Genomic DNA, 144,179 nt, shown 5'->3' with positions numbered 1-144,179 from the left:
AACCATGAACACCACCTGTGTAACTGACGGCAGCGCACTCCGCAGCTGCGCCGAATATGAAATTGTGTGCCGTGTGTGATGACCCATAAGGTAGCGTTCCAGTGCATATGCCGGGTCCTTCCTATCCCCATACCACCACTCTTTGAGGACCAGTAGATCCGAGGCCTCATAATATGAGAGGAGATCTGGGGATACCAGCCCCCCACAATAGGTGGATAAGAAGCATGTTCGTATGGCCACTCCCACTGTCCCTCCCTCCCACAGAAACTGCCCGAGCACAGAATTCACCAGTCAGAACAATCTAGGCGGGATCGGGTATGGGTGATTCTGCAGCTGGTAGAGAAGTTGGGGGAGCGCTACCATTTTAAAGATCGCCGATCTACCAAATAGCATCAAGAGCATACAGGAGCAGGACTTAATGCCAGTTCGCACCCGTTGCCACACAGGTGCCATGTTACGCTCCCAGGCAACGGCTGGTACATCCGAGAGTACCACCCGCAGATATTTAAACTCACCCGCAGCTGACTGAACCGCGGTCGCCCATGCGCCCATCCTCGTCTGCCCACCCAGCGCCCACAATGTGGATTTGTGGGGATTCATGTAAAGACCCGACATTTCCCCGAAGATCTGCATTATACGCAGAAGCTGTGGCCCCATTCTGTCTACTGCAGTCAGGAAGAATAGAACGTCATCCGCAAACAGCACTATTCCATCGGAGAGGCCCGTGGCCCATTCAAACCCCCATACCTAGGCGTCCATGCACACCCAGGCCGCCAAGGGCTCCATGGCGAAGGTGAACAGATTCGGCGACAGTGGACAACCCTGCCGCGTGCCCCTCTGAATAGCAAAGGTGGAGGAAGCGGTGCTTGCAACTTGCACCGACGCTGTCAGGCTTGTATATAGGAGCTTTACATAGGAAAGAAATCGCGGGCCCAGGTTGAGTCTAGGAAGCAGAGCAAACAGGTAGACCCAGCTCAGGGAATCAAACGCCCTGTCCATGTCTGCCAACAGTAATGCCGCCGGTTCCCCAATTCGTTGAATCGCTGCAACCGTCACTTGTGCCCTTCTGATATTGTGCCGGGTAGCCCGCTGGGGCATAAACCCCGCCTGATTGGGGTGCACAAGCAACACAATATGGGGTAACAGTCGATTGGCCAGCTCCTTTGCTAGGATTTTGGCCTCCACATTTAAGAAAGAGATGGGGCGACAAGAGGCATGGTGCTCCGGGGGACGCCCGGGCTTATGGAGCACCACTACTTTCCTGTGTTTCCAATCCGGGGGTAGCACACCCTTGTCCCGAGCCTCCTCCACCACAGCCCAGTAATGTTGGGCCAAATGCACGTTGTACCAATGAAAAAACTCGCTCGGAAACCCATTGGGTCCGGGTGCTCTCCCGGGATTCAGTTCTCCCAGGGCCGCTCCCAGTTCCTTGTCCGACAAGGGGGCCTCCAGCTGATCCCGCTGCTCGTCCAATAGCACCTTTGGTGGCAAATCTGTAATAATTTCTCGACTGTGGCAGCCGCCAGACATTCCCGGGGGTCATAGAGGTCCGCGAAATACGTAGCAAAACTCTCGACAATAGCAGGAGGATCCGTAATCGGGGTCCCCGTCGGATCCAATATTCCCGTTATGACCTGGGTATGAAAGGTGCCCTGACAAAGGCGATGTAACATCTTACTTGTCCCCCCATTGGTACACCCTGCTGCGCGTTGCCAGCCAGACCTGATGTGCCTCATCCATCAGCAGAGCTGCACTCTCCTGTTAGGCCAAAAGCAATTGTCTCACTCCCAGTTCACTCCCTGACTCACGGTTCTGCCGCTCAAGCATCTCTATGTGCGCCTCAGCGCTAGTCAGTTCCTCCCTACGCTGCCTGAAAGCCGCCGCGCACCAAGAAATGTCCACCCCTCGCAGAGTGGGCTTCAACGCCTCCCACAAAGTGGCAGCACTGGACACGGATCCCACATTCCCAGTCAGATACTGAACAATAGATTCTCCCATAAGGGCGGTATATTCCGCGTTCTGAAGATTCTACACCTCCAGGCGCCACCGAAACGGCTGCCTTTCCCTGCCGGTATCCAACTCTATGAACAACCCCCGTCCTGTCCTGAGCCACCTTCATAACATCGTTCAAGTCCCCGCCCACCACCGACATCAGGCAAATCGGCCCACAGGGATCGCAGCCGCTTGATTAAATTCCACTGCAAAGTAGGTGGGGCGTATACACGACCAAAACCCCGACCCTCCCCGGACAAACAAGTAGCACCCCTGCATATCGGTCCATTGCTGCTCATGCGTGTACGGGATACTGCGATGTATCAGTATGGCCACGCCCCGGGACCCCCTCAGAAAGCCGGCATGGATACCTGTTGGAGTCCATACCGCTGCAAGAAAAGAGCCTGTGTGCCCATAAGATGCGTCTCTTCTAACATAAGAATATCCGCCTTCGCCCCCTTCGCGTGTTGAAGTCTGGGCCCCCGCTTGACCTTGTCTAGAGCCCCTCGAACATTCCAGCTTAGGATACGAAGACTACCCTACGTCCCATGCCCACCTCCGGACGTTCTAACCATTGCGGGTTGCATCATCGTTCAACACGATACTGAGCCTCTGTGGCGTGTGTATAGCCTGTATCGGACTTGTGATGGAAGTGCGACCTGAAAACTGAAACAACCCCTTCCCAAAAAACCCCCACCCCATACCTCAACGCAAACACTGAAGTATCTGTCACGACAGAGCTGATCCCTGATCCCCAACAGGGGGAAGGGTACCGCCCCAACCAATGGATCACCAACTCCCAGCCCATAACCATCTGGCAGGGCTCCCGCCAGCTCACACCTGATGGTAAAGTAAGCCCAGTTCAGGACATCCAGGTACTCAACAAGTGAAGTTCCGCCGCACCACACCGGCATCCTCCGTTAAGGTTCCAATGTCTGATGTCCCAGGGCTGTCCCCCCTCTGGAGGCAGTGCTGCAGGACTGTGAGCGCCGCCTGGACCATGACCATCTGTTACTCCTCTGCTGCTGACCACGGGGGCCTCCCCGAGCCGCATCGCTCATGGATGAGTCCGACTCCCTTCCCGGTGGGGTATGAGGCCTCACCCACACCATTTCATCCGTCCATCCGAAGACCTCTTCCGGGCTATCGAAGAAATGGGTGCGAGAGCGAAATACCACCCGAAGGTGGGCCAGAAAGAGCAGGGCATATGGAAGTTTGAGCTCCCTCAGCGGTGCCTTGGCGGCCATGAACGACTGGCGCTGCTGCTGGACTTGCCGCGTGTAGTCAGGGAATATCAGGATATGAGTGTTGTTGAAAAGCAAGGGTTCTTTAGCACGGCCTGCTTCAAGATAGTGTCCCTGTCCAGATAATTCAATAATTTGGCGATGACAGGCCGCGGGCGGACCCCACTGGAGGTTTCTGCATTAGTGCCCGATGAGCCCGCACCACTACAAAGCATTTGGACAGAGACACAGGAGGAAGCCAGCCCCCCAGCCAGGTCATGAGGAAGCGCTCCATGTTTCCCTCTTCGCAGCCCTCCGGAAACCCAACAAATCAGAGATTATTGCATCAGGCCCATCCTTCTGCATCTTCCGCTCTGAGCGTGAGGCCCTTTTGGACGGTCTCCATTGCCGCCACAATTCATTTCAATTCCGTGACATCGTTCTCCACACCTGAGATACGGGTCTCAGCTTCAGAGATACAGGACACTGCGTTGCGTAAATCCTGCCGCAACAGCATAAAGTCCGCTCCTACTGCCAATATTTTGGCATCCAACATATCCCTCCATTGGGTGATAGTGGCCATAAGGGCCGCATTGTCTGGCACCGCTCCCGACTGGCCCTCAGAGGCTCCAGTCCCCGTCCCCGGGCCAGTGAACTTGTCAATCGGCCCCTGCTTGGTCGAGCGCCACCTCCTTTGTCCCTGGTGATGGCTGTGCCTTAGGCAGTTTTGTGGGGCCCGGTGCGGGTACACCAACATGCACCGGGCCCCACAACGCTGTCTCTCCAAACACCCCCGGGGCTCAGATCCACCTGGGCCCGCGGACCTCCGTGTATTGTTCAGCTAGCCCCCAAAGCGATGATTCCACTGATCAGCGGGCGAAGCCCACAGAGCCGCACTTCACTCGCAGACCTTGGCAGGCAACCCAGCGGCTAAACCCTCACTCCTGTGGCCCGTACTATGGACCACCTAAAATAGCGGAGGGCCAGGGTAGTTCCTGGAGTAGGTGATGAGATGCAGGTAGGCGACCCGACCCTCAGGTCCCAGCCTCACGGCCCGATAATGCCACCGATCCCCCCATCCACACCACTCTATGGGGTGGTCTCATGGGATGCCAGGTCCTTTCTCCCCTGGCCGCGATGAAGGCCCACTAGGCCAAGGGTAATGCCACTGAGATGAGGGCAGCCAAACCGAGCCGCCGGCCTTTCATCACGCAGTCCCACAGCTCAGCCGCTCGCCCGCTATGTCATTACTGCAGATGGGAGGGGAGTGCGTTGTGTCTTTGCACGGAGACCCCTGAAAGCTTGCTAGGTCCAAATGAGGGGGGCAGAGCGGCCAATTGCAGCTATGGCAGTCCCCCCCACACGGCCCGGCCAGGCCTCCGATCCCTGCTGTATCACTGAAGGAGGGGGGCCCCAAAACACCGCCGCTGCACCAGGACTGCACAGACTCTTCCAAGCGTAATTGAGGGGAGGGGGCGCGCGGCCTGATTGTGCCGTCGGCACTCGCCATAGTGCCAAGGAATGAGAGCACTCCAAGGATCAGATCTGCAGCCCCTATCACCGTCCGCCTTGCTCTCGCGCACTTCAGCCCCCCGCAGGTCCCAGGAGCGGCAGCCCCCTTCACCACAGACAATCCACCTTATCGCTGCAGTCTAGTCCGACCGCCGGGTCCTCCTGTCTCTCCGCGGCAGGCCCATCTTCCGATTCTCCTGGCACCTGCACAACTCCTCACAGCCGATCGGTTGGCGGGTCCCCCGCCGCAGCATCTGGCCGAACCTCCAGATGCGCCCTCCAGCCAGGCCTAGCCCCCCCACTCGGCCCCGGAACTTCCTCAGAGGCGGCGCTTCCAGCCCTCGGGCCCTCCGCACTCATCCAGGTCTCTCCACCGCCGCAGCTGAATCTCAGCTCCACAGGTGCTCCCAGCTCCTAGATTACACCAGTCGACAGAGGAGCCGGTGCTGCACCACAAACACACTTATTACAGTCTTAAACAGACCGGGATGCCAGGATTAATGTCGGATATATGGCGTGCTGTACGGAGCCGGCTCAGAGTACGTCCGGCATGCTGGTTTACCAAGCCATGCCCCCTTGAATTTTTCTTTTTAAAACGCATCCCGTTTTACTATAAGGAAAACAGGCTGCATTTTTAAAAAACATTGCTTTAGTGAAAAGCAATCACAGACATGATGGTCTGCTGACCCCAGTAAGCCACTATCCCTTTGATTTTTGTGGTTCCCGTTGGGTCGCAAACCAAGACTTACCTCATGAATATTAATGAGGTAGTTCTATTGGTGATCCACTGGGAATTTCAAAATGTGTCAAAGACACATTTGTAGATTGAAGTTGGCAATTACCAAATAGTGACTCGAAAAAAATGACTATTTGTTAATCGCAAACCGTTTCCTATGTACATCTGGCCCTAAGATTTCCCATTCCTCATCATACATCTCTAACCCCTAATATTTCATCTAACACACAAACTACACTACCCCCAGCTGCAGAATTCTACCTCCCATCATAACCCCAACTATAACTATAGTCTATACAATTGGTACTATGTTTTATACATGGTGGGCTTTGGTGACTTTTTCTTCCCTGCTATTTTGAATGCATTAGAGAGCTTTGCAAGAGACAAAATAATTAGGGTTTCAAGTAACTCAGCAAGGGAACAAGGGTATTGTACACACATAAAGAAACAATCGACTGTTAGGAAACATATTCACAGGGAAAATATAACTTTCCCAATTATGTGATCAAAGACAACAAATCCACAGGAGGCCGAATATCAAGCAGCAATCATTTTTAATGCCTGAAATTTGAACCAGGGTGGTGGCTATATACTGAAAAACTTCATTGGAGCATTAAACATCTGTAGGGTGAGGAGTATCAGGGGTGAGCAAAATATACACAATTAAAAGCTCTGAATTAAATTAGAAGACAGAATTGCACACACATACTTAGAATTATGTTAGGCTTCAAACAATTTGGCAGTAAAGTGTTAACGTATCGACCTCAAAGCTAAATTGACTGGGTCTTCCTTCAGGCAATAATCAATTTATAACAACACAGTTCACTAAACAGAGCCTCCCACATCTAGTGGAACTATCAATCTGACTTTGGCCGTGCCTACTGGCCCGGCTGTTTTGGGCATTTTATTTATTGACTCCCATAATGTTCTCTTGTTTTAAACGCTCTGTTTACAGTACTGGTGCATACCTCCAAGGCTCGAGTCGGGGGTACACGCAGGTACACAGCGCCCTCTCATTCTTTTCACAGGGTGGATATCATCCCCCTGCCGAGAAGATGGGCCCCACAGAAATATGCTGAACTTGTCCCGGTGTAATTTTCAGACACTGGGACACATTCAACAGCACCTGCACGTTGGCTGATTTCCATTCCCAGCAGCAACGTGTAGGCAGTGAGGGAGCCTTTTTTCACCTCCAGCTGGGCTGAAGTTAAGGGGTCATCCAGTGTCCTTTTGTTTGTATATGTTGACTGAGGGTTGTCTGGAGCCTTACATTAAATGTAAATGCCACAGAGGGAAACAAAGGCACACAGCTTGCCATCTCTTCACAGGTAATTAAGAGAGGCCTACTTTTGCCTTTGTTCTGTACCAGTATATAAATGCAGACACTTTAAGACTGTCAGAAGGGTCAGTCTGTCCCAGTATTTACACAAATAATTTAAATAGCACTATTTTATTTCTTTTATAGCGCCAAGTCGTGATGGCATGAGGTCATTTGCTTATTGTCTTACTTGGTCAGTCCCCCCACTTCTTTTTACAGGACTTGTGCCCTGCATACCTCAATTGTAGAATGAGAGCTTTGCAGCAGGTACTGACTCATTTGATGCAGCACAGGGAGCATCCTGCTGGGAGAACTGGGAATGGGAGGAGGTGCAGGGGGAATTGATATTGAAACTATTTTTCCTTGGGATGACAAGTGGGTCGTCCTCTGCCACTCTTACCTCTCCAGAAGTCAATTAGTTTATACCATGGAGCAAGATTTTTGGCCTTGGGTAATTTGAGCTATAAAGTTATTGAGTTACAGATGAAGCTTACCATCTTGCACTGTCAAATTTTCCAAATACCAGATATGATTCCTGATTCTATGTGATGATTGGGAACACCGCCTATACAATGTGCCCCCAAAAAGAAACAACCATCAAGGAGTAAAAAGCACTTGGCATAAAGAGACCTCCTGGCTTGAATATGGACAGGATATGGAGACTGTACATGGAGTATTCCTCTTTGTGGAAGAAGTATACCAGACCACATGGCAAGAATAAGGTGGTAAAGCCAGAAAACTGAACCAATAGACCTGGACCAAGAAAAACTTCCAGGCAAAAAAAAGAAGAGAGCGAAGACACAGAGGTAAAGAACCAGTCAGTAAAAAGCGGAAACTCTCAGATGTGTTTGTAATGCATCCAACCATGCTCTGAATGTCCTTTCATAGTGTGCAGAGGAAGAAAGTAGGTGGCGAGGAAGAAGCAAATCCACCATCTCTGGTAGGGAAATCCCCTATAAAGAAATGCCAACCTAATTCCAGTTTTCAGCAAGTAAACAAAAAGGTAAAATTCTACACCCAAGACCACATCAAAAGCACCCAAAGCGGTAGGCGTGCCTGGGAGTAAAGTGTATTGAGCCCATCTCAAGTGACCAGCCCCGCTACAGAGACTGTGCAACATGCAGGGCACCACCCTAACATTGGTGCAAGAACAGAGCTCTGACTAATTAAGCTGCCAGCCAGTCATGCCACTGATGGATGCAATGGCGTATTGCAGAGCGTTCCTCCCCATGCTGCAGTGACACTATATCCCTCAGGTAAACCTGGATCTTGTTGAGGGTGTTGAAGTTCATTTGGGATTGACACGCTACCGCTGCATCAGAGGCATCCACTTTACTTAGACTTTGTGTTATGTGTGCCAAAGCGTTGGTGCATGCATAGTATTAAAACCAATGGGTGCGTATGCACTCCCAATAAGACTAGGTGCAAACGTGGGTGTGATATTATAGGGTGTGAATCAGCATTCTCTAATTCTAATACAGCAGGGCCCGGAAACAATATGGAAATGTGTCTCCCGGCCCCGGAATTATGATCTGTTATCAAAATTACTGGATGCAGTGTTTCCACACCCTGTAAACTGAGAACTGGTAGAGGGCGATATTGCCACTGCAGAACGTAATTGAAGATTTTTATCCTAGATCATATTAGATTATCTATTTTAACCCTTAAATAGTTTTTAGATATAGCTCAATTTGCTTGCAAACTACACATATTCCCATCTTAAAGTACCGGCTCACATAAAGGAATATGTCAACGTCTTTCTAAGTATTCTAGGCTCAGCTCCCAAAGCAGGTAATGGAAAGCTCTTTTTCTAATATACAGGAATGTCAGTTATTTGTGACACTGTTTATAGGTGCCACATAAAGGAGAAAGTTTCAATGAATGACCATTGTGGCACCAGAGATTAAGTAATATAAGAGTGGATCCTTGCTCTATAGTAATCATGTCAGCAGCATTATTTTCAACTAAAGTAAATTACAGGTATGCTTCTACCAGCCGAGACACACACACATGCAGACACACACATACTAACTCACTCACTCACTCACTCACTCACTCACTCACTCACTCACTCACTCACTCACTCACTCACTCACTCACTCCCTTACTCCCTGCATTATGGTACCCCTTTAAGGCACATTAATTTTTTACAGTATCCCATAGACCCTTGTGGGTGCTTCCAAAATGTCAATCACTGAATAATTAAGAAAAAAATAAGACATTTCTTAGTAATAAGATCAAGTGCTCATCCTCGACTTCTGTCAACCATAATGATAGATATTACTCTCCTATTTTAGAGATTGTATGGTTACTAGTGATCAAATAAGTCTGCTTGTCTGACCTTGAAGCAGGGTTTGCATCGTTTTAGTTGACTGGGGAAGGAAAGATAAACTGTATAAAAGCATTATTTTCTAAAATCCTGTTTGCAATTATTCTGTGCTTTGAATAATGGCCACAAATGTCAGTATAGTGGAACAGTAACCAATACCAAAGATCCCTTTCAGAATGAACTTCAACTTGGCAGCACACCAGTTTACTCAGATGAAAATCATTTGGGCTTCAAAACAAGCATATGATTTTGGTCAGGATCTATCTTCCCATCTGAGCTTAAAGTCCATTATGAATACATTGAGTTGGTCTGCATCCCTTTGGCACATTAAACTACTTAACTGCCTGCTAGTTCTGATTCATGGAAACAAACATAGCTTTCCCATCTCTTTATAGGTGAAAGCGGCAGAAAAAAACATCCGGGCACACAGAAAAGTGCATTTGTGCTTTTCTTTTAGTAACATAAACATTAACAAGCTTACCTCTCTCATGGTGTACATTTGTGAAGACAGAGAGTTCCATACAGAGAGAAAAAAACTAAATGCTCAAGACTACCCCTCCCCCCAAATATGTTTGTGTACTCTTTGAAACTGTGGATGTCTGGCGCAGAAAAACACTGGCAAATAAAGCCTTAGGTATCATTAGCCTAAGGCACATTTGCTGTGGACACAGCTCTTCTTTGAGCCGAGATGCTACTATACAGAAGACCATAAATAAAGGCAGTGAAAGGCTAGTTGCATGCCTCTTCCTGGATAGCGTACGCTTTGTGATTGGTTAGGCAAGAAGCAGCCAATGCGTTTGCTGCTGCCAGAAACCAGTGATTAATTTGAGTCTGTGGTGCAGGTAGTGCCCACTGGCAATTCCTTTCGGTAAGCAACACTAATATTTCATTATCAGACGTTAACTCAGACCAAGAGCGAGAAATGCAGAGCAGAGTACAATGAGCACAAAAAATAGAAGGGAAAACATTGATAAAGGGAGACTGCAGAGATGAAATAAAGGATTTATGATTGGGATAGAGGGGCAGGGAGTGTATGGTGGTGGATGAACAAGCGTGAGTTGGAATCAAGACTAGACAGCCTTGGTATTTATTCATCAGCAATGACATCTGTCAGCAGGTCTATGAGTAAAACTGTGACCACTGGCACTTATTATTTTACAAATTAAGCATTGCCTTAAACCAATGAACATGGCACTCGTTAATGTCTTGTTTAAGTTACTTCAGCATCTATGTTGTCTGCCAACAATATCTGAAACATCCTCAACAAATTTACAGTACTGCAAAAGTACTGATTAAGGCGTTGAAGATGCATTATAATGAAACAGTTTTGAGTAGCTTTGATTTTTGTAGCGTGTTGCAAGGTACCTCAGTTGTAGGATGCTCCTGTATTAAACACTACTATTTCCATGGACTGTCCAGAAGAGGCTGAATAGAGTGCAAATCGTATAGCAGAGTGGATAATTGTGAATTAAGAACAAGTGTATATCCCGAGGCTGTAATCCTGTAAAAAGTTCTATAAAAACCGAAAGTTAACAGGAGGGGTAGTTGACACCTCTCTTGCATCTTTTGTACCTCTTTTGCCTCTTTCAGCACTTCTCTTATCTCTTTCTGCACCCTCATCCATCTTTCTGTACCTCTCTTGCCTCTTTCTGTACCTCTCTTGCCTCTTTCTGCACTTATCTAGCCTCTTTATGCACCTGACTTGCACCTTTCTGCATTTTCCTTGCTTCTTTCTGCACCTCTTGCTTCTTTTTGCACCTCTTGCTTCTTTCTGCACCCCTCTTGCTTCTTTCTGCATCCCACTTCCCTCTTTCTGCACCTCGGTTGCCTGTTTTTGCACATCTCTTGCCTCTTTCTGCACTTCTGTTGCTTCTTTCTGCACTTCTCTTCCCTCTTTCTATACCTCTCTTGCCTCTTTCTGCACCTCTCTTGCCTCTTCATGCAGTTCTCATGCCTGCCTCTGTCTCCACCTCTCTTACCTCTTTCTGCACCCTTCTTGCCTCTTTCTGTACCTCCGTTGGTTATTTTTGCATTCCTCTTTCTTTTTCTGCATCTCTCTTGCTTCTTTCTGAAACCCTCTTGCCTCTTTCTGCACCTTTCTTGCCTGTTTCTGCAAGTCCTTGCCTCTTTTTGCATTTCTTTTGCCTCCCTCTGCACCTCTGTTGCTTCTTTCAGCACTTATCTTGGCTATTTCTGCACCCCTCGTGCCTGTTTCTGCACCTCACTTGAATCATTCTGCACCTCTCCTGCCTCTTTCTGCACTTCTCCTGCCTCTTTCTGAATCCTCACTTGCCTCTTTCTGCACTTCACTTGCTTATTTCTGCACCTCACGTTTCTTTCTGCAACTCTTGTGTCTCTTTCATCACTTCTAGTACTTCTTGCTATACCTCTGTTGTTACTTTTAGTACTTCTCCTGCCTCTTCTGTTGCTTCTTTCTGCACTTCTCTTACCTGTTTCTGCACCTCTCTTGCCTCTTTCTGCACCTCTCTTGCCTCTTTCTTCACCTCACTTGATTCTTTCTTCACCCTTTTTGCCTCTTTCCTCACCCCTCTTCCTTCTTTCTGTACCTCTCTTGCCTCTTTCTGCATCCCTGTTTGCCCATTCTGCACCTCTCCTGCCTGTTAGTGCACCTCTCTTGACTCTTTCTGCACTTAGCATGCCTCTTTCTGCACCACTGTTGCTTCTATCTACAGTCCTCTTTCCTCTTTCTTCACCCCTCTTGCCCCTTTCTGTACTTCCATTGGTTGTTTCTGCAATTCTCTTGCTTTTTTCTGAACCTCTCTTGGTTCCTTCTGCACCCTTCTTTCTTTTTCCTACAACTCTCTTGCCTTTTTCTGCAGTTCTCTTGCACATCAGACTGCACATCTGTTGCTTCTTTCTGCACTTCTCTTGCCTCTTTCTGCACCCATCTTGCCTGTTTCTGCACCATAATTACCTCTTTCTGCACTTCTCTTGACACGTTCTGCACCACACTTGCCTCTTTCTACACTTCTCTTGCTTTTGTCTGTGCCTCTCTTGTTATTTTTGCAATCTTCTTGTCTCTTTAATCACTTATTGTGCTTCTTTCTACACCTCTGTTGCTTCTTTCAGCACTTTTGTTGCCTCTTTCTGCACTTCTCTTGCCTATTTCTGCACCTCACTCGCCTCTTTCTGCACCTCTGTTTCCTCTTTTGGTACCTCACTTACTTCTTTATGCACCTCTCTACCCTATTTCTACACCCCTCTTGTCTCTGTATGTATACCTCTTGCCTCTTCCTGTACCCCTGTTCGATCTTTCCGTACCAGTCCTACCTGTTTCTGCACATCTATTGCTTATTTCTGCAGTTATTTTGCTTCTTTCTGCACCTCTCTTGCTTCTTTCTGCACCCCTCTTACCTCTTTCTACACCATTCTTCCCTCTTTGTGCACACACCTCTATTGCCTCTTTCTGCACCTCCCATTGCCCCTTTATGCAGTTGTTGTGCCTTTTTCTGCACCTTTTTTGCTTCCTTATGTAATTCTCTAGCCTCTTTCTGCACCCCTCTTGCCTCTTTCTTCATCTCTGTATGTTCTTTCTGTACTGATCTTGCTTCTTTCTGCCCCTCTTTTGTGAATTTCTGTACCCTTCTTGCCTCTTGCTGCACCTCTCTGAACTCTTTCTGCACCTCTCTTGCCTCTGTCTGCACCCCTGTTCCCTCTTTCTGTACTTCTTTTACCTGTTTCTGCAACTCTCTTGCCTCTTTCTGCAGTTCTCTAGCCTCCTTCTGCACCTCTGTTGCTTCTTTCTGTACTTCTCTTGCTTCATTACGCACCCCTCTTGCCTCTTTCTGTACCCTCTTCCCTCTTTCTATACCTCTCTTGCCTCTTTCTGTACCTCTCTGTCCTCTTTCTGTAGTTCTCTTACCTCTTTCTGAACCTCTGTTGCTTCCTTCGGCACTAGTACACAAAGGGAGTGTGTCCTCATCATAATGCCCTCACATACCCCGAACGATGTCATGGTTCATCATTTGGGCTTTGCTCCTTGTCAGGCCGGCACTGCAATGCCCTAAGGTTCCCCCGAAATGTCTCTTTATCAGATATCTTTTAATGAGAAGCCGTTTGGGTGCATAGGTGTAAGTGGCAGTGAATTCTAAAGTGCTGTGTTAAAGAATGACTGGAGGGAGAGTGGGTACTATTTATTAGGGTGATCCCTCTGTCATTGTTAAAACAAAGTGTGTATTGCTGCTCTAGGGAATATAACGAAACTTTGTAGCTGGGTATATATCCCTAATGGACATATATCACAGTCAAAATGTTTAGCTCTGTATGTGGCCTCAGAAAGAGAGCCAAAGTCCTTCTACAGGACCAAAGGAAGGGCAATTTTAGTATCAGTGGTGGCCTGAACTAATCAGTGCCACCAAGTTTGTAGAAAGGAGTAGCGTTACTGAAAAGAGAAAAGGCATAGGACAAAAGTATAGTATGGTTAATATCTTGTCATGATAGGTTGTCCGGGTCATCCATTGGAGGGCCTGGTGCACTTTACCCTTAGCATGAGTATTGTCGCTATAGGTTGGCATAAGTGCATGTATTATAACAGTGATATTCTGCACCTCTGTTGCTTTTTTCTATACTTCTCTTGCCTCTTTCTGTACCCCTCTTGCCTCTTTCTGCACCTCTGTTGTTTTTTTTCTACCATATCTCTTGCCTCTTTCTGCAATTTTTGTGCCTCTTTCTGTACCCCTCTTATATCTATCTGTACCTCTGTTAGTTCTTTCTGCACTGCTCTTGCTTCTTTCTGCACCCCTCTACCCTATTCTGCACCTATCTTGCCTCTGTCTGCACCCCTGTTCCTTCTTTTTGCATCTCTTTTACCTGTTTCTGCAACTCTTTTGCCTCTTTCTGCAGTTCTCTTGCCTTTTCTGCAGCTCTTTTGCTTCTTTCTTCACTTCTCTTGCCTCTTTATGCACCCATCTTGCATCTTTCTGCACCTCCGTTGGTTCTTTCTGGACTTCTCTTGCTTTTTTCCGCACCTCTCATGCTTCTTTCTGCACCACTCTTGCCTCGTTCTGTACCCTTCTTTCCTACTTCTGCACACCTCTTGCCTCTTTCTGGAGCTCTCTTGCCACCTCCTGCACCTCTGTTGTTTCCTTCTGGACTTCTCTTGCCTCTTTCTATACCCCTCGTGCCTATTTCTGTACCTCACTTGCCTTCTATGCACCTCTCTTGTTTGTTTCTGCACTTGTCTTGACTCTTTCTGCACCTCACTTGCCTGTTTCTTCACTTCTCTTGCCTTTTTCTGTACCTCTCTAGTTTCTTTCTGCAACTCTCTTGTCTCTTTCATCACTTCTCTTGCTTCTTTCTACTTCTCTGTTGCTTCTTTCACCACTTCTGTTGCTTGTTTCTGCACTTCTCTTGCCTGTTTATGCACCTCTCTTCCTCTGTCTGCACCTTTGTTGCCTCTTTATGCACCCCTCTTGCCTCTTTCTGTACCCCTCTTCCCTCTTTTTGTATCTCTCTTATCTCTTTCTACACTTCTCTCTACTCTTTCTGCACCTCTCTTGCCTGTTTCTTTCTGCACCTCTGTTGCTTATTTCTGCATTTTTTTGCTTCTTTCTGTACCTCTCTTGCTTCTTTCTGTACCTTTCTTGTTACTATCTGCACCCATCTTGCCTCTTTCTACACTCTTCTTCCTTCTTTCTGCATCCTCTTACCTCTTTCTGTACCCTCTTCCGTCTTTGTGCATCTCTCTGGCTTCTTTCTGCATCGCTGTTGCCACTTTCTGTACCTCTCCTACCTCTTTCTGCAGTTCTATTGCCTTTTACTGCACCTCGTTGCTTCTGTCTGCACTTTTCCTTCCTCTTTCTGCACGCCTCTTGCCTCTTTCTGCACCTCCGTTGGCTCTTTCTGCACTTCTCTTGTTTTTTTCTGCACTTTTCTTGTTTCTTTCTGCACCCCTTTTGCTTCTTTCTGCGCCCCTCTTTCTTCTTTCTACAACTCTCTTGCCTGTTTCTGCAGTTCTCTTTCCTCCTTCTGCACATCTATTGCTTCTTTCTGCACTTCTCTTGCCTTTTTCTGCACCCCTCTTGCATGTTTCTGTACCTCACCTGCCTCTTTCTGCACCTCTCTTGTCTGTGGCTGCACTTCTCTTGACTCTTTCTGCTCCTCTGTTGCTTTTTCTGCATTTCTTTTGCCTCTTTCTACACTTTTCTTGCTTTTTTGTGCACCTCTCATTTCTTTGTACAACTCGCTTGTCTCTTTCATTACTTATCTTGCTATTTTCTATGCCTCTGTTGCTTCTTTCAGCACTTCTCTTGCCTCTTTCTGCGCTTCTCTTGCCTGTTTCTGTACCTCTCTTGCCTCTTTCTGCAGCTCTGTTGCCTCTTTTTGTACCTCACTTGCGTCTTTCTGCACCCCTCTTCCATCTTTCTGTACCTCTCCTGCCTCTTTCTGCACCCCATTTCGTCTTTCTGCACCTCTCCTGCCTATTTCTGTACTCCATCGCTTACTTCTGCACTTCTTTTGCTTCTTTCTGTACCTCTCTTGCTTCTTTTGGTACCTCTCTTGCTTCTTTCTGCACCCCTGTTGCCTCTTTTCCACTGTCTTCCCTCTTTCTACACCAGTCTTGCCTATCTCTGCACCCCTCTTGCCTCTTTCTGCATTTCTATTGCCTCTTGCTGCACATTTGTTACTCTCTCTGCACCTCTTTTTTCTGCACTTCTCTTTCTTCTTTCTGTACTTCTCTTGCCTCTATCTGTACTCAAATGGGAAGTGCAAGCTGTCAAGTTTAAAGGTTGCGTTCTATTGTGACTGATGTTTATGTCTACTTGTATATGTATTCCCACATGTTATGTATCTGAAGATGGTAGCTTAAAAAATGGGTAGCTTCTCCTATAGGTGGTTAAATGCTCTCACTTCTGTTCTGTCATTCAGTTGCACAGGTAGACATGTCTTATGTATATAAGTGTTGTAGAGTCCCTCAAATATACTATTGAATACCCATGCACCCTGTATTGTGAGCCGAAAGAAATACATACACCTTTTTGTATACATGTATATGAAACACAGGGTGCCGAGTATTTGTATGTTTATTTTTATTTAACATGTCACTAGGTAAAAATGAAGACATGCATGCATACCTTCACAAAGTTGGTCTGACTCACAACAGTGATATGCTTAGGATTGCTGTTTTATATTTGGTAGACCTAACATTCTGACAGTCAATTAATAGTGAATCTTCAAGTGAAAAGTGAGGTGTAAGACATCGTGGGAGAAGGATTAGTGATGAAGCTGCTTTGTATGAGTCTGTTGTAAGGTACAGCCAAAGTAGACCTCTTTCTGCACCTCTGTTGGTTCTCATACCCCTCTTACCTCTTTCTGTACCTTTGTTGGTTCTTTCTTCCCTTCTCTTCTCTCTTTTTGTACCCCTCTTGCCTCTTTCTGCACCTCTGTTGGTTCTTTCTGCACTTCTAGTGCTTTTTTGAACTTCTCTTGTTTTGATTTTCACCCCTCTTGTCTCTTTCTGCACCCCTGTTTCCTTTCTGCAACTCTCTTGCCTGTTTCTGCAGTTCTCTTGCCTCCTTCTGCACATCTGTTGCTTCTTTCTACACTTTTCTTGCCTCTGTCTGAACCCCTCTTGCCTGTTTTGGTACCCCACCTGCCTCTTTCTACACCTCTCTTGTCTTTTGCTGTACTTCTCTTGATTCTTTCTTCACCTCACTTGCCTCTTTTTACACTTCTCTTGCTTTTTTCTGCGCCTCTCTTGTTTCTTTTTGCAACTCCCTTGTCTTTTTCATCACTTATCTTGCTTTTTTCTATACCTCTGTTGCTTCTTTCAACACTTCTGTTGCCTCTTTCTGTACTTTCCTGCCTGTTTCTCTACCTCTCTTGCCTCTTTCTGCAGCTCTGTTGCTTCTTTTTGTACCTCACTTGCTTCTTTCTGCACCCCTCTTGCCTCTTTCTGTACCCTTCTTCCCTCTTTCTGCACCTCACTCACCTCTTTCTGCGGTTCTCATGCCTCTTTCTGCATCTCTTTTGCTTCTTTCTACACTTCTCTTGCCTCTTTCTGCACCTCTGTTGCGTCTTTCTGCACTGGTCTTGCATCTTTCTGTACCTCTCTTGATTCTTTCTGTACCCGTCTTGCCTCTTTCTGTACCTCTATTTCCTCTGTCTGCACCTCTATTCCCTCTTTCTGTACCTCTATTGCCTATTTCTGCAACTTTCCTGCCTCTTTCTGCAGTTCTCTTGCCCCCTTCTTCACCTGTTTCTTCTTTCTCCACCCCTCTAGCCTCTTTCTGAACCCCTGTTACTTCTTTCTGCACTTCTTGTGCTCATTTTGTACTTCGCTTGCTTCCTTATGCACCCCTCTTGCCTCTTTCTGCACCCCCTTCCCTTTTTCTGTACCTCTCTCTCCTCTTTCTGTACCTCTCTTGCCTCTTTCTGTACTTTTCCTGCCTCTTTCTGCACATCCGTTGCTTCTTATTGCATCTTTGTTGCTTATTTCTGCACCTCTCTTGCTTCTTTCTGCACCCCTGTTGCCTCTTCTTCCACTCATCTTCCCTCTTTCTGCACTACTCTTGCCTCTCTCTGCACCTCTCGTGCCTCTGTCTATATTTCTATCGCCTCTTTCTGCACATGTGTTACTCTTTCTGAACCTCTTTTTTATTCACTTCTCTTGCTTCTTTCTGTACTTCTCTAGCCTCTTTCTGTAATCAAATGGGAAGTGTAAGCTGTCAAGTTTAAAGGTTTGTGTTTTCTTGTGGCTGATGTATGTGTCTACTTGTCTATGTATTCTCATATGTGGTATGCATCTGAAGAGGGTAGCTTAAAAAGTGGGTAGCTTCTCCTATAGGTGGTTAAATGCTCCCAGTTCTGTTCGGTAATGCAGTTGCACAGGCAGACATGTCTTATATATATAGGTGTTATAGAGTACCTCAAATATAGTATTGAATACCCATGTGCCCTGTATTATAAGCAGAAAGAAATATATACACCTTTTTGTATACATGTATATGAAACACAGGTATTCAAGTATTTGTTTGTTTATTTTTATTTAACATGTCACTAGGTAAAAGCAGAGACACGCATGCATACCTTCACAAACTTGGTCAGACTTACAACAGTGATATGCTTCGAATTGCTGTTTTACATTTGGTAGGCCTAACATTCTGAGCAGCCAATTATTAGTGAACCTTCAAGAGAAAAGAGAGGTTTAAGACATCTTGGGAGAAGGATTAGTGATAAAGCTACTTTGTATGATTCTGTTGTAAGGTACAGTCAAGCAGGCCTCTTTCTGCACCTCTGTTGGAACTTTCTGCACCCATCTTGCCTCTTTCTGCACCTCTGTTGGTTCTTTCTACTCTTCTCTTTCCTCTTTCTGCACCCCTCCTGCCTCTTTCTGCACCTTCGTTTGTTCGTTCTGCACTTCTCTTGCTTTTTTCTGTTCTTCTCTTGTTTCTTTCTGTACCCTACTTGCCCCTTTCTGCACCCCTCTTGCCTCTTTCTGTTCACCTCTTCCCTCTTTCTACACCTCTATCGCCTCTTTCTGTATCTCTCTTGCCTCTTTCTCCACTTTTCTTACCTCTTTCTGTACCTCTGTTGCTTCTTTCTGCACCTCTCTTGCTTCTTTCTGCACCCCTGCTGCTTCTTTTTCTACCTGACTTCCCTCTTTCTGCACCACTTCTGACTCCCTTTGCACCCCTCTTGCCTCTTTCTGCATTTCTGTTGCCTCTTTCTGCACATTGGTTACTCTTTCTGCACCTCTCGTTTTGTTGCACTTCTCTTGCTTCTCTCTGTACTTCTCTCTCCTCTTTCCTCTTTCTGTACTCAGATGGGAAGTGCAAGCTGTCAAGTTCAATCAATCAATCATTCAGTGGTTTATAAAGCGCTCTACTCACCTGTGAGGGTCTCAAGGCACAGTGGGGGAGCAGCTCCGTGTCAGTCGAAGAGCCAGGTCTTGAGGTCCTTCCTGAACATGTATAGGGTTGGGGAGCGTCTGATGTTGACGTGGAGCATGTTCCATGTTTTGGCCGCGATGTGAGAAAAAGCTCTCTCTCCCGTTCTGCTTCTGGGGATGCAGTGGACGCTTAAAGGTCTGCATGCTCTTTTGACTGAGATATATTTTCACTTGTATATGTATTCACACATGTGTTATGCATCTGAAGATAGTAGCTTAAAAAGTGGGGATTATGAGCAGAAAGAAAAACATACACCTTTTTGTATACATGTATATGAACCACAGGTATTCAAGTATTTGTATGTTTATTTTTACTTTACAAAAAGCAAAGACATGCATGCATACCTTCACAAAGTTAGTCCGACTTACAACAGTGATATGCTTAGGATTGCTGTTTTATATTTGGTAGGCCTAACATTCTAAGCAGTCGATTAATAGTGAACCTTCAAGAGAAAAGTAAGGTTTAAGACATCTTCGGAGAAGGATCAGTGATTAGGCTACTTTGTATGAGTCTTTTGTAAGGTGCAGTCAAAGGAGGACCCTTTCTGCATTTCTCTTGCTTCTTTCTGCACTATTCTTCCTCTTTGTGTACCTCTCTTGTCTCTTTCTGCACTTCTCTTGCTTCTTTCTTCGTCTTTCTTCCTCTTTTTGCACATGTCCTACCTATGTAGAAATTAACATTTAAAAAAACTTAAAAATTCACTGGATAAACAGAGGTTTCAGGGACGTTATAGTTAGGAATTACCATTTAAAAAGCCTTAGAAATTCACTGACAAAAACCACAGGTTTCAGCGACGTTATAGTTAGGCTGACATGTCACTCATTCAAAACCAGAGATATTTGGCCGTTATAGTTAGCTGAACTAACTATAACTCATGCCCCCGCAATGCACTGCTGATGACGTCACATATTACATCACTCATGACATGGTCAGTGACATCACATTTTGTACGAGTGAAATGTCAGCCTCACTATAACGTCCCTGAAACCTGTGTTTTTTTCCAGTAAATATATATATATGTATGCATTACCTACTGGTGGTCGCCATTAGGTAGTTATAGTTAGGACCTATTTTCCGCAGGAAAAGTGTTTTTCTATTTGCCAATATATTTGACACCGTTTGATGAATCTTCGCATAATTTTCAAAACTAATGGCCCGCTACAGTCAGCTCCAGTCTTGAAAGTTTCAGGGTGATTTGTCAAGTGAGGGCCGAGAAAAAAGGGGGATCCAAAAACGCGTTTTCCCATGTTAATTTCCATAGAAAAAATTGGAACAGGCTACAGCCCAAACTGCTGAACGGAACTACAACAAATTTGGCAAAAAGGTAGCTCTTAGTTCAGAAAGCGACCTCTTTTTAAACGGTGTAAATCCCTTTGGTAGTTCCTTTTTTTTTTTTTAAAATGTTTTTATTGTTTTTTCACATATTTATTCCCCCCTCCCTCGCCAGACAGGTAGACATTCTACACATTAACATCATGTGTTTTACATTGTTCTTTTCATACATGCAGAGTCTTTATAAAAAAAAATTACAAAATATATTCCCCGAATCACGGAAATCAACAAAATAGTAACATACATTTGTAACGGCATCGATAATAATTAATTTGTGCGTCTCGCCATTGTGTAAGAGGAGTCCAGATTTTCATACCCCTTTTGCGTCGCAATCTGCCTTTTCGCTTATATATAGCTATCTCGATATTATACACAGCTAAAAGCCTGGCTAGCCACTGTTGAATAGATGGTGGTAGTGGGTCAAGCCAAGCCGAGGCTAGGCATAGCCGCAGGACTCCCATAGCAATGAATTTAAAATCGTGGCCACTCTCAAGGTTGTCTGGGTCTTCTGCCCCAAGTACTATTGCTTCATATGACAAAGTAACATTTCTGCGAAGGACTGAGGTTAAAAATCTCTCTATATCTTGTATCAAAGGTGTTAACACTGAACAAGAGGCAAAGACATGAACGGAATCTGCTTTAAATAAATTACTTGCTGAGAAAAAAAAATGAAGCCTGGGCATATCCCATTCTTCCCTTTAATGAGCCCCCGGGTAGGCCAGGTCCCGGGGGCAATGGCAAAATTAAGTAGCGGGGACCGCCACCTCCCCGGCGCTTCTTCAATTGGTTGTGGGAGGGATCTCAGGTCCCCCAAACACATGGGGACCGCCACCACCCTGGGCGTTATTTGATTATGCACGGGGCATGTGGGCCCCCGCAGCCCAGGGGACCTCCACCTCCCCAGTGCTAAAATGAATGTAAATAGGTGTGGGGGAGCTCCTGCTCCCCCAACTGCCCCAGAGACCACCACCTCCCCGGGGCAATCATTATTCAAAATTCGGGGTCCATTACGGACCCCTGCCCTGGGGACCACCACCTCCGTGGGGCTTTACAAATGGAAGGAGGGTGGCTCCATAACCTCCTTCATGGAGCCTATGATGGCCCTGGGGACCGCCACCCTCAGGGCTGGCTCCTGCAATGTCCCAGAGAGCCCACCCCAGGACATTGCTCCCGCCCTGCCATAGCAAACTCTGTTTTGCTTCGTTGAAGCAGGAGCAGGAAATCCTGCTCTCACTTCAGCGAAGCAAAGCAGGATTGCTTTAGGGCAAGGGGACTATGGCATATCAGCTGAGCTGCTGATATGCAGCTCAGCTTGCTTAAAAGCAATGCCGGCTCCAGTAGGAGGCGGGGAGCCGGCGGGACCGTGGGGGCATTGGGGCCAGGGAACTGCAAAGGGCTGGCCCCGGGGGATTTATATATTTATTTATTTATTTTCAGAGTTTTGTATAGCGTGAACTGGATCCTTGCAGATATCAGAGCGCTTTACATACATAAGAGAGAAGAGTGCAATACAAAGAACATAGTATAAATGAGCGGCAAACATAGAGTAGAACTTAAAAGCAGTGTGTGCATGGAGCGTTATCAGATATCAGAGCGCTTTATATACATAAGAGAGACAAATGCAATACAAAGAACATAGTATAAATGAGCGGCAAACTTAGAGTAAAACATCAAAAGCAATATGTGCATGGAGCGTACAGCGACAGCTAGACCAGAGAGTTTGAGAGGTCACGTACGGCCTTGAGAGATAAGGGGGAGGCAAAATAGGCAAACAATACAAGGGTAATTGATGTTCAAGTGAATTGGGCTATAAGGATAGCTTTGACTTCCTTTTTGAAGGAGGCAGTGGATGAGATGAGTCTTGTTTCTGGCGGGAGGGCATTCCAGATCCTGGGGGCCATCCCAGAGAAGGAACGTTTGTAAGTTTTGTTCTTGCGGAATCTTTGTGGTTTCAAAAGGAGAGTTTCTGTGCTTCTTGTAGATCTTGAGCTTCCTGACAGTGTCAGTTTCTGAGCAATGTACCTGGGCATGCTGTGATGTAAGGCTGTGCGCGTAATGCATGCTATTTTCAGGTGTATTCTGGCTTCGAGCGGTAGCCACTTCAGAGATTATAAGTCCGGAGAGATGAGTGAGCGTTTTTTGGATCCAGTTATGAGCCTTGCAGCAGCGTTGATGGAAGCTCTTAAAGGAGCGGTTGTTGAAAGAGGGAGGCCACAAAGGGCAGTGCTGCCATAGTCGATCCGAGGTATGACTAATGTTTGAACTGCAGTTCTGAAGTCTTTGGCTGGGAGGAAGGGTTTCAACTTTCTCAAGATATTTATTTGGTAGTTAGCACCCCTGGTTGCATTGCTAATATGACATTGCATATTGGGGTTGGTGTCGAGGGTGAAACCTAGAGATTTAGCTGATTCTACAATGGTAGGTTGGACATTGAATGCAGTGAGGTGTTTCAGCCAGTCCTGAGCGATAAGGATTTTGGAGGGAGATGCAATCAGGAAGAATTCTGTTTTTAGAGCATTGAGTTTGAGATGGTTCTCTGCCTGCCATGTTTGTGTGTCCTTGAGTGTTGAATTGAGAAGTTTGAGGTCTTCTGGGGAGTGTAGTTTGAGGTAAACTTGGGTGTCGTCCGCATACATGTGGAATTGCACATTCGACGCCTGAAGCAGTGTGGTGAGTGGCTCCATGACTAGGTTGAACAGGGTCGGTGACAAGGAGGAGCCTTGCGGAACACCTAGTGTAACTGGGACAGGCTTAGACATATTGTTATTAGTTTTGAACTTCTGCGTCCGGTTATGCAGGAAGGATGTGAACCGTTTGAGTACTGTCCCAGAGATACCCATTCTGAGGTTCAACAGATCGAGCAGATTCTCGTGTTTGACTGTATCGAATGCAGATGACAGGTCGAGTAGAATGAGGAGGCAGGTGCAGTTTTGGTCTAGAATTTGGAGTGCGTCGTCAATTATGTGGGTCATGGCTGACTCTGTGCTGTGACCTGCTCGGAAGCCGGATTGGTGTTGGTTAAGGAGGTCAAAGTGATTGATGTGTTTAGATAGTTGTAGGTGAACACATTTTCCTAATAGTTTTGCTAAGGTACGGATATTGGAGATGGGGCGATAGTTGTTTAGGTCGGAAGGGTCAGCTGTGGCTTTATTAAGTATGGGTGATACTTGTCCCACTTTGAGGGAGTCTGGTATAGATCCTTGAAGAAGAGAACTATTAACTTTTTTTGTCCAGAGTGGTGTGAGCCATGGGCTGAGGTCCTTTACGGCGTTAGCAGGTAGAGGATCCGAGAGGTGGTTGGAGGGCTTCAGGGTAATGAGGATCTTGCCAATAGATTCTTCCGTGTATGTATCAAAGGATGCCCAGGTAGCATTGTTTTTTAGTTTGATGGGTGTTTTGCTGCTGGGGTTGGAATAAAGGTTTAGGTCCATGATACGATCATTCTTGATGTTGAATGTTTTGAGATGGAAGAATGATGAGAATTCTTCACATGATGGGGGAGTGCTGGTTGGGCTAAGCGCTCGCTGTGGTTCATCTTTGGATTGAGATTTGATTAGCTCAAGTAGCTTTTTTGGTCGATTTATTGCGTGGTTTAGTTGATAGCTAAAAATGTCAGCTTTCGTTCGTTTAATTTTCCTGAAGTAAGCATTTCTTTTTTTCCTCAGAGTCTTGAGGTGCATAGCTGATGGGGTGGATTTCCAGTTGCGTTCAGCTATTCTCATGTCTCGTCTGTCTTTGTTGAGCAGATCGTCAAACCAAGGTTTTGAGCTTTTGGAGGAGACTCTCTTTAGCTGGAGGGGGGCAACTTCGTCGATTATCGTAGTCATTGAGTTGAGTTAGTTCTCAGTGAGAGCCTGGACGTCGTCGTTGCCAATGGGAGGTATGAGTAAGTTGTAACTGGAGGAGGGTGAGGAGATGGGATTGAGATTCCTCAGGTCTCTTTTCCATATTTTTGGTTTGGTTGATTGTGCTGGGTGTAGTTTCACCACTTCATTGATGAAGAATGTGATAATGTGGTGGTCTGACCAGTCACAGGGTTGGGTTGAGTCAAGCTGGGTGGCGTTATCTTTGGAGATAATGAGGTCAATGATAGAGCCTTGGTCATGAGTGGGGCTGTTGCAGATTTGGGTTAGGTCTAAGGTGTTGAGGAAGGTTTTGAGGCTGTTAACCACGGAATCGTTGTGATCATTCCAATGAATTTGAAGTCACCAAGGAATATTTGTGTGTTTTGTCGACCCGAATTAGTAGTGATCATGTCCATGAGATGTTCAGTGAAGGTGAGGTTGTCCCCAGGTGGGTGGTAGATAATATGTAGCGAGCATACAGAGTTGCCCTCCCTATTGACGTCGAGGCATAAGTGTTCACAAGAGGAGAATGTGGGGGAGATGGCTCTGGTTACTGAAAGGCTATTAGATAGATACATGCTAACCCACCTCCTGTTTTGACAGGCCTGTCTAATATGATGATGTAATAGTTATGGGGAACTAGAATTTCAATGATGGGGGAAGATGATTCAGTTAGCCAGGTTTCGGTGAGTATGGAAACGTCTAGGTCATGTGCGATAATGAGGTCGGCTATGTCAGATGCGTGTCTGGACGCAGATCTGCAGTTACGTAGAGTGCATTTGAGCCGTGGTCTAATCAGGGAGGTGGAGGGGTCTCGAGTGAGTGTGGTTGTTTTCAGATTGTTAGGGATGGTGCCTCTGGTGTTTTGCGTGGGTGGCCGGTGCGGGTCGGAGAGGATGGTGGGGATGGTAAGGTGAGTGGTGCACTATTATGAGGGGGGTATGTGACGGTTGGCGAGGAAGGAAGGGGTTGGAAAATGCGAGGTGGCTATGTGGGTGGTGGGAGGGGGTTCGTAGGAGTGTAGTAGCACCCGTATGTCATGTCGTGAGAGTGGATTGGTGCATCTGAGGACGGTTGGAAGAAAAGGGGGTAGGGATAGAGGATCAGTGGGGTGGGTTGGGTTTGAGTAGGCGTGTGGGATAGCGGGGAAGCTTGCTGGATGTTACGGTACTCAGAGGGACGGGGAGTCTAAGTTGACGAGAGAACAATAATTTGACGGTTTGAAGCTCGTCTTTGATTTGTTGAAGGGTTGACGCGATTTGATCAAGCATGTAGTTAGGAGCAGTAGTGGTTGGGGTGGGTGGAGGAGAGTTGGAACAGTTTGACGTGTGGGTGGAAAGGGTGTGGTTGGGGGGGATAGAGAGTTGATGTGGGCGTGGGGGTGGGTGTAGGAGGAGCAGGAGGTGGAGTGGGGGTTTCCCTGGTGGGTAAATGGGTGATGGTCGTGGTGGGGAGAGATGGGGGTGATGAGGTAGGGGAGGGCAGAGAAGGGGAAAGGATGACTAGGGGTGCTATAGGAGGGGGGGAGCTTTGGGTGGTACGGGAGGGCTGTGAGGAGGCGAGGGTGAGCCAGGTGTGGATGGGGTGTGTGTCCTGATGTGAGGGGAGGAGAGGGGCTAAGGTGGGAGAGGAGGAGGGTAGGTGATGACGGAGGGGGTGAGAGGTGAGGGAGGGGGTGCGTTGGTGATGCGAGGCTTGTAGATGAGTTAGGTGTAGGATGAAGCGGGATGTGGGGTGTGTGGGTGGTGATAGATAGGAAGGGGCTAGATGCGAGAGGTGGGGGGTGCTGATAGAAGGGGGGGTGATTTGGACAGAGGTGTGTTGTAGGGTGAGCTCGCAGGCTTAAGGGTAGCGTTAGGCTGTGTACAGCCAATGGTAAGGGGGGACGGGGGAGGGAGGGTGGGGATTAGAGTCGGTGGCGGTGTGCGAGGAGTCGGTAGCGGTGTGCGAGGAGGAGGGGGGCTGGGGGGTGTGGGGAGGCAGGGTGGAGAAGGGGCAAGGGGGTGTGCTATATGTAGGTGGAGGGGGTGAAGAAAGGGGGGAGGCTCGAGGCGGGGTGAGGCGGGGAGGGGTACAGTTGGGGGGTTGATAGTATGAGGATGAGGGGGGTGGTAGGGAGGGGGTGGTTAGATGTAGAGGGGGTATGTGTATTGTGGGGGGAGGTAGAGTTGTTGAGGGTAGCATGCAGCACTGGGGATGCAGGAGTCAATAGAGTAGTGGGTGTGGGACTGTGTGGGAGGAGCAATGGATTGGGTGTTGGGGTGGAGGGTGATTGGGTTGGTAAATTGACTGCCATGTCTTTAATAGTAGGAAAGAAGGTATCGAATAGGTTAAGGCTACGATCTGTGGACTGGGTGAGGATAGTGCCATTGTTGTAAATGGTGATGGTTGCTGTCGCTTGGAACGATTGTGATGGGGTAATGGACAAAATAAGACCATGTGCGGACTTCCTCATGGAAGAGACCGTGAGGAGGGTAAGGAAGGCCTTCCTCCATTGCGCTCTTCGTTTGGTGTAGAAGATGATGACGGTGGTCATGCGTCCAGTACGGGGTGAGAAATAGGAATCTGCAAAGGGGGTTTCTGGGTGGGTTTTCAGAAGGTTGTGTTTGAAGGTTTTGGCAGATTTTTTCGAGAGTTTAGGGGGGTAGTTGATTATGTATGTGTGTGTGCCGGAGAGTTCCATGGTAGGGAGTAAGGTGTAGGTAAGGTGGACGTCAGGGGAGGGGAAGCAGAATAGATGAGGGGAAGCAGCTGGAGAGATTGATCCGAGATTGCCTGTAGCGAGGATTGTAGTGGAGAGTGTAAGAGGGGGGTCTGTGGGGAAATGTCCTTAGGATAAGCAGTATAGGTTAGAGAGGGGCAGTATTCACTGGAGTGAGGGGAGAGGCTAAGTGGTAGGTAAACAAAAGAGAGGATGCCAGCCGAGAGGATAGTCTAGGAGTAGTCAGAGACTAGTCCAAGATGGCCGACCGTTTGGAGAGGAGAAGGAGGTGACAGTATAGGTCTATGTCGGTTACAGTGACAGGTCCTATTTCCATTGTTATGAATACGAAGAGGTTAGGGGGAGTGTGGTCCTATGTCTGTTTTAGTGGAGGGTCCTCTTTCTGTTGTGATGGATTGGTGGGTAAAGAAGGGGGCTGGGATCGATCAGAGGCTAGTGGTAGCTGTTGTTTAGGAGCAATAAAAGTTGTTTTATGGCTCGGCCATTTTGGGTCGCGGACAAGGGGGGAAAGAAACAAGGCAAATCAGAATAAATAAACTAGGGTGTGCGAAGTAAGCTAATTGTACAGATTATGTAGAGGATATGGTGCTGGTATAGTTAGGGGGGCGTTTAGGAAAGCGTCTCAATGTTGCTCTCTGAGGCTTACTTGTATAGTTGGCTTCCTCAATAGACCAGCGATGGTCCGTTGAACCCGCAATTAGTGCAATCTCTTTGTCAGCTTCCAGTGCGATGCGGCGGAGCGGTCTCGCCGATAGGTGGGATGAGGAGATCCGAACGCTGCCCTGCAAAGTTAGTGGAGCCGTGTTTCGGGCATTAGTTGAGCTGCTCTGAGAGACGATGCCCTGTGATGTTTCTGGAGCCTGGCCTGGAGCAGCTAACAGCATCGATCTGTCTCTGTATGCTGTGGGACGCTGCACGGCGAGGTAAGCGGTGTTGAGCCCGGGGTGTAATTAGGGGCACTCTGTATGTTGCAGCTCCCTTCCTGGGGAGGAAGTGGCCCAGGGATGGGGGGCCACGTGGCCCCTTCCCTATAAATATATTTTAAAAAGGAGGCCATGCCCCTGGTGATAGGGTCCCCGGGGCCGAAATAGGCCTAGGAAGGGGGGTCACGTGGCCCACTTCCCAACAAATATATTTTTAAAAGGAGGCCATGCCCCTGGGGATAGGGTCCCCGGGGCCGAAATAGGCCTTGGGAGGGGGGCCGCAGGACCCCTTCCAGTTTTTTTCTTTAAAAAAATAAAATAAAAGGGGTCAGGCACAGGGGATGGGTCCCAAGGGTCCAAAAATAGTAAAAGAAGGGGGGCAAATGCACCCCCTGGTGCATTGTAATATGGGAAATTAAGTCCCCATGAATGCTGAGTTTCCCTCGGGGCAAATTAGCCCACTAGGTAGCTCCAGTAAACGCCACATAGCTGGTTTGCAAAGAGGTGGTCCGCGGCCACTCCCCTTTTTACACCATTCTGCAAACGCTCCTCTTGGTGCACTGCTGGTAGGGCGATGAGGTCCTATTGTGTCCTGAGGACCTCAGGACACAAGTGGACTTCATCCCATAAGCATCTGTCCACCAGCAGCTGCATTTGCAGAGTGGTGTAAAAAGGGGGCATGGTATCGGACCACTCTCAGAAATCCAGATGTGTGGTGCTTGCTGGAGGTACCTGGTAGGCTAGTTTATTTATTTATTTATGTGTTTTTATATAGCGCGGAGTTTACCCGAAGGCGTCAGAGCGCTTCACAATAGGAACAGAACTGATACATGAGGAGAACATTACACGTGAACAGATTACAAAAGCAGACGTTAAATTACATAAGGTAAAAGTGACAATTGTGAGCAAACAAAATACATGAGGTAGCAAAAAGTGCACAGGAGGAAAAAGTGACAAGTGTGCAGGTTACAAGAGAAAACAAAGTACAATTAGAGGTATAATACTGCAATATATGCTAGACACTCAGGCACAAGAACAATCGTTACGTAGGCAATGGTGGCACTTGTGCAAGTTGGCCTCCAGGGACCCGCAGGAATGAAGGGGACTTAATACCCCAGCTTAGAACGCACCAGGAGGCGCTTTTGCAGAGTGGTGGGGGAAGGGGGCGTGGCCTCTGTCCACCTCTCATCAATCCCACTGTGTGGGGCTTATGGGAGGTAAGATGTAGGCTAGCTGGCCTTTGAAGGACACCCAGCAGCGAAGGGGGCTTCAATCCCCATCCAAGAGAGCGCCAAGGAGCACGTTTGCACAGTGGTGGCAAAAGGGGCGTGGCCTGCTATCAGAACTTAGCAATCCTACTGGGTGGGACTTACTGGAGGTAATAAGAGGGGTAGTTGCCCCCCAAGGTTGTCATTGGGGGCCAACTACCCCTCTTGTTAAGTGCAGTAAGTCCCACACAGTGGGATTTCTATGTCGTGTAATGAGGATATGCCCCCATTTCTCCACCACTCTGCAAACGCGGCTCCTGGCAGACTACGGGATGGGGGATGAAGTCCATTTTACTCCTGAGGGACTTTTGGGGGCCAAGAAGCCCTCATGGTACCTCCTCTATGTCCTATGCAGCAGAATTCCTGAGCTCTGGTCGGAGGCCCAGCACCCTTTCTCCACCACAATGCAAACGTGACTACTACTTAAAAAAGCATCTTTCTGCACCTCTGACTTAGAGGTAGTTTTAATCCCCCTACCCTATTATATACTAGGGCCTTACAGAGGAGGTCATGCCAATCACAGGGGTACACCAAAGCATAGTTTTCCCTATTGTATGTAGGTGTTTTCACTGTGTTCTAAGTGTCTTTTAGCATAGCACTGGCTCTAGGCCTGGTTAGTCAGAGTCAGTTACCACCAGTACCTGTAACCAAAAAGTTGGGGGCACCGGATGACTTTGCAACAAGGCCTCTTTCTGTTTCATGGACGTTATAGTTAGAAATTAGCATTTAAAAAACCTTTAAAATTCACTGAAAAAAACACAGGTTTCAGGGACGTTATAGTTAGTTGGATATTTCACCCGTACAAAACCAGAAAAATTTGGCCATTATAGTTAGTTCAACTAACTATAACTCGCGCCCCGCCTTGCACTGCTGATGAAGTCACATATTACATCATTAATGACATAGTCAGTGACATCACTAATTTATATGTCACAAACAGGGTGAGTTTTTTGTAAATAAAGGTGAAACCTGAAAAAGCACATGTGGAAAACACAGGAATAGTCTGTTTTCCAGTTTCATCACGAACGAGAGAGAAAGAAAAAATGCATTTGTCACTTTAAAAATGGGGAGAAACAGCATAGTGTGTCATGTGATCAAGGACCCTTGTGGTTCGAAATGCTTCATGGCGGGTATGCGCTGAAAAAATAAACTAAAGGGTTGCACTGATTAAGTGGGGTTGGTGCCTTTTTTAGTTCGGAGTATTGAACTGTTAAAAGAAAGGAGTACGGAGAATATATATAAATATATATGTTCAATTCCTGGCGTAATCCTTGTACATTAAGACACCAGAGTGGAGGCCCAAATTCAATTTTCAGTGCTTAGGTTTATTGGCGAAAAAACAGCCCCTCCGCGTTTCGAGGTAAGGCTACCTCTTGCTCACGGGTGGAGTGCAAGTAAAAGCGCCATTCTTTTAAAGTGAAACAGATACATTGTAACACATACCATGTGGTGATAGACATGAAAGACATACTGTTAAGGCTACAATGTTTCAAATCGTGCCGTACTTTTCAACAAAACATTTTAAATTGAAAAGCTTTCATATAGCATTGTATAACTTGCTAAATATAAATAAATGCAGTGTTACTTAATTTTACAGAACAACATTAGTGCAACTTGATCGTGATAAATGCCACAGTGGGTTTCATGAGTTAATAAACGTCCCGCCATATTTTCTCATATTGCACTCATTCAGAAAAGCAAAGTAATGCCCCAGTGGGCATGCACCATCAGATAAGGCTACAATGTTTCATATCGTGCCTTATTTTTCAACGAAAGATTTCAAATTGAAAAGCTTACATATAGAATTGCATATCTTGCTAAATAAATATAAGTGCAGTGTTACTCTATTTACAAAACAACATTGTTGCGAATTTACCATGATAAATACCACAGTGGGTTTAATGAGTTAATAAAAGTCCCGCAATATTTTCTCATATTGCACTCATTCAGTAAAGCAAAATAACGCCCCAGTGGGCATGCACCATCTGATATAATGTTCTTAAATGTAGAACAGTTTTCACAATTCCGCCCAAGTGGGCAAATAGTCCAACACCTGCAACAAAAGAACAATATATTTTCAGCCTGTATGTCCATGAAGAATTAGTGTGCACGTGCAAATTAAAATCAACAGTTCCTTTTAAAAGTTAGCAGTAATCTCTAGAGAAGCGGCAGCAAGCTACTAATGTATAAGTTAATGTACATGTTACGTACAAAATAAAATCCCAGTCATACAAATTACAAAAATTAATCCTGTAGGTGGACTGCTAATTCTTCCCCGAGGTTATGACCAACAGGTTGAATCGTGTTATACTTGATTATGTATTTGGACTCCAGTTTTCTTAGACCAAGCCACCGATTGCCCCCTCTTTCCTTATTCTCCACACAATCCAGTACCATGAATTTTAACAAATTTGAATTTTGATTATGTTCTGAGGCAAAATGTCTAGCCACAGGGTACTGGTGGTATGAATGAACAAGCTACCCCCAGTGGGGAAAAATATCATCAGTCACTAGTCCAATCCAAGCAAGGGTTGCCCGAAATAGAAAGCAGACTAAATGTCATACTCACGGTATCGCCCCAGTGGGCCAGAAAATCAAGATCCACAGATTCAAAACAGCCCCAGTGGGCTTAAACATGTTGGGATCAACCATTGTTCAATCAGACAGTATCTTTTCCCCACTGGGGGGTAGCTTGTTCATTCATACGGAGAAAACATGATGCATGAAATGTTGCTAAATGTTTCTGGTGAGTAGCGCTTTCACATTGCTCACGTGGTTTAATTTAACTCACTGTTTTCCGGGTTTGTCCATGTATAAAAAGTAGGTCTTCACTTTACACGACAATGTGACAAACTATGTATTACAAACAGTTTCTTTCAGACGTTTATCTCATTTAAGAATGTACAAATGCTTGAACACAGCCCGCATGTAAATCACTTAGTCTGTTGTTCATTACTACTGGTATGACGCTAATACCATGTGACTTTGTATATATTGCACGTAATCCAGTTTGCTCGTTCTCGTGAGACAGCAGGTTTCACCTGCGAAACGCGTCGAGAAAAAGCCGTTTTTGAATAAACACGCTTTGCAACACTCAAAGTGGCCCGGATTTCTTTCTTACGCCAAGGAGAGTGTTTGGCTTGAATATATATATATATATATATATATATATATATATATATATATATATATATATATATATATATATATATATATATATATATATATATATATATACTGAAAAAACCACAGGTTTCACACCAGTTATAGTTAGAAATTAGCATTTAAAAAAACCTATTAAATTCACTGAAAAAACCATAGGTTTTGCACCAGTTATAGTTAGCTGGAAATTTTACTGACATAAAACCAATGAAATTCCACGTTATAGTTAGTTGGACTCACTATAACTTGCGCGCCTACAATGCACTGCTGATGACGTCACATATTACATCACTCATGACATGGTCAGTGACATCACTCATGACATCACTGAAAATAACACTTTTCATTGGTTCATAACAGTTTTGGTTTCATAATGATGAAGCCCCTGGTCATGTGACCTAAAAATAACACTTTTCATTGGTTCAATACATTTTTTTTTTCAAAAGGATGAAAGACCCCACCTTTTTTCCGTATTCTGACTTTGTCCTTTGACTTAGGAAGACCTGTTTGTACCTCTCTGTACCTTTTTGATCTATATAATGGCTTCAGTAGCAGCAGCAGCTGGTGCATCTGCACCACCACCACCACCACAACCACCAAGAGGACCACCTCAAGATATCATTGGTGGTCAACAAGAGGAGGAAGAGGAGGAGGAGGAGGAAGAGGAGGAGGAGGAGGAAGAGGAGAGGAGAACATGGCTTGAAGAACAAAATACCCCATACCAGCCAAGACCACACATTATCTGGGAGTTTTTTTCGATCCCAGTGGGGAAGAAAAAAGTAAATGCAGCCAAGGTGACTTGCAAAATCTGTGGCGTGGAACTTTCCAGGGGAAACCCGAACAAGAAATATTCATTTGGAAACAACACGATGATACGCCACATGCAGCGCAAGCATCCAATAAATTATTCTGCTGCAGAGATGAGGGAACTGGCCAGTAACCCTCCCCAATCCACAAGCACCACCTCAAAAAGGAAGCAACCCACTCCGTCGGCACCAGAGGAAAGTGAGACGATGCCTTGCATTCAGCCACGATTTGCAGATTTCCGAATTATCTGTAAATATTGTGGGAAGACCATCTCCTACGGAGAACAAAGCGTAAGGCTCATCGTCCTTGCTGGGGACAACCATAAATGCCCCAATAAACCCTAATTATTTCTTTTCCTTTTTTTTTGCTCCAGTTGAGCCATTTTCAATTCCCTGTTTTTTCGTTTCTTCTCATGAAAAATACAAAAAAAATATAAAACTGTTCAGAAAACCCAATAAAAGTACAAAATGTTCAAAAAAACAATAAAAAAATATAAAACAACAAAAAGAAGAAAAAAACAGTTCTTTTTAGAACTACCTCCAATTTCTAAAAAAAGGCTACATTTTTTAAAAACTCTATTATTCATTTTTCCGTACCGGACGCTCCCCCCGCGCAAATTAAAAAAATGTTTTGCCCCGCGGGACCCTATTATAGCCCCCACATCAAACCTAGGGGGTTAGGGGGGGTCTACCCTGCCCCCTTATGGTCATTTCCCCCTTTTTTTTTTGCCACCTCTTGTGTCTCGATCCTACCGAGACACAAGATGGTGGCCGCTCCGGACTGTTTCGAATGTTTACAGACACCCGAGAGCCAATCAGCTTTCCATGCGCACCTCGCATGGCACGCCCGGAGTGCTCCCCTGTGCGCGTACTGGGGTGCTGCCATAGATATATATATTTTTTTGAACCTAAATTACTCAAAGTCCACTGGAGCACATATCTTGAGACATAGCAAAGGCACATCGGGCTACCAGTCCCTACAATTTTGCCAAGTTTGGTGGTAATCCATTCAGCCGTTCGGGCTAAAAGTGAAACTGACCGCCCTATGGACATTAACATGGGGAAAACACGTTTTGGGACCCCCCTTTTATCTCGGCCCCCACTTGACGAATCCCCCCCCCCCCCCAAACTTTCAGGGAAGGAGCGGGCCATTTTCTTGGAGAAAATCGCGAAGATTCGTCCACCGGCACCAAAGTTATTCCCAATAGAATGTTGCGGATTTCCTATGGAAAGTAGATCCTAACTAAAACTACCTACTGGCGACCGCCAGTAGGTAATATATATAGATATATATAGATATAGATATATAGATATATAGATATAGATATATACATATATACATAAATACATACATATCTTTGTCTTAGGACTATGGGGGCCCTATTTCTTTTATAGAAATTGGGAGACCTAACACTACCCTTCTGTTGCAGCATCTGTTCGTTTGTATAGTCTTCAATTGCAAATGTATTACATATTAGTGTTGAAAAGTTTATCTAACCTCTCCTGTGGTGCTTCTGGAGGCCTTGATATTTCTTTCCTCTACTCACAAAGTAGGGTTTCGAGACAATATGCTTTATGGATCTCAGTTTCTATTTGTGTGCGAGTGATCTGTGTTATGGCACATGAATCCACAGTTCAGAGCTATCTGTACCCATGGGATTGGATGTCTGGCCTCATCAATGTCTGGCCACTTTTCCTATGCCTGGCATCTCCAATTTACCCTGGCAAGATGCACCACTGTAGGATAACTAGGTGGCATCTAATGCACCTGTGGATACTACAGGCTACTAAGTTTGTCGCCTGGTCTCCATCCTCACAGTGTGATTTTTTTATTCATGCATATTTTGCTCTGTTTCCCACTTCTCTGTGAAGCTTACTGGTACACCACTCCTGTGCACTTCCCATGTTAGCCGCCAGGTCAGCAGTGATCACGGGCCTTTCTTCACACTTAACTATTAGCCTTAGCTCCGGGACAGGTACCAATCTCCTGGACCCAATAATGGTCATAGGTTCTTGCTAGGTCATCTTTGCCCTAAACTCTCTGATGAACATTCTAGAACTGAACACAATGTGAAGAAAGCCAAAAACATTCTGAATGCACTACCACAAACATAACAGCGAAATCTAAATCAATCTGAGTACCAAATAAGTCCTAAAATAGGCCATTTGGCCATTTAGAGAAGTGGGTGATACTTTTTCACTTGGAATAAACATCTGATATCATCTTTGAACCTGGCGAAATATAGTGTTGCATTCAGTACCTCCTTGGAAAAGATATTGTAGGACCACTAAAGAAGGCATCATGCACACTAGGGTTAGATATAAACTATATATATGCATTAGAGAACATAAGACTTGCTCAAATTCTATAAATAGCAAAAAGTAATATTTTGCAAGTAAAATAATCTAATTGATTAAAAAGGTTAGTGAGGCCTGGAGCCAAAATCCAAAATGTCTAGGAAGAAATGAATTCAAATGTTTGTGCCCTGAGCAACTCTCCAACGCAGCGTGCCCTCAACAACGAGTATATATGTTAGAAATAAGGTCTCTAGTTGGCAGTGGTATGCACCCTGTTCAAGTAGGGACCCTTCTTACTAGTCACAATAAGGGGATTCCGCACCCATGATAACCCCCTGCTCACCTCATCCCCTTGGTAGCTTGGCATGAGCAGTCAGGCTTATCTCAGAGGCAATGTGTAAAGTATTTGTACATAACACACAATACCACTGTGAAAACTCTACAAATGGACAGCACAGCAGTTTAGAAAATAAAGTTTCTTTATCTGAACCATACAAGACCCAAACAACAAAAATCCGACATACACAGCTCAAAATATCACTTTTAGGAAGCTTTAGCAATGTTGTCCATAGGAAAATATGGATGCGTTGATGTTACACAAAGTACCTTTAGATGCGTCAAAATTCACAAGGCAAAACAGCCACAGAGAAGTACTGAAAAACACATTGATGCATCGTTCCCTGGGTTCTTGGGGAGGCTACGCGTCAGTTCTGCGGCACTCAGGAGAAGTGTTGCATCGAATCCGGACTGTAGGTATAAGTAATGCATAGAAATACACAGCGGTTCCGGTCTGTGGGTGATGCGTTGGAAGAACTTGCCTCACAGATGCAATGCGTGGAAATCTGGATGCTCTGGAGTTTGAAGCTTGCAAAAAACACAGTTGATTGACAGAATGTAGAACAATGTCATACATTCACCCCAGTGCAAGGATCTGGGCCTAAATCCATTGTTTTTTTGCACTCCACACCACCCTGGGTTAGACACTGGCTATATGCAAATCAGCTCTGACCCTGTGCCTCATGGGAACAGTCCAGTCCGAACTACCAGGCCATATCTTTCCCAGACCGGAATCAAGCATCCAAGGACCGGTTTCTGGCTATCAGCCTTCATCAGCCTGGATAGCTTGACTCCAGTGGTGTGGAGAGCCTGGGACTCACGTCTGAGTATACCCAGCACACTCGGGGTGAAAATTGAAAAAACACAGTTGATGGACAGAATGTAGAACAATGTCATACATTCACCCCAGTACAAGGATTTGGGCATAAATCCATCGTTTTTTCGCACTCAACACCACCCCCGGTTAGACACTGGCTATATGCAAATCAGCTCTGACCCTGTGCCTCATGGGAACAGTCCAGTACGAACTACCAAGCCATGTCTTTCCCAGACCGGAATCAAGCATCCAAGGACCGGTTTCTGGCTATCAGCCTTCATCAGCCTGGATAGCTTGACTCCAGTGGTGTAGAGAGCCTGGGACTCACGTCTGAGTATACCCAGCACACTCGGGGTGAAAATTGCAAAAAACACAGTTGATGGACAGAACGTAGAACAATGTCATAAATTTACCCCAGTACAAGGATCTGGGCCTAAATCCATCGTTTTTTTGCACTCAACACCACCCTGGGTTAGACACTGGCTATATGCAAATTAGCTCTTACCCTGTGCCTCATGGGAACAGTCCAGTCCGAACTACCAAGCCATGTCTTTCCCAGACCGGAATCAAGCATCCAAGGACCGGTTTCTGGCTATCAGCCTTCATCAGCCTGGATAGCTCGACTCTAGTGGTGTGGAGAGCCTGGGACTCACGTCTGAGTATACCCAGCATACTCGGGGTGAAAATTGCAAAAAACACAGTTGATGGACAGAATGTAGAACAATGTCATACATTCACCCCAGTACAAGGATCTGGGCCTAAATCCATCGTTTTTTGCACTCAACACCACCCTGGGTTAGACACTGGCTATATGCAAATCAGCTCTGACCCTGTGCCTCATGGGAACAGTCCAGTCCGAACTACCAAGCCATGTCTTTCCCAGACAGGAATCAAGCATCCAAGGACCGGTTTCTGGCTATCAGCCTTCATCAGCCTGGACAGCTTGACTCCAGTGGTGTGGAGAGCCTGGAACTCACTCTGAGTATTCCCAGCACACTCGGGGTGAAAATTGCAAAAAACACAGTTGATGGACAGAATAAAGAACAATGTCATACATTCACCCCAGTACAAGGATCTGGGCCTAAATCCATCGTTTCTTTGCTCTCAACACCACCCTGGGTTAGACACTGGCTATATGCAAATCAGCTCTGACCCTGTCCCTCATGGGAACAGTCCAGTCCGAACTACCAAGCCATGTCTTTCCCAAACCGGAATCAAGCATCCAAGGACCGGTTTCTGGCTATCAGCCTTCATCAGCCTGGATAGCTTGACTCCAGTGGTGTGGAGAGCCTGGTACTCACGTCTGAGTATACCCAGCACACTCGGGGTGAAAATTGCAAAAAACACAGTTGATGGTCAGAATGTAGAACAATGTCATACATTCACCCCAGTACAAGTATCTGGGCCTAAATCCATCGTTTTTTTGCACTCCACACCACCCTGGGTTAGACACTGGCTATATGCAAATCAGCTCTGACCCTGTGCCTCATGGGAACAGTCCAGCCCGAACTACCAAGCCATGTCTTTCCCAGACCGGAATCAAGCATCCAAGGACCGGTTTCTGGCTATCAGCCTTCATCAGCCTGGATAGCTTGACTCCAGTGGTGTGGAGAGCCTGGGACTCACGTCTGAGTATACCCAGCACACTCGGGGTGAAAATTGAAAAAACACAGTTGATGGGCAGAATGTAGAACAATGTCATACATTCACCCCAGTACAAGGATCTGAGCCTAAATCCATCGTTTTTTGCACTCCACACCACCCTGGGTTAGACACTGGCTATATGCAAATCAGCTCTGACCCTGTGCCTCATGGGAACAGTCCAGTCCGAACAACCAAGCCATGTCTTTCCCAGACCGGAATCAAGCATCCAAGGACCGGTTTCTGGCTATCAGCCTTCATCAGCCTGGATAGCTTGACTCCAGTGGTGTGGAGAGCCTGGGACTCACGTCTGAGTATACCCAGCACACTCGGGGTGAAAATTGCAAAAAACACAGTTGATGGACAGAATGTAGAACAATGCCATACATTCACCCCAGTACAAGGATCTGGGCCAAAATCCATCGTTTTTTTGCACTCCACACCACCCTGGGTTAGACACTGGCTATATGCAAATCAGCTCTGACCCTGTGCCTCATGGGAACAGTCCAGTCCGAACTACCAAGCCATGTCTTTCCCAGACCGGAATCAAGCATCCAAGGACCGGTTTCTGGCTATCAGCCTTCATCAGCCTGGATAGCTCGACTCTAGTGGTGTGGAGAGCCTGGGACTCACGTCTGAGTATACCCAGCATACTCGGGGTAAAAATTGCAAAAAACACAGTTGATGGACAGAATGTAGAACAATGTCATACATTCACCCCAGTACAAGGATCTGGGCCTAAATCCATCGTTTTTTGCACTCAACACCACCCTGGGTTAGACACTGGCTATATGCAAATCAGCTCTGACCCTGTGCCTCATGGGAACAGTCCAGTCCCAACTACCAAGCCATGTCTTTCCCAGACAGGAATCAAGCATCCAAGGACCGGTTTCTGGCTATCAGTCTTCATCAGCCTGGATAGCTTGACTCCAGTGGTGTGGAGAGCCTGGAACTCACTCTGAGTATTCCCAGCACACTCGGGGTGAAAATTGCAAAAAACACAGTTGATGGACAGAATGTAGAACAATGTCATACATTCACCCCAGTACAAGGATATGGGCCTAAATCCATCGTTTTTTTGCCCTCCACACCACCCTGGGTTAGACACTGGCTATATGCAAATCAGCTCTGACCCTGTGTCTCATGGGAACAGTCCAGTCCAAACTACCAAGCCATGTCTTTCCCAGACCGGAATCAAGCATCCAAGGACTGGTTTCTGGCTATCAGCCTTCATCAGCCTGGATAGCTTGACTCCAGTGGTGTGGAGAGCCTGGGACTCACGTCTGAGTATACCCAGCACACTCGGGGTGAAAATTGCAAAAAACACAGTTGATGGATAGAATGTAGAACAATGTTATACATTCACCCCAGTACAAGGATCTGGGCCTAAATCCATCGTTTTTTTGCACTCAACACCACCCTGGGTTAGACACTGGCTATATGCAAATCAGCTCTGACCCTGTGCCTCATGGGAACAGTCCAGTCCGAACTACCAAGCCATGTCTTTCCCAGACCGGAATCAAGCATCCAAGGACCGGTTTCTGGCTATCAGCCTTCATCAGCCTGGATAGCTGGACTCCAGTGGTGTGGAGAGCCTGGTACTCACGTCTGAGTATACCCAGCACACTCGGGGTGAAAATTGCAAAAAACACAGTTGATGGTCAGAATGTAGAACAATGTCATACATTCACCCCAGTACAAGGATCTGGGCCTAAATCCATCATTTTTTTTGCACTCCACACCACCCTGGGTTAGACACTGGCTATATGCAAATCAGCTCTAACCCTGTGCCTCATGGGAACAGTCCAGTCCGAACTACCAGGCCATATCTTTCCCAGACCGGAATCAAGCATCCAAGGACCGGTTTCTGGCTATCAGCCTTCATCAGCCTGGATAGCTTGACTCCAGTGGTGTGGAGAGCCTGGGACTCACGTCTGAGTATACCCAGCACACTCGGGGTGAAAATTGAAAAAACACAGTTGATGGACAGAATGTAGAACAATGTCATACATTCACCCCAGTACAAGGATTTGGGCATAAATCCATCGTTTTTTCGCACTCAACACCACCCCCGGTTAGACACTGGCTATATGCAAATCAGCTCTGACCCTGTGCCTCATGGGAACAGTCCAGTACGAACTACCAAGCCATGTCTTTCCCAGACCGGAATCAAGCATCCAAGGACCGGTTTCTGGCTATCAGCCTTCATCAGCCTGGATAGCTTGACTCCAGTGGTGTAGAGAGCCTGGGACTCACGTCTGAGTATACCCAGCACACTCGGGGTGAAAATTGCAAAAAACACAGTTGATGGACAGAACGTAGAACAATGTCATAAATTTACCCCAGTACAAGGATCTGGGCCTAAATCCATCGTTTTTTTGCACTCAACACCACCCTGGGTTAGACACTGGCTATATGCAAATTAGCTCTTACCCTGTGCCTCATGGGAACAGTCCAGTCCGAACTACCAAGCCATGTCTTTCCCAGACCGGAATCAAGCATCCAAGGACCGGTTTCTGGCTATCAGCCTTCATCAGCCTGGATAGCTCGACTCTAGTGGTGTGGAGAGCCTGGGACTCACGTCTGAGTATACCCAGCATACTCGGGGTGAAAATTGCAAAAAACACAGTTGATGGACAGAATGTAGAACAATGTCATACATTCACCCCAGTACAAGGATCTGGGCCTAAATCCATCGTTTTTTGCACTCAACACCACCCTGGGTTAGACACTGGCTATATGCAAATCAGCTCTGACCCTGTGCCTCATGGGAACAGTCCAGTCCGAACTACCAAGCCATGTCTTTCCCAGACAGGAATCAAGCATCCAAGGACCGGTTTCTGGCTATCAGCCTTCATCAGCCTGGACAGCTTGACTCAAGTGGTGTGGAGAGCCTGGAACTCACTCTGAGTATTCCCAGCACACTCGGGGTGAAAATTGCAAAAAACACAGTTGATGGACAGAATAAAGAACAATGTCATACATTCACCCCAGTACAAGGATCTGGGCCTAAATCCATCGTTTCTTTGCTCTCAACACCACCCTGGGTTAGACACTGGCTATATGCAAATCAGCTCTGACCCTGTCCCTCATGGGAACAGTCCAGTCCGAACTACCAAGCCATGTCTTTCCCAAACCGGAATCAAGCATCCAAGGACCGGTTTCTGGCTATCAGCCTTCATCAGCCTGGATAGCTTGACTCCAGTGGTGTGGAGAGCCTGGTACTCACGTCTGAGTATACCCAGCACACTCGGGGTGAAAATTGCAAAAAACACAGTTGATGGTCAGAATGTAGAACAATGTCATACATTCACCCCAGTACAAGTATCTGGGCCAAAATCCATCGTTTTTTTGCACTCCACACCACCCTGGGTTAGACACTGGCTATATGCAAATCAGCTCTGACCCTGTGCCTCATGGGAACAGTCCAGTCCGAACTACCAAGCCATGTCTTTCCCAGACCGGAATCAAGCATCCAAGGACCGGCTTCTGGCTATCAGCCTTCATCAGCCTGGATAGCTTGACTCTAGTGGTGTGGAGAGCCTGGGACTCACGTCTGAGTATACCCAGCATACTCGGGGTAAAAATTGCAAAAAACACAGTTGATGGACAGAATGTAGAACAATGTCATACATTCACCCCAGTACAAGGATCTGGGCCTAAATCCATCGTTTTTTGCACTCAACACCACCCTGGGTTAGACACTGGCTATATGCAAATCAGCTCTGACCCTGTGCCTCATGGGAACAGTCCAGTCCGAACTACCAAGCCATGTCTTTCCCAGACAGGAATCAAGCATCCAAGGACCGGTTTCTGGCTATCAGCCTTCATCAGCCTGGATAGCTTGACTCCAGTGGTGTGGAGAGCCTGGAACTCACTCTGAGTATTCCCAGCACACTCGGGGTGAAAATTGCAAAAAACACAGTTGATGGACAGAATGTAGAACAATGTCATACATTCACCCCAGTACAAGGATATGGGCCTAAATCCATCGTTTTTTTGCCCTCCACACCACCCTGGGTTAGACACTGGCTATATGCAAATCAGCTCTGACCCTGTGTCTCATGGGAACAGTCCAGTCCAAACTACCAAGCCATGTCTTTCCCAGACCGGAATCAAGCATCCAAGGACTGGTTTCTGGCTATCAGCCTTCATCAGCCTGGATAGCTTGACTCCAGTGGTGTGGAGAGCCTGGGACTCACGTCTGAGTATACCCAGCACACTCGGGGTGAAAATTGCAAAAAACACAGTTGATGGATAGAATGTAGAACAATGTTATACATTCACCCCAGTACAAGGATCTGGGCCTAAATCCATCGTTTTTTTGCACTCAACACCACCCTGGGTTAGACACTGGCTATATGCAAATCAGCTCTGACCCTGTGCCTCATGGGAACAGTCCAGTCCGAACTACCAAGCCATGTCTTTCCCAGACCGGAATCAAGCATCCAAGGACCGGTTTCTGGCTATCAGCCTTCATCAGCCTGGATAGCTGGACTCCAGTGGTGTGGAGAGCCTGGTACTCACGTCTGAGTATACCCAGCACACTCGGGGTGAAAATTGCAAAAAACACAGTTGATGGTCAGAATGTAGAACAATGTCATACATTCACCCCAGTACAAGGATCTGGGCCTAAATCCATCATTTTTTTTGCACTCCACACCACCCTGGGTTAGACACTGGCTATATGCAAATCAGCTCTGACCCTGTGCCTCATGGGAACAGTCCAGTCCGAACTACCAGGCCATATCTTTCCCAGACCGGAATCAAGCATCCAAGGACCGGTTTCTGGCTATCAGCCTTCATCAGCCTGGATAGCTTGACTCCAGTGGTGTGGAGAGCCTGGGACTCACGTCTGAGTATACCCAGCACACTCGGGGTGAAAATTGAAAAAACACAGTTGATGGACAGAATGTAGAACAATGTCATACATTTACCCCGGTACAAGGATTTGGGCATAAATCCATCGTTTTTTCGCACTCAACACCACCCCCGGTTAGACACTGGCTATATGCAAATCAGCTCTGACCCTGTGCCTCATGGGAACAGTCCAGTACGAACTACCAAGCCATGTCTTTCCCAGACCGGAATCAAGCATCCAAGGACCGGTTTCTGGCTATCAGCCTTCATCAGCCTGGATAGCTTGACTCCAGTGGTGTAGAGAGCCTGGGACTCACGTCTGAGTATACCCAGCACACTCGGGGTGAAAATTGCAAAAAACACAGTTGATGGACAGAACGTAGAACAATGTCATAAATTTACCCCAGTACAAGGATCTGGGCCTAAATCCATCGTTTTTTTGCACTCAACACCACCCTGGGTTAGACACTGGCTATATGCAAATTAGCTCTTACCCTGTGCCTCATGGGAACAGTCCAGTCCGAACTACCAAGCCATGTCTTTCCCAGACCGGAATCAAGCATCCAAGGACCGGTTTCTGGCTATCAGCCTTCATCAGCCTGGATAGCTCGACTCTAGTGGTGTGGAGAGCCTGGGACTCACGTCTGAGTATACCCAGCATACTCGGGGTGAAAATTGCAAAAAACACAGTTGATGGACAGAATGTAGAACAATGTCATACATTCACCCCAGTTCAAGGATCTGGGCCTAAATCCATCGTTTTTTGCACTCAACACCACCCTGGGTTAGACACTGGCTATATGCAAATCAGCTCTGACCCTGTGCCTCATGGGAACAGTCCAGTCCGAACTACCAAGCCATGTCTTTCCCAGACAGGAATCAAGCATCCAAGGACCGGTTTCTGGCTATCAGCCTTCATCAGCCTGGACAGCTTGACTCCAGTGGTGTGGAGAGCCTGGAACTCACTCTGAGTATTCCCAGCACACTCGGGGTGAAAATTGCAAAAAACACAGTTGATGGACAGAATAAAGAACAATGTCATACATTCACCCCAGTACAAGGATCTGGGCCTAAATCCATCGTTTCTTTGCTCTCAACACCACCCTGGGTTAGACACTGGCTATATGCAAATCAGCTCTGACCCTGTCCCTCATGGGAACAGTCCAGTCCGAACTACCAAGCCATGTCTTTCCCAAACCGGAATCAAGCATCCAAGGACCGGTTTCTGGCTATCAGCCTTCATCAGCCTGGATAGCTTGACTCCAGTGGTGTGGAGAGCCTGGTACTCACGTCTGAGTATACCCAGCACACTCGGGGTGAAAATTGCAAAAAACACAGTTGATGGTCAGAATGTAGAACAATGTCATACATTCACCCCAGTACAAGTATCTGGGCCTAAATCCATCGTTTTTTTGCACTCCACACCACCCTGGGTTAGACACTGGCTATATGCAAATCAGCTCTGACCCTGTGCCTCATGGGAACAGTCCAGCCCGAACTACCAAGCCATGTCTTTCCCAGACCGGAATCAAGCATCCAAGGACCGGTTTCTGGCTATCAGCCTTCATCAGCCTGGATAGCTTGACTCCAGTGGTGTGGAGAGCCTGGGACTCACGTCTGAGTATACCCAGCACACTCGGGGCGAAAATTGAAAAAACACAGTTGATGGGCAGAATGTAGAACAATGTCATACATTCACCCCAGTACGAGGATTTGGGCCTAAATCCATCGTTTTTTCGCACTCAACACCACCCTCGGTTAGACACTGGCTAGATGCAAATCAGCTCTGACCCTGTGCCTCATGGGAACAGTCCAGTCCGAACTACCAAGCCATGTCTTTCCCAGACCGGAATCAAGCATCCAAGGACCGGTTTCTGGCTATCAGCCTTCATCAGCCTGGATAGCTTGACTCCAGTGGTGTAGAGAGCCTGTGACTCACGTCTGAGTATACCCAGCACACTCGGGGTGAAAATTGCAAAAAACACAGTTGATGGACAGAATGTAGAACAATGTCATACATTCACCCCAGTACAAGGATCTGAGCCTAAATCCATCGTTTTTTGCACTCCACACCACCCTGGGTTAGACACTGGCTATATGCAAATCAGCTCTGACCCTGTGCCTCATGGGAACAGTCCAGTCCGAACTACCAAGCCATGTCTTTCCCAGACCGGAATCAAGCATCCAAGGACCGGTTTCTGGCTATCAGCCTTCATCAGCCTGGATAGCTTGACTCCAGTGGTGTGGAGAGCCTGGGACTCACGTCTGAGTATACCCAGCACACTCGGGGTGAAAATTGCAAAAAACACAGTTGATGGACAGAATGTAGAACAATGCCATACATTCACCCCAGTACAAGGATCTGGGCCAAAATCCATCGTTTTTTTGCACTCCACACCACCCTGGGTTAGACACTGGCTATATGCAAATCAGCTCTGACCCTGTGCCTCATGGGAACAGTCCAGTCCGAACTACCAAGCCATGTCTTTCCCAGACCGGAATCAAGCATCCAAGGACCGGTTTCTGGCTATCAGCCTTCATCAGCCTGGATAGCTCGACTCTAGTGGTGTGGAGAGCCTGGGACTCACGTCTGAGTATACCCAGCATACTCGGGGTAAAAATTGCAAAAAACACAGTTGATGGACAGAATGTAGAACAATGTCATACATTCACCCCAGTACAAGGATCTGGGCCTAAATCCATCGTTTTTTGCACTCAACACCACCCTGGGTTAGACACTGGCTATATGCAAATCAGCTCTGACCCTGTGCCTCATGGGAACAGTCCAGTCCGAACTACCAAGCCATGTCTTTCCCAGACAGGAATCAAGCATCCAAGGACCGGTTTCTGGCTATCAGCCTTCATCAGCCTGGATAGCTTGACTCCAGTGGTGTGGAGAGCCTGGAACTCACTCTGAGTATTCCCAGCACACTCGGGGTGAAAATTGCAAAAAACACAGTTGATGGACAGAATGTAGAACAATGTCATACATTCACCCCAGTACAAGGATATGGGCCTAAATCCATCGTTTTTTTGCCCTCCACACCACCCTGGGTTAGACACTGGCTATATGCAAATCAGCTCTGACCCTGTGTCTCATGGGAACAGTCCAGTCCAAACTACCAAGCCATGTCTTTCCCAGACCGGAATCAAGCATCCAAGGACTGGTTTCTGGCTATCAGCCTTCATCAGCCTGGATAGCTTGACTCCAGTGGTGTGGAGAGCCTGGGACTCACGTCTGAGTATACCCAGCACACTCGGGGTGAAAATTGCAAAAAACACAGTTGATGGATAGAATGTAGAACAATGTTATACATTCACCCCAGTACAAGGATCTGGGCCTAAATCCATCGTTTTTTTGCACTCAACACCACCCTGGGTTAGACACTGGCTATATGCAAATCAGCTCTGACCCTGTGCCTCATGGGAACAGTCCAGTCCGAACTACCAAGCCATGTCTTTCCCAGACCGGAATCAAGCATCCGAGGACCGGTTTCTGGCTATCAGCCTTCATCAGCCTGGATAGCTGGACTCCAGTGGTGTGGAGAGCCTGGTACTCACGTCTGAGTATACCCAGCACACTCGGGGTGAAAATTGCAAAAAACACAGTTGATGGTCAGAATGTAGAACAATGTCATACATTCACCCCAGTACAAGGATCTGGGCCTAAATCCATCATTTTTTTTGCACTCCACACCACCCTGGGTTAGACACTGGCTATATGCAAATCAGCTCTGACCCTGTGCCTCATGGGAACAGTCCAGTCCGAACTACCAGGCCATATCTTTCCCAGACCGGAATCAAGCATCCAAGGACCGGTTTCTGGCTATCAGCCTTCATCAGCCTGGATAGCTTGACTCCAGTGGTGTGGAGAGCCTGGGACTCACGTCTGAGTATACCCAGCACACTCGGGGTGAAAATTGAAAAAACACAGTTGATGGACAGAATGTAGAACAATGTCATACATTCACCCCAGTACAAGGATTTGGGCATAAATCCATCGTTTTTTCGCACTCAACACCACCCCCGGTTAGACACTGGCTATATGCAAATCAGCTCTGACCCTGTGCCTCATGGGAACAGTCCAGTACGAACTACCAAGCCATGTCTTTCCCAGACCGGAATCAAGCATCCAAGGACCGGTTTCTGGCTATCAGCCTTCATCAGCCTGGATAGCTTGACTCCAGTGGTGTAGAGAGCCTGGGACTCACGTCTGAGTATACCCAGCACACTCGGGGTGAAAATTGCAAAAAACACAGTTGATGGACAGAACGTAGAACAATGTCATAAATTTACCCCAGTACAAGGATCTGGGCCTAAATCCATCGTTTTTTTGCACTCAACACCACCCTGGGTTAGACACTGGCTATATGCAAATCAGCTCTGACCCTGTGCCTCATGGGAACAGTCCAGTCCGAACTCCCAAGCCATGTCTTTCCCAGACCGGAATCAAGCATCCAAGGACCGGTTTCTGGCTATCAGCCTTCATCAGCCTGGATAGCTTGACTCCAGTGGTGTGGAGAGCCTGGGTCTCACGTCTGAGTATACCCAGCACACTCTGGGTGAAAATTGCAAAAAACACAGTTGATGGACAGAATGTAGAACAATGTCATACATTCACCCCAGTACAAGGATCTGGGCCTAAATCCATCGTTTTTTTGCACTCCACACCACCCTAGGTTAGACACTGGCTATATGCAAATCAGCTCTGACCCTGTGCCTCATGGGAACAGTCCAGTCCGAACTACAAAGCCATGTCTTCCCAGACCGGAATCAAGCATCCAAGGACCGGTTTCTGGCTATCAGCCTTTATCAGCCTGGATAGCTCGACTCCAGTGGTGTGGAGAGCCTGGGACTCACGTCTGAGTATACCCAGCACACTCGGGGTGAAAATTGCAAAAAACACAGTTGATGGACAGAATGTAGAACAATGTCATACATTCAGCCCAGTACAAGGATCTGTGCCTAAATCCATCGTTTTTTTGCTTTGCACTCAACACCACCCTGGGTTAGACACTGGCTATATGCAAATCAGCTCTGACCCTGTGCCTCATGGGAACAGTCCAGTCCAAACTACCAAGCCATGTCTTTCCCAGACCGGAATCAGGCATCCAAGGACCGGTTTCTGGCTATCAGCCTTCATCAGCCTGGATAGCTTGACTCCAGTGGTGTGGAGAGCCTGGGACTCACGTCTGAGTATACCCTGCACACTCGGGGTGAAAATTGCAAAAAACACAGTTGATGGACAGAATGGAGAACAATGTCATACATTCACCCCAGTACAAGGATATGGGCCTAAATCCATCGTTTTTTGCACTCCACACCACCCTGGGTTAGACCCTGGCTATATGCAAATCAGCTCTGACCCTGTGCCTCATGGGAACAGTCCAGTCCGAACTCCCAAGCAATGTCTTTCCCAGACCGGAATCAAGCATCCAAGGACCGGTTTCTGGCTATCAGCCGACATCAGCCTGGATAGCTCGACTCCAGTGGTGTGGAGAGCCTGGGACTCACGTCTGAGTATACCCAGCACACTCGGGGTGAAAATTGCAAAAAACACAGTTGATGGACAGAATGTAGAACAATGTCATACATTCACCCCAGTACAAGGATCTGGGCCTAAATCCATCGTTTTTTTGCACTCCACACCACCCTGGGTTAGACACTGGCTATATGCAAATCAGCTCTGACCCTGTGCCTCATGGGAACAGTCCAGTCCGAACTACCAAGCCTTGTCTTTCCCAGACCGGAATCAAGCATCCAAGGACCGGTTTCTGGCTATCAGCCTTCATCAGCCTGGATAGCTTGACTCCAGTGGTGTGGAGAGCCTGGGACTCACGTCTGAGTATACCCAGCACACTCGGGGTGAAAATTGAAAAAACACAGTTGATGGACAGAATGTAGAACAATGTCATACATTCACCCCAGTACAAGGATTTGGGCATAAATCCATCGTTTTTTCGCACTCAACACCACCCCCGGTTAGACACTGGCTATATGCAAATCAGCTCTGACCCTGTGCCTCATGGGAACAGTCCAGTACGAACTACCAAGCCATGTCTTTCCCAGACCGGAATCAAGCATCCAAGGACCGGTTTCTGGCTATCAGCCTTCATCAGCCTGGATAGCTTGACTCCAGTGGTGTAGAGAGCCTGGGACTCACGTCTGAGTATACCCAGCACACTCGGGGTGAAAATTGCAAAAAACACAGTTGATGGACAGAATGTAGAACAATGTCATAAATTTACCCCAGTACAAGGATCTGGGCCTAAATCCATCGTTTTTTTGCACTCAACACCACCCTGGGTTAGACACTGGCTATATGCAAATCAGCTCTGACCCTGTGCCTCATGGGAACAGTCCAGTCCGAACTACCAAGCCATGTCTTTCCCAGACCGGAATCAAGCATCCAAGGACCGGTTTCTGGCTATCAGCCTTCATCATTCTGGATAGCTTGACTCCAGTGGTGTGGAGAGCCTGGGACTCACGTCTGAGTATACCCAGCACACTCGGGGTGAAAATTGCAAAAAACACAGTTGATGGACAGAATGTAGAACAACGTCATACATTCACCCCAGTACAAGGATCTGGGCCAAAATCCATCGTTTTTTTGCACTCCACACCACCCTGGGTTAGACACTGGCTATATGCAAATCAGCTCTGACCCTGTGCCTCATGGGAACAGTCCAGTCCGAACTACCAAGCCATGTCTTTCCCAGACCGGAATCAAGCATCCAAGGACCGGTTTCTGGCTATCATCCTTCATCAGCCTGGATAGCTCGACTCTAGTGGTGTGGAGAGCCTGGGACTCACGTCTGAGTATACCCAGCATACTCGGGGTGAGAATTGCAAAAAACACAGTTGATGGACAGAATGTAGAACAATGTCATACATTCACCCCAGTACAAGGATCTGGGCCTAAATCCATCGTTTTTTGCACTCAACACCACCCTGGGTTAGACACTGGCTATATGCAAATCAGCTCTGACCCTGTGCCTCATGGGAACAGTCCAGTCCGAACTACCAAGCCATGTCTTTCCCAGACAGGAATCAAGCATCCAAGGACCGGTTTCTGGCTATCAGCCTTCATCAGCCTGGATAGCTTGACTCCAGTGGTGTGGAGAGCCTGGAACTCACTCTGAGTATTCCCAGCACACTCGGGGTGAAAATTGCAAAAAACACAGTTGATGGACAGAATGTAGAACAATGTCATACATTCACCCCAGTACGAGGATATGGGCCTAAATCCATCGTTTTTTGCACTCAACACCACCCTGGGTTAGACACTGGCTATATGCAAATCAGCTCTGACCCTGTGTCTCATGGGAACAGTCCAGTCCAAACTACCAAGCCATGTCTTTCCCAGACCGGAATCAAGCATCCAAGGACTGGTTTCTGGCTATCAGCCTTCATCAGCCTGGATAGCTTGACTCCAGTGGTGTGGAGAGCCTGGGACTCACGTCTGAGTATACCCAGCACACTCGGGGTGAAAATTGCAAAAAACACAGTTGATGGACAGAATGTAGAACAATGTTATACATTCACCCCAGTACAAGGATCTGGGCCTAAATCCATCGTTTTTTTGCACTCAACACCACCCTGGGTTAGACACTGGCTATATGCAAATCAGCTCTGACCCTGTGCCTCATGGGAACAGTCCAGTACGAACTACCAAGCCATGTCTTTCCCAGACCGGAATCAAGCATACAAGGACCGGTTTCTGGCTATCAGCCTTCATCAGCCTGGATAGCTTGACTCCAGTGGTGTAGAGAGCCTGGGACTCACGTCTGAGTATACCCAGCACACTCGGGGTGAAAATTGCAAAAAACACAGTTGATGGTCAGAATGTAGAACAATGTCATACATTCACCCCAGTACAAGGATCTGGGCCTAAATCCATCGTTTTTTTGCACTCCACACCACCCTGGGTTAGGCACTGGCTATATGCAAATCAGCTCTGACCCTGTGCCTCATGGGAACAGTCCAGTCCGAACTACCAAGCCATGTCTTTCCCAGACCGGAATCAAGCATCCAAGGACCGGTTTCTGGCTATCAGCCTTCATCAGCCTGGATAGCTTGACTCCAGTGGTGTGGAGAGCCTGGGACTCACGTCTGAGTATACCCAGCACACTCGGGGTGAAAATTGAAAAAACACAGTTGATGGACAGAATGTAGAACAATGTCATACATTCACCCCAGTACAAGGATTTGGGCATAAATCCATCGTTTTTTCGCACTCAACACCACCCCCGGTTAGACACTGGCTATATGCAAATCAGCTCTGACCCTGTGCCTCATGGGAACAGTCCAGTACGAACTACCAAGCCATGTCTTTCCCAGACCGGAATCAAGCATCCAAGGACCGGTTTCTGGCTATCAGCCTTCATCAGCCTGGATAGCTTGACTCCAGTGGTGTAGAGAGCCTGGGACTCACGTCTGAGTATACCCAGCACACTCGGGGTGAAAATTGCAAAAAACACAGTTGATGGACAGAACGTAGAACAATGTCATAAATTTACCCCAGTACAAGGATCTGGGCCTAAATCCATTGTTTTTTTGCACTCAACACCACCCTGGGTTAGACACTGGCTATATGCAAATCAGCTCTGACCCTGTGCCTCATGGGAACAGTCCAGTCCGAACTACCAAGCCATGTCTTTCCCAGACCGGAATCAAGCATCCAAGGACCGGTTTCTGGCTATCATCCTTCATCAGCCTGGATAGCTCGACTCTAGTGGTGTGGAGAGCCTGGGACTCACGTCTGAGTATACCCAGCATACTCGGGGTGAAAATTGCAAAAAACACAGTTGATGGACAGAATGTAGAACAATGTCATACATTCACCCCAGTACAAGGATCTGGGCCTAAATCCATCGTTTTTTGCACTCAACACCACCCTGGGTTAGACACTGGCTATATGCAAATCAGCTCTGACCCTGTGCCTCATGGGAACAGTCCAGTCCGAACTACCAAGCCATGTCTTTCCCAGACAGGAATCAAGCATCCAAGGACCGGTTTCTGGCTATCAGCCTTCATCAGCCTGGATAGCTTGACTCCAGTGGTGTGGAGAGCCTGGAACTCACTCTGAGTATTCCCAGCACACTCGGGGTGAAAATTGCAAAAAACACAGTTGATGGACAGAATGTAGAACAATGTCATACATTCACCCCAGTACGAGGATATGGGCCTAAATCCATCGTTTTTTGCACTCAACACCACCCTGGGTTAGACACTGGCTATATGCAAATCAGCTCTGACCCTGTGTCTCATGGGAACAGTCCAGTCCAAACTACCAAGCCATGTCTTTCCCAGACCGGAATCAAGCATCCAAGGACTGGTTTCTGGCTATCAGCCTTCATCAGCCTGGATAGCTTGACTCCAGTGGTGTGGAGAGCCTGGGACTCACGTCTGAGTATACCCAGCACACTCGGGGTGAAAATTGCAAAAAACACAGTTGATGGACAGAATGTAGAACAATGTTATACATTCACCCCAGTACAAGGATCTGGGCCTAAATCCATTGTTTTTTTGCACTCCACACCACCCTGGGTTAGACACTGGCTATATGCAAATCAGCTCTGACCCTGTGCCTCATGGGAACAGTCCAGTCCGAACTACCAAGCCATGTCTTTCCCAGACCGGAATCAAGCATCCAAGGACCGGTTTCTGGCTATCAGCCTTCATCAGCCTGGATAGCTTGACTCCAGTGGTGTGGAGAGCCTGGGTCTCACGTCTGAGTATACCCAGCACACTCTGGGTGAAAATTGCAAAAAACACAGTTGATGGACAGAATGTAGAACAATGTCATACATTCACCCCAGTACAAGGATCTGGGCCTAAATCCATCATTTTTTTGCACTCCACACCACCCTAGGTTAGACACTGGCTATATGCAAATCAGCTCTGACCCTGTGCCTCAAGGGAACAGTCCAGTCCGAACTACAAAGCCATGTCTTTCCCAGACCGGAATCAAGCATCCAAGGACTGGTTTCTGGCTATCAGCCTTCATCAGCCTGGATAGCTCGACTCCAGTGGTGTGGAGAGCCTGGGACTCACGTCTGAGTATACCCAGCACACTCGGGGTGAAAATTGCAAAAAACACAGTTGATGGACAGAATGTAGAACAATGTCATACATTCACCCCAGTACAAGGATCTGTGCCTAAATCCATCGTTTCTTTGCACTCAACACCACCCTGGGTTAGACACTGGCTATATGCAAATCAGCTCTGACCCTGTGCCTCATGGGAACAGTCCAGTCCGAACTACCAAGCCATGTCTTTCCCAGACCGGAATCAGGCATCCAAAGACCGGTTTCTGGCTATCAGCCTTCATCAGCCTGGATAGCTTGACTCCAGTGGTGTGGAGAGCCTGGGACTCACGTCTGAGTATACCCTGCACACTCGGGGTGAAAATTGCAAAAAACACAGTTGATGGACAGAATGGAGAACAATGTCATACATTCACCCCAGTACAAGGATCTGGGCCTAAAGCCATCGTTTTTTGCACTCCACACCACCCTGGGTTAGACCCTGGCTATATGCAAATCAGCTCTGACCCTGTGCCTCATGGGAACAGTCCAGTCCGAACTCCCAAGCAATGTCTTTCCCAGACCGGAATCAAGCATCCAAGGACCGGTTTCTGGCTATCAGCCTTCATCAGCCTGGATAGCTTGACTCCAGTGGTGTGGAGAGCCTGGGTCTCACGTCTGAGTATACCCAGCACACTCTGGGTGAAAATTGCAAAAAACACAGTTGATGGACAGAATGTAGAACAATGTCATACATTCACCCCAGTACAAGGATCTGGGCCTAAATCCATCGTTTTTTTGCACTCCACACCACCCTAGGTTAGACACTGGCTATATGCAAATCAGCTCTGACCCTGTGCCTCATGGGAACAGTCCAGTCCGAACTACAAAGCCATGTCTTTCCCAGACCGGAATCAAGCATCCAAGGACCGGTTTCTGGCTATCAGCCTTCATCAGCCTGGATAGCTCGACTCCAGTGGTGTGGAGAGCCTGGGACTCACGTCTGAGTATACCCAGCACACTCGGGGTGAAAATTGCAAAAAACACAGTTGATGGACAGAATGTAGAACAATGTCATACATTCACCCCAGTACAAGGATCTGTGCCTAAATCCATCGTTTTTTTGCTTTGCACTCAACACCACCCTGGGTTAGACACTGGCTATATGCAAATCAGCTCTGACCCTGTGCCTCATGGGAACAGTCCAGTCCAAACTACCAAGCCATGTCTTTCCCAGACCGGAATCAAGCATCCAAGGACCGGTTTCTGGCTATCAGCCTTCATCAGCCTGGATAGCTTGACTCCAGTGGTGTGGAGAGCCTGGGACTCACGTCTGAGTATACCCTGCACACTCGGGGTGAAAATTGCAAAAAACACAGTTGATGGACAGAATGGAGAACAATGTCATACATTCACCCCAGTACAAGGATCTGGGCCTAAATCCATCGTTTTTTGCACTCCACACCACCCTGGGTTAGACCCTGGCTATATGCAAATCAGCTCTGACCCTGTGCCTCATGGGAACAGTCCAGTCCGAACTCCCAAGCAATGTCTTTCCCAGACCGGAATCAAGCATCCAAGGACCGGTTTCTGGCTATCAGCCTTCATCAGCCTGGATAGCTCGACTCCAGTGGTGTGGAGAGCCTGGGACTCACGTCTGAGTATACCCAGCACACTCGGGGTGAAAATTGCAAAAAACACAGTTGATGGACAGAATGTAGAACAATGTCATACATTCACCCCAGTACAAGGATCTGGGCCTAAATCCATCAATTTTTTGCACTCCACACCACCCTGGGTTAGACACTGGCTATATGCAAATCAGCTCTGACCCTGTGCCTCATGGGAACAGTCCAGTCCGAACTACCAAGCCTTGTCTTTCCCAGACCGGAATCAAGCATCCAAGGACCGGTTTCTGGCTATCAGCCTTCATCAGCCTGGATAGCTTGACTCCAGTGGTGTGGAGAGCCTGGGACTCACGTCTGAGTATACCCAGCACACTCGGGGTGAAAATTGAAAAAACACAGTTGATGGACAGAATGTAGAACAATGTCATACATTCACCCCAGTACAAGGATTTGGGCATAAATCCATCGTTTTTTCGCACTCAACACCACCCCCGGTTAGACACTGGCTATATGCAAATCAGCTCTGACCCTGTGCCTCATGGGAACAGTCCAGTACGAACTACCAAGCCATGTCTTTCCCAGACCGGAATCAAGCATCCAAGGACCGGTTTCTGGCTATCAGCCTTCATCAGCCTGGATAGCTTGACTCCAGTGGTGTAGAGAGCCTGGGACTCACGTCTGAGTATACCCAGCACACTCGGGGTGAAAATTGCAAAAAACACAGTTGATGGACAGAACGTAGAACAATGTCATAAATTTACCCCAGTACAAGGATCTGGGCCTAAATCCATCGTTTTTTTGCACTCAACACCACCCTGGGTTAGACACTGGCTATATGCAAATCAGCTCTGACCCTGTGCCTCATGGGAACAGTCCAGTCCGAACTACCAAGCCATGTCTTTCCCAGACCGGAATCAAGCATCCAAGGACCGGTTTCTGGCTATCAGCCTTCATCAGCCTGGATAGCTTGACTCCAGTGGTGTGGAGAGCCTGGGACTCACGTCTGAGTATACCCAGCACACTCGGGGTGAAAATTGCAAAAAACACAGTTGATGGACAGAATGTAGAACAACGTCATACATTCACCCCAGTACAAGGATCTGGGCCAAAATCCATCGTTTTTTTGCACTCCACACCACCCTGGGTTAGACACTGGCTATATGCAAATCAGCTCTGACCCTGTGCCTCATGGGAACAGTCCAGTCCGAACTACCAAGCCATGTCTTTCCCAGACCGGAATCAAGCATCCAAGGACCGGTTTCTGGCTATCGTCCTTCATCAGCCTGGATAGCTCGACTCTAGTGGTGTGGAGAGCCTGGGACTCACGTCTGAGTATACCCAGCATACTCGGGGTGAGAATTGCAAAAAACACAGTTGATGGACAGAATGTAGAACAATGTCATACATTCACCCCAGTACGAGGATATGGGCCTAAATCCATCGTTTTTTGCACTCAACACCACCCTGGGTTAGACACTGGCTATATGCAAATCAGCTCTGACCCTGTGTCTCATGGGAACAGTCCAGTCCAAACTACCAAGCCATGTCTTTTCCAGACCGGAATCAAGCATCCAAGGACTGGTTTCTGGCTATCAGCCTTCATCAGCCTGGATAGCTTGACTCCAGTGGTGTGGAGAGCCTGGGACTCACGTCTGAGTATACCCAGCACACTCGGGGTGAAAATTGCAAAAAACACAGTTGATGGACAGAATGTAGAACAATGTTATACATTCACCCCAGTACAAGGATCTGGGCCTAAATCCATCGTTTTTTTGCACTCAACACCACCCTGGGTTAGACACTGGCTATATGCAAATCAGCTCTGACCCTGTGCCTCATGGGAACAGTCCAGTACGAACTACCAAGCCATGTCTTTCCCAGACCGGAATCAAGCATCCAAGGACCGGTTTCTGGCTATCAGCCTTCATCAGCCTGGATAGCTTGACTCCAGTGGTGTGGAGAGCCTGGGACTCACGTCTGAGTATACCCAGCACACTCGGGGTGAAAATTGAAAAAACACAGTTGATGGACAGAATGTAGAACAATGTCATACATTCACCCCAGTACAAGGATTTGGGCATAAATCCATCGTTTTTTCGCACTCAACACCACCCCCGGTTAGACACTGGCTATATGCAAATCAGCTCTGACCCTGTGCCTCATGGGAACAGTCCAGTACGAACTACCAAGCCATGTCTTTCCCAGACCGGAATCAAGCATCCAAGGACCGGTTTCTGGCTATCAGCCTTCATCAGCCTGGATAGCTTGACTCCAGTGGTGTAGAGAGCCTGGGACTCACGTCTGAGTATACCCAGCACACTCGGGGTGAAAATTGCAAAAAACACAGTTGATGGACAGAACGTAGAACAATGTCATAAATTTACCCCAGTACAAGGATCTGGGCCTAAATCCATTGTTTTTTTGCACTCAACACCACCCTGGGTTAGACACTGGCTATATGCAAATCAGCTCTGACCCTGTGCCTCATGGGAACAGTCCAGTCCGAACTACCAAGCCATGTCTTTCCCAGACCGGAATCAAGCATCCAAGGACCGGTTTCTGGCTATCATCCTTCATCAGCCTGGATAGCTCGACTCTAGTGGTGTGGAGAGCCTGGGACTCACGTCTGAGTATACCCAGCATACTCGGGGTGAAAATTGCAAAAAACACAGTTGATGGACAGAATGTAGAACAATGTCATACATTCACCCCAGTACAAGGATCTGGGCCTAAATCCATCGTTTTTTGCACTCAACACCACCCTGGGTTAGACACTGGCTATATGCAAATCAGCTCTGACCCTGTGCCTCATGGGAACAGTCCAGTCCGAACTACCAAGCCATGTCTTTCCCAGACAGGAATCAAGCATCCAAGGACCGGTTTCTGGCTATCAGCCTTCATCAGCCTGGATAGCTTGACTCCAGTGGTGTGGAGAGCCTGGAACTCACTCTGAGTATTCCCAGCACACTCGGGGTGAAAATTGCAAAAAACACAGTTGATGGACAGAATGTAGAACAATGTCATACATTCACCCCAGTACGAGGATATGGGCCTAAATCCATCGTTTTTTGCACTCAACACCACCCTGGGTTAGACACTGGCTATATGCAAATCAGCTCTGACCCTGTGTCTCATGGGAACAGTCCAGTCCAAACTACCAAGCCATGTCTTTCCCAGACCGGAATCAAGCATCCAAGGACTGGTTTCTGGCTATCAGCCTTCATCAGCCTGGATAGCTCGACTCCAGTGGTGTGGAGAGCCTGGGACTCACGTCTGAGTATACCCAGCACACTCGGGGTGAAAATTGCAAAAAACACAGTTGATGGACAGAATGTAGAACAATGTTATACATTCACCTCAGTACAAGGATCTGGGCCTAAATCCATCGTTTTTTTGCACTCAACACCACCCTGGGTTAGACACTGGCTATATGCAAATCAGCTCTGACCCTGTGCCTCATGGGAACAGTCCAGTCCGAACTACCAAGCCATGTCTTTCCCAGACCGGAATCAAGCATCCAAGGACCGGTTTCTGGCTATCAGCCTTCATCAGCCTGGATAACTGGACTCCAGTGGTGTGGAGAGCCTGGTACTCACGTCTGAGTATACCCAGCACACTCGGGGTCAAAATTGCAAAAAACACAGTTGATGGTCAGAATGTAGAACAATGTCATACATTCACCCCAGTACAAGGATCTGGGCCTAAATCCATCGTTTTTTTGCACTCCACACCACCCTGGGTTAGACACTGGCTATATGCAAATCAGCTCTGACCCTGTGCCTCATGGGAACAGTCCAGTCCGAACTACCAAGCCATGTCTTTCCCAGACAGGAATCAAGCATCCAAGGACCGGTTTCTGGCTATCAGCCTTCATCAGCCTGGACAGCTTGACTCCAGTGGTGTGGAGAGCCTGGAACTCACTCTGAGTATTCCCAGCACACTCGGGGTGAAAATTGCAAAAAACACAGTTGATGGACAGAACGTAGAACAATGTCATAAATTTACCCCAGTACAAGGATCTGGGCCTAAATCCATCGTTTTTTTGCACTCAACACCACCCTGGGTTAGACACTGGCTATATGCAAATCAGCTCTGACCCTGTGCCTCATGGGAACAGTCCAGTCCGAACTACCAAGCCATGTCTTTCCCAGACCGGAATCAAGCATCCAAGGACCGGTTTCTGGCTATCAGCCTTCATCAGCCTGGATAGCTTGACTCCATTGGTGTGGAGAGCCTGGGACTCACGTCTGAGTATACCCAGCACACTCGGGGTGAAAATTCCAAAAAACACAGTTGATGGACAGAATGTAGAACAACGTCATACATTCACCCCAGTACAAGGATCTGGGCCAAAATCCATCGTTTTTTTGCACTCCACACCACCCTGGGTTAGACACTGGCTATATGCAAATCAGCTCTGACCCTGTGCCTCATGGGAACAGTCCAGTCCGAACTACCAAGCCATGTCTTTCCCAGACCGGAATCAAGCATCCAAGGACCGGTTTCTGGCTATCATCCTTCATCAGCCTGGATAGCTCGACTCTAGTGGTGTGGAGAGCCTGGGACTCACGTCTGAGTATACCCAGCATACTCGGGGTGAGAATTGCAAAAAACACAGTTGATGGACAGAATGTAGAACAATGTCATACATTCACCCCAGTACAAGGATCTGGGCCTAAATCCATCGTTTTTTGCACTCAACACCACCCTGAGTTAGACACTGGCTATATGCAAATCAGCTCTGACCCTGTGCCTCATGGGAACAGTCCAGTCCGAACTACCAAGCCATGTCTTTCCCAGACAGGAATCAAGCATCCAAGGACCGGTTTCTGGCTATCAGCCTTCATCAGCCTGGATAGCTTGACTCCAGTGGTGTGGAGAGCCTGGAACTCACTCTGAGTATACCCAGCACACTCGGGGTGAAAATTGCAAAAAACACAGTTGATGGACAGAATGTAGAACAATGTCATACATTCACCCCAGTACGAGGATATGGGCCTAAATCCATAGTTTTTTGCACTCAACACCACCCTGGGTTAGACACTGGCTATATGCAAATCAGCTCTGACCCTGTGTCTCATGGGAACAGTCCAGTCCAAACTACCAAGCCATGTCTTTCCCAGACCGGAATCAAGCATCCAAGGACTGGTTTCTGGCTATCAGCCTTCATCAGCCTGGATAGCTTGACTCCAGTGGTGTGGAGAGCCTGGGACTCACGTCTGAGTATACCCAGCACACTCGGGGTGAAAATTGCAAAAAACACAGTTGATGGACAGAATGTAGAACAATGTTATACATTCACCCCAGTACAAGGATCTGGGCCTAAATCCATCGTTTTTTTGCACTCAACACCACCCTGGGTTAGACACTGGCTATATGCAAATCAGCTCTGACCCTGTGCCTCATGGGAACAGTCCAGTACGAACTACCAAGCCATGTCTTTCCCAGACCGGAATCAAGCATCCAAGGACCGGTTTCTGGCTATCAGCCTTCATCAGCCTGGATAGCTTGACTCCAGTGGTGTAGAGAGCCTGGGACTCACGTCTGAGTATACCCAGCACACTCGGGGTGAAAATTGCAAAAAACACAGTTGATGGTCAGAATGTAGAACAATGTCATACATTCACCCCAGTACAAGGATCTGGGCCTAAATCCATCGTTTTTTTGCACTCCACACCACCCTGGGTTAGACACTGGCTATATGCAAATCAGCTCTGACCCTGTGCCTCATGGGAACAGTCCAGTCCGAACTACCAAGCCATGTCTTTCCCAGACCGGAATCAAGCATCCAAGGACCGGTTTCTGGCTATCAGCCTTCATCAGCCTGGATAGCTTGACTCCAGTGGTGTGGAGAGCCTGGGACTCACGTCTGAGTATACCCAGCACACTCGGGGTGAAAATTGAAAAAACACAGTTGATGGACAGAATGTAGAACAATGTCATACATTCACCCCAGTACAAGGATTTGGGCATAAATCCATCGTTTTTTCGCACTCAACACCACCCCCGGTTAGACACTGGCTATATGCAAATCAGCTCTGACCCTGTGCCTCATGGGAACAGTCCAGTAAGAACTACCAAGCCATGTCTTTCCCAGACCGGAATCAAGCATCCAAGGACCGGTTTCTGGCTATCAGCCTTCATCAGCCTGGATAGCTTGACTCCAGTGGTGTAGAGAGCCTGGGACTCACGTCTGAGTATACCCAGCACACTCGGGGTGAAAATTGCAAAAAACACAGTTGATGGACAGAACGTAGAACAATGTCATAAATTTACCCCAGTACAAGGATCTGGGCCTAAATCCATTGTTTTTTTGCACTCAACACCACCCTGGGTTAGACACTGGCTATATGCAAATCAGCTCTGACCCTGTGCCTCATGGGAACAGTCCAGTCCGAACTACCAAGCCATGTCTTTCCCAGACCGGAATCAAGCATCCAAGGACCGGTTTCTGGCTATCATCCTTCATCAGCCTGGATAGCTCGACTCTAGTGGTGTGGAGAGCCTGGGACTCACGTCTGAGTATACCCAGCATACTCGGGGTGAAAATTGCAAAAAACACAGTTGATGGACAGAATGTAGAACAATGTCATACATTCACCCCAGTACAAGGATCTGGGCCTAAATCCATCGTTTTTTGCACTCAACACCACCCTGGGTTAGACACTGGCTATATGCAAATCAGCTCTGACCCTGTGCCTCATGGGAACAGTCCAGTCCGAACTACCAAGCCATGTCTTTCCCAGACAGGAATCAAGCATCCAAGGACCGGTTTCTGGCTATCAGCCTTCATCAGCCTGGATAGCTTGACTCCAGTGGTGTGGAGAGCCTGGAACTCACTCTGAGTATTCCCAGCACACTCGGGGTGAAAATTGCAAAAAACACAGTTGATGGACAGAATGTAGAACAATGTCATACATTCACCCCAGTACGAGGATATGGGCCTAAATCCATCGTTTTTTGCACTCAACACCACCCTGGGTTAGACACTGGCTATATGCAAATCAGCTCTGACCCTGTGTCTCATGGGAACAGTCCAGTCCAAACTACCAAGCCATGTATTTCCCAGACCGGAATCAAGCATCCAAGGACTGGTTTCTGGCTATCAGCCTTCATCAGCCTGGATAGCTTGACTCCAGTGGTGTGGAGAGCCTGGGACTCACGTCTGAGTATACCCAGCACACTCGGGGTGAAAATTGCAAAAAACACAGTTGATGGACAGAATGTAGAACAATGTTATACATTCACCCCAGTACAAGGATCTGGGCCTAAATCCATCGTTTTTTTGCACTCCACACCACCCTGGGTTAGACACTGGCTATATGCAAATCAGCTCTGACCCTGCGCCTCATGGGAACAGTCCAGTCCGAACTACCAAGCCATGTCTTTCCCAGACCGGAATCAAGCATCCAAGGACCGGTTTCTGGCTATCAGCCTTCATCAGCCTGGATAGCTTGACTCCAGTGGTGTGGAGAGCCTGGGACTCACGTCTGAGTATACCCAGCACACTCGGGGTGAAAATTGAAAAAACACAGTTGATGGACAGAATGTAGAACAATGTCATACATTCACCCCAGTACAAGGATTTGGGCATAAATCCATCGTTTTTTCGCACTCAACACCACCCCCGGTTAGACACTGGCTATATGCAAATCAGCTCTGACCCTGTGCCTCATGGGAACAGTCCAGTACGAACTACCAAGCCATGTCTTTCCCAGACCGGAATCAAGCATCCAAGGACCGGTTTCTGGCTATCAGCCTTCATCAGCCTGGATAGCTTGACTCCAGTGGTGTAGAGAGCCTGGGACTCACGTCTGAGTATACCCAGCACACTCGGGGTGAAAATTGCAAAAAACACAGTTGATGGACAGAACGTAGAACAATGTCATAAATTTACCCCAGTACAAGGATCTGGGCCTAAATCCATCGTTTTTTTGCACTCAACACCACCCTGGGTTAGACACTGGCTATATGCAAATCAGCTCTGACCCTGTGCCTCATGGGAACAGTCCAGTCCGAACTACCAAGCCATGTCTTTCCCAGACCGGAATCAAGCATCCAAGGACCGGTTTCTGGCTATCAGCCTTCATCAGCCTGGATAGCTTGACTCCAGTGGTGTGGAGAGCCTGGGACTCACGTCTGAGTATACCCAGCACACTCGGGGTGAAAATTGAAAAAACACAGTTGATGGACAGAATGTAGAACAATGTCATACATTCACCCCAGTACAAGGATTTGGGCATAAATCCATCGTTTTTTCGCACTCAACACCACCCCCGGTTAGACACTGGCTATATGCAAATCAGCTCTGACCCTGTGCCTCATGGGAACAGTCCAGTACGAACTACCAAGCCATGTCTTTCCCAGACCGGAATCAAGCATCCAAGGACCGGTTTCTGGCTATCAGCCTTCATCAGCCTGGATAGCTTGACTCCAGTGGTGTAGAGAGCCTGGGACTCACGTCTGAGTATACCCAGCACACTCGGGGTGAAAATTGCAAAAAACACAGTTGATGGACAGAACGTAGAACAATGTCATAAATTTACCCCAGTACAAGGATCTGGGCCTAAATCCATCGTTTTTTTGCACTCAACACCACCCTGGGTTAGACACTGGCTATATGCAAATCAGCTCTGACCCTGTGCCTCATGGGAACAGTCCAGTCCGAACTACCAAGCCATGTCTTTCCCAGACCGGAATCAAGCATCCAAGGACCGGTTTCTGGCTATCAGCCTTCATCAGCCTGGATAGCTTGACTCCAGTGGTGTGGAGAGCCTGGGTCTCACGTCTGAGTATACCCAGCACACTCTGGGTGAAAATTGCAAAAAACACAGTTGATGGACAGAATGTAGAACAATGTCATACATTCACCCCAGTACAAGGATCTGGGCCTAAATCCATCATTTTTTTGCACTCCACACCACCCTAGGTTAGACACTGGCTATATGCAAATCAGCTCTGACCCTGTGCCTCAAGGGAACAGTCCAGTCCGAACTACAAAGCCATGTCTTTCCCAGACCGGAATCAAGCATCCAAGGACTGGTTTCTGGCTATCAGCCTTCATCAGCCTGGATAGCTCGACTCCAGTGGTGTGGAGAGCCTGGGACTCACGTCTGAGTATACCCAGCACACTCGGGGTGAAAATTGCAAAAAACACAGTTGATGGACAGAATGTAGAACAATGTCATACATTCACCCCAGTACAAGGATCTGTGCCTAAATCCATCGTTTCTTTGCACTCAACACCACCCTGGGTTAGACACTGGCTATATGCAAATCAGCTCTGACCCTGTGCCTCATGGGAACAGTCCAGTCCGAACTACCAAGCCATGTCTTTCCCAGACCGGAATCAAGCATCCAAGGACCGGTTTCTGGCTATCAGCCTTCATCAGCCTGGATAACTGGACTCCAGTGGTGTGGAGAGCCTGGTACTCACGTCTGAGTATACCCAGCACACTCGGGGTCAAAATTGCAAAAAACACAGTTGATGGTCAGAATGTAGAACAATGTCATACATTCACCCCAGTACAAGGATCTGGGCCTAAATCCATCGTTTTTTTGCACTCCACACCACCCTGGGTTAGACACTGGCTATATGCAAATCAGCTCTGACCCTGTGCCTCATGGGAACAGTCCAGTCCGAACTACCAAGCCATGTCTTTCCCAGACAGGAATCAAGCATCCAAGGACCGGTTTCTGGCTATCAGCCTTCATCAGCCTGGACAGCTTGACTCCAGTGGTGTGGAGAGCCTGGAACTCACTCTGAGTATTCCCAGCACACTCGGGGTGAAAATTGCAAAAAACACAGTTGATGGACAGAACGTAGAACAATGTCATAAATTTACCCCAGTACAAGGATCTGGGCCTAAATCCATCGTTTTTTTGCACTCAACACCACCCTGGGTTAGACACTGGCTATATGCAAATCAGCTCTGACCCTGTGCCTCATGGGAACAGTCCAGTCCGAACTACCAAGCCATGTCTTTCCCAGACCGGAATCAAGCATCCAAGGACCGGTTTCTGGCTATCAGCCTTCATCAGCCTGGATAGCTTGACTCCATTGGTGTGGAGAGCCTGGGACTCACGTCTGAGTATACCCAGCACACTCGGGGTGAAAATTCCAAAAAACACAGTTGATGGACAGAATGTAGAACAACGTCATACATTCACCCCAGTACAAGGATCTGGGCCAAAATCCATCGTTTTTTTGCACTCCACACCACCCTGGGTTAGACACTGGCTATATGCAAATCAGCTCTGACCCTGTGCCTCATGGGAACAGTCCAGTCCGAACTACCAAGCCATGTCTTTCCCAGACCGGAATCAAGCATCCAAGGACCGGTTTCTGGCTATCATCCTTCATCAGCCTGGATAGCTCGACTCTAGTGGTGTGGAGAGCCTGGGACTCACGTCTGAGTATACCCAGCATACTCGGGGTGAGAATTGCAAAAAACACAGTTGATGGACAGAATGTAGAACAATGTCATACATTCACCCCAGTACAAGGATCTGGGCCTAAATCCATCGTTTTTTGCACTCAACACCACCCTGAGTTAGACACTGGCTATATGCAAATCAGCTCTGACCCTGTGCCTCATGGGAACAGTCCAGTCCGAACTACCAAGCCATGTCTTTCCCAGACAGGAATCAAGCATCCAAGGACCGGTTTCTGGCTATCAGCCTTCATCAGCCTGGATAGCTTGACTCCAGTGGTGTGGAGAGCCTGGAACTCACTCTGAGTATACCCAGCACACTCGGGGTGAAAATTGCAAAAAACACAGTTGATGGACAGAATGTAGAACAATGTCATACATTCACCCCAGTACGAGGATATGGGCCTAAATCCATAGTTTTTTGCACTCAACACCACCCTGGGTTAGACACTGGCTATATGCAAATCAGCTCTGACCCTGTGTCTCATGGGAACAGTCCAGTCCAAACTACCAAGCCATGTCTTTCCCAGACCGGAATCAAGCATCCAAGGACTGGTTTCTGGCTATCAGCCTTCATCAGCCTGGATAGCTTGACTCCAGTGGTGTGGAGAGCCTGGGACTCACGTCTGAGTATACCCAGCACACTCGGGGTGAAAATTGCAAAAAACACAGTTGATGGACAGAATGTAGAACAATGTTATACATTCACCCCAGTACAAGGATCTGGGCCTAAATCCATCGTTTTTTTGCACTCAACACCACCCTGGGTTAGACACTGGCTATATGCAAATCAGCTCTGACCCTGTGCCTCATGGGAACAGTCCAGTACGAACTACCAAGCCATGTCTTTCCCAGACCGGAATCAAGCATCCAAGGACCGGTTTCTGGCTATCAGCCTTCATCAGCCTGGATAGCTTGACTCCAGTGGTGTAGAGAGCCTGGGACTCACGTCTGAGTATACCCAGCACACTCGGGGTGAAAATTGCAAAAAACACAGTTGATGGTCAGAATGTAGAACAATGTCATACATTCACCCCAGTACAAGGATCTGGGCCTAAATCCATCGTTTTTTTGCACTCCACACCACCCTGGGTTAGACACTGGCTATATGCAAATCAGCTCTGACCCTGTGCCTCATGGGAACAGTCCAGTCCGAACTACCAAGCCATGTCTTTCCCAGACCGGAATCAAGCATCCAAGGACCGGTTTCTGGCTATCAGCCTTCATCAGCCTGGATAGCTTGACTCCAGTGGTGTGGAGAGCCTGGGACTCACGTCTGAGTATACCCAGCACACTCGGGGTGAAAATTGAAAAAACACAGTTGATGGACAGAATGTAGAACAATGTCATACATTCACCCCAGTACAAGGATTTGGGCATAAATCCATCGTTTTTTCGCACTCAACACCACCCCCGGTTAGACACTGGCTATATGCAAATCAGCTCTGACCCTGTGCCTCATGGGAACAGTCCAGTAAGAACTACCAAGCCATGTCTTTCCCAGACCGGAATCAAGCATCCAAGGACCGGTTTCTGGCTATCAGCCTTCATCAGCCTGGATAGCTTGACTCCAGTGGTGTAGAGAGCCTGGGACTCACGTCTGAGTATACCCAGCACACTCGGGGTGAAAATTGCAAAAAACACAGTTGATGGACAGAACGTAGAACAATGTCATAAATTTACCCCAGTACAAGGATCTGGGCCTAAATCCATTGTTTTTTTGCACTCAACACCACCCTGGGTTAGACACTGGCTATATGCAAATCAGCTCTGACCCTGTGCCTCATGGGAACAGTCCAGTCCGAACTACCAAGCCATGTCTTTCCCAGACCGGAATCAAGCATCCAAGGACCGGTTTCTGGCTATCATCCTTCATCAGCCTGGATAGCTCGACTCTAGTGGTGTGGAGAGCCTGGGACTCACGTCTGAGTATACCCAGCATACTCGGGGTGAAAATTGCAAAAAACACAGTTGATGGACAGAATGTAGAACAATGTCATACATTCACCCCAGTACAAGGATCTGGGCCTAAATCCATCGTTTTTTGCACTCAACACCACCCTGGGTTAGACACTGGCTATATGCAAATCAGCTCTGACCCTGTGCCTCATGGGAACAGTCCAGTCCGAACTACCAAGCCATGTCTTTCCCAGACAGGAATCAAGCATCCAAGGACCGGTTTCTGGCTATCAGCCTTCATCAGCCTGGATAGCTTGACTCCAGTGGTGTGGAGAGCCTGGAACTCACTCTGAGTATTCCCAGCACACTCGGGGTGAAAATTGCAAAAAACACAGTTGATGGACAGAATGTAGAACAATGTCATACATTCACCCCAGTACGAGGATATGGGCCTAAATCCATCGTTTTTTGCACTCAACACCACCCTGGGTTAGACACTGGCTATATGCAAATCAGCTCTGACCCTGTGTCTCATGGGAACAGTCCAGTCCAAACTACCAAGCCATGTATTTCCCAGACCGGAATCAAGCATCCAAGGACTGGTTTCTGGCTATCAGCCTTCATCAGCCTGGATAGCTTGACTCCAGTGGTGTGGAGAGCCTGGGACTCACGTCTGAGTATACCCAGCACACTCGGGGTGAAAATTGCAAAAAACACAGTTGATGGACAGAATGTAGAACAATGTTATACATTCACCCCAGTACAAGGATCTGGGCCTAAATCCATCGTTTTTTTGCACTCCACACCACCCTGGGTTAGACACTGGCTATATGCAAATCAGCTCTGACCCTGCGCCTCATGGGAACAGTCCAGTCCGAACTACCAAGCCATGTCTTTCCCAGACCGGAATCAAGCATCCAAGGACCGGTTTCTGGCTATCAGCCTTCATCAGCCTGGATAGCTTGACTCCAGTGGTGTGGAGAGCCTGGGACTCACGTCTGAGTATACCCAGCACACTCGGGGTGAAAATTGAAAAAACACAGTTGATGGACAGAATGTAGAACAATGTCATACATTCACCCCAGTACAAGGATTTGGGCATAAATCCATCGTTTTTTCGCACTCAACACCACCCCCGGTTAGACACTGGCTATATGCAAATCAGCTCTGACCCTGTGCCTCATGGGAACAGTCCAGTACGAACTACCAAGCCATGTCTTTCCCAGACCGGAATCAAGCATCCAAGGACCGGTTTCTGGCTATCAGCCTTCATCAGCCTGGATAGCTTGACTCCAGTGGTGTAGAGAGCCTGGGACTCACGTCTGAGTATACCCAGCACACTCGGGGTGAAAATTGCAAAAAACACAGTTGATGGACAGAACGTAGAACAATGTCATAAATTTACCCCAGTACAAGGATCTGGGCCTAAATCCATCGTTTTTTTGCACTCAACACCACCCTGGGTTAGACACTGGCTATATGCAAATCAGCTCTGACCCTGTGCCTCATGGGAACAGTCCAGTCCGAACTACCAAGCCATGTCTTTCCCAGACCGAAATCAAGCATCCAAGGACCGGTTTCTGGCTATCAGCCTTCATCAGCCTGGATAGCTTGACTCCAGTGGTGTGGAGAGCCTGGGACTCACGTCTGAGTATACCCAGCACACTCGGGGTGAAAATTGAAAAAACACAGTTGATGGACAGAATGTAGAACAATGTCATACATTCACCCCAGTACAAGGATTTGGGCATAAATCCATCGTTTTTTCGCACTCAACACCACCCCCGGTTAGACACTGGCTATATGCAAATCAGCTCTGACCCTGTGCCTCATGGGAACAGTCCAGTACGAACTACCAAGCCATGTCTTTCCCAGACCGGAATCAAGCATCCAAGGACCGGTTTCTGGCTATCAGCCTTCATCAGCCTGGATAGCTTGACTCCAGTGGTGTAGAGAGCCTGGGACTCACGTCTGAGTATACCCAGCACACTCGGGGTGAAAATTGCAAAAAACACAGTTGATGGACAGAACGTAGAACAATGTCATAAATTTACCCCAGTACAAGGATCTGGGCCTAAATCCATCGTTTTTTTGCACTCAACACCACCCTGGGTTAGACACTGGCTATATGCAAATCAGCTCTGACCCTGTGCCTCATGGGAACAGTCCAGTCCGAACTACCAAGCCATGTCTTTCCCAGACCGGAATCAAGCATCCAAGGACCGGTTTCTGGCTATCAGCCTTCATCAGCCTGGATAGCTTGACTCCAGTGGTGTGGAGAGCCTGGGTCTCACGTCTGAGTATACCCAGCACACTCTGGGTGAAAATTGCAAAAAACACAGTTGATGGACAGAATGTAGAACAATGTCATACATTCACCCCAGTACAAGGATCTGGGCCTAAATCCATCATTTTTTTGCACTCCACACCACCCTAGGTTAGACACTGGCTATATGCAAATCAGCTCTGACCCTGTGCCTCAAGGGAACAGTCCAGTCCGAACTACAAAGCCATGTCTTTCCCAGACCGGAATCAAGCATCCAAGGACTGGTTTCTGGCTATCAGCCTTCATCAGCCTGGATAGCTCGACTCCAGTGGTGTGGAGAGCCTGGGACTCACGTCTGAGTATACCCAGCACACTCGGGGTGAAAATTGCAAAAAACACAGTTGATGGACAGAATGTAGAACAATGTCATACATTCACCCCAGTACAAGGATCTGTGCCTAAATCCATCGTTTCTTTGCACTCAACACCACCCTGGGTTAGACACTGGCTATATGCAAATCAGCTCTGACCCTGTGCCTCATGGGAACAGTCCAGTCCGAACTACCAAGCCATGTCTTTCCCAGACCGGAATCAGGCATCCAAAGACCGGTTTCTGGCTATCAGCCTTCATCAGCCTGGATAGCTTGACTCCAGTGGTGTGGAGAGCCTGGGACTCACGTCTGAGTATACCCTGCACACTCGGGGTGAAAATTGCAAAAAACACAGTTGATGGACAGAATGGAGAACAATGTCATACATTCACCCCAGTACAAGGATCTGGGCCTAAATCCATCGTTTTTTGCACTCCACACCACCCTGGGTTAGACCCTGGCTATATGCAAATCAGCTCTGACCCTGTGCCTCATGGGAACAGTCCAGTCCGAACTCCCAAGCAATGTCTTTCCCAGACCGGAATCAAGCATCCAAGGACCGGTTTCTGGCTATCAGCCTTCATCAGCCTGGATAGCTTGACTCCAGTGGTGTGGAGAGCCTGGGTCTCACGTCTGAGTATACCCAGCACACTCTGGGTGAAAATTGCAAAAAACACAGTTGATGGACAGAATGTAGAACAATGTCATACATTCACCCCAGTACAAGGATCTGGGCCTAAATCCATCGTTTTTTTGCACTCCACACCACCCTAGGTTAGACACTGGCTATATGCAAATCAGCTCTGACCCTGTGCCTCATGGGAACAGTCCAGTCCGAACTACAAAGCCATGTCTTTCCCAGACCGGAATCAAGCATCCAAGGACCGGTTTCTGGCTATCAGCCTTCATCAGCCTGGATAGCTCGACTCCAGTGGTGTGGAGAGCCTGGGACTCACGTCTGAGTATACCCAGCACACTCGGGGTGAAAATTGCAAAAAACACAGTTGATGGACAGAATGTAGAACAATGTCATACATTCACCCCAGTACAAGGATCTGTGCCTAAATCCATCGTTTTTTTGCTTTGCACTCAACACCACCCTGGGTTAGACACTGGCTATATGCAAATCAGCTCTGACCCTGTGCCTCATGGGAACAGTCCAGTCCGAACTCCCAAGCAATGTCTTTCCCAGACCGGAATCAAGCATCCAAGGACCGGTTTCTGGCTATCAGCCTTCATCAGCCTGGATAGCTCGACTCCAGTGGTGTGGAGAGCCTGGGACTCACGTCTGAGTATACCCAGCACACTCGGGGTGAAAATTGAAAAAACACAGTTGATGGACAGAATGTAGAACAATGTCATACATTCACCCCAGTACAAGGATCTGGGCCTAAATCCATCGTTTTTTTGCACTCCACACCACCCTGGGTTAGACACTGGCTATATGCAAATCAGCTCTGACCCTGTGCCTCATGGGAACAGTCCAGTCCGAACTACCAAGCCTTGTCTTTCCCAGACCGGAATCAAGCATCCAAGGACCGGTTTCTGGCTATCAGCCTTCATCAGCCTGGATAGCTTGACTCCAGTGGTGTGGAGAGCCTGGGACTCACGTCTGAGTATACCCAGCACACTCGGGGTGAAAATTGAAAAAACACAGTTGATGGACAGAATGTAGAACAATGTCATACATTCACCCCAGTACAAGGATTTGGGCATAAATCCATCGTTTTTTCGCACTCAACACCACCCCCGGTTAGACACTGGCTATATGCAAATCAGCTCTGACCCTGTGCCTCATGGGAACAGTCCAGTACGAACTACCAAGCCATGTCTTTCCCAGACCGGAATCAAGCATCCAAGGACCGGTTTCTGGCTATCAGCCTTCATCAGCCTGGATAGCTTGACTCCAGTGGTGTAGAGAGCCTGGGACTCACGTCTGAGTATACCCAGCACACTCGGGGTGAAAATTGCAAAAAACACAGTTGATGGACAGAACGTAGAACAATGTCATAAATTTACCCCAGTACAAGGATCTGGGCCTAAATCCATCGTTTTTTTGCACTCAACACCACCCTGGGTTAGACACTGGCTATATGCAAATCAGCTCTGACCCTGTGCCTCATGGGAACAGTCCAGTCCGAACTACCAAGCCATGTCTTTCCCAGACCGGAATCAAGCATCCAAGGACCGGTTTCTGGCTATCAGCCTTCATCAGCCTGGATAGCTTGACTCCAGTGGTGTGGAGAGCCTGGGACTCACGTCTGAGTATACCCAGCACACTCGGGGTGAAAATTGCAAAAAACATAGTTGATGGACAGAATGTAGAACAACGTCATACATTCACCCCAGTACAAGGATCTGGGCCAAAATCCATCGTTTTTTTGCACTCCACACCACCCTGGGTTAGACACTGGCTATATGCAAATCAGCTCTGACCCTGTGCCTCATGGGAACAGTCCAGTCCGAACTACCAAGCCATGTCTTTCCCAGACCGGAATCAAGCATCCAAGGACCGGTTTCTGGCTATCATCCTTCATCAGCCTGGATAGCTCGACTCTAGTGGTGTGGAGAGCCTGGGACTCACGTCTGAGTATACCCAGCATACTCGGGGTGAGAATTGCAAAAAACACAGTTGATGGACAGAATGTAGAACAATGTCATACATTCACCCCAGTACGAGGATATGGGCCTAAATCCATCGTTTTTTGCACTCAACACCACCCTGGGTTAGACACTGGCTATATGCAAATCAGCTCTGACCCTGTGTCTCATGGGAACAGTCCAGTCCAAACTACCACGCCATGTCTTTCCCAGACCGGAATCAAGCATCCAAGGACTGGTTTCTGGCTATCAGCCTTCATCAGCCTGGATAGCTTGACTCCAGTGGTGTGGAGAGCCTGGGACTCACGTCTGAGTATACCCAGCACACTCGGGGTGAAAATTGCAAAAAACACAGTTGATGGACAGAATGTAGAACAATGTTATACATTCACCCCAGTACAAGGATCTGGGCCTAAATCCATCGTTTTTTTGCACTCAACACCACCCTGGGTTAGACACTGGCTATATGCAAATCAGCTCTGACCCTGTGCCTCATGGGAACAGTCCAGTACGAACTACCAAGCCATGTCTTTCCCAGACCGGAATCAAGCATCCAAGGACCGGTTTCTGGCTATCAGCCTTCATCAGCCTGGATAGCTTGACTCCAGTGGTGTAGAGAGCCTGGGACTCACGTCTGAGTATACCCAGCACACTCGGGGTGAAAATTGCAAAAAACACAGTTGATGGTCAGAATGTAGAACAATGTCATACATTCACCCCAGTACAAGGATCTGGGCCTAAATCCATCGTTTTTTTGCACTCCACACCACCCTGGGTTAGACACTGGCTATATGCAAATCAGCTCTGACCCTGTGCCTCATGGGAACAGTCCAGTCCAAACTACCAAGCCATGTCTTTCCCAGACCGGAATCAAGCATCCAAGGACCGGTTTCTGGCTATCAGCCTTCATCAGCCTGGATAGCTTGACTCCAGTGGTGTGGAGAGCCTGGGACTCACGTCTGAGTATACCCAGCACACTCGGGGTGAAAATTGAAAAAACACAGTTGATGGACAGAATGTAGAACAATGTCATACATTCACCCCAGTACAAGGATTTGGGCATAAATCCATCGTTTTTTCGCACTCAACACCACCCCCGGTTAGACACTGGCTATATGCAAATCAGCTCTGACCCTGTGCCTCATGGGAACAGTCCAGTACGAACTACCAAGCCATGTCTTTCCCAGACCGGAATCAAGCATCCAAGGACCGGTTTCTGGCTATCAGCCTTCATCAGCCTGGATAGCTTGACTCCAGTGGTGTAGAGAGCCTGGGACTCACGTCTGAGTATACCCAGCACACTCGGGGTGAAAATTGCAAAAAACACAGTTGATGGACAGAACGTAGAACAATGTCATAAATTTACCCCAGTACAAGGATCTGGGCCTAAATCCATTGTTTTTTTGCACTCAACACCACCCTGGGTTAGACACTGGCTATATGCAAATCAGCTCTGACCCTGTGCCTCATGGGAACAGTCCAGTCCGAACTACCAAGCCATGTCTTTCCCAGACCGGAATCAAGCATCCAAGGACCGGTTTCTGGCTATCATCCTTCATCAGCCTGGATAGCTCGACTCTAGTGGTGTGGAGAGCCTGGGACTCACGTCTGAGTATACCCAGCATACTCGGGGTGAAAATTGCAAAAAACACAGTTGATGGACAGAATGTAGAACAATGTCATACATTCACCCCAGTACAAGGATCTGGGCCTAAATCCATCGTTTTTTGCACTCAACACCACCCTGGGTTAGACACTGGCTATATGCAAATCAGCTCTGACCCTGTGCCTCATGGGAACAGTCCAGTCCGAACTACCAAGCCATGTCTTTCCCAGACAGGAATCAAGCATCCAAGGACCGGTTTCTGGCTATCAGCCTTCATCAGCCTGGATAGCTTGACTCCAGTGGTGTGGAGAGCCTGGAACTCACTCTGAGTATTCCCAGCACACTCGGGGTGAAAATTGCAAAAAACACAGTTGATGGACAGAATGTAGAACAATGTCATACATTCACCCCAGTACGAGGATATGGGCCTAAATCCATCGTTTTTTGCACTCAACACCACCCTGGGTTAGACACTGGCTATATGCAAATCAGCTCTGACCCTGTGTCTCATGGGAACAGTCCAGTCCAAACTACCAAGCCATGTCTTTCCCAGACCGGAATCAAGCATCCAAGGACTGGTTTCTGGCTATCAGCCTTCATCAGCCTGGATAGCTTGACTCCAGTGGTGTGGAGAGCCTGGGACTCACGTCTGAGTATACCCAGCACACTCGGGGTGAAAATTGCAAAAAACACAGTTGATGGACAGAATGTAGAACAATGTTATACATTCACCCCAGTACAAGGATCTGGGCCTAAATCCATCGTTTTTTTGCACTCAACACCACCCTGGGTTAGACACTGGCTATATGCAAATCAGCTCTGACCCTGTGCCTCATGGGAACAGTCCAGTCCGAACTACCAAGCCATGTCTTTCCCAGACCGGAATCAAGCATCCAAGGACCGGTTTCTGGCTATCAGCCTTCATCAGCCTGGATAACTGGACTCCAGTGGTGTGGAGAGCCTGGTACTCACGTCTGAGTATACCCAGCACACTCGGGGTCAAAATTGCAAAAAACACAGTTGATGGTCAGAATGTAGAACAATGTCATACATTCACCCCAGTACAAGGATCTGGGCCTAAATCCATCGTTTTTTTGCACTCCACACCAGCCTGGGTTAGACACTGGCTATATGCAAATCAGCTCTGACCCTGCGCCTCATGGGAACAGTCCAGTCCGAACTACCAAGCCATGTCTTTCCCAGACCGGAATCAAGCATCCAAGGACCGGTTTCTGGCTATCAGCCTTCATCAGCCTGGATAGCTTGACTCCAGTGGTGTGGAGAGCCTGGGACTCACGTCTGAGTATACCCAGCACACTCGGGGTGAAAATTGAAAAAACACAGTTGATGGACAGAATGTAGAACAATGTCATACATTCACCCCAGTACAAGGATTTGGGCATAAATCCATCGTTTTTTCGCACTCAACACCACCCCCGGTTAGACACTGGCTATATGCAAATCAGCTCTGACCCTGTGCCTCATGGGAACAGTCCAGTACGAACTACCAAGCCATGTCTTTCCCAGACCGGAATCAAGCATCCAAGGACCGGTTTCTGGCTATCAGCCTTCATCAGCCTGGATAGCTTGACTCCAGTGGTGTAGAGAGCCTGGGACTCACGTCTGAGTATACCCAGCACACTCGGGGTGAAAATTGCAAAAAACACAGTTGATGGACAGAACGTAGAACAATGTCATAAATTTACCCCAGTACAAGGATCTGGGCCTAAATCCATCGTTTTTTTGCACTCAACACCACCCTGGGTTAGACACTGGCTATATGCAAATCAGCTCTGACCCTGTGCCTCATGGGAACAGTCCAGTCCGAACTACCAAGCCATGTCTTTCCCAGACCGGAATCAAGCATCCAAGGACCGGTTTCTGGCTATCAGCCTTCATCAGCCTGGATAGCTTGACTCCAGTGGTGTGGAGAGCCTGGGTCTCACGTCTGAGTATACCCAGCACACTCTGGGTGAAAATTGCAAAAAACACAGTTGATGGACAGAATGTAGAACAATGTCATACATTCACCCCAGTACAAGGATCTGGGCCTAAATCCATCGTTTTTTTGCACTCCACACCACCCTAGGTTAGACACTGGCTATATGCAAATCAGCTCTGACCCTGTGCCTCATGGGAACAGTCCAGTCCGAACTACAAAGCCATGTCTTTCCCAGACCGGAATCAAGCATCCAAGGACCGGTTTCTGGCTATCAGCCTTCATCAGCCTGGATAGCTCGACTCCAGTGGTGTGGAGAGCCTGGGACTCACGTCTGAGTATACCCAGCACACTCGGGGTGAAAATTGCAAAAAACACAGTTGATGGACAGAATGTAGAACAATGTCATACATTCACCCCAGTACAAGGATCTGTGCCTAAATCCATCGTTTTTATGCTTTGCACTCAACACCACCCTGGGTTAGACACTGGCTATATGCAAATCAGCTCTGACCCTGTGCCTCATGGGAACAGTCCAGTCCGAACTCCCAAGCAATGTCTTTCCCAGACCGGAATCAAGCATCCAAGGACCGGTTTCTGGCTATCAGCCTTCATCAGCCTGGATAGCTCGACTCCAGTGGTGTGGAGAGCCTGGGACTCACGTCTGAGTATACCCAGCACACTCGGGGTGAAAATTGAAAAAACACAGTTGATGGACAGAATGTAGAACAATGTCATACATTCACCCCAGTACAAGCATCTGGGCCTAAATCCATCGTTTTTTTGCACTCCACACCACCCTGGGTTAGACACTGGCTATATGCAAATCAGCTCTGACCCTGTGCCTCATGGGAACAGTCCAGTCCGAACTACCAAGCCTTGTCTTTCCCAGACCGGAATCAAGCATCCAAGGACCGGTTTCTGGCTATCAGCCTTCATCAGCCTGGATAGCTTGACTCCAGTGGTGTGGAGAGCCTGGGACTCACGTCTGAGTATACCCAGCACACTCGGGGTGAAAATTGAAAAAACACAGTTGATGGACAGAATGTAGAACAATGTCATACATTCACCCCAGTACAAGGATTTGGGCATAAATCCATCGTTTTTTCGCACTCAACACCACCCCCGGTTAGACACTGGCTATATGCAAATCAGCTCTGACCCTGTGCCTCATGGGAACAGTCCAGTACGAACTACCAAGCCATGTCTTTCCCAGACCGGAATCAAGCATCCAAGGACCGGTTTCTGGCTATCAGCCTTCATCAGCCTGGATAGCTTGACTCCAGTGGTGTAGAGAGCCTGGGACTCACGTCTGAGTATACCCAGCACACTCGGGGTGAAAATTGCAAAAAACACAGTTGATGGACAGAACGTAGAACAATGTCATAAATTTACCCCAGTACAAGGATCTGGGCCTAAATCCATCGTTTTTTTGCACTCAACACCACCCTGGGTTAGACACTGGCTATATGCAAATCAGCTCTGACCCTGTGCCTCATGGGAACAGTCCAGTCCGAACTACCAAGCCATGTCTTTCCCAGACCGGAATCAAGCATCCAAGGACCGGTTTCTGGCTATCAGCCTTCATCAGCCTGGATAGCTTGACTCCAGTGGTGTGGAGAGCCTGGGACTCACGTCTGAGTATACCCAGCACACTCGGGGTGAAAATTGCAAAAAACATAGTTGATGGACAGAATGTAGAACAACGTCATACATTCACCCCAGTACAAGGATCTGGGCCAAAATCCATCGTTTTTTTGCACTCCACACCACCCTGGGTTAGACACTGGCTATATGCAAATCAGCTCTGACCCTGTGCCTCATGGGAACAGTCCAGTCCGAACTACCAAGCCATGTCTTTCCCAGACCGGAATCAAGCATCCAAGGACCGGTTTCTGGCTATCATCCTTCATCAGCCTGGATAGCTCGACTCTAGTGGTGTGGAGAGCCTGGGACTCACGTCTGAGTATACCCAGCATACTCGGGGTGAGAATTGCAAAAAACACAGTTGATGGACAGAATGTAGAACAATGTCATACATTCACCCCAGTACGAGGATATGGGCCTAAATCCATCGTTTTTTGCACTCAACACCACCCTGGGTTAGACACTGGCTATATGCAAATCAGCTCTGACCCTGTGTCTCATGGGAACAGTCCAGTCCAAACTACCACGCCATGTCTTTCCCAGACCGGAATCAAGCATCCAAGGACTGGTTTCTGGCTATCAGCCTTCATCAGCCTGGATAGCTTGACTCCAGTGGTGTGGAGAGCCTGGGACTCACGTCTGAGTATACCCAGCACACTCGGGGTGAAAATTGCAAAAAACACAGTTGATGGACAGAATGTAGAACAATGTTATACATTCACCCCAGTACAAGGATCTGGGCCTAAATCCATCGTTTTTTTGCACTCAACACCACCCTGGGTTAGACACTGGCTATATGCAAATCAGCTCTGACCCTGTGCCTCATGGGAACAGTCCAGTACGAACTACCAAGCCATGTCTTTCCCAGACCGGAATCAAGCATCCAAGGACCGGTTTCTGGCTATCAGCCTTCATCAGCCTGGATAGCTTGACTCCAGTGGTGTAGAGAGCCTGGGACTCACGTCTGAGTATACCCAGCACACTCGGGGTGAAAATTGCAAAAAACACAGTTGATGGTCAGAATGTAGAACAATGTCATACATTCACCCCAGTACAAGGATCTGGGCCTAAATCCATCGTTTTTTTGCACTCCACACCACCCTGGGTTAGACACTGGCTATATGCAAATCAGCTCTGACCCTGTGCCTCATGGGAACAGTCCAGTCCAAACTACCAAGCCATGTCTTTCCCAGACCGGAATCAAGCATCCAAGGACCGGTTTCTGGCTATCAGCCTTCATCAGCCTGGATAGCTTGACTCCAGTGGTGTGGAGAGCCTGGGACTCACGTCTGAGTATACCCAGCACACTCGGGGTGAAAATTGAAAAAACACAGTTGATGGACAGAATGTAGAACAATGTCATACATTCACCCCAGTACAAGGATTTGGGCATAAATCCATCGTTTTTTCGCACTCAACACCACCCCCGGTTAGACACTGGCTATATGCAAATCAGCTCTGACCCTGTGCCTCATGGGAACAGTCCAGTACGAACTACCAAGCCATGTCTTTCCCAGACCGGAATCAAGCATCCAAGGACCGGTTTCTGGCTATCAGCCTTCATCAGCCTGGATAGCTTGACTCCAGTGGTGTAGAGAGCCTGGGACTCACGTCTGAGTATACCCAGCACACTCGGGGTGAAAATTGCAAAAAACACAGTTGATGGACAGAACGTAGAACAATGTCATAAATTTACCCCAGTACAAGGATCTGGGCCTAAATCCATTGTTTTTTTGCACTCAACACCACCCTGGGTTAGACACTGGCTATATGCAAATCAGCTCTGACCCTGTGCCTCATGGGAACAGTCCAGTCCGAACTACCAAGCCATGTCTTTCCCAGACCGGAATCAAGCATCCAAGGACCGGTTTCTGGCTATCATCCTTCATCAGCCTGGATAGCTCGACTCTAGTGGTGTGGAGAGCCTGGGACTCACGTCTGAGTATACCCAGCATACTCGGGGTGAAAATTGCAAAAAACACAGTTGATGGACAGAATGTAGAACAATGTCATACATTCACCCCAGTACAAGGATCTGGGCCTAAATCCATCGTTTTTTGCACTCAACACCACCCTGGGTTAGACACTGGCTATATGCAAATCAGCTCTGACCCTGTGCCTCATGGGAACAGTCCAGTCCGAACTACCAAGCCATGTCTTTCCCAGACAGGAATCAAGCATCCAAGGACCGGTTTCTGGCTATCAGCCTTCATCAGCCTGGATAGCTTGACTCCAGTGGTGTGGAGAGCCTGGAACTCACTCTGAGTATTCCCAGCACACTCGGGGTGAAAATTGCAAAAAACACAGTTGATGGACAGAATGTAGAACAATGTCATACATTCACCCCAGTACGAGGATATGGGCCTAAATCCATCGTTTTTTGCACTCAACACCACCCTGGGTTAGACACTGGCTATATGCAAATCAGCTCTGACCCTGTGTCTCATGGGAACAGTCCAGTCCAAACTACCAAGCCATGTCTTTCCCAGACCGGAATCAAGCATCCAAGGACTGGTTTCTGGCTATCAGCCTTCATCAGCCTGGATAGCTTGACTCCAGTGGTGTGGAGAGCCTGGGACTCACGTCTGAGTATACCCAGCACACTCGGGGTGAAAATTGCAAAAAACACAGTTGATGGACAGAATGTAGAACAATGTTATACATTCACCCCAGTACAAGGATCTGGGCCTAAATCCATCGTTTTTTTGCACTCAACACCACCCTGGGTTAGACACTGGCTATATGCAAATCAGCTCTGACCCTGTGCCTCATGGGAACAGTCCAGTCCGAACTACCAAGCCATGTCTTTCCCAGACCGGAATCAAGCATCCAAGGACCGGTTTCTGGCTATCAGCCTTCATCAGCCTGGATAACTGGACTCCAGTGGTGTGGAGAGCCTGGTACTCACGTCTGAGTATACCCAGCACACTCGGGGTCAAAATTGCAAAAAACACAGTTGATGGTCAGAATGTAGAACAATGTCATACATTCACCCCAGTACAAGGATCTGGGCCTAAATCCATCGTTTTTTTGCACTCCACACCACCCTGGGTTAGACACTGGCTATATGCAAATCAGCTCTGACCCTGCGCCTCATGGGAACAGTCCAGTCCGAACTACCAAGCCATGTCTTTCCCAGACCGGAATCAAGCATCCAAGGACCGGTTTCTGGCTATCAGCCTTCATCAGCCTGGATAGCTTGACTCCAGTGGTGTGGAGAGCCTGGGACTCACGTCTGAGTATACCCAGCACACTCGGGGTGAAAATTGAAAAAACACAGTTGATGGACAGAATGTAGAACAATGTCATACATTCACCCCAGTACAAGGATTTGGGCATAAATCCATCGTTTTTTCGCACTCAACACCACCCCCGGTTAGACACTGGCTATATGCAAATCAGCTCTGACCCTGTGCCTCATGGGAACAGTCCAGTACGAACTACCAAGCCATGTCTTTCCCAGACCGGAATCAAGCATCCAAGGACCGGTTTCTGGCTATCAGCCTTCATCAGCCTGGATAGCTTGACTCCAGTGGTGTAGAGAGCCTGGGACTCACGTCTGAGTATACCCAGCACACTCGGGGTGAAAATTGCAAAAAACACAGTTGATGGACAGAACGTAGAACAATGTCATAAATTTACCCCAGTACAAGGATCTGGGCCTAAATCCATCGTTTTTTTGCACTCAACACCACCCTGGGTTAGACACTGGCTATATGCAAATCAGCTCTGACCCTGTGCCTCATGGGAACAGTCCAGTCCGAACTACCAAGCCATGTCTTTCCCAGACCGGAATCAAGCATCCAAGGACCGGTTTCTGGCTATCAGCCTTCATCAGCCTGGATAGCTTGACTCCAGTGGTGTGGAGAGCCTGGGTCTCACGTCTGAGTATACCCAGCACACTCTGGGTGAAAATTGCAAAAAACACAGTTGATGGACAGAATGTAGAACAATGTCATACATTCACCCCAGTACAAGGATCTGGGCCTAAATCCATCATTTTTTTGCACTCCACACCACCCTAGGTTAGACACTGGCTATATGCAAATCAGCTCTGACCCTGTGCCTCAAGGGAACAGTCCAGTCCGAACTACAAAGCCATGTCTTTCCCAGACCGGAATCAAGCATCCAAGGACTGGTTTCTGGCTATCAGCCTTCATCAGCCTGGATAGCTCGACTCCAGTGGTGTGGAGAGCCTGGGACTCACGTCTGAGTATACCCAGCACACTCGGGGTGAAAATTGCAAAAAACACAGTTGATGGACAGAATGTAGAACAATGTCATACATTCACCCCAGTACAAGGATCTGTGCCTAAATCCATCGTTTCTTTGCACTCAACACCACCCTGGGTTAGACACTGGCTATATGCAAATCAGCTCTGACCCTGTGCCTCATGGGAACAGTCCAGTCCGAACTACCAAGCCATGTCTTTCCCAGACCGGAATCAGGCATCCAAAGACCGGTTTCTGGCTATCAGCCTTCATCAGCCTGGATAGCTTGACTCCAGTGGTGTGGAGAGCCTGGGACTCACGTCTGAGTATACCCTGCACACTCGGGGTGAAAATTGCAAAAAACACAGTTGATGGACAGAATGGAGAACAATGTCATACATTCACCCCAGTACAAGGATCTTGGCCTAAATCCATCGTTTTTTGCACTCCACACCACCCTGGGTTAGACCCTGGCTATATGCAAATCAGCTCTGACCCTGTGCCTCATGGGAACAGTCCAGTCCGAACTCCCAAGCAATGTCTTTCCCAGACCGGAATCAAGCATCCAAGGACCGGTTTCTGGCTATCAGCCTTCATCAGCCTGGATAGCTTGACTCCAGTGGTGTGGAGAGCCTGGGTCTCACGTCTGAGTATACCCAGCACACTCTGGGTGAAAATTGCAAAAAACACAGTTGATGGACAGAATGTAGAACAATGTCATACATTCACCCCAGTACAAGGATCTGGGCCTAAATCCATCGTTTTTTTGCACTCCACACCACCCTAGGTTAGACACTGGCTATATGCAAATCAGCTCTGACCCTGTGCCTCATGGGAACAGTCCAGTCCGAACTACAAAGCCATGTCTTTCCCAGACCGGAATCAAGCATCCAAGGACCGGTTTCTGGCTATCAGCCTTCATCAGCCTGGATAGCTCGACTCCAGTGGTGTGGAGAGCCTGGGACTCACGTCTGAGTATACCCAGCACACTCGGGGTGAAAATTGCAAAAAACACAGTTGATGGACAGAATGTAGAACAATGTCATACATTCACCCCAGTACAAGGATCTGTGCCTAAATCCATCGTTTTTTTGCTTTGCACTCAACACCACCCTGGGTTAGACACTGGCTATATGCAAATCAGCTCTGACCCTGTGCCTCATGGGAACAGTCCAGTCCAAACTACCAAGCCATGTCTTTCCCAGACCGGAATCAGGCATCCAAGGACCGGTTTCTGGCTATCAGCCTTCATCAGCCTGGATAGCTTGACTCCAGTGGTGTGGAGAGCCTGGGACTCACGTCTGAGTATACCCTGCACACTCGGGGTGAAAATTGCAAAAAACACAGTTGATGGACAGAATGTAGAACAATGTCATACATTCACCCCAGTACAAGGATCTGGGCCTAAATCCATCATTTTTTGCACTCCACACCACCCTAGGTTAGACACTGGCTATATGCAAATCAGCTCTGACCCTGTGCCTCAAGGGAACAGTCCAGTCCGAACTACAAAGCCATGTCTTTCCCAGACCGGAATCAAGCATCCAAGGACTGGTTTCTGGCTATCAGCCTTCATCAGCCTGGATAGCTCGACTCCAGTGGTGTGGAGAGCCTGGGACTCACGTCTGAGTATACCCAGCACACTCGGGGTGAAAATTGCAAAAAACACAGTTGATGGACAGAATGTAGAACAATGTCATACATTCACCCCAGTACAAGGATCTGTGCCTAAATCCATCGTTTCTTTGCACTCAACACCACCCTGGGTTAGACACTGGCTATATGCAAATCAGCTCTGACCCTGTGCCTCATGGGAACAGTCCAGTCCGAACTACCAAGCCATGTCTTTCCCAGACCGGAATCAGGCATCCAAAGACCGGTTTCTGGCTATCAGCCTTCATCAGCCTGGATAGCTTGACTCCAGTGGTGTGGAGAGCCTGGGACTCACGTCTGAGTATACCCTGCACACTCGGGGTGAAAATTGCAAAAAACACAGTTGATGGACAGAATGGAGAACAATGTCATACATTCACCCCAGTACAAGGATCTGGGCCTAAATCCATCGTTTTTTGCACTCCACACCACCCTGGGTTAGACCCTGGCTATATGCAAATCAGCTCTGACCCTGTGCCTCATGGGAACAGTCCAGTCCGAACTCCCAAGCAATGTCTTTCCCAGACCGGAATCAAGCATCCAAGGACCGGTTTCTGGCTATCAGCCTTCATCAGCCTGGATAGCTTGACTCCAGTGGTGTGGAGAGCCTGGGTCTCACGTCTGAGTATACCCAGCACACTCTGGGTGAAAATTGCAAAAAACACAGTTGATGGACAGAATGTAGAACAATGTCATACATTCACCCCAGTACAAGGATCTGGGCCTAAATCCATCGTTTTTTTGCACTCCACACCACCCTAGGTTAGACACTGGCTATATGCAAATCAGCTCTGACCCTGTGCCTCATGGGAACAGTCCAGTCCGAACTACAAAGCCATGTCTTTCCCAGACCGGAATCAAGCATCCAAGGACCGGTTTCTGGCTATCAGCCTTCATCAGCCTGGATAGCTCGACTCCAGTGGTGTGGAGAGCCTGGGACTCACGTCTGAGTATACCCAGCACACTCGGGGTGAAAATTGCAAAAAACACAGTTGATGGACAGAATGTAGAACAATGTCATACATTCACCCCAGTACAAGGATCTGTGCCTAAATCCATCGTTTTTTTGCTTTGCACTCAACACCACCCTGGGTTAGACACTGGCTATATGCAAATCAGCTCTGACCCTGTGCCTCATGGGAACAGTCCAGTCCGAACTCCCAAGCAATGTCTTTCCCAGACCGGAATCAAGCATCCAAGGACCGGTTTCTGGCTATCAGCCTTCATCAGCCTGGATAGCTCGACTCCAGTGGTGTGGAGAGCCTGGGACTCACGTCTGAGTATACCCAGCACACTCGGGGTGAAAATTGCAAAAAACACAGTTGATGGACAGAATGTAGAACAATGTCATACATTCACCCCAGTACAAGGATCTGGGCCTAAATCCATCGTTTTTTTGCACTCCACACCACCCTGGGTTAGACACTGGCTATATGCAAATCAGCTCTGACCCTGTGCCTCATGGGAACAGTCCAGTCCGAACTACCAAGCCTTGTCTTTCCCAGACCGGAATCAAGCATCCAAGGACCGGTTTCTGGCTATCAGCCTTCATCAGCCTGGATAGCTTGACTCCAGTGGTGTGGAGAGCCTGGGACTCACGTCTGAGTATACCCAGCACACTCGGGGTGAAAATTGAAAAAACACAGTTGATGGACAGAATGTAGAACAATGTCATACATTCACCCCAGTACAAGGATTTGGGCATAAATCCATCGTTTTTTCGCACTCAACACCACCCCCGGTTAGACACTGGCTATATGCAAATCAGCTCTGACCCTGTGCCTCATGGGAACAGTCCAGTACGAACTACCAAGCCATGTCTTTCCCCGACCGGAATCAAGCATCCAAGGACCGGTTTCTGGCTATCAGCCTTCATCAGCCTGGATAGCTTGACTCCAGTGGTGTAGAGAGCCTGGGACTCACGTCTGAGTATACCCAGCACACTCGGGGTGAAAATTGCAAAAAACACAGTTGATGGACAGAACGTAGAACAATGTCATAAATTTACCCCAGTACAAGGATCTGGGCCTAAATCCATCGTTTTTTTGCACTCAACACCACCCTGGGTTAGACACTGGCTATATGCAAATCAGCTCTGACCCTGTGCCTCATGGGAACAGTCCAGTCCGAACTACCAAGCCATGTCTTTCCCAGACCGGAATCAAGCATCCAAGGACCGGTTTCTGGCTATCAGCCTTCATCAGCCTGGATAGCTTGACTCCAGTGGTGTGGAGAGCCTGGGACTCACGTCTGAGTATACCCAGCACACTCGGGGTGAAAATTGCAAAAAACATAGTTGATGGACAGAATGTAGAACAACGTCATACATTCACCCCAGTACAAGGATCTGGGCCAAAATCCATCGTTTTTTTGCACTCCACACCACCCTGGGTTAGACACTGGCTATATGCAAATCAGCTCTGACCCTGTGCCTCATGGGAACAGTCCAGTCCGAACTACCAAGCCATGTCTTTCCCAGACCGGAATCAAGCATCCAAGGACCGGTTTCTGGCTATCATCCTTCATCAGCCTGGATAGCTCGACTCTAGTGGTGTGGAGAGCCTGGGACTCACGTCTGAGTATACCCAGCATACTCGGGGTGAGAATTGCAAAAAACACAGTTGATGGACAGAATGTAGAACAATGTCATACATTCACCCCAGTACGAGGATATGGGCCTAAATCCATCGTTTTTTGCACTCAACACCACCCTGGGTTAGACACTGGCTATATGCAAATCAGCTCTGACCCTGTGTCTCATGGGAACAGTCCAGTCCAAACTACCAAGCCATGTCTTTCCCAGACCGGAATCAAGCATCCAAGGACTGGTTTCTGGCTATCAGCCTTCATCAGCCTGGATAGCTTGACTCCAGTGGTGTGGAGAGCCTGGGACTCACGTCTGAGTATACCCAGCACACTCGGGTGAAAATTGCAAAAAACACAGTTGATGGACAGAATGTAGAACAATGTTATACATTCACCCCAGTACAAGGATCTGGGCCTAAATCCATCGTTTTTTTGCACTCAACACCACCCTGGGTTAGACACTGGCTATATGCAAATCAGCTCTGACCCTGTGCCTCATGGGAACAGTCCAGTACGAACTACCAAGCCATGTCTTTCCCAGACCGGAATCAAGCATCCAAGGACCGGTTTCTGGCTATCAGCCTTCATCAGCCTGGATAGCTTGACTCCAGTGGAGTAGAGAGCCTGGGACTCACGTCTGAGTATACCCAGCACACTCGGGGTGAAAATTGCAAAAAACACAGTTGATGGTCAGAATGTAGAACAATGTCATACATTCACCCCAGTACAAGGATCTGGGCCTAAATCCATCGTTTTTTTGCACTCCACACCACCCTGGGTTAGACACTGGCTATATGCAAATCAGCTCTGACCCTGTGCCTCATGGGAACAGTCCAGTCCGAACTACCAAGCCATGTCTTTCCCAGACCGGAATCAAGCATCCAAGGACCGGTTTCTGGCTATCAGCCTTCATCAGCCTGGATAGCTTGACTCCAGTGGTGTGGAGAGCCTGGGACTCACGTCTGAGTATACCCAGCACACTCGGGGTGAAAATTGAAAAAACACAGTTGATGGACAGAATGTAGAACAATGTCATACATTCACCCCAGTACAAGGATTTGGGCATAAATCCATCGTTTTTTCGCACTCAACACCAACCCCGGTTAGACACTGGCTATATGCAAATCAGCTCTGACCCTGTGCCTCATGGGAACAGTCCAGTACGAACTACCAAGCCATGTCTTTCCCAGACCGGAATCAAGCATCCAAGGACCGGTTTCTGGCTATCAGCCTTCATCAGCCTGGATAGCTTGACTCCAGTGGTGTAGAGAGCCTGGGACTCACGTCTGAGTATACCCAGCACACTCGGGGTGAAAATTGCAAAAAACACAGTTGATGGACAGAACGTAGAACAATGTCATAAATTTACCCCAGTACAAGGATCTGGGCCTAAATCCATTGTTTTTTTGCACTCAACACCACCCTGGGTTAGACACTGGCTATATGCAAATCAGCTCTGACCCTGTGCCTCATGGGAACAGTCCAGTCCGAACTACCAAGCCATGTCTTTCCCAGACCGGAATCAAGCATCCAAGGACCGGTTTCTGGCTATCATCCTTCATCAGCCTGGATAGCTCGACTCTAGTGGTGTGGAGAGCCTGGGACTCACGTCTGAGTATACCCAGCATACTCGGGGTGAAAATTGCAAAAAACACAGTTGATGGACAGAATGTAGAACAATGTCATACATTCACCCCAGTACAAGGATCTGGGCCTAAATCCATCGTTTTTTGCACTCAACACCACCCTGGGTTAGACACTGGCTATATGCAAATCAGCTCTGACCCTGTGCCTCATGGGAACAGTCCAGTCCGAACTACCAAGCCATGTCTTTCCCAGACAGGAATCAAGCATCCAAGGACCGGTTTCTGGCTATCAGCCTTCATCAGCCTGGATAGCTTGACTCCAGTGGTGTGGAGAGCCTGGAACTCACTCTGAGTATTCCCAGCACACTCGGGGTGAAAATTGCAAAAAACACAGTTGATGGACAGAATGTAGAACAATGTCATACATTCACCCCAGTACGAGGATATGGGCCTAAATCCATCGTTTTTTGCACTCAACACCACCCTGGGTTAGACACTGGCTATATGCAAATCAGCTCTGACCCTGTGTCTCATGGGAACAGTCCAGTCCAAACTACCAAGCCATGTCTTTCCCAGACCGGAATCAAGCATCCAAGGACTGGTTTCTGGCTATCAGCCTTCATCAGCCTGGATAGCTTGACTCCAGTGGTGTGGAGAGCCTGGGACTCACGTCTGAGTATACCCAGCACACTCGGGGTGAAAATTGCAAAAAACACAGTTGATGGACAGAATGTAGAACAATGTTATACATTCACCCCAGTACAAGGATCTGGGCCTAAATCCATCGTTTTTTTGCACTCAACACCACCCTGGGTTAGACACTGGCTATATGCAAATCAGCTCTGACCCTGTGCCTCATGGGAACAGTCCAGTCCGAACTACCAAGCCATGTCTTTCCCAGACCGGAATCAAGCATCCAAGGACCGGTTTCTGGCTATCAGCCTTCATCAGCCTGGATAACTGGACTCCAGTGGTGTGGAGAGCCTGGTACTCACGTCTGAGTATACCCAGCACACTCGGGGTCAAAATTGCAAAAAACACAGTTGATGGTCAGAATGTAGAACAATGTCATACATTCACCCCAGTACAAGGATCTGGGCCTAAATCCATCGTTTTTTTGCACTCCACACCACCCTGGGTTAGACACTGGCTATATGCAAATCAGCTCTGACCCTGCGCCTCATGGGAACAGTCCAGTCCGAACTACCAAGCCATGTCTTTCCCAGACCGGAATCAAGCATCCAAGGACCGGTTTCTGGCTATCAGCCTTCATCAGCCTGGATAGCTTGACTCCAGTGGTGTGGAGAGCCTGGGACTCACGTCTGAGTATACCCAGCACACTCGGGGTGAAAATTGAAAAAACACAGTTGATGGACAGAATGTAGAACAATGTCATACATTCACCCCAGTACAAGGATTTGGGCATAAATCCATCGTTTTTTCGCACTCAACACCACCCCCGGTTAGACACTGGCTATATGCAAATCAGCTCTGACCCTGTGCCTCATGTGAACAGTCCAGTACGAACTACCAAGCCATGTCTTTCCCAGACCGGAATCAAGCATCCAAGGACCGGTTTCTGGCTATCAGCCTTCATCAGCCTGGATAGCTTGACTCCAGTGGTGTAGAGAGCCTGGGACTCACGTCTGAGTATACCCAGCACACTCGGGGTGAAAATTGCAAAAAACACAGTTGATGGACAGAACGTAGAACAATGTCATAAATTTACCCCAGTACAAGGATCTGGGCCTAAATCCATCGTTTTTTTGCACTCAACACCACCCTGGGTTAGACACTGGCTATATGCAAATCAGCTCTGACCCTGTGCCTCATGGGAACAGTCCAGTCCGAACTACCAAGCCATGTCTTTCCCAGACCGGAATCAAGCATCCAAGGACCGGTTTCTGGCTATCACCCTTCATCAGCCTGGATAGCTTGACTCCAGTGGTGTGGAGAGCCTGGGTCTCACGTCTGAGTATACCCAGCACACTCTGGGTGAAAATTGCAAAAAACACAGTTGATGGACAGAATGTAGAACAATGTCATACATTCACCCCAGTACAAGGATCTGGGCCTAAATCCATCATTTTTTTGCACTCCACACCACCCTAGGTTAGACACTGGCTATATGCAAATCAGCTCTGACCCTGTGCCTCAAGGGAACAGTCCAGTCCGAACTACAAAGCCATGTCTTTCCCAGACCGGAATCAAGCATCCAAGGACTGGTTTCTGGCTATCAGCCTTCATCAGCCTGGATAGCTCGACTCCAGTGGTGTGGAGAGCCTGGGACTCACGTCTGAGTATACCCAGCACACTCGGGGTGAAAATTGCAAAAAACACAGTTGATGGACAGAATGTAGAACAATGTCATACATTCACCCCAGTACAAGGATCTGTGCCTAAATCCATCGTTTCTTTGCACTCAACACCACCCTGGGTTAGACACTGGCTATATGCAAATCAGCTCTGACCCTGTGCCTCATGGGAACAGTCCAGTCCGAACTACCAAGCCATGTCTTTCCCAGACCGGAATCAGGCATCCAAAGACCGGTTTCTGGCTATCAGCCTTCATCAGCCTGGATAGCTTGACTCCAGTGGTGTGGAGAGCCTGGGACTCACGTCTGAGTATACCCTGCACACTCGGGGTGAAAATTGCAAAAAACACAGTTGATGGACAGAATGGAGAACAATGTCATACATTCACCCCAGTACAAGGATCTGGGCCTAAATCCATCGTTTTTTGCACTCCACACCACCCTGGGTTAGACCCTGGCTATATGCAAATCAGCTCTGACCCTGTGCCTCATGGGAACAGTCCAGTCCGAACTCCCAAGCAATGTCTTTCCCAGACCGGAATCAAGCATCCAAGGACCGGTTTCTGGCTATCAGCCTTCATCAGCCTGGATAGCTTGACTCCAGTGGTGTGGAGAGCCTGGGTCTCACGTCTGAGTATACCCAGCACACTCTGGGTGAAAATTGCAAAAAACACAGTTGATGGACAGAATGTAGAACAATGTCATACATTCACCCCAGTACAAGGATCTGGGCCTAAATCCATCGTTTTTTTGCTTTGCACTCAACACCACCCTGGGTTAGACACTGGCTATATGCAAATCAGCTCTGACCCTGTGCCTCATGGGAACAGTCCAGTCCGAACTCCCAAGCAATGTCTTTCCCAGACCGGAATCAAGCATCCAAGGACCGGTTTCTGGCTTTCAGCCTTCATCAGCCTGGATAGCTTGACTCCAGTGGTGTGGAGAGCCTGGGTCTCACGTCTGAGTATACCCAGCACACTCTGGGTGAAAATTGCAAAAAACACAGTTGATGGACAGAATGTAGAACAATGTCATACATTCACCCCAGTACAAGGATCTGTGCCTAAATCCATCGTTTTTTTGCTTTGCACTCAACACCACCCTGGGTTAGACACTGGCTATATGCAAATCAGCTCTGACCCTGTGCCTCATGGGAACAGTCCAGTCCAAACTACCAAGCCATGTCTTTCCCAGACCGGAATCAGGCATCCAAGGACCGGTTTCTGGCTATCAGCCTTCATCAGCCTGGATAGCTTGACTCCAGTGGTGTGGAGAGCCTGGGACTCACGTCTGAGTATACCCTGCACACTCGGGGTGAAAATTGCAAAAAACACAGTTGATGGACAGAATGGAGAACAATGTCATACATTCACCCCAGTACAAGGATCTGGGCCTAAATCCATCGTTTTTTGCACTCCACACCACCCTGGGTTAGACCCTGGCTATATGCAAATCAGCTCTGACCCTGTGCCTCATGGGAACAGTCCAGTCCGAACTCCCAAGCAATGTCTTTCCCAGACCGGAATCAAGCATCCAAGGACCGGTTTCTGGCTATCAGCCTTCATCAGCCTGGATAGCTCGACTCCAGTGGTGTGGAGAGCCTGGGACTCACGTCTGAGTATACCCAGCACACTCGGGGTGAAAATTGCAAAAAACACAGTTGATGGACAGAATGTAGAACAATGTCATACATTCACCCCAGTACAAGGATCTGGGCCTAAATCCATCGTTTTTTTGCACTCCACACCACCCTGGGTTAGACACTGGCTATATGCAAATCAGCTCTGACCCTGTGCCTCATGGGAACAGTCCAGTCCGAACTACCAAGCCTTGTCTTTCCCAGACCGGAATCAAGCATCCAAGGACCGGTTTCTGGCTATCAGCCTTCATCAGCCTGGATAGCTTGACTCCAGTGGTGTGGAGAGCCTGGGACTCACGTCTGAGTATACCCAGCACACTCGGGGTGAAAATTGAAAAAACACAGTTGATGGACAGAATGTAGAACAATGTCATACATTCACCCCAGTACAAGGATTTGGGCATAAATCCATCGTTTTTTCGCACTCAACACCACCCCCGGTTAGACACTGGCTATATGCAAATCAGCTCTGACCCTGTGCCTCATGGGAACAGTCCAGTACGAACTACCAAGCCATGTCTTTCCCAGACCGGAATCAAGCATCCAAGGACCGGTTTCTGGCTATCAGCCTTCATCAGCCTGGATAGCTTGACTCCAGTGGTGTAGAGAGCCTGGGACTCACGTCTGAGTATACCCAGCACACTCGGGGTGAAAATTGCAAAAAACACAGTTGATGGACAGAACGTAGAACAATGTCATAAATTTACCCCAGTACAAGGATCTGGGCCTAAATCCATCGTTTTTTTGCACTCAACACCACCCTGGGTTAGACACTGGCTATATGCAAATCAGCTCTGACCCTGTGCCTCATGGGAACAGTCCAGTCCGAACTACCAAGCCATGTCTTTCCCAGACCGGAATCAAGCATCCAAGGACCGGTTTCTGGCTATCAGCCTTCATCAGCCTGGATAGCTTGACTCCAGTGGTGTGGAGAGCCTGGGACTCACGTCTGAGTATACCCAGCACACTCGGGGTGAAAATTGCAAAAAACACAGTTGATGGACAGAATGTAGAACAACGTCATACATTCACCCCAGTACAAGGATCTGGGCCAAAATCCATCGTTTTTTTGCACTCCACACCACCCTGGGTTAGACACTGGCTATATGCAAATCAGCTCTGACCCTGTGCCTCATGGGAACAGTCCAGTCCGAACTACCAAGCCATGTCTTTCCCAGACCGTAATCAAGCATCCAAGGACCGGTTTCTGGCTATCATCCTTCATCAGCCTGGATAGCTCGACTCTAGTGGTGTGGAGAGCCTGGGACTCACGTCTGAGTATACCCAGCATACTCGGGGTGAGAATTGCAAAAAACACAGTTGATGGACAGAATGTAGAACAATGTCATACATTCACCCCAGTACGAGGATATGGGCCTAAATCCATCGTTTTTTGCACTCAACACCACCCTGGGTTAGACACTGGCTATATGCAAATCAGCTCTGACCCTGTGTCTCATGGGAACAGTCCAGTCCAAACTACCAAGCCATGTCTTTCCCAGACCAGAATCAAGCATCCAAGGACTGGTTTCTGGCTATCAGCCTTCATCAGCCTGGATAGCTTGACTCCAGTGGTGTGGAGAGCCTGGGACTCACGTCTGAGTATACCCAGCACACTCGGGGTGAAAATTGCAAAAAACACAGTTGATGGATAGAATGTAGAACAATGTTATACATTCACCCCAGTACAAGGATCTGGGCCTAAATCCATCGTTTTTTTGCACTCAACACCACCCTGGGTTAGACACTGGCTATATGCAAATCAGCTCTGACCCTGTGCCTCATGGGAACAGTCCAGTCCGAACTACCAAGCCATGTCTTTCCCAGACCGGAATCAAGCATCCAAGGACCGGTTTCTGGCTATCAGCCTTCATCAGCCTGGATAGCTGGACTCCAGTGGTGTGGAGAGCCTGGTACTCACGTCTGAGTATACCCAGCACACTCGGGGTGAAAATTGCAAAAAACACAGTTGATGGTCAGAATGTAGAACAATGTCATACATTCACCCCAGTACAAGGATCTGGGCCTAAATCCATCATTTTTTTTGCACTCCACACCACCCTGGGTTAGACACTGGCTATATGCAAATCAGCTCTGACCCTGTGCCTCATGGGAACAGTCCAGTCCGAACTACCAGGCCATATCTTTCCCAGACCGGAATCAAGCATCCAAGGACCGGTTTCTGGCTATCAGCCTTCATCAGCCTGGATAGCTTGACTCCAGTGGTGTGGAGAGCCTGGGACTCACGTCTGAGTATACCCAGCACACTCGGGGTGAAAATTGAAAAAACACAGTTGATGGACAGAATGTAGAACAATGTCATACATTCACCCCAGTACAAGGATTTGGGCATAAATCCATCGTTTTTTCGCACTCAACACCACCCCCGGTTAGACACTGGCTATATGCAAATCAGCTCTGACCCTGTGCCTCATGGGAACAGTCCAGTACGAACTACCAAGCCATGTCTTTCCCAGACCGGAATCAAGCATCCAAGGACCGGTTTCTGGCTATCAGCCTTCATCAGCCTGGATAGCTTGACTCCAGTGGTGTAGAGAGCCTGGGACTCACGTCTGAGTATACCCAGCACACTCGGGGTGAAAATTGCAAAAAACACAGTTGATGGACAGAACGTAGAACAATGTCATAAATTTACCCCAGTACAAGGATCTGGGCCTAAATCCATCGTTTTTTTGCACTCAACACCACCCTGGGTTAGACACTGGCTATATGCAAATTAGCTCTTACCCTGTGCCTCATGGGAACAGTCCAGTCCGAACTACCAAGCCATGTCTTTCCCAGACCGGAATCAAGCATCCAAGGACCGGTTTCTGGCTATCAGCCTTCATCAGCCTGGATAGCTCGACTCTAGTGGTGTGGAGAGCCTGGGACTCACGTCTGAGTATACCCAGCATACTCGGGGTGAAAATTGCAAAAAACACAGTTGATGGACAGAATGTAGAACAATGTCATACATTCACCCCAGTTCAAGGATCTGGGCCTAAATCCATCGTTTTTTGCACTCAACACCACCCTGGGTTAGACACTGGCTATATGCAAATCAGCTCTGACCCTGTGCCTCATGGGAACAGTCCAGTCCGAACTACCAAGCCATGTCTTTCCCAGACAGGAATCAAGCATCCAAGGACCGGTTTCTGGCTATCAGCCTTCATCAGCCTGGACAGCTTGACTCCAGTGGTGTGGAGAGCCTGGAACTCACTCTGAGTATTCCCAGCACACTCGGGGTGAAAATTGCAAAAAACACAGTTGATGGACAGAATAAAGAACAATGTCATACATTCACCCCAGTACAAGGATCTGGGCCTAAATCCATCGTTTCTTTGCTCTCAACACCACCCTGGGTTAGACACTGGCTATATGCAAATCAGCTCTGACCCTGTCCCTCATGGGAACAGTCCAGTCCGAACTACCAAGCCATGTCTTTCCCAAACCGGAATCAAGCATCCAAGGACCGGTTTCTGGCTATCAGCCTTCATCAGCCTGGATAGCTTGACTCCAGTGGTGTGGAGAGCCTGGTACTCACGTCTGAGTATACCCAGCACACTCGGGGTGAAAATTGCAAAAAACACAGTTGATGGTCAGAATGTAGAACAATGTCATACATTCACCCCAGTACAAGTATCTGGGCCTAAATCCATCGTTTTTTTGCACTCCACACCACCCTGGGTTAGACACTGGCTATATGCAAATCAGCTCTGACCCTGTGCCTCATGGGAACAGTCCAGCCCGAACTACCAAGCCATGTCTTTCCCAGACCGGAATCAAGCATCCAAGGACCGGTTTCTGGCTATCAGCCTTCATCAGCCTGGATAGCTTGACTCCAGTGGTGTGGAGAGCCTGGGACTCACGTCTGAGTATACCCAGCACACTCGGGGTGAAAATTGAAAAAACACAGTTGATGGGCAGAATGTAGAACAATGTCATACATTCACCCCAGTACGAGGATTTGGGCCTAAATCCATCGTTTTTTCGCACTCAACACCACCCTCGGTTAGACACTGGCTAGATGCAAATCAGCTCTGACCCTGTGCCTCATGGGAACAGTCCAGTCCGAACTACCAAGCCATGTCTTTCCCAGACCGGAATCAAGCATCCAAGGACCGGTTTCTGGCTATCAGCCTTCATCAGCCTGGATAGCTTGACTCCAGTGGTGTAGAGAGCCTGTGACTCACGTCTGAGTATACCCAGCACACTCGGGGTGAAAATTGCAAAAAACACAGTTGATGGACAGAATGTAGAACAATGCCATACATTCACCCCAGTACAAGGATCTGGGCCAAAATCCATCGTTTTTTTGCACTCCACACCACCCTGGGTTAGACACTGGCTATATGCAAATCAGCTCTGACCCTGTGCCTCATGGGAACAGTCCAGTCCGAACTACCAAGCCATGTCTTTCCCAGACCGGAATCAAGCATCCAAGGACCGGTTTCTGGCTATCAGCCTTCATCAGCCTGGATAGCTTGACTCCAGTGGTGTGGAGAGCCTGGGACTCACGTCTGAGTATACCCAGCACACTCGGGGTGAAAATTGAAAAAACACAGTTGATGGACAGAATGTAGAACAATGTCATACATTCACCCCAGTACAAGGATTTGGGCATAAATCCATCGTTTTTTCGCACTCAACACCACCCCCGGTTAGACACTGGCTATATGCAAATCAGCTCTGACCCTGTGCCTCATGGGAACAGTCCAGTACGAACTACCAAGCCATGTCTTTCCCAGACCGGAATCAAGCATCCAAGGACCGGTTTCTGGCTATCAGCCTTCATCAGCCTGGATAGCTTGACTCCAGTGGTGTAGAGAGCCTGGGACTCACGTCTGAGTATACCCAGCACACTCGGGGTGAAAATTGCAAAAAACACAGTTGATGGACAGAACGTAGAACAATGTCATAAATTTACCCCAGTACAAGGATCTGGGCCTAAATCCATCGTTTTTTTGCACTCAACACCACCCTGGGTTAGACACTGGCTATATGCAAATTAGCTCTTACCCTGTGCCTCATGGGAACAGTCCAGTCCGAACTACCAAGCCATGTCTTTCCCAGACCGGAATCAAGCATCCAAGGACCGGTTTCTGGCTATCAGCCTTCATCAGCCTGGATAGCTCGACTCTAGTGGTGTGGAGAGCCTGGGACTCACGTCTGAGTATACCCAGCATACTCGGGGTGAAAATTGCAAAAAACACAGTTGATGGACAGAATGTAGAACAATGTCATACATTCACCCCAGTTCAAGGATCTGGGCCTAAATCCATCGTTTTTTGCACTCAACACCACCCTGGGTTAGACACTGGCTATATGCAAATCAGCTCTGACCCTGTGCCTCATGGGAACAGTCCAGTCCGAACTACCAAGCCATGTCTTTCCCAGACAGGAATCAAGCATCCAAGGACCGGTTTCTGGCTATCAGCCTTCATCAGCCTGGACAGCTTGACTCCAGTGGTGTGGAGAGCCTGGAACTCACTCTGAGTATTCCCAGCACACTCGGGGTGAAAATTGCAAAAAACACAGTTGATGGACAGAATAAAGAACAATGTCATACATTCACCCCAGTACAAGGATCTGGGCCTAAATCCATCGTTTCTTTGCTCTCAACACCACCCTGGGTTAGACACTGGCTATATGCAAATCAGCTCTGACCCTGTCCCTCATGGGAACAGTCCAGTCCGAACTACCAAGCCATGTCTTTCCCAAACCGGAATCAAGCATCCAAGGACCGGTTTCTGGCTATCAGCCTTCATCAGCCTGGATAGCTTGACTCCAGTGGTGTGGAGAGCCTGGTACTCACGTCTGAGTATACCCAGCACACTCGGGGTGAAAATTGCAAAAAACACAGTTGATGGTCAGAATGTAGAACAATGTCATACATTCACCCCAGTACAAGTATCTGGGCCTAAATCCATCGTTTTTTTGCACTCCACACCACCCTGGGTTAGACACTGGCTATATGCAAATCAGCTCTGACCCTGTGCCTCATGGGAACAGTCCAGCCCGAACTACCAAGCCATGTCTTTCCCAGACCGGAATCAAGCATCCAAGGACCGGTTTCTGGCTATCAGCCTTCATCAGCCTGGATAGCTTGACTCCAGTGGTGTGGAGAGCCTGGGACTCACGTCTGAGTATACCCAGCACACTCGGGGTGAAAATTGAAAAAACACAGTTGATGGGCAGAATGTAGAACAATGTCATACATTCACCCCAGTACGAGGATTTGGGCCTAAATCCATCGTTTTTTCGCACTCAACACCACCCTCGGTTAGACACTGGCTAGATGCAAATCAGCTCTGACCCTGTGCCTCATGGGAACAGTCCAGTCCGAACTACCAAGCCATGTCTTTCCCAGACCGGAATCAAGCATCCAAGGACCGGTTTCTGGCTATCAGCCTTCATCAGCCTGGATAGCTTGACTCCAGTGGTGTAGAGAGCCTGTGACTCACGTCTGAGTATACCCAGCACACTCGGGGTGAAAATTGCAAAAAACACAGTTGATGGACAGAATGTAGAACAATGTCATACATTCACCCCAGTACAAGGATCTGAGCCTAAATCCATCGTTTTTTGCACTCCACACCACCTTGGGTTAGACACTGGCTATATGCAAATCAGCTCTGACCCTGTGCCTCATGGGAACAGTCCAGTCCGAACTACCAAGCCATGTCTTTCCCAGACCGGAATCAAGCATCCAAGGACCGGTTTCTGGCTATCAGCCTTCATCAGCCTGGATAGCTTGACTCCAGTGGTGTGGAGAGCCTGGGACTCACGTCTGAGTATACCCAGCACACTCGGGGTGAAAATTGCAAAAAACACAGTTGATGGACAGAATGTAGAACAATGCCATACATTCACCCCAGTACAAGGATCTGGGCCAAAATCCATCGTTTTTTTGCACTCCACACCACCCTGGGTTAGACACTGGCTATATGCAAATCAGCTCTGACCCTGTGCCTCATGGGAACAGTCCAGTCCGAACTACCAAGCCATGTCTTTCCCAGACCGGAATCAAGCATCCAAGGACCGGTTTCTGGCTATCAGCCTTCATCAGCCTGGATAGCTCGACTCTAGTGGTGTGGAGAGCCTGGGACTCACGTCTGAGTATACCCAGCATACTCGGGGTAAAAATTGCAAAAAACACAGTTGATGGACAGAATGTAGAACAATGTCATACATTCACCCCAGTACAAGGATCTGGGCCTAAATCCATCGTTTTTTGCACTCAACACCACCCTGGGTTAGACACTGGCTATATGCAAATCAGCTCTGACCCTGTGCCTCATGGGAACAGTCCAGTCCGAACTACCAAGCCATGTCTTTCCCAGACAGGAATCAAGCATCCAAGGACCGGTTTCTGGCTATCAGCCTTCATCAGCCTGGATAGCTTGACTCCAGTGGTGTGGAGAGCCTGGAACTCACTCTGAGTATTCCCAGCACACTCGGGGTGAAAATTGCAAAAAACACAGTTGATGGACAGAATGTAGAACAATGTCATACATTCACCCCAGTACAAGGATATGGGCCTAAATCCATCGTTTTTTTGCCCTCCACACCACCCTGGGTTAGACACTGGCTATATGCAAATCAGCTCTGACCCTGTGTCTCATGGGAACAGTCCAGTCCAAACTACCAAGCCATGTCTTTCCCAGACCGGAATCAAGCATCCAAGGACTGGTTTCTGGCTATCAGCCTTCATCAGCCTGGATAGCTTGACTCCAGTGGTGTGGAGAGCCTGGGACTCACGTCTGAGTATACCCAGCACACTCGGGGTGAAAATTGCAAAAAACACAGTTGATGGATAGAATGTAGAACAATGTTATACATTCACCCCAGTACAAGGATCTGGGCCTAAATCCATCGTTTTTTTGCACTCAACACCACCCTGGGTTAGACACTGGCTATATGCAAATCAGCTCTGACCCTGTGCCTCATGGGAACAGTCCAGTCCGAACTACCAAGCCATGTCTTTCCCAGACCGGAATCAAGCATCCGAGGACCGGTTTCTGGCTATCAGCCTTCATCAGCCTGGATAGCTGGACTCCAGTGGTGTGGAGAGCCTGGTACTCACGTCTGAGTATACCCAGCACACTCGGGGTGAAAATTGCAAAAAACACAGTTGATGGTCAGAATGTAGAACAATGTCATACATTCACCCCAGTACAAGGATCTGGGCCTAAATCCATCATTTTTTTTGCACTCCACACCACCCTGGGTTAGACACTGGCTATATGCAAATCAGCTCTGACCCTGTGCCTCATGGGAACAGTCCAGTCCGAACTACCAGGCCATATCTTTCCCAGACCGGAATCAAGCATCCAAGGACCGGTTTCTGGCTATCAGCCTTCATCAGCCTGGATAGCTTGACTCCAGTGGTGTGGAGAGCCTGGGACTCACGTCTGAGTATACCCAGCACACTCGGGGTGAAAATTGAAAAAACACAGTTGATGGACAGAATGTAGAACAATGTCATACATTCACCCCAGTACAAGGATTTGGGCATAAATCCATCGTTTTTTCGCACTCAACACCACCCCCGGTTAGACACTGGCTATATGCAAATCAGCTCTGACCCTGTGCCTCATGGGAACAGTCCAGTACGAACTACCAAGCCATGTCTTTCCCAGACCGGAATCAAGCATCCAAGGACCGGTTTCTGGCTATCAGCCTTCATCAGCCTGGATAGCTTGACTCCAGTGGTGTAGAGAGCCTGGGACTCACGTCTGAGTATACCCAGCACACTCGGGGTGAAAATTGCAAAAAACACAGTTGATGGACAGAACGTAGAACAATGTCATAAATTTACCCCAGTACAAGGATCTGGGCCTAAATCCATCGTTTTTTTGCACTCAACACCACCCTGGGTTAGACACTGGCTATATGCAAATCAGCTCTGACCCTGTGCCTCATGGGAACAGTCCAGTCCGAACTCCCAAGCCATGTCTTTCCCAGACCGGAATCAAGCATCCAAGGACCGGTTTCTGGCTATCAGCCTTCATCAGCCTGGATAGCTTGACTCCAGTGGTGTGGAGAGCCTGGGTCTCACGTCTGAGTATACCCAGCACACTCTGGGTGAAAATTGCAAAAAACACAGTTGATGGACAGAATGTAGAACAATGTCATACATTCACCCCAGTACAAGGATCTGGGCCTAAATCCATCGTTTTTTTGCACTCCACACCACCCTAGGTTAGACACTGGCTATATGCAAATCAGCTCTGACCCTGTGCCTCATGGGAACAGTCCAGTCCGAACTACAAAGCCATGTCTTCCCAGACCGGAATCAAGCATCCAAGGACCGGTTTCTGGCTATCAGCCTTTATCAGCCTGGATAGCTCGACTCCAGTGGTGTGGAGAGCCTGGGACTCACGTCTGAGTATACCCAGCACACTCGGGGTGAAAATTGCAAAAAACACAGTTGATGGACAGAATGTAGAACAATGTCATACATTCAGCCCAGTACAAGGATCTGTGCCTAAATCCATCGTTTTTTTGCTTTGCACTCAACACCACCCTGGGTTAGACACTGGCTATATGCAAATCAGCTCTGACCCTGTGCCTCATGGGAACAGTCCAGTCCAAACTACCAAGCCATGTCTTTCCCAGACCGGAATCAGGCATCCAAGGACCGGTTTCTGGCTATCAGCCTTCATCAGCCTGGATAGCTTGACTCCAGTGGTGTGGAGAGCCTGGGACTCACGTCTGAGTATACCCTGCACACTCGGGGTGAAAATTGCAAAAAACACAGTTGATGGACAGAATGGAGAACAATGTCATACATTCACCCCAGTACAAGGATATGGGCCTAAATCCATCGTTTTTTGCACTCCACACCACCCTGGGTTAGACCCTGGATATATGCAAATCAGCTCTGACCCTGTGCCTCATGGGAACAGTCCAGTCCGAACTCCCAAGCAATGTCTTTCCCAGACCGGAATCAAGCATCCAAGGACCGGTTTCTGGCTATCAGCCTTCATCAGCCTGGATAGCTCGACTCCAGTGGTGTGGAGAGCCTGGGACTCACGTCTGAGTATACCCAGCACACTCGGGGTGAAAATTGCAAAAAACACAGTTGATGGACAGAATGTAGAACAATGTCATACATTCACCCCAGTACAAGGATCTGGGCCTAAATCCATCGTTTTTTTGCACTCCACACCACCCTGGGTTAGACACTGGCTATATGCAAATCAGCTCTGACCCTGTGCCTCATGGGAACAGTCCAGTCCGAACTACCAAGCCTTGTCTTTCCCAGACCGGAATCAAGCATCCAAGGACCGGTTTCTGGCTATCAGCCTTCATCAGCCTGGATAGCTTGACTCCAGTGGTGTGGAGAGCCTGGGACTCACGTCTGAGTATACCCAGCACACTCGGGGTGAAAATTGAAAAAACACAGTTGATGGACAGAATGTAGAACAATGTCATACATTCACCCCAGTACAAGGATTTGGGCATAAATCCATCGTTTTTTCGCACTCAACACCACCCCCGGTTAGACACTGGCTATATGCAAATCAGCTCTGACCCTGTGCCTCATGGGAACAGTCCAGTACGAACTACCAAGCCATGTCTTTCCCAGACCGGAATCAAGCATCCAAGGACCGGTTTCTGGCTATCAGCCTTCATCAGCCTGGATAGCTTGACTCCAGTGGTGTAGAGAGCCTGGGACTCACGTCTGAGTATACCCAGCACACTCGGGGTGAAAATTGCAAAAAACACAGTTGATGGACAGAATGTAGAACAATGTCATAAATTTACCCCAGTACAAGGATCTGGGCCTAAATCCATCGTTTTTTTACACTCAACACCACCCTGGGTTAGACACTGGCTATATGCAAATCAGCTCTGACCCTGTGCCTCATGGGAACAGTCCAGTCCGAACTACCAAGCCATGTCTTTCCCAGACCGGAATCAAGCATCCAAGGACCGGTTTCTGGCTATCAGCCTTCATCATTCTGGATAGCTTGACTCCAGTGGTGTGGAGAGCCTGGGACTCACGTCTGAGTATACCCAGCACACTCGGGGTGAAAATTGCAAAAAACACAGTTGATGGACAGAATGTAGAACAACGTCATACATTCACCCCAGTACAAGGATCTGGGCCAAAATCCATCGTTTTTTTGCACTCCACACCACCCTGGGTTAGACACTGGCTATATGCAAATCAGCTCTGACCCTGTGCCTCATGGGAACAGTCCAGTCCGAACTACCAAGCCATGTCTTTCCCAGACCGGAATCAAGCATCCAAGGACCGGTTTCTGGCTATCATCCTTCATCAGCCTGGATAGCTCGACTCTAGTGGTGTGGAGAGCCTGGGACTCACGTCTGAGTATACCCAGCATACTCGGGGTGAGAATTGCAAAAAACACAGTTGATGGACAGAATGTAGAACAATGTCATACATTCACCCCAGTACAAGGATCTGGGCCTAAATCCATCGTTTTTTGCACTCAACACCACCCTGGGTTAGACACTGGCTATATGCAAATCAGCTCTGACCCTGTGCCTCATGGGAACAGTCCAGTCCGAACTACCAAGCCATGTCTTTCCCAGACAGGAATCAAGCATCCAAGGACCGGTTTCTGGCTATCAGCCTTCATCAGCCTGGATAGCTTGACTCCAGTGGTGTGGAGAGCCTGGAACTCACTCTGAGTATTCCCAGCACACTCGGGGTGAAAATTGCAAAAAACACAGTTGATGGACAGAATGTAGAACAATGTCATACATTCACCCCAGTACGAGGATATGGGCCTAAATCCATCGTTTTTTGCACTCAACACCACCCTGGGTTAGACACTGGCTATATGCAAATCAGCTCTGACCCTGTGTCTCATGGGAACAGTCCAGTCCAAACTACCAAGCCATGTCTTTCCCAGACCGGAATCAAGCATCCAAGGACTGGTTTCTGGCTATCAGCCTTCATCAGCCTGGATAGCTTGACTCCAGTGGTGTGGAGAGCCTGGGACTCACGTCTGAGTATACCCAGCACACTCGGGGTGAAAATTGCAAAAAACACAGTTGATGGACAGAATGTAGAACAATGTTATACATTCACCCCAGTACAAGGATCTGGGCCTAAATCCATCGTTTTTTTGCACTCAACACCACCCTGGGTTAGACACTGGCTATATGCAAATCAGCTCTGACCCTGTGCCTCATGGGAACAGTCCAGTACGAACTACCAAGCCATGTCTTTCCCAGACCGGAATCAAGCATACAAGGACCGGTTTCTGGCTATCAGCCTTCATCAGCCTGGATAGCTTGACTCCAGTGGTGTAGAGAGCCTGGGACTCACGTCTGAGTATACCCAGCACACTCGGGGTGAAAATTGCAAAAAACACAGTTGATGGTCAGAATGTAGAACAATGTCATACATTCACCCCAGTACAAGGATCTGGGCCTAAATCCATCGTTTTTTTGCACTCCACACCACCCTGGGTTAGGCACTGGCTATATGCAAATCAGCTCTGACCCTGTGCCTCATGGGAACAGTCCAGTCCGAACTACCAAGCCATGTCTTTCCCAGACCGGAATCAAGCATCCAAGGACCGGTTTCTGGCTATCAGCCTTCATCAGCCTGGATAGCTTGACTCCAGTGGTGTGGAGAGCCTGGGACTCACGTCTGAGTATACCCAGCACACTCGGGGTGAAAATTGAAAAAACACAGTTGATGGACAGAATGTAGAACAATGTCATACATTCACCCCAGTACAAGGATTTGGGCATAAATCCATCGTTTTTTCGCACTCAACACCACCCCCGGTTAGACACTGGCTATATGCAAATCAGCTCTGACCCTGTGCCTCATGGGAACAGTCCAGTACGAACTACCAAGCCATGTCTTTCCCAGACCGGAATCAAGCATCCAAGGACCGGTTTCTGGCTATCAGCCTTCATCAGCCTGGATAGCTTGACTCCAGTGGTGTAGAGAGCCTGGGACTCACGTCTGAGTATACCCAGCACACTCGGGGTGAAAATTGCAAAAAACACAGTTGATGGACAGAACGTAGAACAATGTCATAAATTTACCCCAGTACAAGGATCTGGGCCTAAATCCATTGTTTTTTTGCACTCAACACCACCCTGGGTTAGACACTGGCTATATGCAAATCAGCTCTGACCCTGTGCCTCATGGGAACAGTCCAGTCCGAACTACCAAGCCATGTCTTTCCCAGACCGGAATCAAGCATCCAAGGACCGGTTTCTGGCTATCATCCTTCATCAGCCTGGATAGCTCGACTCTAGTGGTGTGGAGAGCCTGGGACTCACGTCTGAGTATACCCAGCATACTCGGGGTGAAAATTGCAAAAAACACAGTTGATGGACAGAATGTAGAACAATGTCATACATTCACCCCAGTACAAGGATCTGGGCCTAAATCCATCGTTTTTTGCACTCAACACCACCCTGGGTTAGACACTGGCTATATGCAAATCAGCTCTGACCCTGTGCCTCATGGGAACAGTCCAGTCCGAACTACCAAGCCATGTCTTTCCCAGACAGGAATCAAGCATCCAAGGACCGGTTTCTGGCTATCAGCCTTCATCAGCCTGGATAGCTTGACTCCAGTGGTGTGGAGAGCCTGGAACTCACTCTGAGTATTCCCAGCACACTCGGGGTGAAAATTGCAAAAAACACAGTTGATGGACAGAATGTAGAACAATGTCATACATTCACCCCAGTACGAGGATATGGGCCTAAATCCATCGTTTTTTGCACTCAACACCACCCTGGGTTAGACACTGGCTATATGCAAATCAGCTCTGACCCTGTGTCTCATGGGAACAGTCCAGTCCAAACTACCAAGCCATGTCTTTCCCAGACCGGAATCAAGCATCCAAGGACTGGTTTCTGGCTATCAGCCTTCATCAGCCTGGATAGCTTGACTCCAGTGGTGTGGAGAGCCTGGGACTCACGTCTGAGTATACCCAGCACACTCGGGGTGAAAATTGCAAAAAACACAGTTGATGGACAGAATGTAGAACAATGTTATACATTCACCCCAGTACAAGGATCTGGGCCTAAATCCATCGTTTTTTTGCACTCCACACCACCCTGGGTTAGACACTGGCTATATGCAAATCAGCTCTGACCCTGCGCCTCATGGGAACAGTCCAGTCCGAACTACCAAGCCATGTCTTTCCCAGACCGGAATCAAGCATCCAAGGACCGGTTTCTGGCTATCAGCCTTCATCAGCCTGGATAGCTTGACTCCAGTGGTGTGGAGAGCCTGGGACTCACGTCTGAGTATACCCAGCACACTCGGGGTGAAAATTGAAAAAACACAGTTGATGGACAGAATGTAGAACAATGTCATACATTCACCCCAGTACAAGGATTTGGGCATAAATCCATCGTTTTTTCGCACTCAACACCACCCCCGGTTAGACACTGGCTATATGCAAATCAGCTCTGACCCTGTGCCTCAAGGGAACAGTCCAGTACGAACTACCAAGCCATGTCTTTCCCAGACCGGAATCAAGCATCCAAGGACCGGTTTCTGGCTATCAGCCTTCATCAGCCTGGATAGCTTGACTCCAGTGGTGTAGAGAGCCTGGGACTCACGTCTGAGTATACCCAGCACACTCGGGGTGAAAATTGCAAAAAACACAGTTGATGGACAGAACGTAGAACAATGTCATAAATTTACCCCAGTACAAGGATCTGGGCCTAAATCCATCGTTTTTTTGCACTCAACACCACCCTGGGTTAGACACTGGCTATATGCAAATCAGCTCTGACCCTGTGCCTCATGGGAACAGTCCAGTCCGAACTACCAAGCCATGTCTTTCCCAGACCGGAATCAAGCATCCAAGGACCGGTTTCTGGCTATCAGCCTTCATCAGCCTGGATAGCTTGACTCCAGTGGTGTGGAGAGCCTGGGTCTCACGTCTGAGTATACCCAGCACACTCTGGGTGAAAATTGCAAAAAACACAGTTGATGGACAGAATGTAGAACAATGTCATACATTCACCCCAGTACAAGGATCTGGGCCTAAATCCATCATTTTTTTGCACTCCACACCACCCTAGGTTAGACACTGGCTATATGCAAATCAGCTCTGACCCTGTGCCTCAAGGGAACAGTCCAGTCCGAACTACAAAGCCATGTCTTTCCCAGACCGGAATCAAGCATCCAAGGACTGGTTTCTGGCTATCAGCCTTCATCAGCCTGGATAGCTCGACTCCAGTGGTGTGGAGAGCCTGGGACTCACGTCTGAGTATACCCAGCACACTCGGGGTGAAAATTGCAAAAAACACAGTTGATGGACAGAATGTAGAACAATGTCATACATTCACCCCAGTACAAGGATCTGTGCCTAAATCCATCGTTTCTTTGCACTCAACACCACCCTGGGTTAGACACTGGCTATATGCAAATCAGCTCTGACCCTGTGCCTCATGGGAACAGTCCAGTCCGAACTACCAAGCCATGTCTTTCCCAGACCGGAATCAGGCATCCAAAGACCGGTTTCTGGCTATCAGCCTTCATCAGCCTGGATAGCTTGACTCCAGTGGTGTGGAGAGCCTGGGACTCACGTCTGAGTATACCCTGCACACTCGGGGTGAAAATTGCAAAAAACACAGTTGATGGACAGAATGGAGAACAATGTCATACATTCACCCCAGTACAAGGATCTGGGCCTAAAGCCATCGTTTTTTGCACTCCACACCACCCTGGGTTAGACCCTGGCTATATGCAAATCAGCTCTGACCCTGTGCCTCATGGGAACAGTCCAGTCCGAACTCCCAAGCAATGTCTTTCCCAGACCGGAATCAAGCATCCAAGGACCGGTTTCTGGCTATCAGCCTTCATCAGCCTGGATAGCTTGACTCCAGTGGTGTGGAGAGCCTGGGTCTCACGTCTGAGTATACCCAGCACACTCTGGGTGAAAATTGCAAAAAACACAGTTGATGGACAGAATGTAGAACAATGTCATACATTCACCCCAGTACAAGGATCTGGGCCTAAATCCATCGTTTTTTTGCACTCCACACCACCCTAGGTTAGACACTGGCTATATGCAAATCAGCTCTGACCCTGTGCCTCATGGGAACAGTCCAGTCCGAACTACAAAGCCATGTCTTTCCCAGACCGGAATCAAGCATCCAAGGACCGGTTTCTGGCTATCAGCCTTCATCAGCCTGGATAGCTCGACTCCAGTGGTGTGGAGAGCCTGGGACTCACGTCTGAGTATACCCAGCACACTCGGGGTGAAAATTGCAAAAAACACAGTTGATGGACAGAATGTAGAACAATGTCATACATTCACCCCAGTACAAGGATCTGTGCCTAAATCCATCGTTTTTTTGCTTTGCACTCAACACCACCCTGGGTTAGACACTGGCTATATGCAAATCAGCTCTGACCCTGTGCCTCATGGGAACAGTCCAGTCCAAACTACCAAGCCATGTCTTTCCCAGACCGGAATCAAGCATCCAAGGACCGGTTTCTGGCTATCAGCCTTCATCAGCCTGGATAGCTTGACTCCAGTGGTGTGGAGAGCCTGGGACTCACGTCTGAGTATACCCTGCACACTCGGGGTGAAAATTGCAAAAAACACAGTTGATGGACAGAATGGAGAACAATGTCATACATTCACCCCAGTACAAGGATCTGGGCCTAAATCCATCGTTTTTTGCACTCCACACCACCCTGGGTTAGACCCTGGCTATATGCAAATCAGCTCTGACCCTGTGCCTCATGGGAACAGTCCAGTCCGAACTCCCAAGCAATGTCTTTCCCAGACCGGAATCAAGCATCCAAGGACCGGTTTCTGGCTATCAGCCTTCATCAGCCTGGATAGCTCGACTCCAGTGGTGTGGAGAGCCTGGGACTCACGTCTGAGTATACCCAGCACACTCGGGGTGAAAATTGCAAAAAACACAGTTGATGGACAGAATGTAGAACAATGTCATACATTCACCCCAGTACAAGGATCTGGGCCTAAATCCATCGTTTTTTTGCACTCCACACCACCCTGGGTTAGACACTGGCTATATGCAAATCAGCTCTGACCCTGTGCCTCATGGGAACAGTCCAGTCCGAACTACCAAGCCTTGTCTTTCCCAGACCGGAATCAAGCATCCAAGGACCGGTTTCTGGCTATCAGCCTTCATCAGCCTGGATAGCTTGACTCCAGTGGTGTGGAGAGCCTGGGACTCACGTCTGAGTATACCCAGCACACTCGGGGTGAAAATTGAAAAAACACAGTTGATGGACAGAATGTAGAACAATGTCATACATTCACCCCAGTACAAGGATTTGGGCATAAATCCATCGTTTTTTCGCACTCAACACCACCCCCGGTTAGACACTGGCTATATGCAAATCAGCTCTGACCCTGTGCCTCATGGGAACAGTCCAGTACGAACTACCAAGCCATGTCTTTCCCAGACCGGAATCAAGCATCCAAGGACCGGTTTCTGGCTATCAGCCTTCATCAGCCTGGATAGCTTGACTCCAGTGGTGTAGAGAGCCTGGGACTCACGTCTGAGTATACCCAGCACACTCGGGGTGAAAATTGCAAAAAACACAGTTGATGGACAGAACGTAGAACAATGTCATAAATTTACCCCAGTACAAGGATCTGGGCCTAAATCCATCGTTTTTTTGCACTCAACACCACCCTGGGTTAGACACTGGCTATATGCAAATCAGCTCTGACCCTGTGCCTCATGGGAACAGTCCAGTCCGAACTACCAAGCCATGTCTTTCCCAGACCGGAATCAAGCATCCAAGGACCGGTTTCTGGCTATCAGCCTTCATCAGCCTGGATAGCTTGACTCCAGTGGTGTGGAGAGCCTGGGACTCACGTCTGAGTATACCCAGCACACTCGGGGTGAAAATTGCAAAAAACACAGTTGATGGACAGAATGTAGAACAACGTCATACATTCACCCCAGTACAAGGATCTGGGCCAAAATCCATCGTTTTTTTGCACTCCACACCACCCTGGGTTAGACACTGGCTATATGCAAATCAGCTCTGACCCTGTGCCTCATGGGAACAGTCCAGTCCGAACTACCAAGCCATGTCTTTCCCAGACCGGAATCAAGCATCCAAGGACCGGTTTCTGGCTATCATCCTTCATCAGCCTGGATAGCTCGACTCTAGTGGTGTGGAGAGCCTGGGACTCACGTCTGAGTATACCCAGCATACTCGGGGTGAGAATTGCAAAAAACACAGTTGATGGACAGAATGTAGAACAATGTCATACATTCACCCCAGTACGAGGATATGGGCCTAAATCCATCGTTTTTTGCACTCAACACCACCCTGGGTTAGACACTGGCTATATGCAAATCAGCTCTGACCCTGTGTCTCATGGGAACAGTCCAGTCCAAACTACCAAGCCATGTCTTTCCCAGACCGGAATCAAGCATCCAAGGACTGGTTTCTGGCTATCAGCCTTCATCAGCCTGGATAGCTTGACTCCAGTGGTGTGGAGAGCCTGGGACTCACGTCTGAGTATACCCAGCACACTCGGGGTGAAAATTGCAAAAAACACAGTTGATGGACAGAATGTAGAACAATGTTATACATTCACCCCAGTACAAGGATCTGGGCCTAAATCCATCGTTTTTTTGCACTCAACACCACCCTGGGTTAGACACTGGCTATATGCAAATCAGCTCTGACCCTGTGCCTCATGGGAACAGTCCAGTACGAACTACCAAGCCATGTCTTTCCCAGACCGGAATCAAGCATCCAAGGACCGGTTTCTGGCTATCAGCCTTCATCAGCCTGGATAGCTTGACTCCAGTGGTGTGGAGAGCCTGGGACTCACGTCTGAGTATACCCAGCACACTCGGGGTGAAAATTGAAAAAACACAGTTGATGGACAGAATGTAGAACAATGTCATACATTCACCCCAGTACAAGGATTTGGGCATAAATCCATCGTTTTTTCGCACTCAACACCACCCCCGGTTAGACACTGGCTATATGCAAATCAGCTCTGACCCTGTGCCTCATGGGAACAGTCCAGTACGAACTACCAAGCCATGTCTTTCCCAGACCGGAATCAAGCATCCAAGGACCGGTTTCTGGCTATCAGCCTTCATCAGCCTGGATAGCTTGACTCCAGTGGTGTAGAGAGCCTGGGACTCACGTCTGAGTATACCCAGCACACTCGGGGTGAAAATTGCAAAAAACACAGTTGATGGACAGAACGTAGAACAATGTCATAAATTTACCCCAGTACAAGGATCTGGGCCTAAATCCATTGTTTTTTTGCACTCAACACCACCCTGGGTTAGACACTGGCTATATGCAAATCAGCTCTGACCCTGTGCCTCATGGGAACAGTCCAGTCCGAACTACCAAGCCATGTCTTTCCCAGACCGGAATCAAGCATCCAAGGACCGGTTTCTGGCTATCATCCTTCATCAGCCTGGATAGCTCGACTCTAGTGGTGTGGAGAGCCTGGGACTCACGTCTGAGTATACCCAGCATACTCGGGGTGAAAATTGCAAAAAACACAGTTGATGGACAGAATGTAGAACAATGTCATACATTCACCCCAGTACAAGGATCTGGGCCTAAATCCATCGTTTTTTGCACTCACCACCACCCTGGGTTAGACACTGGCTATATGCAAATCAGCTCTGACCCTGTGCCTCATGGGAACAGTCCAGTCCGAACTACCAAGCCATGTCTTTCCCAGACAGGAATCAAGCATCCAAGGACCGGTTTCTGGCTATCAGCCTTCATCAGCCTGGATAGCTTGACTCCAGTGGTGTGGAGAGCCTGGAACTCACTCTGAGTATTCCCAGCACACTCGGGGTGAAAATTGCAAAAAACACAGTTGATGGACAGAATGTAGAACAATGTCATACATTCACCCCAGTACGAGGATATGGGCCTAAATCCATCGTTTTTTGCACTCAACACCACCCTGGGTTAGACACTGGCTATATGCAAATCAGCTCTGACCCTGTGTCTCATGGGAACAGTCCAGTCCAAACTACCAAGCCATGTCTTTCCCAGACCGGAATCAAGCATCCAAGGACTGGTTTCTGGCTATCAGCCTTCATCAGCCTGGATAGCTTGACTCCAGTGGTGTGGAGAGCCTGGGACTCACGTCTGAGTATACCCAGCACACTCGGGGTGAAAATTGCAAAAAACACAGTTGATGGACAGAATGTAGAACAATGTTATACATTCACCCCAGTACAAGGATCTGGGCCTAAATCCATCGTTTTTTTGCACTCAACACCACCCTGGGTTAGACACTGGCTATATGCAAATCAGCTCTGACCCTGTGCCTCATGGGAACAGTCCAGTCCGAACTACCAAGCCATGTCTTTCCCAGACCGGAATCAAGCATCCAAGGACCGGTTTCTGGCTATCAGCCTTCATCAGCCTGGATAACTGGACTCCAGTGGTGTGGAGAGCCTGGTACTCACGTCTGAGTATACCCAGCACACTCGGGGTCAAAATTGCAAAAAACACAGTTGATGGTCAGAATGTAGAACAATGTCATACATTCACCCCAGTACAAGGATCTGGGCCTAAATCCATCGTTTTTTTGCACTCCACACCACCCTGGGTTAGACACTGGCTATATGCAAATCAGCTCTGACCCTGCGCCTCATGGGAACAGTCCAGTCCGAACTACCAAGCCATGTCTTTCCCAGACCGGAATCAAGCATCCAAGGACCGGTTTCTGGCTATCAGCCTTCATCAGCCTGGATAGCTTGACTCCAGTGGTGTGGAGAGCCTGGGACTCACGTCTGAGTATACCCAGCACACTCGGGGTGAAAATTGAAAAAACACAGTTGATGGACAGAATGTAGAACAATGTCATACATTCAGCCCAGTACAAGGATCTGTGCCTAAATCCATTGTTTTTTTGCTTTGCACTCAACACCACCCTGGGTTAGACACTGGCTATATGCAAATCAGCTCTGACCCTGTGCCTCATGGGAACAGTCCAGTCCAAACTACCAAGCCATGTCTTTACCAGACCGGAATCAGGCATCCAAGGACCGGTTTCTGGCTATCAGCCTTCATCAGCCTGGATAGCTTGACTCCAGTGGTGTGGAGAGCCTGGGACTCACGTCTGAGTATACCCTGCACACTCGGGGTGAAAATTGCAAAAAACACAGTTGATGGACAGAATGGAGAACAATGTCATACATTCACCCCAGTACAAGGATCTGGGCCTAAATCCATCGTTTTTTGCACTCCACACCACCCTGGGTTAGACCCTGGCTATATGCAAATCAGCTCTGACCCTGTGCCTCATGGGAACAGTCCAGTCCGAACTCCCAAGCAATGTCTTTCCCAGACCGGAATCAAGCATCCAAGGACCGGTTTCTGGCTATCAGCCTTCATCAGCCTGGATAGCTCGACTCCAGTGGTGTGGAGAGCCTGGGACTCACGTCTGAGTATACCCAGCACACTCGGGGTGAAAATTGCAAAAAACACAGTTGATGGACAGAATGTAGAACAATGTCATACATTCACCCCAGTACAAGGATCTGGGCCTAAATCCATCGTTTTTTTGCACTCCACACCACCCTGGGTTAGACACTGGCTATATGCAAATCAGCTCTGACCCTGTGCCTCATGGGAACAGTCCAGTCCGAACTACCAAGCCTTGTCTTTCCCAGACCGGAATCAAGCATCCAAGGACCGGTTTCTGGCTATCAGCCTTCATCAGCCTGGATAGCTTGACTCCAGTGGTGTGGAGAGCCTGGGACTCACGTCTGAGTATACCCAGCACACTCGGGGTGAAAATTGAAAAAACACAGTTGATGGACAGAATGTAGAACAATGTCATACATTCACCCCAGTACAAGGATTTGGGCATAAATCCATCGTTTTTTCGCACTCAACACCACCCCCGGTTAGACACTGGCTATATGCAAATCAGCTCTGACCCTGTGCCTCATGGGAACAGTCCAGTACGAACTACCAAGCCATGTCTTTCCCAGACCGGAATCAAGCATCCAAGGACCGGTTTCTGGCTATCAGCCTTCATCAGCCTGGATAGCTTGACTCCAGTGGTGTAGAGAGCCTGGGACTCACGTCTGAGTATACCCAGCACACTCGGGGTGAAAATTGCAAAAAACACAGTTGATGGACAGAACGTAGAACAATGTCATAAATTTACCCCAGTACAAGGATCTGGGCCTAAATCCATCGTTTTTTTGCACTCAACACCACCCTGGGTTAGACACTGGCTATATGCAAATCAGCTCTGACCCTGTGCCTCATGGGAACAGTCCAGTCCGAACTACCAAGCCATGTCTTTCCCAGACCGGAATCAAGCATCCAAGGACCGGTTTCTGGCTATCAGCCTTCATCAGCCTGGATAGCTTGACTCCATTGGTGTGGAGAGCCTGGGACTCACGTCTGAGTATACCCAGCACACTCGGGGTGAAAATTCCAAAAAACACAGTTGATGGACAGAATGTAGAACAACGTCATACATTCACCCCAGTACAAGGATCTGGGCCAAAATCCATCGTTTTTTTGCACTCCACACCACCCTGGGTTAGACACTGGCTATATGCAAATCAGCTCTGACCCTGTGCCTCATGGGAACAGTCCAGTCCGAACTACCAAGCCATGTCTTTCCCAGACCGGAATCAAGCATCCAAGGACCGGTTTCTGGCTATCATCCTTCATCAGCCTGGATAGCTCGACTCTAGTGGTGTGGAGAGCCTGGGACTCACGTCTGAGTATACCCAGCATACTCGGGGTGAGAATTGCAAAAAACACAGTTGATGGACAGAATGTAGAACAATGTCATACATTCACCCCAGTACAAGGATCTGGGCCTAAATCCATCGTTTTTTGCACTCAACACCACCCTGGGTTAGACACTGGCTATATGCAAATCAGCTCTGACCCTGTGCCTCATGGGAACAGTCCAGTCCGAACTACCAAGCCATGTCTTTCCCAGACAGGAATCAAGCATCCAAGGACCGGTTTCTGGCTATCAGCCTTCATCAGCCTGGATAGCTCGACTCCAGTGGTGTGGAGAGCCTGGAACTCACTCTGAGTATTCCCAGCACACTCGGGGTGAAAATTGCAAAAAACACAGTTGATGGACAGAATGTAGAACAATGTCATACATTCACCCCAGTACGAGGATATGGGCCTAAATCCATAGTTTTTTGCACTCAACACCACCCTGGGTTAGACACTGGCTATATGCAAATCAGCTCTGACCCTGTGTCTCATGGGAACAGTCCAGTCCAAACTACCAAGCCATGTCTTTCCCAGACCGGAATCAAGCATCCAAGGACTGGTTTCTGGCTATCAGCCTTCATCAGCCTGGATAGCTTGACTCCAGTGGTGTGGAGAGCCTGGGACTCACGTCTGAGTATACCCAGCACACTCGGGGTGAAAATTGCAAAAAACACAGTTGATGGACAGAATGTAGAACAATGTTATACATTCACCCCAGTACAAGGATCTGGGCCTAAATCCATCGTTTTTTTGCACTCAACACCACCCTGGGTTAGACACTGGCTATATGCAAATCAGCTCTGACCCTGTGCCTCATGGGAACAGTCCAGTACGAACTACCAAGCCATGTCTTTCCCAGACCGGAATCAAGCATCCAAGGACCGGTTTCTGGCTATCAGCCTTCATCAGCCTGGATAGCTTGACTCCAGTGGTGTAGAGAGCCTGGGACTCACGTCTGAGTATACCCAGCACACTCGGGGTGAAAATTGCAAAAAACACAGTTGATGGTCAGAATGTAGAACAATGTCATACATTCACCCCAGTACAAGGATCTGGGCCTAAATCCATCGTTTTTTTGCACTCCACACCACCCTGGGTTAGACACTGGCTATATGCAAATCAGCTCTGACCCTGTGCCTCATGGGAACAGTCCAGTCCGAACTACCAAGCCATGTCTTTCCCAGACCGGAATCAAGCATCCAAGGACCGGTTTCTGGCTATCAGCCTTCATCAGCCTGGATAGCTTGACTCCAGTGGTGTGGAGAGCCTGGGACTCACGTCTGAGTATACCCAGCACACTCGGGGTGAAAATTGAAAAAACACAGTTGATGGACAGAATGTAGAACAATGTCATACATTCACCCCAGTACAAGGATTTGGGCATAAATCCATCGTTTTTTCGCACTCAACACCACCCCCGGTTAGACACTGGCTATATGCAAATCAGCTCTGACCCTGTGCCTCATGGGAACAGTCCAGTAAGAACTACCAAGCCATGTCTTTCCCAGACCGGAATCAAGCATCCAAGGACCGGTTTCTGGCTATCAGCCTTCATCAGCCTGGATAGCTTGACTCCAGTGGTGTAGAGAGCCTGGGACTCACGTCTGAGTATACCCAGCACACTCGGGGTGAAAATTGCAAAAAACACAGTTGATGGACAGAACGTAGAACAATGTCATAAATTTACCCCAGTACAAGGATCTGGGCCTAAATCCATTGTTTTTTTGCACTCAACACCACCCTGGGTTAGACACTGGCTATATGCAAATCAGCTCTGACCCTGTGCCTCATGGGAACAGTCCAGTCCGAACTACCAAGCCATGTCTTTCCCAGACCGGAATCAAGCATCCAAGGACCGGTTTCTGGCTATCATCCTTCATCAGCCTGGATAGCTCGACTCTAGTGGTGTGGAGAGCCTGGGACTCACGTCTGAGTATACCCAGCATACTCGGGGTGAAAATTGCAAAAAACACAGTTGATGGACAGAATGTAGAACAATGTCATACATTCACCCCAGTACAAGGATCTGGGCCTAAATCCATCGTTTTTTGCACTCAACACCACCCTGGGTTAGACACTGGCTATATGCAAATCAGCTCTGACCCTGTGCCTCATGGGAACAGTCCAGTCCGAACTACCAAGCCATGTCTTTCCCAGACAGGAATCAAGCATCCAAGGACCGGTTTCTGGCTATCAGCCTTCATCAGCCTGGATAGCTTGACTCCAGTGGTGTGGAGAGCCTGGAACTCACTCTGAGTATTCCCAGCACACTCGGGGTGAAAATTGCAAAAAACACAGTTGATGGACAGAATGTAGAACAATGTCATACATTCACCCCAGTACGAGGATATGGGCCTAAATCCATCGTTTTTTGCACTCAACACCACCCTGGGTTAGACACTGGCTATATGCAAATCAGCTCTGACCCTGTGTCTCATGGGAACAGTCCAGTCCAAACTACCAAGCCATGTATTTCCCAGACCGGAATCAAGCATCCAAGGACTGGTTTCTGGCTATCAGCCTTCATCAGCCTGGATAGCTTGACTCCAGTGGTGTGGAGAGCCTGGGACTCACGTCTGAGTATACCCAGCACACTCGGGGTGAAAATTGCAAAAAACACAGTTGATGGACAGAATGTAGAACAATGTTATACATTCACCCCAGTACAAGGATCTGGGCCTAAATCCATCGTTTTTTTGCACTCCACACCACCCTGGGTTAGACACTGGCTATATGCAAATCAGCTCTGACCCTGCGCCTCATGGGAACAGTCCAGTCCGAACTACCAAGCCATGTCTTTCCCAGACCGGAATCAAGCATCCAAGGACCGGTTTCTGGCTATCAGCCTTCATCAGCCTGGATAGCTTGACTCCAGTGGTGTGGAGAGCCTGGGACTCACGTCTGAGTATACCCAGCACACTCGGGGTGAAAATTGAAAAAACACAGTTGATGGACAGAATGTAGAACAATGTCATACATTCACCCCAGTACAAGGATTTGGGCATAAATCCATCGTTTTTTCGCACTCAACACCACCCCCGGTTAGACACTGGCTATATGCAAATCAGCTCTGACCCTGTGCCTCATGGGAACAGTCCAGTACGAACTACCAAGCCATGTCTTTCCCAGACCGGAATCAAGCATCCAAGGACCGGTTTCTGGCTATCAGCCTTCATCAGCCTGGATAGCTTGACTCCAGTGGTGTAGAGAGCCTGGGACTCACGTCTGAGTATACCCAGCACACTCGGGGTGAAAATTGCAAAAAACACAGTTGATGGACAGAACGTAGAACAATGTCATAAATTTACCCCAGTACAAGGATCTGGGCCTAAATCCATCGTTTTTTTGCACTCAACACCACCCTGGGTTAGACACTGGCTATATGCAAATCAGCTCTGACCCTGTGCCTCATGGGAACAGTCCAGTCCGAACTACCAAGCCATGTCTTTCCCAGACCGGAATCAAGCATCCAAGGACCGGTTTCTGGCTATCAGCCTTCATCAGCCTGGATAGCTTGACTCCAGTGGTGTGGAGAGCCTGGGACTCACGTCTGAGTATACCCAGCACACTCGGGGTGAAAATTGAAAAAACACAGTTGATGGACAGAATGTAGAACAATGTCATACATTCACCCCAGTACAAGGATTTGGGCATAAATCCATCGTTTTTTCGCACTCAACACCACCCCCGGTTAGACACTGGCTATATGCAAATCAGCTCTGACCCTGTGCCTCATGGGAACAGTCCAGTACGAACTACCAAGCCATGTCTTTCCCAGACCGGAATCAAGCATCCAAGGACCGGTTTCTGGCTATCAGCCTTCATCAGCCTGGATAGCTTGACTCCAGTGGTGTAGAGAGCCTGGGACTCACGTCTGAGTATACCCAGCACACTCGGGGTGAAAATTGCAAAAAACACAGTTGATGGACAGAACGTAGAACAATGTCATAAATTTACCCCAGTACAAGGATCTGGGCCTAAATCCATCGTTTTTTTGCACTCAACACCACCCTGGGTTAGACACTGGCTATATGCAAATCAGCTCTGACCCTGTGCCTCATGGGAACAGTCCAGTCCGAACTACCAAGCCATGTCTTTCCCAGACCGGAATCAAGCATCCAAGGACCGGTTTCTGGCTATCAGCCTTCATCAGCCTGGATAGCTTGACTCCAGTGGTGTGGAGAGCCTGGGTCTCACGTCTGAGTATACCCAGCACACTCTGGGTGAAAATTGCAAAAAACACAGTTGATGGACAGAATGTAGAACAATGTCATACATTCACCCCAGTACAAGGATCTGGGCCTAAATCCATCATTTTTTTGCACTCCACACCACCCTAGGTTAGACACTGGCTATATGCAAATCAGCTCTGACCCTGTGCCTCAAGGGAACAGTCCAGTCCGAACTACAAAGCCATGTCTTTCCCAGACCGGAATCAAGCATCCAAGGACTGGTTTCTGGCTATCAGCCTTCATCAGCCTGGATAGCTCGACTCCAGTGGTGTGGAGAGCCTGGGACTCACGTCTGAGTATACCCAGCACACTCGGGGTGAAAATTGCAAAAAACACAGTTGATGGACAGAATGTAGAACAATGTCATACATTCACCCCAGTACAAGGATCTGTGCCTAAATCCATCGTTTCTTTGCACTCAACACCACCCTGGGTTAGACACTGGCTATATGCAAATCAGCTCTGACCCTGTGCCTCATGGGAACAGTCCAGTCCGAACTACCAAGCCATGTCTTTCCCAGACCGGAATCAGGCATCCAAAGACCGGTTTCTGGCTATCAGCCTTCATCAGCCTGGATAGCTTGACTCCAGTGGTGTGGAGAGCCTGGGACTCACGTCTGAGTATACCCTGCACACTCGGGGTGAAAATTGCAAAAAACACAGTTGATGGACAGAATGGAGAACAATGTCATACATTCACCCCAGTACAAGGATCTGGGCCTAAATCCATCGTTTTTTGCACTCCACACCACCCTGGGTTAGACCCTGGCTATATGCAAATCAGCTCTGACCCTGTGCCTCATGGGAACAGTCCAGTCCGAACTCCCAAGCAATGTCTTTCCCAGACCGGAATCAAGCATCCAAGGACCGGTTTCTGGCTATCAGCCTTCATCAGCCTGGATAGCTTGACTCCAGTGGTGTGGAGAGCCTGGGTCTCACGTCTGAGTATACCCAGCACACTCTGGGTGAAAATTGCAAAAAACACAGTTGATGGACAGAATGTAGAACAATGTCATACATTCACCCCAGTACAAGGATCTGGGCCTAAATCCATCGTTTTTTTGCACTCCACACCACCCTAGGTTAGACACTGGCTATATGCAAATCAGCTCTGACCCTGTGCCTCATGGGAACAGTCCAGTCCGAACTACAAAGCCATGTCTTTCCCAGACCGGAATCAAGCATCCAAGGACCGGTTTCTGGCTATCAGCCTTCATCAGCCTGGATAGCTCGACTCCAGTGGTGTGGAGAGCCTGGGACTCACGTCTGAGTATACCCAGCACACTCGGGGTGAAAATTGCAAAAAACACAGTTGATGGACAGAATGTAGAACAATGTCATACATTCACCCCAGTACAAGGATCTGTGCCTAAATCCATCGTTTTTTTGCTTTGCACTCAACACCACCCTGGGTTAGACACTGGCTATATGCAAATCAGCTCTGACCCTGTGCCTCATGGGAACAGTCCAGTCCGAACTCCCAAGCAATGTCTTTCCCAGACCGGAATCAAGCATCCAAGGACCGGTTTCTGGCTATCAGCCTTCATCAGCCTGGATAGCTCGACTCCAGTGGTGTGGAGAGCCTGGGACTCACGTCTGAGTATACCCAGCACACTCGGGGTGAAAATTGAAAAAACACAGTTGATGGACAGAATGTAGAACAATGTCATACATTCACCCCAGTACAAGGATCTGGGCCTAAATCCATCGTTTTTTTGCACTCCACACCACCCTGGGTTAGACACTGGCTATATGCAAATCAGCTCTGACCCTGTGCCTCATGGGAACAGTCCAGTCCGAACTACCAAGCCTTGTCTTTCCCAGACCGGAATCAAGCATCCAAGGACCGGTTTCTGGCTATCAGCCTTCATCAGCCTGGATAGCTTGACTCCAGTGGTGTGGAGAGCCTGGGACTCACGTCTGAGTATACCCAGCACACTCGGGGTGAAAATTGAAAAAACACAGTTGATGGACAGAATGTAGAACAATGTCATACATTCACCCCAGTACAAGGATTTGGGCATAAATCCATCGTTTTTTCGCACTCAACACCACCCCCGGTTAGACACTGGCTATATGCAAATCAGCTCTGACCCTGTGCCTCATGGGAACAGTCCAGTACGAACTACCAAGCCATGTCTTTCCCAGACCGGAATCAAGCATCCAAGGACCGGTTTCTGGCTATCAGCCTTCATCAGCCTGGATAGCTTGACTCCAGTGGTGTAGAGAGCCTGGGACTCACGTCTGAGTATACCCAGCACACTCGGGGTGAAAATTGCAAAAAACACAGTTGATGGACAGAACGTAGAACAATGTCATAAATTTACCCCAGTACAAGGATCTGGGCCTAAATCCATCGCTTTTTTGCACTCAACACCACCCTGGGTTAGACACTGGCTATATGCAAATCAGCTCTGACCCTGTGCCTCATGGGAACAGTCCAGTCCGAACTACCAAGCCATGTCTTTCCCAGACCGGAATCAAGCATCCAAGGACCGGTTTCTGGCTATCATCCTTCATCAGCCTGGATAGCTCGACTCTAGTGGTGTGGAGAGCCTGGGACTCACGTCTGAGTATACCCAGCATACTCGGGGTGAGAATTGCAAAAAACACAGTTGATGGACAGAATGTAGAACAATGTCATACATTCACCCCAGTACGAGGATATGGGCCTAAATCCATCGTTTTTTGCACTCAACACCACCCTGGGTTAGACACTGGCTGTATGCAAATCAGCTCTGACCCTGTGTTTCATGGGAACAGTCCAGTCCAAACTACCACGCCATGTCTTTCCCAGACCGGAATCAAGCATCCAAGGACTGGTTTCTGGCTATCAGCCTTCATCAGCCTGGATAGCTTGACTCCAGTGGTGTGGAGAGCCTGGGACTCACGTCTGAGTATACCCAGCACACTCGGGGTGAAAATTGCAAAAAACACAGTTGATGGACAGAATGTAGAACAATGTTATACATTCACCCCAGTACAAGGATCTGGGCCTAAATCCATCGTTTTTTTGCACTCAACACCACCCTGGGTTAGACACTGGCTATATGCAAATCAGCTCTGACCCTGTGCCTCATGGGAACAGTCCAGTACGAACTACCAAGCCATGTCTTTCCCAGACCGGAATCAAGCATCCAAGGACCGGTTTCTGGCTATCAGCCTTCATCAGCCTGGATAGCTTGACTCCAGTGGTGTAGAGAGCCTGGGACTCACGTCTGAGTATACCCAGCACACTCGGGGTGAAAATTGCAAAAAACACAGTTGATGGTCAGAATGTAGAACAATGTCATACATTCACCCCAGTACAAGGATCTGGGCCTAAATCCATCGTTTTTTTGCACTCCACACCACCCTGGGTTAGACACTGGCTATATGCAAATCAGCTCTGACCCTGTGCCTCATGGGAACAGTCCAGTCCGAACTACCAAGCCATGTCTTTCCCAGACCGGAATCAAGCATCCAAGGACCGGTTTCTGGCTATCAGCCTTCATCAGCCTGGATAGCTTGACTCCAGTGGTGTGGAGAGCCTGGGACTCACGTCTGAGTATACCCAGCACACTCGGGGTGAAAATTGAAAAAACACAGTTGATGGACAGAATGTAGAACAATGTCATACATTCACCCCAGTACAAGGATTTGGGCATAAATCCATCGTTTTTTCGCACTCAACACCACCCCCGGTTAGACACTGGCTATATGCAAATCAGCTCTGACCCTGTGCCTCATGGGAACAGTCCAGTACGAACTACCAAGCCATGTCTTTCCCAGACCGGAATCAAGCATCCAAGGACCGGTTTCTGGCTATCAGCCTTCATCAGCCTGGATAGCTTGACTCCAGTGGTGTAGAGAGCCTGGGACTCACGTCTGAGTATACCCAGCACACTCGGGGTGAAAATTGCAAAAAACACAGTTGATGGACAGAACGTAGAACAATGTCATAAATTTACCCCAGTACAAGGATCTGGGCCTAAATCCATTGTTTTTTTGCACTCAACACCACCCTGGGTTAGACACTGGCTATATGCAAATCAGCTCTGACCCTGTGCCTCATGGGAACAGTCCAGTCCGAACTACCAAGCCATGTCTTTCCCAGACCGGAATCAAGCATCCAAGGACCGGTTTCTGGCTATCATCCTTCATCAGCCTGGATAGCTCGACTCTAGTGGTGTGGAGAGCCTGGGACTCACGTCTGAGTATACCCAGCATACTCGGGGTGAAAATTGCAAAAAACACAGTTGATGGACAGAATGTAGAACAATGTCATACATTCACCCCAGTACAAGGATCTGGGCCTAAATCCATCGTTTTTTGCACTCAACACCACCCTGGGTTAGACACTGGCTATATGCAAATCAGCTCTGACCCTGTGCCTCATGGGAACAGTCCAGTCCGAACTACCAAGCCATGTCTTTCCCAGACAGGAATCAAGCATCCAAGGACCGGTTTCTGGCTATCAGCCTTCATCAGCCTGGATAGCTTGACTCCAGTGGTGTGGAGAGCCTGGAACTCACTCTGAGTATTCCCAGCACACTCGGGGTGAAAATTGCAAAAAACACAGTTGATGGACAGAATGTAGAACAATGTCATACATTCACCCCAGTACGAGGATATGGGCCTAAATCCATCGTTTTTTGCACTCAACACCACCCTGGGTTAGACACTGGCTATATGCAAATCAGCTCTGACCCTGTGTCTCATGGGAACAGTCCAGTCCAAACTACCAAGCCATGTCTTTCCCAGACCGGAATCAAGCATCCAAGGACTGGTTTCTGGCTATCAGCCTTCATCAGCCTGGATAGCTTGACTCCAGTGGTGTGGAGAGCCTGGGACTCACGTCTGAGTATACCCAGCACACTCGGGGTGAAAATTGCAAAAAACACAGTTGATGGACAGAATGTAGAACAATGTTATACATTCACCCCAGTACAAGGATCTGGGCCTAAATCCATCGTTTTTTTGCACTCAACACCACCCTGGGTTAGACACTGGCTATATGCAAATCAGCTCTGACCCTGTGCCTCATGGGAACAGTCCAGTCCGAACTACCAAGCCATGTCTTTCCCAGACCGGAATCAAGCATCCAAGGACCGGTTTCTGGCTATCAGCCTTCATCAGCCTGGATAACTGGACTCCAGTGGTGTGGAGAGCCTGGTACTCACGTCTGAGTATACCCAGCACACTCGGGGTCAAAATTGCAAAAAACACAGTTGATGGTCAGAATGTAGAACAATGTCATACATTCACCCCAGTACAAGGATCTGGGCCTAAATCCATCGTTTTTTTGCACTCCACACCACCCTGGGTTAGACACTGGCTATATGCAAATCAGCTCTGACCCTGCGCCTCATGGGAACAGTCCAGTCCGAACTACCAAGCCATGTCTTTCCCAGACCGGAATCAAGCATCCAAGGACCGGTTTCTGGCTATCAGCCTTCATCAGCCTGGATAGCTTGACTCCAGTGGTGTGGAGAGCCTGGGACTCACGTCTGAGTATACCCAGCACACTCGGGGTGAAAATTGAAAAAACACAGTTGATGGACAGAATGTAGAACAATGTCATACATTCACCCCAGTACAAGGATTTGGGCATAAATCCATCGTTTTTTCGCACTCAACACCACCCCCGGTTAGACACTGGCTATATGCAAATCAGCTCTGACCCTGTGCCTCATGGGAACAGTCCAGTACGAACTACCAAGCCATGTCTTTCCCAGACCGGAATCAAGCATCCAAGGACCGGTTTCTGGCTATCAGCCTTCATCAGCCTGGATAGCTTGACTCCAGTGGTGTAGAGAGCCTGGGACTCACGTCTGAGTATACCCAGCACACTCGGGGTGAAAATTGCAAAAAACACAGTTGATGGACAGAACGTAGAACAATGTCATAAATTTACCCCAGTACAAGGATCTGGGCCTAAATCCATCGTTTTTTTGCACTCAACACCACCCTGGGTTAGACACTGGCTATATGCAAATCAGCTCTGACCCTGTGCCTCATGGGAACAGTCCAGTCCGAACTACCAAGCCATGTCTTTCCCAGACCGGAATCAAGCATCCAAGGACCGGTTTCTGGCTATCAGCCTTCATCAGCCTGGATAGCTTGACTCCAGTGGTGTGGAGAGCCTGGGTCTCACGTCTGAGTATACCCAGCACACTCTGGGTGAAAATTGCAAAAAACACAGTTGATGGACAGAATGTAGAACAATGTCATACATTCACCCCAGTACAAGGATCTGGGCCTAAATCCATCATTTTTTTGCACTCCACACCACCCTAGGTTAGACACTGGCTATATGCAAATCAGCTCTGACCCTGTGCCTCAAGGGAACAGTCCAGTCCGAACTACAAAGCCATGTCTTTCCCAGACCGGAATCAAGCATCCAAGGACTGGTTTCTGGCTATCAGCCTTCATCAGCCTGGATAGCTCGACTCCAGTGGTGTGGAGAGCCTGGGACTCACGTCTGAGTATACCCAGCACACTCGGGGTGAAAATTGCAAAAAACACAGTTGATGGACAGAATGTAGAACAATGTCATACATTCACCCCAGTACAAGGATCTGTGCCTAAATCCATCGTTTCTTTGCACTCAACACCACCCTGGGTTAGACACTGGCTATATGCAAATCAGCTCTGACCCTGTGCCTCATGGGAACAGTCCAGTCCGAACTACCAAGCCATGTCTTTCCCAGACCGGAATCAGGCATCCAAAGACCGGTTTCTGGCTATCAGCCTTCATCAGCCTGGATAGCTTGACTCCAGTGGTGTGGAGAGCCTGGGACTCACGTCTGAGTATACCCTGCACACTCGGGGTGAAAATTGCAAAAAACACAGTTGATGGACAGAATGGAGAACAATGTCATACATTCACCCCAGTACAAGGATCTGGGCCTAAATCCATCGTTTTTTGCACTCCACACCACCCTGGGTTAGACCCTGGCTATATGCAAATCAGCTCTGACCCTGTGCCTCATGGGAACAGTCCAGTCCGAACTCCCAAGCAATGTCTTTCCCAGACCGGAATCAAGCATCCAAGGACCGGTTTCTGGCTATCAGCCTTCATCAGCCTGGATAGCTTGACTCCAGTGGTGTGGAGAGCCTGGGTCTCACGTCTGAGTATACCCAGCACACTCTGGGTGAAAATTGCAAAAAACACAGTTGATGGACAGAATGTAGAACAATGTCATACATTCACCCCAGTACAAGGATCTGGGCCTAAATCCATCGTTTTTTTGCACTCCACACCACCCTAGGTTAGACACTGGCTATATGCAAATCAGCTCTGACCCTGTGCCTCATGGGAACAGTCCAGTCCGAACTACAAAGCCATGTCTTTCCCAGACCGGAATCAAGCATCCAAGGACCGGTTTCTGGCTATCAGCCTTCATCAGCCTGGATAGCTCGACTCCAGTGGTGTGGAGAGCCTGGGACTCACGTCTGAGTATACCCAGCACACTCGGGGTGAAAATTGCAAAAAACACAGTTGATGGACAGAATGTAGAACAATGTCATACATTCACCCCAGTACAAGGATCTGTGCCTAAATCCATCGTTTTTTTGCTTTGCACTCAACACCACCCTGGGTTAGACACTGGCTATATGCAAATCAGCTCTGACCCTGTGCCTCATGGGAACAGTCCAGTCCAAACTACCAAGCCATGTCTTTCCCAGACCGGAATCAGGCATCCAAGGACCGGTTTCTGGCTATCAGCCTTCATCAGCCTGGATAGCTTGACTCCAGTGGTGTGGAGAGCCTGGGACTCACGTCTGAGTATACCCTGCACACTCGGGGTGAAAATTGCAAAAAACACAGTTGATGGACAGAATGTAGAACAATGTCATACATTCACCCCAGTACAAGGATCTGGGCCTAAATCCATCATTTTTTGCACTCCACACCACCCTAGGTTAGACACTGGCTATATGCAAATCAGCTCTGACCCTGTGCCTCAAGGGAACAGTCCAGTCCGAACTACAAAGCCATGTCTTTCCCAGACCGGAATCAAGCATCCAAGGACTGGTTTCTGGCTATCAGCCTTCATCAGCCTGGATAGCTCGACTCCAGTGGTGTGGAGAGCCTGGGACTCACGTCTGAGTATACCCAGCACACTCGGGGTGAAAATTGCAAAAAACACAGTTGATGGACAGAATGTAGAACAATGTCATACATTCACCCCAGTACAAGGATCTGTGCCTAAATCCATCGTTTCTTTGCACTCAACACCACCCTGGGTTAGACACTGGCTATATGCAAATCAGCTCTGACCCTGTGCCTCATGGGAACAGTCCAGTCCGAACTACCAAGCCATGTCTTTCCCAGACCGGAATCAGGCATCCAAAGACCGGTTTCTGGCTATCAGCCTTCATCAGCCTGGATAGCTTGACTCCAGTGGTGTGGAGAGCCTGGGACTCACGTCTGAGTATACCCTGCACACTCGGGGTGAAAATTGCAAAAAACACAGTTGATGGACAGAATGGAGAACAATGTCATACATTCACCCCAGTACAAGGATCTGGGCCTAAATCCATCGTTTTTTGCACTCCACACCACCCTGGGTTAGACCCTGGCTATATGCAAATCAGCTCTGACCCTGTGCCTCATGGGAACAGTCCAGTCCGAACTCCCAAGCAATGTCTTTCCCAGACCGGAATCAAGCATCCAAGGACCGGTTTCTGGCTATCAGCCTTCATCAGCCTGGATAGCTTGACTCCAGTGGTGTGGAGAGCCTGGGTCTCACGTCTGAGTATACCCAGCACACTCTGGGTGAAAATTGCAAAAAACACAGTTGATGGACAGAATGTAGAACAATGTCATACATTCACCCCAGTACAAGGATCTGGGCCTAAATCCATCGTTTTTTTGCACTCCACACCACCCTAGGTTAGACACTGGCTATATGCAAATCAGCTCTGACCCTGTGCCTCATGGGAACAGTCCAGTCCGAACTACAAAGCCATGTCTTTCCCAGACCGGAATCAAGCATCCAAGGACCGGTTTCTGGCTATCAGCCTTCATCAGCCTGGATAGCTCGACTCCAGTGGTGTGGAGAGCCTGGGACTCACGTCTGAGTATACCCAGCACACTCGGGGTGAAAATTGCAAAAAACACAGTTGATGGACAGAATGTAGAACAATGTCATACATTCCCCCCAGTACAAGGATCTGTGCCTAAATCCATCGTTTTTTTGCTTTGCACTCAACACCACCCTGGGTTAGACACTGGCTATATGCAAATCAGCTCTGACCCTGTGCCTCATGGGAACAGTCCAGTCCGAACTCCCAAGCAATGTCTTTCCCAGACCGGAATCAAGCATCCAAGGACCGGTTTCTGGCTATCAGCCTTCATCAGCCTGGATAGCTCGACTCCAGTGGTGTGGAGAGCCTGGGACTCACGTCTGAGTATACCCAGCACACTCGGGGTGAAAATTGCAAAAAACACAGTTGATGGACAGAATGTAGAACAATGTCATACATTCACCCCAGTACAAGGATCTGGGCCTAAATCCATCATTTTTTTGCACTCCACACCACCCTGGGTTAGACACTGGCTATATGCAAATCAGCTCTGACCCTGTGCCTCATGGGAACAGTCCAGTCCGAACTACCAAGCCTTGTCTTTCCCAGACCGGAATCAAGCATCCAAGGACCGGTTTCTGGCTATCAGCCTTCATCAGCCTGGATAGCTTGACTCCAGTGGTGTGGAGAGCCTGGGACTCACGTCTGAGTATACCCAGCACACTCGGGGTGAAAATTGAAAAAACACAGTTGATGGACAGAATGTAGAACAATGTCATACATTCACCCCAGTACAAGGATTTGGGCATAAATCCATCGTTTTTTCGCACTCAACACCACCCCCGGTTAGACACTGGCTATATGCAAATCAGCTCTGACCCTGTGCCTCATGGGAACAGTCCAGTACGAACTACCAAGCCATGTCTTTCCCCGACCGGAATCAAGCATCCAAGGACCGGTTTCTGGCTATCAGCCTTCATCAGCCTGGATAGCTTGACTCCAGTGGTGTAGAGAGCCTGGGACTCACGTCTGAGTATACCCAGCACACTCGGGGTGAAAATTGCAAAAAACACAGTTGATGGACAGAACGTAGAACAATGTCATAAATTTACCCCAGTACAAGGATCTGGGCCTAAATCCATCGTTTTTTTGCACTCAACACCACCCTGGGTTAGACACTGGCTATATGCAAATCAGCTCTGACCCTGTGCCTCATGGGAACAGTCCAGTCCGAACTACCAAGCCATGTCTTTCCCAGACCGGAATCAAGCATCCAAGGACCGGTTTCTGGCTATCAGCCTTCATCAGCCTGGATAGCTTGACTCCAGTGGTGTGGAGAGCCTGGGACTCACGTCTGAGTATACCCAGCACACTCGGGGTGAAAATTGCAAAAAACATAGTTGATGGACAGAATGTAGAACAACGTCATACATTCACCCCAGTACAAGGATCTGGGCCAAAATCCATCGTTTTTTTGCACTCCACACCACCCTGGGTTAGACACTGGCTATATGCAAATCAGCTCTGACCCTGTGCCTCATGGGAACAGTCCAGTCCGAACTACCAAGCCATGTCTTTCCCAGACCGGAATCAAGCATCCAAGGACCGGTTTCTGGCTATCATCCTTCATCAGCCTGGATAGCTCGACTCTAGTGGTGTGGAGAGCCTGGGACTCACGTCTGAGTATACCCAGCATACTCGGGGTGAGAATTGCAAAAAACACAGTTGATGGACAGAATGTAGAACAATGTCATACATTCACCCCAGTACGAGGATATGGGCCTAAATCCATCGTTTTTTGCACTCAACACCACCCTGGGTTAGACACTGGCTATATGCAAATCAGCTCTGACCCTGTGTCTCATGGGAACAGTCCAGTCCAAACTACCAAGCCATGTCTTTCCCAGACCGGAATCAAGCATCCAAGGACTGGTTTCTGGCTATCAGCCTTCATCAGCCTGGATAGCTTGACTCCAGTGGTGTGGAGAGCCTGGGACTCACGTCTGAGTATACCCAGCACACTCGGGTGAAAATTGCAAAAAACACAGTTGATGGACAGAATGTAGAACAATGTTATACATTCACCCCAGTACAAGGATCTGGGCCTAAATCCATCGTTTTTTTGCACTCAACACCACCCTGGGTTAGACACTGGCTATATGCAAATCAGCTCTGACCCTGTGCCTCATGGGAACAGTCCAGTACGAACTACCAAGCCATGTCTTTCCCAGACCGGAATCAAGCATCCAAGGACCGGTTTCTGGCTATCAGCCTTCATCAGCCTGGATAGCTTGACTCCAGTGGAGTAGAGAGCCTGGGACTCACGTCTGAGTATACCCAGCACACTCGGGGTGAAAATTGCAAAAAACACAGTTGATGGTCAGAATGTAGAACAATGTCATACATTCACCCCAGTACAAGGATCTGGGCCTAAATCCATCGTTTTTTTGCACTCCACACCACCCTGGGTTAGACACTGGCTATATGCAAATCAGCTCTGACCCTGTGCCTCATGGGAACAGTCCAGTCCGAACTACCAAGCCATGTCTTTCCCAGACCGGAATCAAGCATCCAAGGACCGGTTTCTGGCTATCAGCCTTCATCAGCCTGGATAGCTTGACTCCAGTGGTGTGGAGAGCCTGGGACTCACGTCTGAGTATACCCAGCACACTCGGGGTGAAAATTGAAAAAACACAGTTGATGGACAGAATGTAGAACAATGTCATACATTCACCCCAGTACAAGGATTTGGGCATAAATCCATCGTTTTTTCGCACTCAACACCACCCCCGGTTAGACACTGGCTATATGCAAATCAGCTCTGACCCTGTGCCTCATGGGAACAGTCCAGTACGAACTACCAAGCCATGTCTTTCCCAGACCGGAATCAAGCATCCAAGGACCGGTTTCTGGCTATCAGCCTTCATCAGCCTGGATAGCTTGACTCCAGTGGTGTAGAGAGCCTGGGACTCACGTCTGAGTATACCCAGCACACTCGGGGTGAAAATTGCAAAAAACACAGTTGATGGACAGAACGTAGAACAATGTCATAAATTTACCCCAGTACAAGGATCTGGGCCTAAATCCATTGTTTTTTTGCACTCAACACCACCCTGGGTTAGACACTGGCTATATGCAAATCAGCTCTGACCCTGTGCCTCATGGGAACAGTCCAGTCCGAACTACCAAGCCATGTCTTTCCCAGACCGGAATCAAGCATCCAAGGACCGGTTTCTGGCTATCATCCTTCATCAGCCTGGATAGCTCGACTCTAGTGGTGTGGAGAGCCTGGGACTCACGTCTGAGTATACCCAGCATACTCGGGGTGAAAATTGCAAAAAACACAGTTGATGGACAGAATGTAGAACAATGTCATACATTCACCCCAGTACAAGGATCTGGGCCTAAATCCATCGTTTTTTGCACTCAACACCACCCTGGGTTAGACACTGGCTATATGCAAATCAGCTCTGACCCTGTGCCTCATGGGAACAGTCCAGTCCGAACTACCAAGCCATGTCTTTCCCAGACAGGAATCAAGCATCCAAGGACCGGTTTCTGGCTATCAGCCTTCATCAGCCTGGATAGCTTGACTCCAGTGGTGTGGAGAGCCTGGAACTCACTCTGAGTATTCCCAGCACACTCGGGGTGAAAATTGCAAAAAACACAGTTGATGGACAGAATGTAGAACAATGTCATACATTCACCCCAGTACGAGGATATGGGCCTAAATCCATCGTTTTTTGCACTCAACACCACCCTGGGTTAGACACTGGCTATATGCAAATCAGCTCTGACCCTGTGTCTCATGGGAACAGTCCAGTCCAAACTACCAAGCCATGTCTTTCCCAGACCGGAATCAAGCATCCAAGGACTGGTTTCTGGCTATCAGCCTTCATCAGCCTGGATAGCTTGACTCCAGTGGTGTGGAGAGCCTGGGACTCACGTCTGAGTATACCCAGCACACTCGGGGTGAAAATTGCAAAAAACACAGTTGATGGACAGAATGTAGAACAATGTTATACATTCACCCCAGTACAAGGATCTGGGCCTAAATCCATCGTTTTTTTGCACTCAACACCACCCTGGGTTAGACACTGGCTATATGCAAATCAGCTCTGACCCTGTGCCTCATGGGAACAGTCCAGTCCGAACTACCAAGCCATGTCTTTCCCAGACCGGAATCAAGCATCCAAGGACCGGTTTCTGGCTATCAGCCTTCATCAGCCTGGATAACTGGACTCCAGTGGTGTGGAGAGCCTGGTACTCACGTCTGAGTATACCCAGCACACTCGGGGTCAAAATTGCAAAAAACACAGTTGATGGTCAGAATGTAGAACAATGTCATACATTCACCCCAGTACAAGGATCTGGGCCTAAATCCATCGTTTTTTTGCACTCCACACCACCCTGGGTTAGACACTGGCTATATGCAAATCAGCTCTGACCCTGCGCCTCATGGGAACAGTCCAGTCCGAACTACCAAGCCATGTCTTTCCCAGACCGGAATCAAGCATCCAAGGACCGGTTTCTGGCTATCAGCCTTCATCAGCCTGGATAGCTTGACTCCAGTGGTGTGGAGAGCCTGGGACTCACGTCTGAGTATACCCAGCACACTCGGGGTGAAAATTGAAAAAACACAGTTGATGGACAGAATGTAGAACAATGTCATACATTCACCCCAGTACAAGGATTTGGGCATAAATCCATCGTTTTTTCGCACTCAACACCACCCCCGGTTAGACACTGGCTATATGCAAATCAGCTCTGACCCTGTGCCTCATGGGAACAGTCCAGTACGAACTACCAAGCCATGTCTTTCCCAGACCGGAATCAAGCATCCAAGGACCGGTTTCTGGCTATCAGCCTTCATCAGCCTGGATAGCTTGACTCCAGTGGTGTAGAGAGCCTGGGACTCACGTCTGAGTATACCCAGCACACTCGGGGTGAAAATTGCAAAAAACACAGTTGATGGACAGAACGTAGAACAATGTCATAAATTTACCCCAGTACAAGGATCTGGGCCTAAATCCATCGTTTTTTTGCACTCAACACCACCCTGGGTTAGACACTGGCTATATGCAAATCAGCTCTGACCCTGTGCCTCATGGGAACAGTCCAGTCCGAACTACCAAGCCATGTCTTTCCCAGACCGGAATCAAGCATCCAAGGACCGGTTTCTGGCTATCAGCCTTCATCAGCCTGGATAGCTTGACTCCAGTGGTGTGGAGAGCCTGGGTCTCACGTCTGAGTATACCCAGCACACTCTTGGTGAAAATTGCAAAAAACACAGTTGATGGACAGAATGTAGAACAATGTCATACATTCACCCCAGTACAAGGATCTGGGCCTAAATCCATCATTTTTTTGCACTCCACACCACCCTAGGTTAGACACTGGCTATATGCAAATCAGCTCTGACCCTGTGCCTCAAGGGAACAGTCCAGTCCGAACTACAAAGCCATGTCTTTCCCAGACCGGAATCAAGCATCCAAGGACTGGTTTCTGGCTATCAGCCTTCATCAGCCTGGATAGCTCGACTCCAGTGGTGTGGAGAGCCTGGGACTCACGTCTGAGTATACCCAGCACACTCGGGGTGAAAATTGCAAAAAACACAGTTGATGGACAGAATGTAGAACAATGTCATACATTCACCCCAGTACAAGGATCTGTGCCTAAATCCATCGTTTCTTTGCACTCAACACCACCCTGGGTTAGACACTGGCTATATGCAAATCAGCTCTGACCCTGTGCCTCATGGGAACAGTCCAGTCCGAACTACCAAGCCATGTCTTTCCCAGACCGGAATCAGGCATCCAAAGACCGGTTTCTGGCTATCAGCCTTCATCAGCCTGGATAGCTTGACTCCAGTGGTGTGGAGAGCCTGGGACTCACGTCTGAGTATACCCTGCACACTCGGGGTGAAAATTGCAAAAAACACAGTTGATGGACAGAATGGAGAACAATGTCATACATTCACCCCAGTACAAGGATCTGGGCCTAAATCCATCGTTTTTTGCACTCCACACCACCCTGGGTTAGACCCTGGCTATATGCAAATCAGCTCTGACCCTGTGCCTCATGGGAACAGTCCAGTCCGAACTCCCAAGCAATGTCTTTCCCAGACCGGAATCAAGCATCCAAGGACCGGTTTCTGGCTATCAGCCTTCATCAGCCTGGATAGCTTGACTCCAGTGGTGTGGAGAGCCTGGGTCTCACGTCTGAGTATACCCAGCACACTCTGGGTGAAAATTGCAAAAAACACAGTTGATGGACAGAATGTAGAACAATGTCATACATTCACCCCAGTACAAGGATCTGGGCCTAAATCCATCGTTTTTTTGCACTCCACACCACCCTAGGTTAGACACTGGCTATATGCAAATCAGCTCTGACCCTGTGCCTCATGGGAACAGTCCAGTCCGAACTACAAAGCCATGTCTTTCCCAGACCGGAATCAAGCATCCAAGGACCGGTTTCTGGCTATCAGCCTTCATCAGCCTGGATAGCTCGACTCCAGTGGTGTGGAGAGCCTGGGACTCACGTCTGAGTATACCCAGCACACTCGGGGTGAAAATTGCAAAAAACACAGTTGATGGACAGAATGTAGAACAATGTCATACATTCACCCCAGTACAAGGATCTGTGCCTAAATCCATCGTTTTTTTGCTTTGCACTCAACACCACCCTGGGTTAGACACTGGCTATATGCAAATCAGCTCTGACCCTGTGCCTCATGGGAACAGTCCAGTCCAAACTACCAAGCCATGTCTTTCCCAGACCGGAATCAGGCATCCAAGGACCGGTTTCTGGCTATCAGCCTTCATCAGCCTGGATAGCTTGACTCCAGTGGTGTGGAGAGCCTGGGACTCACGTCTGAGTATACCCTGCACACTCGGGGTGAAAATTGCAAAAAACACAGTTGATGGACAGAATGGAGAACAATGTCATACATTCACCCCAGTACAAGGATCTGGGCCTAAATCCATCGTTTTTTGCACTCCACACCACCCTGGGTTAGACCCTGGCTATATGCAAATCAGCTCTGACCCTGTGCCTCATGGGAACAGTCCAGTCCGAACTCCCAAGCAATGTCTTTCCCAGACCGGAATCAAGCATCCAAGGACCGGTTTCTGGCTATCAGCCTTCATCAGCCTGGATAGCTCGACTCCAGTGGTGTGGAGAGCCTGGGACTCACGTCTGAGTATACCCAGCACACTCGGGGTGAAAATTGCAAAAAACACAGTTGATGGACAGAATGTAGAACAATGTCATACATTCACCCCAGTACAAGGATCTGGGCCTAAATCCATCGTTTTTTTGCACTCCACACCACCCTGGGTTAGACACTGGCTATATGCAAATCAGCTCTGACCCTGTGCCTCATGGGAACAGTCCAGTCCGAACTACCAAGCCTTGTCTTTCCCAGACCGGAATCAAGCATCCAAGGACCGGTTTCTGGCTATCAGCCTTCATCAGCCTGGATAGCTTGACTCCAGTGGTGTGGAGAGCCTGGGACTCACGTCTGAGTATACCCAGCACACTCGGGGTGAAAATTGAAAAAACACAGTTGATGGACAGAATGTAGAACAATGTCATACATTCACCCCAGTACAAGGATTTGGGCATAAATCCATCGTTTTTTCGCACTCAACACCACCCCCGGTTAGACACTGGCTATATGCAAATCAGCTCTGACCCTGTGCCTCATGGGAACAGTCCAGTACGAACTACCAAGCCATGTCTTTCCCAGACCGGAATCAAGCATCCAAGGACCGGTTTCTGGCTATCAGCCTTCATCAGCCTGGATAGCTTGACTCCAGTGGTGTAGAGAGCCTGGGACTCACGTCTGAGTATACCCAGCACACTCGGGGTGAAAATTGCAAAAAACACAGTTGATGGACAGAACGTAGAACAATGTCATAAATTTACCCCAGTACAAGGATCTGGGCCTAAATCCATCGTTTTTTTGCACTCAACACCACCCTGGGTTAGACACTGGCTATATGCAAATCAGCTCTGACCCTGTGCCTCATGGGAACAGTCCAGTCCGAACTACCAAGCCATGTCTTTCCCAGACCGGAATCAAGCATCCAAGGACCGGTTTCTGGCTATCAGCCTTCATCAGCCTGGATAGCTTGACTCCAGTGGTGTGGAGAGCCTGGGACTCACGTCTGAGTATACCCAGCACACTCGGGGTGAAAATTGCAAAAAACACAGTTGATGGACAGAATGTAGAACAACGTCATACATTCACCCCAGTACAAGGATCTGGGCCAAAATCCATCGTTTTTTTGCACTCCACACCACCCTGGGTTAGACACTGGCTATATGCAAATCAGCTCTGACCCTGTGCCTCATGGGAACAGTCCAGTCCGAACTACCAAGCCATGTCTTTCCCAGACCGTAATCAAGCATCCAAGGACCGGTTTCTGGCTATCATCCTTCATCAGCCTGGATAGCTCGACTCTAGTGGTGTGGAGAGCCTGGGACTCACGTCTGAGTATACCCAGCATACTCGGGGTGAGAATTGCAAAAAACACAGTTGATGGACAGAATGTAGAACAATGTCATACATTCACCCCAGTACGAGGATATGGGCCTAAATCCATCGTTTTTTGCACTCAACACCACCCTGGGTTAGACACTGGCTATATGCAAATCAGCTCTGACCCTGTGTCTCATGGGAACAGTCCAGTCCAAACTACCAAGCCATGTCTTTCCCAGACCGGAATCAAGCATCCAAGGACTGGTTTCTGGCTATCAGCCTTCATCAGCCTGGATAGCTTGACTCCAGTGGTGTGGAGAGCCTGGGACTCACGTCTGAGTATACCCAGCACACTCGGGGTGAAAATTGCAAAAAACACAGTTGATGGACAGAATGTAGAACAATGTTATACATTCACCCCAGTACAAGGATCTGGGCCTAAATCCATCGTTTTTTTGCACTCAACACCACCCTGGGTTAGACACTGGCTATATGCAAATCAGCTCTGACCCTGTGCCTCATGGGAACAGTCCAGTACGAACTACCAAGCCATGTCTTTCCCAGACCGGAATCAAGCATCCAAGGACCGGTTTCTGGCTATCAGCCTTCATCAGCCTGGATAGCTTGACTCCAGTGGTGTAGAGAGCCTGGGACTCACGTCTGAGTATACCCAGCACACTCGGGGTGAAAATTGCAAAAAACACAGTTGATGGTCAGAATGTAGAACAATGTCATACATTCACCCCAGTACAAGGATCTGGGCCTAAATCCATCGTTTTTTTGCACTCCACACCACCCTGGGTTAGACACTGGCTATATGCAAATCAGCTCTGACCCTGTGCCTCATGGGAACAGTCCAGTCCGAACTACCAAGCCATGTCTTTCCCAGACCGGAATCAAGCATCCAAGGACCGGTTTCTGGCTATCAGCCTTCATCAGCCTGGATAGCTTGACTCCAGTGGTGTGGAGAGCCTGGGACTCACGTCTGAGTATACCCAGCACACTCGGGGTGAAAATTGAAAAAACACAGTTGATGGACAGAATGTAGAACAATGTCATACATTCACCCCAGTACAAGGATTTGGGCATAAATCCATCGTTTTTTCGCACTCAACACCACCCCCGGTTAGACACTGGCTATATGCAAATCAGCTCTGACCCTGTGCCTCATGGGAACAGTCCAGTACGAACTACCAAGCCATGTCTTTCCCAGACCGGAATCAAGCATCCAAGGACCGGTTTCTGGCTATCAGCCTTCATCAGCCTGGATAGCTTGACTCCAGTGGTGTAGAGAGCCTGGGACTCACGTCTGAGTATACCCAGCACACTCGGGGTGAAAATTGCAAAAAACACAGTTGATGGACAGAACGTAGAACAATGTCATAAATTTACCCCAGTACAAGGATCTGGGCCTAAATCCATTGTTTTTTTGCACTCAACACCACCCTGGGTTAGACACTGGCTATATGCAAATCAGCTCTGACCCTGTGCCTCATGGGAACAGTCCAGTCCGAACTACCAAGCCATGTCTTTCCCAGACCGGAATCAAGCATCCAAGGACCGGTTTCTGGCTATCATCCTTCATCAGCCTGGATAGCTCGACTCTAGTGGTGTGGAGAGCCTGGGACTCACGTCTGAGTATACCCAGCATACTCGGGGTGAAAATTGCAAAAAACACAGTTGATGGACAGAATGTAGAACAATGTCATACATTCACCCCAGTACAAGGATCTGGGCCTAAATCCATCGTTTTTTGCACTCAACACCACCCTGGGTTAGACACTGGCTATATGCAAATCAGCTCTGACCCTGTGCCTCATGGGAACAGTCCAGTCCGAACTACCAAGCCATGTCTTTCCCAGACAGGAATCAAGCATCCAAGGACCGGTTTCTGGCTATCAGCCTTCATCAGCCTGGATAGCTTGACTCCAGTGGTGTGGAGAGCCTGGAACTCACTCTGAGTATTCCCAGCACACTCGGGGTGAAAATTGCAAAAAACACAGTTGATGGACAGAATGTAGAACAATGTCATACATTCACCCCAGTACGAGGATATGGGCCTAAATCCATCGTTTTTTGCACTCAACACCACCCTGGGTTAGACACTGGCTATATGCAAATCAGCTCTGACCCTGTGTCTCATGGGAACAGTCCAGTCCAAACTACCAAGCCATGTCTTTCCCAGACCGGAATCAAGCATCCAAGGACTGGTTTCTGGCTATCAGCCTTCATCAGCCTGGATAGCTTGACTCCAGTGGTGTGGAGAGCCTGGGACTTACGTCTGAGTATACCCAGCACACTCGGGGTGAAAATTGCAAAAAACACAGTTGATGGACAGAATGTAGAACAATGTTATACATTCACCCCAGTACAAGGATCTGGGCCTAAATCCATCGTTTTTTTGCACTCAACACCACCCTGGGTTAGACACTGGCTATATGCAAATCAGCTCTGACCCTGTGCCTCATGGGAACAGTCCAGTCCGAACTACCAAGCCATGTCTTTCCCAGACCGGAATCAAGCATCCAAGGACCGGTTTCTGGCTATCAGCCTTCATCAGCCTGGATAACTGGACTCCAGTGGTGTGGAGAGCCTGGTACTCACGTCTGAGTATACCCAGCACACTCGGGGTCAAAATTGCAAAAAACACAGTTGATGGTCAGAATGTAGAACAATGTCATACATTCACCCCAGTACAAGGATCTGGGCCTAAATCCATCGTTTTTTTGCACTCCACACCACCCTGGGTTAGACACTGGCTATATGCAAATCAGCTCTGACCCTGCGCCTCATGGGAACAGTCCAGTCCGAACTACCAAGCCATGTCTTTCCCAGACCGGAATCAAGCATCCAAGGACCGGTTTCTGGCTATCAGCCTTCATCAGCCTGGATAGCTTGACTCCAGTGGTGTGGAGAGCCTGGGACTCACGTCTGAGTATACCCAGCACACTCGGGGTGAAAATTGAAAAAACACAGTTGATGGACAGAATGTAGAACAATGTCATACATTCACCCCAGTACAAGGATTTGGGCATAAATCCATCGTTTTTTCGCACTCAACACCACCCCCGGTTAGACACTGGCTATATGCAAATCAGCTCTGACCCTGTGCCTCATGGGAACAGTCCAGTACGAACTACCAAGCCATGTCTTTCCCAGACCGGAATCAAGCATCCAAGGACCGGTTTCTGGCTATCAGCCTTCATCAGCCTGGATAGCTTGACTCCAGTGGTGTAGAGAGCCTGGGACTCACGTCTGAGTATACCCAGCACACTCGGGGTGAAAATTGCAAAAAACACAGTTGATGGACAGAACGTAGAACAATGTCATAAATTTACCCCAGTACAAGGATCTGGGCCTACATCCATCATTTTTTTGCACTCAACACCACCCTGGGTTAGACACTGGCTATATGCAAATCAGCTTTGACCCTGTGCCTCATGGGAACAGTCCAGTCCGAACTACCAAGCCATGTCTTTCCCAGACCGGAATCAAGCATCCAAGGACCGGTTTCTGGCTATCAGCCTTCATCAGCCTGGATAGCTTGACTCCAGTGGTGTGGAGAGCCTGGGTCTCACGTCTGAGTATACCCAGCACACTCTGGGTGAAAATTGCAAAAAACACAGTTGATGGACAGAATGTAGAACAATGTCATACATTCACCCCAGTACAAGGATCTGGGCCTAAATCCATCGTTTTTTTGCACTCCACACCACCCTAGGTTAGACACTGGCTATATGCAAATCAGCTCTGACCCTGTGCCTCAAGGGAACAGTCCAGTCCGAACTACAAAGCCATGTCTTTCCCAGACCGGAATCAAGCATCCAAGGACTGGTTTCTGGCTATCAGCCTTCATCAGCCTGGGTAGCTCGACTCCAGTGGTGTGGAGAGCCTGGGACTCACGTCTGAGTATACCCAGCACACTCGGGGTGAAAATTGCAAAAAACACAGTTGATGGACAGAATGTAGAACAATGTCATACATTCACCCCAGTACAAGGATCTGTGCCTAAATCCATCGTTTCTTTGCACTCAACACCACCCTGGGTTAGACACTGGCTATATGCAAATCAGCTCTGACCCTGTGCCTCATGGGAACAGTCCAGTCCGAACTACCAAGCCATGTCTTTCCCAGACCGGAATCAGGCATCCAAAGACCGGTTTCTGGCTATCAGCCTTCATCAGCCTGGATAGCTTGACTCCAGTGGTGTGGAGAGCCTGGGACTCACGTCTGAGTATACCCTGCACACTCGGGGTGAAAATTGCAAAAAACACAGTTGATGGACAGAATGGAGAACAATGTCATACATTCACCCCAGTACAAGGATCTGGGCCTAAATCCATCGTTTTTTGCACTCCACACCACCCTGGGTTAGACCCTGGCTATATGCAAATCAGCTCTGACCCTGTGCCTCATGGGAACAGTCCAGTCCGAACTCCCAAGCAATGTCTTTCCCAGACCGGAATCAAGCATCCAAGGACCGGTTTCTGGCTATCAGCCTTCATCAGCCTGGATAGCTTGACTCCGGTGGTGTGGAGAGCTTGGGACTCACGTCTGAGTATACCCAGCACACTCGGGGTGAAAATTGCAAAAAACACAGTTGATGGACAGAATGTAGAACAATGTCATACATTCACCCCAGTACAAGGATCCGGGCCTAAATCCATCATTTTGCACTCCACACCACCCTGGGTTAGACACTGGCTATATGCAAATCAGCTCTGACCCTGTGCCTCATGCGGCGGCGGCAAAAAGGAGCTGCATCGATTTCTTCAGTCACGGTTCGATGATGCATCAATTCTTTCAGCCGCACAGCAGGTTCTTTGTCGCTGTCAGTGTGGGATCTCAGACTTCTGAGACACTCCAATTGGAGACAAGAGCTTACATCAAATTTTTTCAGCCGCACAACGTTGCTGCGTTGGACAAACTGGCGCTGGATGGGCGATTCGTCGATTTTTGGGTTTCCTCTAGCTTTTTACAGCAGAACCAACCTCCAAGTTTCCAGAATTGGAATTGGCACCACAAGTCAGGTCAGAACTCCCAGCAGTGGAATTCAAGAATACTGCTGGTGAAATATTTGTGTCCCTGACACTTCTTAACAGTAGGCAAGCAATACTTCGAGCCCTTGGAGAATATCCTTAACCAGGATACAGCACAGTGAAAGTCCAGTTTTTTCCCCGGCCCACAGACAGAAGCAGGCCAACCCAGCAAAGCAAAACACAGTAAAGTCCTTGGTGTTTACAAGTTTTTGGCATGCCCAACCTTGACTCCGGACACACTCCAGAGGAGTGAAGGGAGCATTGTGAGAGGACTCCAAATCGCTGGGAATAACCTTGGACTCCAACTTGAACATGCCAAACCACATCAGCTCAATGGCCAAATCTGCCAGATTCCACCTGAGATATCTATGGAAACTGAAACCCTTCCTGGACGCTCCCGACCAATAAATGGCAGTCCAAGCACTAGTCATTTCTAGACTGGAATATGGCTGCTCCACCCTCTCAGGCTTACCCAAGATCTCGCTAGCACCATTAAAAGCCTGCCTCAATGCGGCCGCCAGACTACTCACCGGCACAAGGAAATTTGATCACATTTCCCCACACTTGAAAATGCTGAACTGGCTTCCTCTCGAGGCTAGAATACAGCTTAAGCTGGCATGCATCACGCACAAGGCCTTATACTCGAACTTCCCTGCATACCTGTCACAGAAACTTGTATTATCGGGCGGAATCAGAAACTCACGGTCCGCCAGAGACCTACTCCAGCCTGCACGCTTTCGAAAAGAAAAACGTATAATCGGGTGTTCACTGGGGCTGCGCCAAGACTATGGAACTCCCTCCCACCCGCCATCAGAATAATACCCTCTGCTGCTCATTTAAAAAAGGAGGCCAAATCCTTCCTCTTGAGTAAATTCCTCATCTAAACTCTGACCCATAACCCCAGGGAGACTATTTCCTTCTTCCGTCGACCTTTCGCCCCACCGTGAAACCTGGTGCCTACTTTCAACAACTACATTGTTAACCATACTTGTATCCTTCCTCCCTCCATTGTCCTATGCTATAGTAATGCTAACTGTACCTTGTGTTCCTTGTATCCCCTTGTACTACCATGATTCCCTTCCTATTGTACAACTCCTGACTATGTAAAGCGCTCTGATACCCTAACAGGTCAAGTTTGCGCTCTATAAAACACAAAATAAATAAATAAATAAATAAAAACAGGCACAGCCCTATTCATGTGTCAGTAACAATTCCTCCCACCACCCTAGCTCAGGGAGACCCATCAGCCTGATGGTGACTCAACAGGATATGCAGGACACACCTCAGGTCCCTTTGTGTGACTGTCTGTCTAGAGTCAATGCACAAACAGGCCCTTGTCAGTCTAAACTAGATGTTGATTCCACAGGTAAGAAGAGGTACAGGATGGTGAAACAAGAAAATGCCCACTATCCAACACACAATTCAAAACCAACCTCACTACAAGATGTGTTTTTTAATTCTGGGCACAGGGAGCCCAAACTCCAAATCTCTATCTCTTTCCAATTAAAAGTTACACTTGTAAAATGTTACAAGGCAGCTCCAATGATAACCTATGCGGGAAACAGGGCTTGCAATAGGGAAAAACGAAATTGACAGTATTTCACTATCAGGACATGTAAAACACGCCAGTACATGTTCTACCTTTCACATACACTGCAACCAGCTCATTTGGCTACCTTGGGCCTACGTTAGGGGTGCCTTACATGTAGTAAAAGAGAACGTTAGGGCCTGGCAAGTGGGTGCACTTGCCAGGTCGACATGGCAGTTTAAAACTGCACTCATAGACACTACAATGGCAAGTCCGGTGTATTTAATTATTTTGTATATCTGCTGTTTTTTTCTGGTTTTGCAATCGAAGGGCACTTTCAATTTTGTTTAATTATTTTTTTTATTTTTCAGTTGAATTTTTTCCTCTTGTACTTCTTGGAATTTTCCATCATTGAAGGCATCCTACCGTGAAAGAGAACAATGAATTTGATTTGTTTCTATTCTGTAAAATACACTGCCTTACGTAGTATAACTGCATTTTGTGCAAAACTCATTACCTTGGCATCCAGTCTCCCAGTAGCGTGACCACGTATCTTCCTAAGAAACATAACTCACAAAACACCAGGCTGAAATAAAAAAATGTACTCGATACACTAAACGTCTAGGTTTGCAGTACATTTATGACTTTCAAGGAGTTCTCAAATATTTCCAGGAATATTCCTGTGAAACTGTGAATGTCAGAGTACTCACTTGCTTTAGGAGGTCATTTCGACCTTGGCGGGTGGCCAAGTCCTGGCCACCGCTCCACTGACAGAGGACTACCCACAATGCTGTGACATCACCACCTGCCAGGTTGAGATCTTACTGCCCACAATGCATTAGCTGTTACGGTTGATGCATTGCAGGCAGAGCAGGTTGCTGAATGTGTGTTTTGTTCTTTGTCCCCCACGCAGCAAATGTTTTTGCTTTTCTAAAACTAACCAACAAAACATAAGTTTTGCTTAAAAAACACTGCAATGGGTACAATGCACAAAGAAATCTTTCCCAGCGCTTTAATTGATTTCCCTACTTGGGACAGATATACACAAAATGGTGGACACGGGCAGGGAAACCTACTGACAATAGCTCCACCTTAACTAGAACGGAGCAGCCATCACCATAACCTTGTGGCCCTATCACAATAAGGAAACCTTAATATTCTGGTAGTGTACCGTAAGGTTTTACCATCCAGATGAACCGGTTTTATTCACACCTCCACCAGTGACTGCTTTGCCTCTGTATTACAACACCCTACTACAAATACCTCTTCTCCAGTTCGGCACATCCACAAAAGAGGGTGATTGTACCTCAGCAAAGTGGCTAAGGATAACCAGGGCTGGTAAAGGAAGTTCTCTTTTCTCCCTGCAGTATAGAATTCCAGGTGCAGCAAAGAAATGCTAGCCCATCTGCTCCTGCCACCACAATTTTTTACATAGTTCTATTGGTGGATACTAATATGTGTAATAGTTCCCATGTGGTTCCTCTGCAGTGTACACACACAAAGCTTCCAAATCTGAAAAAGGAACTACTGATAGTGCACTAAGCAAATCATCTAATACACGATGATTTCCAAATTTGCCATGGATTCGTTAATCTTCTGCAGCCCCCAGAACTAGTATGAGCCCCTTAAAATAATGGTGTACCTAGTTTGTGCCATTAAGAAACTACCTCACTCTGGAACACTACGTTGTAACAGAAGTAATACCCATTTTAA

The sequence above is a fragment of the Lissotriton vulgaris genome, chromosome 3_1 (genome assembly GCF_964263255.1).
Source record: "Lissotriton vulgaris chromosome 3_1, aLisVul1.2, whole genome shotgun sequence".
Taxonomy (NCBI): Eukaryota; Metazoa; Chordata; class Amphibia; order Caudata; family Salamandridae; genus Lissotriton; species Lissotriton vulgaris.
This window is presented reverse-complemented; position numbering follows the sequence as displayed.